The 144179-nt window shown below is 41.5% G+C and overlaps 7 pseudogenes; 4 read left to right on the forward strand and 3 right to left on the reverse strand.

Moving 5' to 3' along the window:
- Window positions 1–22818: 22818 nt before the first annotated feature.
- On the reverse strand, window positions 22819–22936 carry LOC134946458 (5S ribosomal RNA; annotated as a pseudogene).
- Window positions 22937–28922: 5986 nt separating this feature from the next.
- Window positions 28923–29040, reverse strand: LOC134947172 (5S ribosomal RNA; annotated as a pseudogene).
- A 155-nt stretch (window positions 29041–29195) lies between these two features.
- Window positions 29196–29313, reverse strand: LOC134946857 (5S ribosomal RNA; annotated as a pseudogene).
- Window positions 29314–33029: 3716 nt separating this feature from the next.
- LOC134947137 (5S ribosomal RNA) lies at window positions 33030–33147 on the forward strand (annotated as a pseudogene).
- Window positions 33148–33302: 155 nt separating this feature from the next.
- LOC134946418 (5S ribosomal RNA) lies at window positions 33303–33420 on the forward strand (annotated as a pseudogene).
- Window positions 33421–45188: 11768 nt separating this feature from the next.
- On the forward strand, window positions 45189–45306 carry LOC134946429 (5S ribosomal RNA; annotated as a pseudogene).
- Window positions 45307–45460: 154 nt separating this feature from the next.
- On the forward strand, window positions 45461–45578 carry LOC134947283 (5S ribosomal RNA; annotated as a pseudogene).
- The last annotated feature ends 98601 nt before the right edge of the window (window positions 45579–144179 follow it).

A 144179-nucleotide genomic window follows, 5' to 3' on the forward strand; every position in this document is an offset into this window, starting at 1 on the left:
GCTATTGCTGTGACACCAGAACCAGTGCTGGAATAGTGGGCGAGGGGCCATCAGCACCTTGTTTCCGCCGCTGCCGGGTGTCTGGCTGCTGGACGCAGCGCACCTCCTCTCCGGGACCAACCACAGTAGCAGCTTCTCCCCGCCATGTGGGCCCCCTGGCCATGACAAGGAGGCAGAGCCCTGCTCAGCAGGAGCAGCTGTACTAGCTGGGGCTGCTCTGCTTTCCTAAGGTGAGCACCGGTGGGCTGTACGTATACACATACAGTACCTTGGGACCCCGAGCCACACCTGTATACACACACCTGGGGCCCCCACCTGTGTACACACACAGGGGGGCCACCTTTGTGCACACACACCTAGTGTCCCCAGGGCCACACCAGTCCAGTGTCTCTACCATTACCTCCCCAAATGGCCAACTGCCCCCGCAATCCTCCCAGCCAGTAGAGTAGAGTCACTGTGCCCTTAGCACAGTGTCCCCCCTTTTCCAGTCTAGTGTTTGCCCCTCCCGTCTCCATTTCATTGCCCCTCTTTCCATCCAGATGACATATATCACCCATTTCCCTTATCTCCAGTCCAGTGGCCCCCTCTTGCTCACTAACCTCCATCTCAGTGTCTCACACCCTGCCAGCCCACTATCTCTCCCCACTTCCCTCCCCAACCAGCCCACTTCCCCATCTCACTGCTTCCACCACATAGAATTCCCTCCAGCCCAGTGTCATCCACATTTATCACCCCCTCCCCCCATCCAGTCCAGTGGCCCCACCTGATCTCTGACCCTCCATCTCAATGTCTCACACCATGCCAGCCCAGTGTCTCCCTCCCTCTTCAACCAGTCCACTGCTCCATCTCACTCCCCCAAACATAGAACTCCCTGTAGCAAAACACTGGTAAATAAAATATATTAATATGTTTTTTAAATGTTCCTTTATTAATTTATACATTTGTTTATTTATTCAAAGGCTTGCTTTGCTTACCACGCTTTGTGCAAGGTGGTTTACAACTGTGCCTACCACATCTTAGTCCACATGGATAGCAAATCAAGAAAATCAGCAGGATGTAATGTCTGAGTCTGAGATAGTAGGAGGTGCAGGATGCCTGCCAGTCTTGGATGTTTTTTTAAAGGCGCAAACAATTGCAATGCAACAGCCATGCCTTGTAAACTTCCTCTCCTCCGGTGATCTCGGACTCCCACTGAATGTTTGAAAAACATATAAAATCCCCCAAACACATGCGTTGACCATTGTTATGTTGACTCTTTGAACCTGTCAATGTTTTGTCAACCTTCCATCTGTTGACCTTTTGTACCTGTCAACCTTTCGCACATGTTGACCAAGGTGGTCATTCCGAGTTGATCGCTCGCTAGCAGTATTAAGCAGCCATGCAAATGCTATGCCGCTGCCCACTGGGAGTGTATTTTAGCTTAGCATAAGTGCGAATGAAAGGATTGCAGAGCGGCAGCAAAATAATTTTGTGCAGTTTCAGAGTAGCTTCAGACCTACTCAGCGCTTGCGATCACTTCAGACTATTCAGTTCCTGCTTTGACGTCACAAACACTCCCTGCGTTCGCCTAGCCATGCCTGCGTTTTTCCTGGCATACCTGCGTTTTTTGAACACCCCTTGAAAACGGTCATTTGACACCCAGAAATGCCCTCTTCCTGTCAATCACTCTGCGGCCAGCAGTGCGACTGACAAGCTTCGCTAGACCTTGTGTAAAACTACATCGTTCGTTGTAATAGTACGACATGTGTGCGCATTGCGCCGCATACGTATGTGCAGAAGTGCCGTTTTTTTTGCCTGATCGCTATGCAGTGAACAAAAGCAGCTAGCGTTCAACTCGGAATGACCCCCCAAATGCAAATCGACCATATGGTGTCGACCTATAACTGTTTACCAGGACAGCCTAAAGCTATCATCCAGATACTCTTATGAAAGGGCTAAAAAAGTCACACTATGAGCCTGTAATAACTAAATACAAGAAAAACAACATAATGCAAGTATTAGTCTGTATATCCAATCTCTGGAGTTTCCATATCTTGCGCAGGCCAGTGAGGGTAAGATTTTGCTCTCTTTCACTATAGCAAGATCACAGTCTTGCTTTACAGGCATTTTACTTACCTTACCTTACTTGACTGAACGTGGCCAGCCATATATATATATATATATATATATATATTGAAAGAAACGATGTACAGGTGCGCTGGTGTTATTTCAATTAGACATTCACAGTTCACAGGTAGTAAAGCGTTGCGTTAGTGTCATGCAGCATTTGTAGACACATCAATATGTGAATATGCCATGTTCATATATTGGATGTGTTGCGCTATATGGCATTCCTTTAACCGTATGTAGGATTATCTATATACGGCTAGTTTATGTACTGTGATCCATGCTTGTCAAGTCATGTTAGCTATTTAATTTGCATCTCTAGTAACTACCAGTATTAGTGCTGTATGTGATCTTTTTATGATTATCCTTACTAGTTGTGATGTTGTTTATGTATAGTATAGTGATGTTTATCTGACCTATTGCTGCTTATTGTTGTCACTTGTAACCATGGTGATGGTGTTGTCACTGCTGAGGTCCGGCGTCTCGCGTTTGAGCGCCGTGACGTCATCACGAATGCGCCGGGTGCTGGGCGTGAAGCCCCGCCGCGGCGTCCTCGTGTCACATACAGGGTGATACATATTTAAGGTAAGATGTTTGTATGTTCTTTTTGTTTACCTGATGAAAATGCCACATAATAAAGGGCATTGAAACGTTGTAACTTCTGTTTCATGCATCCTCAAGTCATTGGAGTGCCGCACCTGCTGTGTTCGCTGACTATCTCTATGTGAAGGCACCCAGTGTGTTATATTACTTAAGTGGCTGTGCCGGACCCGCACCGTTCTTCTACATTGATTTCCATGACTGTGGATTTCTGGTCAGGGCACCCCTGAATTATTCTCTCAGGTATCATCTCTTGTTTATTTATGGATTGGGTATTTTGTTTTTTAGTTTCTCACTGATTGGTGTTTTTATGCAATACGTGCACTAGGACAGAGACTTTATTAGCACTACTTGCACTTTAAATTAACATGGCTGAATCTGCTGCTATACCTGTTCAGACCGGGGCGGCTTTTACTGCTTACCCCATTGGTGATATCTATACATATTCCGAGGCTGAAGCAGATGCTATATTATGTGCTGGTGCCTTAATACAACAGGATGAGGCTTTACTGTTGGATGATATTTACCGTGAACTTTTACGCTTGAACAGACGTGAAATTGATTATCACTTCCATGCACTTTCTTTGAGCAACTATCACAGAGCCAAAAAGATACCTAGGGGCCCTACTATTGGGAAATATGACCCTGCTTTTTGCAGAAAATGGGTCTCCATTACCAATAAGTGCTCCTTTGACCTAATGCTTCTCATTATTGAATTCTCCACTAAAGAGGTCACGTCACTGAAAACTAAGATAGCTGCTTTTGAAGGAATACACAAACCTAGCCTTGTTGAGGACACCGGCACTGACTGGTATACCAAATTAAATGCACAACTGCAGTTATATAAGAGAGATCTTATTAAATTTAAAAGATCTAAACAAGCTAAGGTAGATGCAGACTATGAACACAATACAGTCTATCAATGGACCTATCCAGCACGAGGCTCTGAGCCTAGGAAGCCATTCTTTCGGCATAATAGACGTCAAGGAGATAGTCATCAGGACTCTTCTACCGAATTCAATTCATCAACTAGTGAGAACGAGAGAAGTGGTCCTAGGGGTGCCCACCGTGGTCAAGCTGACCCTTTAGGAGTTACCACGCGGGCGCAATATTCCAGCGGCACCGCAAATATACAAGGAGGGGTGGCCAAAGGAAAAGGCAAGGGACGTGGCAGAAAACAGACCAAGAAAACTTGATTGTCAATCTGTCTTCATATGAGCTATCCACGGCAGAATCTAAGGTGTTATCCAGGGCTTATCATTTGTGCCTACTTCTTGGTTCAATAGACTTGATTGGAATATTGAACAACATAGACTCCATCGACAACTGAAACTTAGGGAGTTCTATGGGAAACGCAACGCATTGCCTGTTACTTCTATTGATGAGCCGCCTGCAGTCCAAATTCCACCTCAACTTTCTAAAATAATCCCGAGATCTACCTTTGAGCCACAATCCTTTAATCCATCCATTAAAACCTTCATGCAACTGCTAAATGATGATGTGCAGTCTGCATTAACTAAACAACATCCACAACGCCATAACCTCACAGCTATTGAGCAGCAAGCTTTGGATACTCTGGCCAACAACAAATAATTGATATTCCGGCCGGCTGATAAGGGGGGTGCCCTGGTCATACAGGACTTAGCTAAATATAAGCTCCAAGTGGCCCTACATTTAGATGACACTTCAACATACCGTTTGCTTCCTCAGGATCCGACTGGCCTCTTTAAGACTGAATTGGCAGCAATTCTACAAGAAGCTCTGACCAATAAAGTTATCCCTGAGCAACTGTGTAAAGCATTGCTTCCTATGTTTCCATTGGTACCATTATTTTACACTACTCCCAAAATACAAAAGTCTGTGGTGGACCCCCTGGGTAGACCGATTATTGCTGCCCGGGGTGGTCTATCACAACCGGCTTCAGTGTACGTTGATAGTGTTTTACAACCATTTATTAGAGACCATCCTAGATATTTGCTGGACACTACATCTTTACTTGTTAAATTACTGGCTCTCCCTAGATTGGATAGTGATGTTACCATGTTTACCATCGATGTAACCAGCCTGTACACTGTCATACCCCACGACTTGGGGTTGGCAGCTGTGGGGCGATTCTTGGATGGTCACTTGTCTTATAGCGGGCCTGCAATATCTTTTGTGCTAAGCTTACTCAAATTTATTCTTACTCGTAATTTTTTTCTGTATGACGGGTCTTTTTACCTGCAACTGATTGGTTGTGCTATGGGGGCGGCGGTGGCCCCCTCATATGCCAACATTTTTATGTTTGAGGTTGAGCAGGCTGTATTCTTCTCTGATGCTTCCATTGCTGACAGGATTGTTTTCTTCTGTCGCTACATTGACGACTTGCTCGTCTTTTGGAAAGGCGATAGTAACGATTTAATTAGCCATATCAATTCTCATAATTTAAGTGATTGTCCGGTCAAATTCACCTTTTGTTCTAGTCCCTCTGAGATTCATTATTTGGATGTTGCTATATCCATCCATGAAGGTGTTATTTCCACCAATCTGTATTCTAAACCAACCGACCGCAATAATCTGTTTGCTTTTTCTAGCTGTCACCCTAGATCATTAATTGCAGGATTGCCTTACTCCCAGTTTATCCGTGTTCGACGGATTACATCCGATATTAGTCAAGCTGAAATCCAGATTAATAATTTATTACATAAATTCCTCGAACGAGGTTATGATCTTGATTTGCTACAAAAGACTAAAACTAGGGTTCTTAATATGGATAGGATGGAATTATTGCAACCTAGTAACAAACAAGAACGTAAAACTCTTCCTTGGGTTACTCAATTTACCACGGCTAGTGGTACTATTAACAAAATTTCCAAAAAATTATGGCCCTTAATTAAATCTGACCCTGATTGCCATTTGACTGATACCCAATTGATGCCCTGTCACAAACGAGGTCGCAATATACGTGACATCCTTGTCAAAGCTGACATCTCTGTGCCAGCCCCTGATATTTACAGAGGCAAGTTGGGCTGCATACGTTGCACCTGTGTTACTTGTAAATTTTTGATCCCAGGTGACACGTTTTACCATCCTCAAACAGGAAAGATTATGCACATCCGGCATAGACTTACCTGTAAATCTAAATTCACTGTTCATCAGATAATCTGTCCGTGCGGCTTATCCTATATAGGTAAAACGGAGTGCCCCTTTAAAGATAGGATGGCCGCCCATCGGTCGGCCATTAAGGCTGCCTTAACTGTCGGTAAAAGCGATCAGCCAGTGGCGAGGCACTTTTTGGCCGCTTCACATAATCTTACCACTTTGAAATATAGAATGATAGATCATGTCCCACTGTCCCCACGAGGCGGTAATAGGGGCCTCAGACTATTACAATGTGAGGCACGCTGGATATTCAGATTAGGCACAGTGGCCCCTAATGGCCTCAATGAACATTCAGGTATTAACTTGCTGGCCAATTGCGAATAATTAACTGCATTATATTAGTGTCATGCAGCATTTGTAGACACATCAATATGTGAATATGCCATGTTCATATATTGGATGTGTTGCTATATGGCATTCCTTTAACCGTATGTAGGATTATCTATATACGGCTAGTTTCTGTACTGTGATCCATGCTTGTCAAGTCATGTTAGCTATTTAATTTGCATCTCTAGTAACTACTAGTATTAGTGCTGTATGTGATCTTTTTATGATTATCCTTACTAGTTGTGATGTTGTTTATGTATAGTATAGTGATGTTTATCTGACCTATTGCTACTTATTGTTGTCACTTGTAACCATGGTGATGGTGTTGTCACTGCTGAGGTCCGGCGTCTCGCGTTTGAGCGCCGCGACGTCATCACGAATGCGCCGGGTGCTGGGCGTGAAGCCCCGCAGCGGCGTCCTCGTGCTGTGTTCGCTGACTATCTCTATGTGAAGGCACCCAGTGTGTTATATTACTTAAGTGGCTGTGCCGGACCCACACCGTTCTTCTATATATATATATATATATATATATATATATAAATATATATATATATTGAAAGAAACGATGTACAGGTGCGCTGGTGTTCTTTCAATTAGACATTCACAGTTCACAGGTAGTAAAGCCTTGCACTGTTAGCACTGGTGTAATGGACACCGCAGCAATTCCCCAGAGGCACAGAATCCCTTTGAGCAAAAAGATACCTGGAAAAAGAATTTAGGAGAATGCGCCCATAGTGCAGATCATTTTTATTTTATGAATGCATAATTAAAAACAAGCAAGTCACAGGTAAGTATGTTCCCGTACCAAATAAGACCCATACTTTGGGCCAGTTTAAGAGCATAAAACCATCCACCAGGCAAACCTCCACCGCTGTGTGCAGACGCCAAGGACCATGCACCGCGCCGGCAATCCGGACCTGTCTGGCCACTCGCAACGGACACAGGGAGAAGAAGGCCGAGTGAGAAGAAACACACACGTCTGACAAGCTCCGCCCCAACGCGTTTTGTGGATACTTCGTCAGGAGGCTGGCTTGTCAGCCGTCATCTAACTGTTTAAATACCCCATCGTAATTTGACACAGATGGTATTAATCATCTAAGATAATTTGTGTCTACAGAAAACTTAAAATAACAGTTTTACATACATTTATCACAAATGGGTTCAGGCAATATTAATAACATCTACACAATAAAAATATATAAAAACAAAATGTGTAATCACATGTAAAAAAACAGTAACAATAATGCTCATTGCATCATTAATGAATAAAAAGATTTCATTGACTGCTAGATGGAAAATCACTTAAAACATTCATTGCGGTTTCCCATGGTAACCTGGGTGCACATGTGTTTCAATTTATATTTATAAGTTAGTCACTATTCTTATCAAGAGGAGAAAGTCGCAATCTATAAGGTCCTATATTTAAATTTGGAAAGGCATATATTTTATTCTCCATTTTGGAAAAAAGTTATTATATATATAAATGGCCAGGGACATTTTTCTTTTTAAACCATTGAATTAGTGTCTGTAGTCAAGATAGAATCCAAAACCAAGCAACTACACTACCTGTGTTCAGTGACACATACAACAAAGTTTATAAAGATATAAAGATATAGCCTAAAGGCAGAAGAAGAATGCACATTCATCAAGTACCGCATAGATTTAAATAAACAGATGGTCACTCTCCCATTTTAAATCAACATTTCAAAACGGTTCTAGGAATGTTTCTTCAAGTAAACCCAAGTGGCCCACCCCCTTTTTTTATTGGCATAATTACCCACATTAGTTAGGAGCATTAGTTATTAGAGATGAGCGCCGGAAATTTTTCGGGTTTTGTGTTTTGGTTTTGGGTTCGGTTCCGCGGCCGTGTTTTGGGTTCGACCGCGTTTTGGCAAAACCTCACCGAATTTTTTTTGTCGGATTCGGGTGTGTTTTGGATTCGGGTGTTTTTTTAAAAAAAACCTAAAAAACAGCTTAAATCATAGAATTTGGGGGTCATTTTGATCCCAAAGTATTATTAACCTCAAAAACCATAATTTCCACTCATTTTCAGTCTATTCTGAATACCTCACACCTCACAATATTATTTTTAGTCCTAAAATTTGCACCGAGGTCGCTGTGTGAGTAAGATAAGCGACCCTAGTGGCCGACACAAACACCGGGCCCATCTAGGAGTGGCACTGCAGTGTCACGCAGGATGTCCCTTCCAAAAAACCCTCCCCAAACAGCACATGACGCAAAGAAAAAAAGAGGCGCAATGAGGTAGCTGTGTGAGTAAGATAAGCGACCCTAGTGGCCGACACAAACACCGGGCCCATCTAGGAGTGGCACTGCAGTGTCACGCAGGATGTCCCTTCCAAAAAACCCTTCCCAAACAGCACATGACGCAAAGAAAAAAAGAGGCGCAATGAGGTAGCTGACTGTGTGAGTAAGATAAGCGACCCTAGTGGCCGACACAAACACCGGGCCCATCTAGGAGTGGCACTGCAGTGTCACGCAGGATGTCCCTTCCAAAAAACCCTCCCCAAACAGCACATGACGCAAAGAAAAAAAGAGGCGCAATGAGGTAGCTGACTGTGTGAGTAAGATAAGCGACCCTAGTGGCCGACACAAACACCGGGCCCATCTAGGAGTGGCACTGCAGTGTCACGCAGGATGGCCCTTCCAAAAAACCCTCCCCAAACAGCACATGACGCAAAGAAAAAGAAAAGAAAAAAGAGGTGCAAGATGGAATTGTCCTTGGGCCCTCCCACCCACCCTTATGTTGTATAAACAAAACAGGACTTGCACACTTTAACCAACCCATCATTTCAGTGACAGGGTCTGCCACACGACTGTGACTGATATGACGGGTTGGTTTGGACCCCCCCCAAAAAAGAAGCAATTAATCTCTCCTTGCACAAACTGGCTCTACAGAGGCAAGATGTCCACCTCATCATCATCCTCCGATATATCACTGTGCACATCCCCCTCCTCACAGATTATCAATTCGTCCCCACTGGAATCCACCATCTCAGCTCCCTGTGTACTTTGTGGAGGCAATTGCTGCTGGTCAATGTCTCTGCGGAGGAATTGATTATAATTCATTTTAATGAACATCATCTTCTCCACATTTTCTGGATGTAACCTCGTACGCCGATTGCTGACAAGGTGAGCGGCGGCACTAAACACTCTTTCGGAGTACACACTTGTGGGAGGGCAACTTAGGTAGAATAAAGCCAGTTTGTGCAAGGGCCTCCAAATTGCCTCTTTTTCCTGCCAGTATAAGTACGGACTGTGTGACGTGCCTACTTGGATGCGGTCACTCATATAATCCTCCACCATTCTTTCAATGTTGAGAGAATCATATGCAGTGACAGTAGACGACATGTCCGTAATCGTTGTCAGGTCCTTCAGTCCGGACCAGATGTCAGCATCAGCAGTCGCTCCAGACTGCCCTGCATCACCGCCAGCGGGTGTGCTCGGAATTCTGAGCCTTTTCCTCGCACCCCCAGTTGCGGGAGAATGTGAAGGAGGAGATGTTGACAGGTCGCGTTCCGCTTGACTTGACAATTTTCTCACCAGCAGGTCTTTCAACCCCAGCAGACTTGTGTCTGCCGGAAAGAGAGATCCAAGGTAGGCTTTAAATCTAGGATCGAGCACGGTGGCCAAAATGTAGTGCTCTGATTTCAACAGATTGACCACCCGTGAATCCTTGTTAAGCGAATTAAGGGCTCCATCCACAAGTCCCACATGCCTAGCGGAATCGCTCCGTGTTAGCTCCTCCTTCAATGTCTCCAGCTTCTTCTGCAAAAGCCTGATGAGGGGAATGACCTGACTCAGGCTGGCAGTGTCTGAACTGACTTCACGTGTGGCAAGTTCAAAGGGCAGCAGAACCTTGCACAACGTTGAAATCATTCTCCACTGCGCTTGAGACAGGTGCATTCCACCTCCTATATCGTGCTCAATTGTATAGGCTTGAATGGCCTTTTGCTGCTCCTCCAACCTCTGAAGCATATAGAGGGTTGAATTCCACCTCGTTACCACTTCTTGCTTCAGATGATGGCAGGGCAGGTTCAGTAGTTTTTGGTGGTGCTCCAGTCTTCTGTACGTGGTGCCTGTACGCCGAAAGTGTCCCGCAATTCTTCTGGCCACCGACAGCATCTCTTGCACGCCCCTGTCGTTTTTTAAAAAATTCTGCACCACCAAATTCAAGGTATGTGCAAAACATGGGACGTGCTGGAATTTGCCCATATTTAATGCACACACAATATTGCTGGCGTTGTCCGATGCCACAAATCCACAGGAGAGTCCAATTGGGGTAAGCCATTCCGCGATGATCTTCCTCAGTTGCCGTAAGAGGTTTTCAGCTGTGTGCGTATTCTGGAAACCGGTGATACAAAGCGTAGCCTGCCTAGGAAAGAGTTGGCGTTTGCGAGATGCTGCTACTGGTGCCGCCGCTGCTGTTCTTGCGGCGGGAGTCCATACATCTACCCAGTGGGCTGTCACAGTCATATAGTCCTGACCCTGCCCTGCTCCACTTGTCCACATGTCCGTGGTTAAGTGGACATTGGGTACAACTGCATTTTTTAGGACACTGGTGAGTCTTTTTCTGACGTCCGTGTACATTCTCGGTATCGCCTGCCTAGAGAAGTGGAACCTAGATGGTATTTGGTAATGGGGGCACACTGCCTCAATAAATTGTCTAGTTCCCTGTGAACTAACGGCGGATACCGGACGCACGTCTAACACCAACATAGTTGTCAAGGCCTCAGTTATCCGCTTTGCAGCAGGATGACTGCTGTGATATTTCATCTTCCTCGCAAAGGACTGTTGAACAGTCAATTGCTTACTGGAAGTAGTACAAGTGGGCTTACGACTTCCCCTCTGGGATGACCATCGACTCCCAGCAGCAACAACAGCAGCGCCAGCAGCAGTAGGCGTTACACGCAAGGATGCATTGGAGGAATCCCAGGCAGGAGAGGAATCATCAGAATTGCCAGTGACATGGCCTGCAGGACTATTGGCATTCCTGGGGAAGGAGGAAATTGACACTGAGGGAGTTGGTGGGGTGGTTTGCGTGAGCTTGGTTACAAGAGGAAGGGATTTACTGGTCAGTGGACTGCTTCCGCTGTCGGCCTAAGTTTTTGAACTTGTTACTGACTTATTATGAATGCGCTGCAGGTGACGTATAAGGGAGGATGTTCCGAGGTGGTTAACGTCCTTACCCCTACTTATTACAGCTTGACAAAGGGAAAACACGGCTTGACAAATGTTGTCCGCATTTCTGGTGAAATACTTCCACACCGAAGAGCTGATTTTTTTGGTATTTTCACCAGGCATGTCAACGGCCATATTCCTCCCACGGACAACAGGTGTCTCCCCGGGTGCCTGACTTAAACAAACCACCTCACCATCAGAATCCTCCTGGTCAATTTCCTCCCCAGCGCCAGCAACACCCATATCCTCCTCATCCTGGTGTACTTCAACACTGACATCTTCAATCTGACTATCAGGAACTGGACTGCGGGTGCTCCTTCCAGCACTTGCAGGGGGCGTGCAAATGGTGGAAGGCGCATGCTCTTCACGTCCAGTGTTGGGAAGGTCAGGCATCGCAACCGACACAATTGGACTCTCCTTGTGGATTTGGGATTTCGAAGAACGCACAGTTCTTTGCTGTGCTTTTTCCAGCTTGAGTCTTTTCATTTTTCTAGCGAGAGGCTGAGTGCTTCCATCCTCATGTGAAGCTGAACCACTAGCCATGAACATAGGCCAGGGCCTCAGCCGTTCCTTGCCACTCCGTGTGGTAAATGGCATATTGGCAAGTTTACGCTTCTCCTCCGACAATTTTATTTTAGGTTTTGGAGTCCTTTTTTTACTGATATTTGGTGTTTTGGATTTGACATGCTCTGTACTATGACATTGGGCATCGGCCTTGGCAGACGACGTTGCTGGCATTTCATCGTCTCGGCCATGACTAGTGGCAGCAGCTTCAGCACGAGGTGGAAGTGGATCTTGATCTTTCCCTAATTTTGGAACCTCAACATTTTTGTTCTCCATATTTTAATAGGCACAACTAAAAGGCACCTCAGGTAAACAATGGAGATGGATGGATACTAGTATACAATTATGGATGGACTGCCGAGTGCCGACACAGAGGTAGCTACAGCCGTGGACTACCGTACTGTACTGTGTCTGCTGCTAATATAGACTGGATGATAATGAGATGTAGTATGTATAAAGAAGAAAAAAAAAACCACGGGTAGGTGGTATACAATTATGGATGGACTGCCGAGTGCCGACACAGAGGTAGCTACAGCCGTGGACTACCGTACTGTACTGTGTCTGCTGCTAATATAGACTGGATGATAATGAGATGTAGTATGTATAAAGAAGAAAGAAAAAAAAACCACGGGTAGGTGGTATACAATTATGGATGGACTGCCGAGTGCCGACACAGAGGTAGCTACAGCCGTGGACTACCGTACTGTACTGTGTCTGCTGCTAATATAGACTGGATGATAATGAGATGTAGTATGTATAAATAAGAAAGAAAAAACCACGGGTAGGTGGTATACAATTATGGATGGACTGCCGAGTGCCGACACAGAGGTAGCTACAGCCGTGGACTACCGTACTGTACTGTGTCTGCTGCTAATATAGACTGGATGATAATGAGATGTAGTATGTATAAAGAAGAAAGTAAAAAAAAACCACGGGTAGGTGGTATACAATTATGGACGGACTGCCGAGTGCCGACACAGAGGTAGCTACAGCCGTGGACTACCGTACTGTACTGTGTCTGCTGCTAATATAGACTGGTTGATAATGAGATGTAGTATGTATAAAGAAGAAAGAAAAAAAAACCACGGGTAGGTGGTATACAATTATGGATGGACTGCCGAGTGCCGACACAGAGGTAGCTACAGACGTGGACTACCGTACTGTACTGTGTCTGCTGCTAATATAGACTGGATGATAATGAGATGTAGTATGTATAAAGAAGAAAAAAAAAACACGGGTAGGTGGTATACAATTATGGATGGACTGCCGAGTGCCGACACAGAGGTAGCTACAGCCGTGGACTACCGTACTGTACTGTGTCTGCTGCTAATATAGACTGGATGATAATGAGATGTAGTATGTATAAAGAAGAAAGAAAAAAAAAACCACGGGTAGGTGGTATACAATTATGGATGGACTGCCGAGTGCCGACACAGAGGTAGCTACAGCCGTGAACTACCGTACTGTGTCTGCTGCGACTGGATGATAAATAATGATATAAAAAATATATATATATCACTACTGCAGCCGGACAGGTATATATTATATAATGACGGACCTGCTGGACACTGTCTGTCAGCAGAATTAGTTTTTTATAGAATAAAAAAACACCACACAAGTCACACGACGAGTGTTTAACTTTTTCAGGCAATCACAATATAGTATACTATACTGGTGGTCAGTGTGGTCAGGTCACTGGTCAGTCACACTGGCAGTGGCACTCCTGCAGCAAAAGTGTGCACTGTTTAATTTTAATAATATGTACTCCTGGCTCCTGCTATAACCTATAACTGCTCCCCAGTCTCCCCCACAATTAAGCTGTGTGAGCACAGTCAGATATTATACATAGATGATGCAGCACACTGGGCTGAGCACAGATATGGTATGTGACTGAGTCACTGTGTATCGTTTTTTTCAGGCAGAGAACGGATTATATTAAATAAAACTGCACTGGTGGTCACTGGTCAGTGGTCAGTCACTAGTAAACTCTGCACTCTCTAGTACTCCTAAGCTCCAGTAAATCAAGTGTCTCTGTCTCAATCTCACTCTCTCTCTTCTAATCTAAATGGAGAGGACGCCAGCCACGTCCTCTCCCTATCAATCTCAATGCACGTGTGAAAATGGCGGCGACGCGCGGCTCCTTATATAGAATCCGAGTCTCGCGATAGAATCCGAGCCTCGCGAGAATCCGACAGCGTCATGATGACGTTCGGGCGCGCTCGGGTTAACCGAGCAAGGCGGGAAGATCCGAGTCGCTCGGATCCGTGTAAAAAAAGCTGAAGTTCGGGCGGGTTCGGATTCCGAGGAACCGAACCCGCTCATCTCTATTAGTTATAAGTTTAGTCAGAGCCAAAGACTGAGCAATATTGTCATACACAGACCATTATGTGCTTACATGAAACTAGAGGACCCGAGAATCACTACCGTTCCCTAATGAACGGGGTGATCTCGTAATTCTCATTCAAGCCACATGGGGCCAATGTATTCAAAGTCAAAATCCAGGTGGTTTCCCTTCTGAGAAGACGTTCTTCTCTGTTTCCACCTTCTTTGCCTGCCATTACGTGTTCAATACCCGCAAATTTTAAAAGAGAGGGATGAGCATTGTGTTTCTCAGCAAAATGTCGTGGGACACTGTGATTCAAAACACAGTTTCTGATGTTTCTACCGTGCTCTAATATTCTGATCTTTAGTACCCGCTTGGTCTTACCAACATACCCAAGTCCACAAGGGCACATTAGTATATAAATGCAAAAGGTGGTATTGCAATTAATGAATGATTGAATGGAAATGGGACGTGTAGTAATCTTCCCTGCTATGTTTTTAGCACATTTATCAGCCCAATTACAAACTTTACAGCTCCCACATTGAAAAAAACCTTTCATTGGTGCCAGAAATTGATGATCACTTCTGTCTGTCTGCCTTTTTTGTAACTTACTCTTTGATAGATACATATACGTTTTTTAAGAAAGTTGAACATGTTTTTAATGATGCATTCATAAAATAAAAATGATCTGCACTATGGGCGCATTCTCCTAAATTCTTTTTCCATATATATATATATATATATATATATATATATTAGTGATGTGCACCGGACATTTTTCGGGTTTTGTGTTTTGGTTTTGGATTCGGTTCCGCGGCTGTGTTTTGGATTCAGACGTGTTTTGGCAAAACCTCCCTGAAATTTTTTTTGTCGGATTCGGGTGTGTTTTGGATTCGGGTGTTTTTTTACAAAAAAATCTCAAAAACAGCTTAAATCATAGAATTTAGGGGTCATTTTGATCCCATAGTATTATTAACCTCAATAACCATAATTTCCACTAATTTCCAGTCTATTCTGAACACCTCACAATATTATTTTAGTCCTAAAATATGCACCAAGGTCGCTGAATGACTAAGCTAAGCGACCCAAGTGGCCGACACAAACACCTGGCCCATCTAGGAATGGCACTGCAGTGTCAGACAGGATGGCACTTCAAAAAATAGTCCCCAAACAGCACATGATGCAAAGAAAAAAAGAGGTGCACCAATGTCGCTGTGTGACTAAGCTAAGTGACCCAAGTGGCCGACACAAACACCTGGCCTATCTAGGAGTGTCACTGCAGTGTCAGACAGGATGGCAGATTTAAAAAATAGTCCCCAAACAGCACATGATGCAAAGATAAATTAAAGAAAAAAAGAGGTGCAAGATGGAATTGTCCTTGGGCCCTCCCACCCACCCTTATGTTGTATAAACAGGATATGCACACTTTAACAAACCCATCATTTCAGCGACAGGGTCTGCCACACGACTGTGACTGAAATTACTGGTTAGTTTGGGCCCCCACCAAAAAAGAAGCAATCAATCTCTCCTTGCACAAACTGGCTCTACAGAGGCAAGATGTCCACCTCCTCCTCATCGTCCGATTCCTCACCCCTTTCACTGTGTACATACCCCTCCTCATAGATTATTAATTCGTCCCCACTGGAATCCACCATCTCAGGTCCCTGTGTACTTTCTGGAGGCAATTGCTGGTGAATGTCTCCACGGAGGAATTGATTATAATTAATTTTGATGAACATCATCTTCTCCACATTTTCTGGAATTAACCTCGTACGCCGATTGCTGACAAGGTGAGCGGCTGCACTAAACACTCTTTCGGAGTACACACTGGAGGGGGGGCAACTTAGGTAAAATAAAGCAAGTTTGTGCAAGGGCCTCCAAATTGCCTCTTTTTCCTGCCAGTATACGTACGGACTGTCTGACGTGCCTACTTGGATGCGGTCACTCATATAATCCTCCACCATTCTTTCAATGGTGACAGAATCATATGCAGTGACAGTAGACGACATGTCAGTAATCGTTGGCAGGTCCTTCAGTCCGGACCAGATGTCAGCACTTGCTCCAGACTGCCCTGCATCGCCGCCAGCGGGTGGGCTCGGAATTCTTAGCCTTTTCCTCGCAGCCCCAGTTGCGGGAGAATGTGAAGGAGGAGCTGTTGATGGGTCACATTCCGCTTGACTTGACAATTTTCTCACCAGCAGGTCTTTGAACCTCTGCAGACTTGAGTCTGCCGGATAGAGAGATCCGACGTAGGTTTTAAATAGAGATGAGCGGGTTCGGTACCTCGGAATCCGAACCCCCCCGAACTTCACCCATTTTACACGGGTCCGAGGCAGACTCGGATTCTCCCACCTTGCTCGGTTAACCTGCGTGTGCCCGAACGTCATCATCCCGCTGTCAGATTTTCGCGAGATTCGTATTCTATATAAGGAGCCACGCGTCCCTGCCATTTTCACTCGTGCATTGGAGATGATAGGGAGAGGACGTGTGCAGCATTCTCTCAGTTGTCTTCAGTGTGCTGCAAATATCTGTGTTCAGTGTGCTGCAAATAACTGTGCTCAGTGTGCTTGCAAATATCTGTGCTCAGTGTGCTTTATTGTGGGGACTGGGGACTACAAGTATTATATAGTAGGAGGACAGTGCAGAGTTTTGCTGACCAGTGACCACCAGTATTATACATTCTCTGCCTGAAAAACGCTCCATATCTGTGCTCAGTGTGCTGCAAATATCTGTGCTCAGTGTGCTTTATTGTGGGGACTGGGGACTACAAGTATTATATAGTAGGAGGACAGTGCAGAGTTTTGCTGACCAGTGACCACCAGTATTATACATTCTCTGCCTGAAAAACGCTCCATATCTGTGCTGCATTGTAGTATATATAGTAGGAGGACAGTGCAGAATTTTGCTGACCAGTGACCACCAGTATTATATCAGTACGATACAGTAGTCCACTGCTCTACCTACCTCTGTGTCGTCAAGTATACTATCCATCCATACCTGTGGTGCATTTTAGTTGTTGTGCGCAGTAGTAGGAGGACAGTGCATAATTTTGCTGACCACCAGTATATAATATATAGCAGTACAGTACAGTAGTCCACTGCTCTACCTTCCTCTGTGTCATCAAGTATACTATCCATCCATACCTGTGGTGCATTTTAGTTGTGCGCAGTAGTAGGAGGACAGTGCATAATTTTGCTAACCACCAGTATATAATATATAGCAGTACGGTACAGTAGTCCACTGCTCTACCTACCTATGTGTCGTCAAGTATACTATCCATCCATACCTGTGGTGCATTTTAGTTGTTGTGCGCAGTAGTAGGAGGACAGTGCATAATTTTGCTGACCACCAGTATATAATATATAGCAGTACGGTACAGTAGTCCACTGCTCTACCTACCTCTGTGTCGTCAAGTATACTATCCATCCATACCTGTGGTGCATTTTAGTTGCTGTGCGCAGTAGTTGGAGCACAGTGCATAATTTTGCTGACCACCAGTATATAATATATAGCAGTACGGTACAATAGTCCACTGCTCTAACTACCTCCGTGTCGTCAAGTATACTATCCATCCATACCTGTGGTGCATTTTAGTTGTTGTGCGCAGTAGTATGAGGACAGTGCATAATTTTGCTGACCACCAGTATAAAATATATAGCAGTACGGTACAGTAGTCCACTGCTCTACTTACCTCTGTGTCATCAAGTATACTATCCATCCATACCTGTGGTGCATTTTAGTTGTTGTGCGCAGTAGTAGGAGGACAGTGCATAATTTTGCTGACCACCAGTATATAATATATATCAGTACGGTACAGTAGTCCACTGCTCTACCTACCTCTGTGTCATCAAGTATACTATCCATCCATACCTGTGGTGCATTTTAGTTGTTGTGCGCAGTAGTAGGAGGACAGTGCATAATTTTGCTGACCACCATTATATAATATATAGCAGTACGGTACAGTAGTCCACTGCTCTACCTACCTCTGTGTCATCAAGCATACTATCCATCCATACCTGTGGTGCATTTTAGTTGTTGTGCGCAGCAGTAGGAGGACAGTGCATCATTTTGCTTACCACCAGTATATAATATATAGCAGTACGGTACAGTAGGCCATTGCTATTGATATATTACTGGCATATAATTCCACCATTAAAAAGTGGAGAACAAAAATGTGGAGGGTAAAAAAGGGAAAGATCAAGATCTACTTCTACCTTGTGCTGAAGCTGCTGCCACTAGTCATGGCCGAAACAATGAAATGCCATCAACGTTGTCTGCCAAGGCCGATGCCCAATGTCATAGTAGAGAGCATGTAAAATCCAAAAAACAAAAGTTCAGTAAAATGACCCAAAAATCTAAATTAAAAGCGTCTGAGGAGAAGCGTAAACTTGCCAATATGCCATTTACGACACGGAGTGGCAAGGAACGGCTGAGGCCCTCTCCTATGTTCCTCATGACTAGTGGGTCAGCTTCACATGAGGATGGAAGCACTCATCCTCCCACTAGAAAAATGAAAAGACTTAAGCTGGCAAAAGCACAGCAAAGAACTGTGCGTTCTTCTAAATCACTAATCCCCAAGGATAGTCCAATTGTGTCGGTTGCGATGCCTGACCTTCCCAACACTGGACGGGAAGAGGTGGCGCCTTCCACCATTTGCACGCCCCCTGCAAGTGCTGGAAGGAGCACCCGCAGTCCAGTTCCAGATAGTCAAATTGAAGATGTCACTGTTGAAGTACACCAGGATGAGGATATGGGTGTTGCTAGCGCTGAGGAGGAAATTGACAAGGAGGATTCTGATGGTGAGGTGGTTTGTTTAAGTCAGGCACCCGGGGAGACACCTGTTGTCCGTGGGACGGGTATGGCTATTGACATGCCTTGTCAAATTACAAAAAAAATCACCTCGTCGGTGTGGAATTATTTTAACAGAAATGCGGACAACATTTGTCAAGCCGTGTGTTGCCTTTGTCAAGCTGTAATAAGTAGGGGTAAGGACGTTAACCACCTAGGAACATCCTCCCTTATACGTCACCTGGAGCGCATTCATCAGAAGTCATTGACAAGTTCAAAAACTTTGGGTGACAGCGGGAGCAGTCTACTGACAACTAAATCCCTTCCTCTTGTAACCAAGCTCCTGCAAACCACACCACCAACTCCCTCAGTGTCAATTTCCTCCTTAGACAGGAACGCCAATAGTCTTGCAAGCCATGTCACTGTAAAGTCTGATGAGTCCTATCCTGCCAGGGATTCCTCCGATGCATCCTTGAGTGTAACGCCTACTGCTGCTGGCGCTGCTGTTGTTGCTGCTGGGAGTCGATTGTCATCCCAGAGGGAAGTCGGAAGACCACTTGTACTACTTCCAGTAAGCAATTGACTGTCCAACAGTCCTTTGCGAGGAAGATGAAATATCACAGCAGTCATCCTGCTGCAAAGCGGATAACTCAGGCCTTGGCAGCCTGGGCGGTGTTAAACGTGTTTCCGGTATCCACCGTTAATTCACAGGAAACTAGAGATTTGCTTGAGGTACTGTGTCCCCGGTACCAAATACCATCTAGGTTCCATTTCTCTAGGCAGGCGATACTGAGAATGTACACAGACCTCAGAAAAGAGTCACCAGTGTCCTAAAGAATGCAGTTGTACCCAATGTCCACTTAACCACGGACATGTGGACAAGTGGAGCAGGGCAGACTAAGGACTATATGACTGTGACAGCCCACTGGGTAGATGTATTGCCTCCCGCAGCAAGAACAGCAGCGGTGGCACCAGTAGCAGCATCTCGCAAATGCCAACTCATTCCTAGGCAGGCTACGCTTTGTATCACCGCTTTCCAGAAGAGGCACACAGCTGACAACCTCTTACGGAAACTGAGGAATATCATCGCAGAATGGCTTACCCCAATTGGACTCTCCTGGGGATTTGTGACATCGGACAATGCCACCAATATTGTGCGTGCATTACATCTGGGAAAATTCCAGCACGTCCCATGTTTTGCACATACATTGAATTTGGTGGTGCAGAATTATTTAAAAGACGACAGGGGTGTGCAAGAGATGCTGTCGGTGGCCCGAAGAATTGCGGGCCACTTTCGGCATTCAGCCACTGCGTGCCGAAGACTGGAGCACCAGCAAACACTCCTGAACCTGCCCCGCCAGCATCTGAAGCATGAAGTGGTAACGAGGTGGAATTCAACCCTCTATATGCTTCAGAGGATGGAGGAGCAGCAAAAGGCCATTCAAGCCTATACAGCTACCTACGATATAGGCAAAGGAGGGGGAATGCACCTGACTCAAGCGCAGTGGAGAATGATTTCAACGTTGTGCAAGCTTCTGCAACCCTTTGAACTTGCCACACGTGAAGTCAGTTCAGACACTGCCAGCCTGAGTCAGGTTATTCCCCTCATCAGGCTTTTGCAGAACAAGCTGGAGAGATTGAAGGAGGAGCTAAAACAGAGCGATTCCGCTAGGCATGTGGGACTTGTGGATGTAGCCCTTAATTCGCTTAACCAGGATTCACGGTTGGTCAATCTGTTGAAATCAGAGCACTACATTTTCGCCACCGTGCTCGATCCTAGATTTAAAACCTACGTTGGATCTCTCTTTCCGGCAGACACAAGTCTGCAGAGGTTCAAAGACCTGCTGGTGAGAAAATTGTCAAGTCAAGCGGAACGTGACCCGTCAACAGCTCCTCCTTCACATTCTCCTGCAACTGGGGCTGCGAGGAAAAGGCTAAGAATTCCGAGCCCACCCACTGGCAGTGATGCTGGGCAGTCTGGAGCGAGTGCTGACATCTGGTTTGGACTGAAGGACCTGCCAACGATTACTGACATGTCGTCTACTGTCACTGCATATGATTCTGTCATCATTGAAAGAATGGTGGAGGATTATATGAGTGACCGCATCCAAGTAGGCACGTCAGACAGTCTGTACATATACTGGCAGGAAAAAGAGGCAATTTGGAGGCCCTTGCACAAACTGGCTTTATTTTACCTAAGTTGCCCCCCCTCCAGTGTGTACTCCGAAAGAGTGTTTAGTGCAGCCGCTCACCTTGTCAGCAATCGGCGTACGAGGTTACTTCCAGAAAATGTGGAGAAGATGATGTTCATCAAAATTAATTATAATCAATTCCTCCGTGGAGACATTCACCAGCAATTGCCTCCAGAAAGTACACAGGGACCTGAGATGGTGGATTCCTGTGGGGACGAATTAATAATCTATGAGGAGGGGGATGTACACAGTAAAAGGGGTGAGAAATTGGACGATGAGGAGGAGGTGGACATCTTGCCTCTGTAGAGCCAGTTTGTGCAAGGAGAGATTGCTTCTTTTTTGGTGGGGGCCCAAACCAACCAGTCATTTCAGTCACAGTCGTGTGGCAGACCCTGTCGCTGAAATGATGGGTTTGTTAAAGTGTGCATGTCCTGTTTATACAACATAAGGGTGGGTTGTAGGGCCCAAGGACAATTCCATCTTGCACCTCTTTTTTTCTTTAATTTATCTTTGCATCATGTGCTGTTTGAGGACTATTTTTTAAATCTGCCATCCTGTCTGACACTGCAGTGCCACTCCTAGATGGGCCAGTTGTTTGTGTCGGCCACTTGGGTCGCTTAGCTTAACCATCCAGTGACCTTGGTGCACCTCTTTTTTTCTTTGCATCATGTGTAGTTTGGAGACTATTTTTTGAAGTCCCATCCTGTCTGACACTGCAGTGCCACTCCTAGATGGGCAAGGAAATATTTTGTGTGGAACCGCACTAGTCTGAACAATTTTGCTGGAGTTATATATTGACAATAAACATAAGATACAAATATACAAACAGTTATCGAATGATTCCTGAACTGTGAATGATTGGCGGTGCTCCCAGGAATTTTGTAGGTTAGACTACAATTGAAAAAAAAAGAGAAAGACAAAAAACCCTTGTTTGGGAGCACTCATTAGTTATCATAAACATGTGTGTGATTAGAGATGTGAAAATAAAGTAAAACTTAACCTTTATTGTTTATTGAATAAAAAATGGTGATAATTTAAAAGTCGTGTCTAATGACTGTTGTTCTTTATGTGTAATTCTTGTTTAACCTTTTTAACAAATAAGGTACAAGAAGTTTAAAAAGGTGAAAATATCAGGAGGTTGATCGAGGATACCGGCTGATAGCTTAAATTTGAGTGTATCCTAAAATTCACTGTGTATGCCTGTCAATGTAATGTGATGGAGGATTCAAAATGTTATTCAAATTGAGCTCAAGGTAAATGCAGAGAGAATTGTGGAAGTGGTGAAGGTCTCCTTAGATAAAAAGGGTCCCACTGTACCTGGTATTCTCAGGAGGTTTCCCTTCCTAGTACTGACCATGCCAATCCTGCTTAGCCTCCAAGATCGGACAAGATCGGGCGTATTCAGGGTGGTATGACCATGGGCCATTTGAAGGAGAAGAGGAAAGGGAGGTGCCACTTCTATTATCTGTACTTTACATAAATCGGGACCATGAATAGCCTGAGACAGTAATTCCAGAAGAGAGAGTGTATGGAAAATTTGAGAGGTATGAGGCAAGAGGGAATATTTCTTGGAAAAAGGGCCCACTGCACCTGGTATTCTCAGGAGGTTTCCCTTCTTAGTACTGACCAGGCCATACCTGCTTAGCTTCCGAGATCGGACAAGATCGGGCGTATTCAGGACAGTATGGCCGTGGGCCATTGATGGAAAAGAAAAGGAAAGAAGAGGCCACTTCTACTCTCTGTACTTTAAATAAATCAGGACTGCAAATGGTCCGAAATGGTATTTTCAGATGAGAAGAGTGTATGGGAAATAAAAATAAAAGAAAATATAAATTGAAAACATGTAAAGTGTAAAAAATAATAAGACAAATATGAACGAAGATATGTATATGCGTACCAATGACAATTCTAATATTAATTAGTAGTCATAGGTTAAAAGTAGTTTGGAATTTGCTAAGTGGCACTGTGACGTAGTATATTCACAGAAATAAAGTGAGATACAGTTGACACTTTGCAAGCAAGTTCAAGGATTATAACTGTGCACAAGAAATCCCAAATTCATACACCAACAATGGCAAAGCAAAAATAGACTGCAAAGCAAAAATAAATGGAAATACTCTCACAGAAATCCAGTAGTAGCATATCAGACAAATATGGATAAATGGTGTATCAAAAAGTACTTAATTGATAACAAGAAAAAGAATATATAAAAAATAAAAAAATGTGGGTTTAGAGCTCAAGGCTGGCTCATACCTACTGCATAAACATTATCAAAGAAATCTTGAGGAGCTGTCATTGGTAATTAAATATGCCATAGAATCATTAGCTATTGTTAACATAAGCATAATCATATGGTATCATTATTGAATAACATGAATTCGACTGATAACTTTTAGGCATAAATATCATTAGTAAATAGCATGAATAAATTGATATCCATTAGGCATAAGCAGGGAAATAGGATGGTATAAATTGCTACACTCCTGTGTGAAAAATGCTGTGAACAAGACTCCTGAATGCACTGTAATGCTGAGGAGTGAGCAGTTCTGGGGGAGGAAAAGAAGGACAGTCAAACCCTGGTAATCCAGTGTGTGTTACCGCAGCCACGGTATGAACGAGCAGTTACCGTACTGAAGTCCCCCGGAGTTCACCCACTGGCAGTGATGATCGCGGCCGCCCGCTTCCGGACTGGGCGTTGCCGCGATGACGTCACCGTGTGACGTCTCTCGACGTTCGTTTCCACTGGTGGGCTTGGTCACAAGAGCCTCTCTCTGCTGCTCTCCTGTGGCCAGTATAAGAGTACTACATTAGCCTATCATGACGGAAATCAAATGATGGGCAGATGCCTGGACGTATCAGATCATAGCTTTGGATGACTGGTGCAGACATATTGGAAGAGGGAAGGGGGTAGAACTGGATGCAGAAATAAATGGTTATAATGGTGATACGGAGGAAAGAGATGGGACATGTGAATGAGTCCGAGTGAAATGATGGGAAAGGAGGAAAAAGAAGCTGAAATACACTAGAGGGATGGGATTGAAGTGTGACAACAGGGGATGGCTGTGTTGGAATGCTGTGAAGGGAGAAGAAAAAGGGGGAGAAAAAAGGGGGGGAGGGGGAAAGCAGTGTTGGGATATGAGGGATGAGTGGGAAAGTGGATGCGAAGGGAATATGAAAATTAGGATGAATAGGAAATGGATGTTAACATGGTTGGGTGAATGATGCAAGTATAATTGGGAGCGATGGTCTTTATGTGGTAAAGCGTATGGTGTGGTGCATTATGGAAAAAATTATGATGATATGGGGAGTCCTAGGTGATGGTGGATGGATGAATGCTGTGATTGGGAATAGATATTATTTAGTCGATGAGAGGGGGGGGGCGGGGGAGAGAAGGGTATGCTGGTGACAAACTGGTGGAGGTGTTAGAGGGGTGAATGGGCAGGGAGTGTATTAGCAGAGGGTGAATGGAATGTGTTGCACTGCAATCATGTGAAAAAAATGACAATGAGACAAAGTGAAGGAAGTGACAAAAGGATAGAAGAGAAAATCGGGGGGGGTGAAGGGGGGAGGGGAAAAAAAGGGGGGGAAGAAAGAAAGGGGGGGTGAAAGAGGGTGTGTGTGTTGTGGGTTGGGGAATAGAGGGGGGGAGGGGGATGAAGGAGAAGGGTGGGTTTGGGTTGGGTGAGTTAGGAAAGGGGAAACCTGATGATAAGAATACCTGGTGTGGTGCATGATGGAAAAAATTATGATGATATGGGGAGTCCTAGGTGATGGTGGATGGATGAATGCTATGTTTGGGAATAGATATTATTTAGTCGATGAGAGGGGGGGCGGGGAGAGAAGGGGATGCGGGTGACAGACTGGTGCAGGTGTTAGAGGGGTGAATGGGCAGGGAATGTATTAGCAGAGGGTGAATGGAATGAGGGCTGCACTGCAATCATGTGAAAAAAATGACTATGAGGTATAGTGAAGGAAGTGACAAAAGGAAAGAGGAGAAAATCGGGGGTTGGGGGGAGGGGGAAAAAGAGGGGGGGGGAGAAAGGGGGTGTGAAAGGGGGGGGGTTGTGGGTTGGGGAATGGAGGGGGAGGAGGATGGAGGAGAAGGGGGGGTTTGGGTTGAGTGGGTTAGGAAAGGGGAAACCTGATTATGGGAATACCTGGTTAAGGAATGTGTAGGTAATACTAGAGGAAAATAAATGATGGGAAATGAGGAATATTAATTGACTTAGTAAAGTTGGTGAAAGACAAAAATGAAAAATACAATGTGAAGGGAAGTATGTGTATTTGTTGTCAGATGATTATGTTTGTAGAAAAATGCTATAATTGATGTATTCATTCATGCCCTTGGGCATGAGAGTGTCCAATTTAAAAATCCATTCGGATTCCTTCTTTTGGAGTGCCGTACTGTAATCTCCTCCTCTCAGACCCATCTTGATGTGTTCCAGGCCAGAGAAACTCAGATCCTCTGTTCGGCTGTTATGGAATTGTAAGAAATGTCTGGCAACTGTGGTAAGCTTCTTGAATTTAGTGGAGTCGGATTTGGCATTCCTCACTGTGCTAATGTGCTCAAGTGCCCTTACTTTGAGCATGCGAGATGTCATGCCCACTTACCTCAGATTACAAGGGCATGTGATACAATAGATCACATTCTCCGTCCTGCAGTTGAAGAAGTCATTCACTGTAATCTTTTGACCGAATCTGTCTGTAGCTATGATGTTAGTATCATCTCGGTATATCCTGAGGTCGAGGAACGGGATACTGGATTTACTGCTGGTGTATGTGAATTTCATGTTTATCTGGTAGTCATTAAGGGAAATAATGTACTGGTCCAATATTTCTTGGGTGTCGTCCCAGATCATGAAGATATCATCTATATATTGTATCCAGATTATGATATGATCGGTGTACTCCTCTTGGTTATCATTGAAAACCATTTCCCGTTCCCACCAGCCTAGAAATAAGTTTGCGTAAGTGGGGGCACATGCCGCCCCCATAGCTGTGCCTCTGGTCTGGATATGGAAATGATTATTGAATAAAAAGTAATTGTGATTCAGCACAAACTGGAGTAATTCCAAGAGGAATTCTTGAAAGTCACCAATGCCTTCCATGGAGAGAAAGTACTTCACTGCTTTTATGCCCAGATCATGTTTTATGGATGTGTATAGGGATTCCACATCCAAACCCACCATTATGTGGAAGTCCTCCAGGCGTATGCCCTGAGTTTTTTTCAGAACATCAGTCGTGTCTTTAACATAAGATGGAAGGCTCAGGACATGTTGTCGCAAGTGGACATCAAGAAAGCAGCTTGCTTTTTCCAGAAGACCCCCGTTACCCGATATGATGGGTCGTCCTGGTGGGTTGTCCACATTTTTGTGGACCTTTGGTAATAAATATAACGTTGGGGTTCTTGGATGGGGGGTGTTCAAATAGTCCCATTCTGATTTTGTAATGGTGCCTTGCTGCAGGTATCTGTCAATGATCCGGGAATATAGGGTTAAAAAATTCTGTGTTCGATCAAATAGAGTGGTCTTATAGCAGGAGGTATCCTTTAATTGTTTGTTGGCTTCCTTGCGATATAGAGTCGTAGGCCAAATAACATTGTTCCCTCCTTTATCCGACATTTTTATTTGAACATCATCCCATTTCTGTATCTATTTGAGTGCTTCCTTCTGTTGTCTAGAAAGATTACCGATGATTCTATTTGATTTCTGGCATCGATAAAGTTTGTCGAAATCTCGTGATACCAAATTGAGAAATACCTTGATTTCCGGGCATATATTGTCTTGCGGGTAGAAAGTCAATCTGTTTTTGCAGATGGGCCGATTAGATGTGGAGGGTTGTTCCTCTGATAACTCTTCTAAAATGGCTAGGGCATCCTGCTCCTGCTGTGATAGGTTACTCGTATCAGGGTTGGGTAGCAAAATATCTGTATCTTTTTTGGTGAAGTGTTTCATAAGTAGAAGTTTACGTCCAAACAGGCAAACATTTATTTACCACTTGAAACGATCAAAGTGGTTGGTTGGTGAGAACGAAAGACCTTTTTCAAGGACACTGATTTGATCCTGTGTAAGAATGTGTGAGGACAAATTAATGATTCTTAATTTGGTGAGGGCAACGTTGGTTACTTCCGTTTCCGTGAGGGATACTGTCTCTGTTGGGGTGATCGCCATCTTTGTCTTGCCCCGCCTTGTTTTGTTCGGGTTGTGCCCCTGCTTCCCTCTAAAAAAGAGGCCAATGAGGCGGTTGAATGAAGACTAGAGTCCCTCCTACGGTTAAAAGGTTCTCTGGGGTCTAATTTAGAGTCCTGATGGTCCTCAGTATCTGAAGGTTCAACTTCAGAGGAAAATGGTGTGTATTCACATCTTATCACGTCTCTTCTACGGGTTTGTTGTGTCCATTTGAAAATATGCCCCGACGTGAAATCTCGCTTATCTCTTGCGAACTTGGTTTTCTTCCGTTCAATGATATTGTCTTCATATGACTCCAGATCCTTCTTCATCTTACCAAAAAGATCCTGAAAGGCAGAATTGCCTTCCCATTGTTCCAATTTTTGGCCTAATTTTTCAACTTCTTTAGTGCATTCTTCTATAACTAGGTGATTGTTTTATTAGAATACTCATCAGATCCTGAGAGCATTTTAGGAGACATAACTCCCAGTCCTTGCGCAGATTTTCTGTAGAGAGTTCAAATGAAGGAAATAGTTTGGGTCGTAAACCTCTTGGAGATATTTTTTGTCTGCAATAGTGTTCCAAGCTGGTTAGGTCCCAGTCAACTCTGATGCGTCTTTGAAGAGTTCTCTTCAAATGAAAGAGGTCATCTTCCCAATTAGCTTCAGGGATGGGATCAGGTATCTTGATGGGAAAAATAGTATCTAGGTCTTCTAAAGATCTTTTATTCATCAATTCTGTTTTTAGATTGAAAGTACTCATATTATACTGGTTGTTGGAGCTGAGAGAGATATATAGGTATTTTTTATATGACAAAAAAACGAAAAGGAAAGTACAAATGAATAAATAATGGAACAAGTGTTCTATATATGGCCTAAAATTTAGCCAAAATTGACTGTGCTGGATCCGAGAGCTTAGGAAAAAGACCTCAGTACCAAGGACTGGGCAAGGAAATATTTTGTGTGGAACTGCACTAGTCAGAACAATTTTGCTGGAGTTATATATTGACAATAAACATAAGATACCAATATACAAACAGTTATCGAATGATTCCTGAACTGTGAATGATTGGCGGTGCTCCCAGGAATTTTGTAGGTTAGACTACAATTGAAAAAAAAAGAGAAAGACAAAAAACCCTTGTTTGGGAGCACTCATTAGTTATCATAAATATGTGTGTGATTAGAGATGTGAAAATAAAGTAAAACTTAACCTTTATTGTTTCTTGAATAAAAAATGGTGATAATTTAAAAGTCGTGTCTAATGACTGTTGTTCTTTATGTGTAATTCTTGTTTAACCTTTTTAACAAATAAGGTACAAGAAGTTTAAAAAGGTGAAAATATCAGGAGGTTGATCGAGGATACCGGCTGATAGCTTAAATTTGAGGGTATCAAAAAATTCACTGTGTATGCCTGTCAATGTAATGCAATGGAGGATTCAAAATGTTATTCAAATTGAGCTCTAGGTACATGCAGAGAGAATTGTGGAAGTGGTGAAGGTCTCCTTAGAGAAAAGGGGGCCCACTGTACCTGGTATTCTCAGGAGGTTTCCCTTCCTAGTAAAGACCAGGCCAATCCTGCTTAGCTTCCGAGATCGGACACGATCGGGCGTATTCAGGGTGGTATGACCGTGGGCCATTTGAAGGAGAAGAGGAAAGGGAGGGGCCACTTCTATTATCTGTACTTTACATAAATCGGGACCATGAATAGCCTGAGACAGTAATTCCAGAAGAGAGAGTGTATGGAAAATTTGAGAGGTATGAGGCAAGAGGAAATATTTCTTGGAAAAAAGGCCCACTGCACCTTGTATTCTCAGGAGGTTTCCCTTCCTAGTACTGACCAGGCCATACCTGCTTAGCTTCCGAGATCGGACAAGATCGGGCGTATTCAGGATAGTATGGCCGTGGGCCATTGATGGAAAAGAAAAGGAAAGGAAAGAAGAGGCCACTTCTACTTTCCGTACTTTACATAAATCAGGACTGCAAATGGTCCGAAATGGTATTTCCAGATGAGAAGAGTGTATGGAAAATAAAAATAAAAGAAAATATAAATTGAAAAAATGTCAAGTGTAAAAAATAATAAGACAAATATGAATGAAGATATGTATATGCGTACCAATGACAATTCTAATATTAATTATTAGTCATAGGTTAAAAGTAGTTTGGAATTTGCTAAGTGGCACTGTGACGTAATATATTCACAGAAATAAAGTGGGATACAGTTGACACTTTGCAAGCAAGTTCAAGGATTATAACTGTGCACAAGAAATCCCAAATTCATACACCAACAATGGCAAAGCAAAAATAGACTGCAAAGCAAAAATAAATGGAAATACTCTCACAGAAATCCAGTAGTAGCATATCAGACAAATATGGATAAATGGTGTATCAAGAAGTACTTAATTGATAACAAGAAAAAGAATATATAAAAAATAAAAAAATGTGGGTTTAGAGCTCAAGGCTGGCTCATACCTACTGCATAAACCTTATCAAAGAAATCTCGAGGAGCTGTCATTGGTAATTAAATATGCCATAAAATCATTAGCTATTGTTAACATAAGCATAATCATATGGTAAGTATCATTATTGAATAGCATGAATTCGACTGATAACCTTTAGGTATAAATATCATTAGTAAATAGCATGAATCAATTGATATCCATTAAGCATAAGCGGGGAAATAGGATGGTATAAATTGCTACACTCCTGTGTGAAAAATGCTGTGAACAGGACTCCTGAATGCACTGTAATGCTGAGGAGTGAGCAGTTCTGGGGGAGGAAAAGTAGGACAGTCAAACCCTGGTAATCCAGTGTGTGTTACCGCAGCCGCGGTATGAACAAGCAGTTACCGTCCTGAAGTCCCCCGGAGTTCACCCGCTGGCAGTGATGATCGCGGCCGCCCGCTCCCGGACTTGGTGTTGCCGCGATGACGTCACCGTGTGACGTCTCTCGACGTACATTTCACCTGAGGGGCTTGGTCACGAGAGCCTCTCTCTGCTGCTCTCCTGTGGCCAGTATAAGAGTACTACATTAGCCTATCATGATGGAAATCAAATGATGGGCAGATGCCTGGACGTATCAGATCGTAGCTTTGGATGACTGGTGCAGACATATTGGAAGAGGGAAGGGGTAGAACTGGATGCAGAAATAAATGGTTATACTGGTGATACGGAGGAAAGAGATGGGATATGTGAATGAGTCCGAGTGAAATGATGGGAAAGGAGGATTAAGAAGCTGAAATACACTAGAGGGATGGGATTGAAGTGTGACAACAGGGGATGGCTGGGTTGGAATGCTGTGAGGGGAGAAGAAAAAGGGGGAGAAAAAAAGTGGGGGAGGGGGAAAGCAGTGTTGGGATATGAGGGATGAGTGGGAGAGTGGATGCGAAGGGATATGAAAATTAGGATGAATAGGAAATGGATGTTAATGTGGTTGGGTGAATGATGCAACAATAATTGGGAGCGATGGACTTTATGTGGTAAAGCGTATGGTGTGGTGCATGATGGAAAAAATGATGATGATTTGGGGAGTCCTAGGTGATGGAGGATGGATGAATGCTGTGATTGGGAATAGATATTATTTAGTCGATGAGAGGGGGGGCGGGGAGAGAAGGGGAGGAGGGTGACAGACTGGTGCAGGTGTTAGAGGGGTGAATGGGCAGGGAATGTATTAGCAGAGGGTGAATGGAATGAGTGCTACAATGCAATCATGTGAAAAAAATGACATTGAGGTAAAGTGAAGGAAGTGACAAAAGGAAAGAAGATAAAATCGGTGGGGGGGGAGGGGGGGGGGGAGAAAGAAAGGGGGTGTGAAAGAGGGTGTGTGTGTTGTGGGTTGGGGAATGGAGGGGGGGAGGAGTATGGAGGAGAAGGGGGGGTTTTAGTTGGGTGGGTTAGGAAAGGGGAAACCTGATAATGAGAATACCTGGTTAAGGAATGTGTGGGTAATACTAGAGGAAAAGAAATGATGGGAAATGAGGAATATTAATTGACTTAGTAAAGTTGGTGAAAGACAAAAATAAAAAATACAATGAGAAGGGAAGTATGTGTATTGGTTGTCAGATGATTATGTTTGTAGAAAAATGCTGTAATTGATGTATTCATTCATGCCCTTGGGCATGAGAGTATCCAATTTGAAAATCCATTCGGATTCCTTCTTTTGGAGTGCCGTTCTGTAATCTCCTCCTCTCAGACCCATCTTGATGTGTTCCAGGCCAGAGAAACTCAGATCCTCTGTTCGGCTGTTATGGAATTGTAAGAAATGTCTGGCAACTGTGGTAAGCTTCTTGAATTTAGTGGCGTCGGATTTGGCATTCCTCACTATGCTGATGTGCTCAAGTGCCCTTACTTTGAAAAAGGTCTTTCGTTCTCACCAACCAACCACTTTGATCGTTTCAAGTGGGAAAATAAATCTTCGCCTGTTTGGACATAAACTTCCGCACCAGTCATCCAAAGCTACGATCTGATACGTCCAGGCATCTGCCCATCATTTGATTTCCGTCATGCTAGGCTAATGTAGTACTCTTATACTGGCCACAGGAGAGCAGCAGAGAGAGGCTCTCGTGACCAAGCCCACCAGTTGAAACGTACGTCGAGAGACGTCACACGGTGACATCAACGCGGCAACACCCAGTCCGGGAGCGGGCGGCCGCGATCATCACTACCAGCGGGTGAACTCCGGGGGACTTCAGGACGGTAACTGCTCATTCATACTGCGGCTGCGGTAACACACACTGGATTACCGGAGTTTGACTGTCCTTCTTTTCCTCCCCTAGAACTGCTCAGCATTACAGTGCATTCAGGAGTGCTGTTCAGAGCATATTTCACACAGGAGTGTAGCAATTTATACCATCCTATTTCCCCGCTTATGCCTAATGGATATCAATTGATTCATGCTATTTACTAATGATATTTATGCCTAAAGGTTATCAGTTGAATTCATCTTAATCAATAATGATACTTACCATATGATTATGCTTATGTTAACAAAAGCTAATGATTCTATGGCATATTTAATTACCAATGACAGCTTCTCAAGATTTCTTTGATAAGGTTTATGCAGTAGGTATGAGCCAGCCTTGAGCTCTAAACCCACATTTTTTTATTTTTTATATTTTCTTTTTCTTGTTATCAATTAAGTACTTCTTGATACACCATTTATCCATATTTGTCTGATATGCTACTACTGGATTTCTGTGAGAGTATTTCCATTTATTTTTGCTTTGCAGTCTATTTTTGCTTTGCCATTGTTGGTGTATGAATTTGGGATTTCTTGTGCACAGTTATAATCCTTGAACTTGCTTGCAAAGTGTCAACTGTATCCCACTTTATTTCTGTGAATATATTACGTCACAGAGCCACTTAGCAAATTCCAAACTACTTTTAACCTATGACTACTAATCAATATTAGAATTGTCATTGGTACGCATATACATATCTTCGTTCATATTTGTCTTATTATTTTTTACACTTGACATTTTTTCAATTTATATTTTCTTTTATTTTTATTTCCCATACACTCTTCTCATCTGGAAATACCATTTAGGACCATTTGCAGTCCTGATTTATGTAAAGTACGGAAAGTAGAAGTGGCCTCTTCTTTCCTTTCCTTTTCTTTTCCATCAACGGCCCACGGTCATACTATCCTGAATACACCCGATCTTGTCCGATCTCGGTAGCTAAGCAGGTAGGGCCTGGTCAGTACTAAGAAGGGAAACCTCCTGAGAATACAAGGTGCAGTGGGCCCTTTTTCCAAGAAATATTCCCTCTTGTCTCATACCTCTCAAATTTTCCATACACTCTCTCTTCTGGAATTACTGTCTCAGGCTATTCATGGTCCCGATTTATGTAAAGTACAGATAATAGAAGTGGCCCCTCCCTTTCCTCTACTCCTTCAAACGGCCCATGGTCATACCACCCTGAATACACCCGATCTTGTCCGATCTCGGAAGCTAAGCAGGATTGGCCTGGTCAGTACTAGGAAGGGAAACCTCCTGAGAATACCAGGTACAGTGGGCCCCTTTTTCTCTAAGGAGATCTTCACCACTTCCACAATTCTCTCTGCATTTACCTTGAGCTCAATTTAAATAACATTTTGAATCCTCCATCACATTACATTGACAGGCATACACAGTGAATTTTAGGATACCCTCAAATTTAAGCTATCAGCCGGTATCCTCGATCAACCTCCTGATATTTTCACCTTTTTAAACTTCTTGTACCTTATTTGTTAAAAAGGTTAAACAAGAATTACACATAAAGAACAACAGTCATTAGACACGACTTTTAAATTATCACCATTTTTTATTCAAGAAACAATAAAGATAAGTTTTACTTTATTTTCACATCTCTAATCACACACATATTTATGATAACTAATGAGTGCTCCCAAACAAGGGTTTTTTGTCTTTCTCTTTCTTTTTTCAATTGTAGTCTAACCTACAAAATTCCTGGGAGCACCGCCAATCATTCACAGTTCAGGAATCATTCGATAACTGTTTGTATATTTGTATCTTATGTTTATTGTCAATATATAATTCCAGTAAAATTGTTCAGACTAGTGCAGTTCCACACAAAATATTTCCTTGCCCAGTCCTTGGTACTGAGGTCTTTTTCCTCAGCTCTCGGATCCAGCACAGTCAATTTTGGCTAAATTTTAGGCCATATATAGAACACTTGTTCCATTATTTATTCATTTGTACTTTTCTTTTCATTTATTTTCATATAAAAAATACCTATATATTTCTCTCAGCTCCAACAACCAGTATAATATAAGTACTTTCAATCTAAAAACAGAATTGATGAATAAAAGGTCTTTAGAAGACCTAGATACTATTTTCCCATCAAGATACCTGATCCCATCCCTGAAGCTAATTGGGAAGATGACCTCTTTCATTTGAAGAGAACTCTTCAAAGACGCATCAGAGTTGACTGGGACCTAACCAGCTTGGAACACTATTGCAGACAAAAAATATCTCCAAGAGGTTTACGACCCAAACTATTTCCTTCATTTGAACTCTCTACAGAAAATCTGCGCAAGGACTGGGAGTTATGTCTCCTAAAATGCTCTCAGGATCTGATGGGTATTCTAATAAAACACAATCACCTAGTTATGGAAGAATGCACTAAAGAAGTTGACAAATTAGGCCAAACATTGGAACAATGGGAAGGCAATTCTGCCTTTCAGGATCTTTTTGGTAAGATGAAGAAGGATCTGGAGTCATATGAAGACAATGTCATTGAACGGAAGAAAACCAAGTTCGCAAGAGATAAGCGAGATTTCACGTCGGGGCATATTTTCAAATGGACACAACAAAACCGTAGAAGAGATGTGATAAAACGTGAATACACACCATCATCCTCCGAAGTTGAACCTTCAGATAGTAAGGACCATCAGGACTCTAACTTAGACCCCAGAGAACCTTTTAACCATAGGAGGGAATCTAGTCTTCATTCTACCGCCTCATCGGCCTCTTTTTTAGAGGGAAGCAGGGGCAAAACCCGTGGGCACCCTGCAAAACAAAAACAAGGTGGGGCGGAAGGAGACGGTATCCCTCACGGAAATGGAAGTAACCAACATTGCCCTCACCAAATTAAGAATCATTAATTTGTCCTCCCACATTCTTACACAGGATCAAATCAGTGTCCTTGAAAAAGGTCTTTCGTTCTCACCAACCAACCACTTTGATCGTTTCAAGTGGGAAATAAATCTTTGCCTGTTTGGACGTAAACTTCTACTTATGAAACACTGATCGGCCCATCTGCAAAAACAGAGCAACTTTCTACCCGCAAGACAATATATGCTCGGAAATCAAGGTATTTCTCAATTTGGTATTACGAGATTTCGACAAACTTTATTGATGCCAGAAATCAAATAGAATCATCGGTAATCTTTCTAGACAACAGAAGGAAGCACTCAAAGAGATACAGAAATGGGATGATGTTCAAATAAAAATGTCGGATAAAAGGAGGGAACATTGTTATTTGGCCTACGACTCTATATCTCAAGGAAGCCAACAAACAATTAAAGGATACCTCCTGCTATAAAACCACTCTACTTGATCCCACACAGATTTTTTTAACCCTATATTCCAGGATCATTGACAGATACCTGCAGCAAGGCACCATTACAAAATTAGAATGGGACTATTTGAACACCAATCCAAGAACCCCAACGTTATATTTATTACCAAAAGTCCACAAAAATGTGGACAACCCACTAGGATGACCCATCATATCGGGTAACGGGGGTCTTCTGGAAAAAGCCAGCTGCTTTCTTGATGTCCACTTGCGACAACATGTCCTGAGCCTTCCATCTTATGTTAAAGACACGACTGATGTTCTGAAAAAAACTCGGGGCATACGCCTGGAGGACTTCCACATAATGGTGGGTTTGGATGTGGAATCCCTATACACATCCATAAAACATGATCTGGGCATAAAAGCAGTGAAGTACTTTCTCTCCATGGAAGGCATTGGTGACTTTCAAGAATTCCTCTTGGAATTACTCCAGTTTGTGCTTAATCACAATTACCTTTTATTCAATAATCATTTCCATATCCAGACCAGAGGCACAGCTATGGGGGCGGTATGTGCCCCCACTTACGCGAACTTATTTCTAGGCTGGTGGGAACGGGAAATGGTTTTCAATGATAACCAAGAGGAGTACACCGATCATATCATAATCTGGATACGATATATAGATGATATCTTCATGAACTGGGACGACACCCAAGACAAATTGGACTAGTACCCTTAATGACAACCAGATAAACATGAAATTCATATACACCAGCAGTTAATCCAGTATCCCGTTCCTCGACCTCAGGATATACCGAGATAATACCAACATCATAGCTACAGAAATTTTCAGAAAATAAACTTCAACCAACAGCCTGCTTCACTCATCCAGCAGTCATTTTCCACCAACAATCAGGAACATCCCCAAGGGTGAATTCCTTAGATTAAAAAGGAACTGTACAGATGACTCCATCTTTCAGACCAAAAGTTTTGATTTGGCAGCAAGACTTCAGGAGAGAGGATAAAGCAATAGGCTGATCAAGAGAGCCAAATCTAAAGTGCAAAGGGTAGAAAGGGATTCTCTGATCTTGCCAGCAGAAAAAAACCAAAGAAGATAAAAACACTCTACGGTTCATTGGGGATTTCTGCAAAAATTGGAAGGATGCAAGAAAGATTTTGCAAACTCTTTGGCATATCTTGAAAATGGATGAGGACCTCTCGGACCAAATTGGCCAGAACATTAACATGAGCTGGAGAAGGGCACCAAATTTAAAAGATAAACTTGTGACTTCCGGTTCCGGCATGAAGGAGTAAGCAGCAGCTCCCATGCGCTCCTCCGTGCCTCCAGCCTCCCTGCTCGCTTTACCCGCTCACAGCACCAACCTATAACCCCCGCTGACTGCAGCAAGCTCCGGACACTCTCCCGCATTACCCCCCGACGCTATGGAGAAATTTCTGGGCCCGCTGGCGCCGCCGGCGCTCCCTCCCAGGCAGGAGAAGCGCCGTGTTGAGCAGAATGTTTCATCCTGCACAGACTCTAGCCCTGAGAAGCCAGCAGCAAAGAAGGCAAATCTTGCCGCTATGGGGGATTCTAAGGTGCGTCCTGATACTGGTACAGTGACTTCTTCCTCTCCCACCTACGCAGACCTTGTAGCTGCAATCCATGACACGATGGCGCCACTGCTGCAGAAAGCAGTCAGCGACATCACAGCACAGATTCAGCAGCTTACACATCGAGTTACTGACACTGAGACACGTTTAGGAACCACAATGCTGAGACACGTTTAGGAACCACAATGGATGATGTTTCTGGTTTACAGAAGGCTGTTACGTATCTGGAAAGGGATAACAAGCGCCTTCTAGAGAAAATTGATAATATTGAAAACCGTACACGGAGGTGTAACCTCCGTATAGTTGGCTTGCCAGAATCACCAATGGGACCGGGGCTGGAAAATTTTGTGCGCATTACTCTACCAAAACTTCTTCATATTGAGGCTGAGTGTGCCGATTTAGTTATAGAAAGAGTTCACAGAATGGGAGACCTGTCGCGTGCTCATAATAATAAACCGCGTGCAGTCATCTTTAAGACTTTGAACTTTCTACACAAATCTGCTATATGGAGAGCCTATCGTAAAACAGATTGTCTTAAATTGGAGGGAGCTACGCTTCGCATTTTTCAGGATTATTCCGTGGAACTTTCCCGCCTCCGCAAATCTTTCTCCCCTATCTGTGCCCTATTGATACAGAAGAAATGCAAATTTGCATTGTTGTATCCCGCCCGTTTGAGAGTGTTTCAAGGATCCTCTTTCCTGGATTTCACCAATCCACAGGATGCCGAAGCATACTTTAAGGAGGTCTCTGCCTCTTGTACGGATGACATTGCTGATACTGTCGAAGACTGACCCTCCTGCTGTACTATGGATCTTCTCATTTCATGGTTATGTCATTCTGATTAGACCTGTGATGCTTTATTTTATTTTGTATTCAATCTTGCTGGCAACGGATGAACAGCCCTGCCGTTGGATTAAATAATTAACGTTAGTTGTTAAATAATATCTGTGTTCACCTGAAGTCTAATTTTTCTTATGGGTTATTCTGATGCTTGCATCAGTCCATATTGATATGCTGTTTAAATTGATATTGCTTTTTCTTTCTTGTATATTGTCTGGGTTCCCCTATGTCTTTGTTTTCTTTCCTTGTGTTTTTTCCTCCCCTCCTCCTTCCCTGTCCCTTGTTCGTAGAGTTGTTAGCAGCTTTTATATTGCCCCGCTACCAGCTTTTGTAACTTATTTGTATACAGAAAAGTATTTCTTCTATTAAGATAGGCACTTTGAATGTGGGAGGAATTAACACTCCGGCAAAAAGACGTAAAATATTGATGTATCTTAACAAACAATCTATTGATATAGCTTGCTTACAGGAGACGCACCTGGTTTTACATGAGACGAAAAAACTGCTGATGTTGAATTGGGTAGTCCTGTGTGCAGCTTCTCTTAATTCAAAGTCGTGTGGTGTAGCCATTCTGGCGAAAAAATCTTTATCGGTTGAAGTGTTATCTACTACGGTAGACCCTGATGGCAGGTATGTCCTCATAGAATGTCAATTAGGAGATAAGAAATATTTTATCTGTAATGTTTATGCACCTAATGCATATAAGAAATCCTTTTTTATTTCCCTCCTAACTATGCTATACAAATGTGATCTGTCCTCCCTAATTATGTGTGGAGACCTGAATTTGGTTTCTTCTTTATATTTAGATAAGTCCCATTTTGTTAAAACTTCTAGACCCTTACCCAAGATAGGTGTCCCATGGATAACTAAACAACTTATTCTTATTGATACATGGAGAGCATTACATCCAATCGAGAAGGAATTTACTTGTGTATCGATGGCCCATAATACCTGGTCTCGGATTGACTATATATTAATTGCTTCTGTGCTTTTTCTGTATATACGTCAAGCAATTATAGAGCCGGTTTCTATATCAGACCATGGTTTGGTCTGGATAGATTTGGTTTACATGAAAGAACAATCTGGCCGACCTTTGTGGAAATTTCCATCACATTTGGGGAATTCAGAAGGCTTTAAAAATAAGATTTTGTCAGTTTGGGAAACATATAAAAGGACTAATGCAGTACATGAATCAGAAAACCCTTCTCTTTTCTGGCTCACTGCGGAATCTGTTTTAAGAGGCGAGGTAATTTCTTATGAGTCTCACATTAAAAGACAACGTAATACCCTATATTTGGAGAGTCAACAAAACTTATCTCTGGCCTATCAAGCCTATAAAATTAACCCTACAACACGAACTAAAAACTCCTATTTAATAGCTAAAACTAGTTTTAATGATCTTTTACATTCCTCTGGTGAGAAGTATTATTTCAATGTTAGTTATAAGTTTCACCGCTTTGGAAACAAATCGGGGAAACTTCTTACCACTCTGTTAAAGGGATCTAGGAAACCAATGACTATCTACCCCCTAAGGTTAGCAGATGGCTCTTACACATCTTCAAATGCCCATATTTCTAAGGTTATGAGGGATTTTTATGCTAAACTATATTCTCCCCCTATTTCTTCTGTAGATGATACTTCTCCAAATCTGTCAACCTCCCATGAGCCCTATTCACAACAGTTCTGGGATAGCTTATCATTACCTCAGGTTCCTTCGGCCTATGTCTCCTCTATAACCTCTCCTATTTCGATTACTGAAATCTCCAATACTATTAAACGACTTAAACCATGTAAAGCCTCTGGCCCAGACGGGTATTCCAATGAATTTTATAAACTACTGGCCACACAAATATGCCCTACTCTACAAGCCTTTTATAATCGTATTATGACTGATGGGACTCTCCGTTTAGATTTTACTGATGCTGTGATCAAGGTCTTACCAAAAGAGGGTAGGGATCTTTCCCTACCGGGCTCATATAGACCGATATCACTGCTTAATGTTGATTTCAAAATTTTTACATCTATTTTAGCGCAAAGACTTAAAAATATTCTTCCTGTCCTGATCCACAAAGATCAAACTGGCTTTATTGCCGGTAGACACTCAGTGGTGAATCTTCGGAGAGTTCTATCAGTCATACAAAATGAAAATATTCATTTATCCCCAGACCCACCTCATAGTTTGATTCTTACCTTAGACGCAGAAAAGGCCTTCGACCTTTTATTGTGGCCCCACCTGTACCATACGTTGGAAAACTTCGGTTTCCCAGAGTCTTTTATTTCTATTATAAAAACCCTGTATTCCTCCCCTTCGTCTTATGTATCTTGCAATGGAGTAATGTCCTCTCCTTTCCTATTACAACGGGGAACGAGACAAGGGTGCCCCCTTTCCCCTCTCCTTTTTGACTTATCGATCGAACTGCTAGCTGTAGCCATTCGTGAATCTAATCTTATTCAGGGGATAACAATAGGGTCGGAAACATTAAAAATAGCTTTATTCGCTGATGACATGCTTTTATTTTTAACTAACCCAGAACAATCATTACCAGCTTTAATACATTTAATTTCTTCCTTTGGGAAAATTGCAGGTTATAAGATTAATATTACGAAATCGGAAATTTTATTGTTAGGTAAAACCTCACCGACTACCTTTTTACGCCCTGATATTCCTCCTTTTAAAATATCCAAATCTCACTTTAAGTATCTAGGTGTTAATATCTGCTCTGACCTAGTTAACTTGTATAAGATTATTTTTTCTCAGGCTATAGGTAATATAGCTTTGAAATTAGAAGCATGGAAGGACCTTCCACTATCTCTACTTGGTAGAATAGAAGTTATTAAAAGTGTTCTGTTCCCCAAATTATTTTATTACATACAGATGCTTCCGATTTCTCTCACACATTTTGATATTCTCAAACTTGAAGCTTTGTTTTCAAAATTTATATGGTGTGGTAAACGTCCAAGGATTGCTAAATTGAAGCTGAAATCTGCTAAAAAAGATGGAGGTTTCGGTTTCCCGGACTTAAAGGCCTACTCCCTGGCAGTACATTTCCGTTACATACTTGACTGGTTCCATAATACCTCACTTTATACTGACTTAGAGTTAGAACAAGCTATTTTTTCCCCATACTCACCTGCTGCCTTAGTTCATTTACGCCCCTCTCAAATACCTCCAAAGATTAAGGACCACATTTTATTTAAGGACACCTTTTTAGCTTGGACCACTATTAACAAAAAGTGTCATAGAAATCCTTATTTTTCTCAGTTTGTTCCCTTTTGGGGCAACCCAGCTTTTTTGCCCTCATTACAAAACACTGCTTTTTTACTGTGGAAATATAAGGGTCTCGACTCATTTAACAATGTTTTTGATCCTGGTGGCTCTATCTATTCATTTTCAGAATTGTGCCACAAATTTGACCTCCCTAAACATCACATGTTCATGTACTTCCAGGTGCGTCACTTTGTATATTCTATCAGCTCCCCTTCTCATTCAACCATGCCTAGTGGCTTAAAAACACTTCCTAATATTATTGATACTCTGCTTAAGTATGTTTGTTTACGCCCCTATAAAGTGCAGTCCTTATATGCTGTTATACTGACCTGCTCCCCCACTGTTCAATGGGATCATTTGTTATTAAAATGGAAAAGTGATATTCTAGCCTTGACGGATGTCACTGAACTTATTGACCCTTGCTTACGATCCCTTAAATATCTGGGTTCAGCGTATCTACAAGAGGTGCATTTGAGAACGATTCACAGGGCGTATATTACCCCGCTACAACGTTAACATATGATACATAGTGAAACAGGGAACTGTATTAAATGCAGATTTTCTTCGGCTTCCTTTCTACATTGTATGTGGGAGTGCAGGAAAGTTAAAGTCTACTTTTAGCGTTCATTAACCAGTTGTTTTCCATAAATGTCCAACCAGATCCACTAGCATGCTTGTGTTTACATTTTAAGAATTGGAACCTAAAACAGATGATTTGTCCCTTGCTTAGTATTATACTCACATTTGGTAGAAAATGTATATTGATTTGATGGGTTCAACATTCTGTTCCTTCTATTACTGAGGTTAAATAAAAGCTTTTGCAACTAATGTATTATGATTGGAGAACGCTGTTGACATTATATTCCTCATTTGGACTCTGCAAATTCTGTTTAAAATTGAATAATTTCATTGAATCTCTAGAACCTTCTACAAAAGCTCATGTTTTAAAAATGATAGACTGTAAAGTGGTGACATATAACCTGTATGTACAGGATTATTGATTTAATTTAGTATCTTTAATGCCTATTTTGTATTTTTTAACTTACGGTGATATTTTGAGCTATCTCAAAGGCTAACCTCCATTATGCCATTATTTTAGAGCCGCTAACACCCCACTCTCTCCCTTCCCTTACCTCCAACTATGTGTGCTCCCCTTGTCAATCTCTTATCTTTCTCTTCTCTTTCCTTATCTATCTTTATTCAATAATTAATACAGAGTCAGATTGTTCAAGGTTCATCAATAATTTTAATGGCCTTGTGACTGTTTTGTTATACAATTTATTGTGATACAAGCTTGTGAATTATTCTGACATGTACTGTTACGGTTTCAGTTGTCTTTCATAAAAGCCTAACAAATATTTTAAAAAAATAAAAATAAATAAACTTGTAAAAAGTTACTTCTCATATCCTCCAAAGTCAAGACCACTTAAAGGCAGCTACCCGTGTGGCAGCTGTAAATTGTGCCCTCACATCACTAATCTGATGCATATCACGGACAGATTCGGTCAAAAGATTACAGTGAATGACTTCTTCAACTGCAGGATGGAGAATGTGATCTAGTGTATCACATGCCCTTGTAATCTGAGGTATGTGGGCATGACATCTCGCATGCTCAAAGTAAGGGCACTTGAGCACATCAGCACAGTGAGGAATGCCAAATCTGACTCCACTAAATTCAAGAAGCTTACCACAGTTGCCAGACATTTCTTACAATTCCATAACAGCCGAACAGAGGATCTGAGTTTCTCTGGCCTGGAACACATCAAGATGGGTCTGAGAGGAGGAGATTACAGTACGGCACTCCAAAAGAAGGAATCCGAATGGATTTTCAAATTGGACACTCTCATGCCCAAGGGCATGAATGAATACATCAATTACAGCATTTTTCTACAAACATAATCATCTGACAACCAATACACATACTTCCCTTCTCATTGTATTTTTAATTTTTGTCTTTCACCAACTTTACTAAGTCAATTAATATTCCTCATTTCCCATCATTTATTTTCCTCTAGTATTACCCACACATTCCTTAGCCAGGTATTACAATCATCAGGTTTCCCCTTTCCTAACCCACCCAACCCAAACCCCCCTTCTCCTCCATCCTCCTCCCCCCCTCTATTCCCCAACCCACAACACACACACCCCTCTTCAACCCCCCCTTTCTTTCTTCACCCCCTTTTTTTCACCCCCCCCCCCGATTTTCTCCTCTTTCCTTTTGTCACGTCCTTCACTTTACCTCATTGTCATTTTTTTCACATGATTGCAGTGCAGCACTCATTCATTCACCCACTGCTAATACATTCCCTGCCCATTCACCCCTCTAACACCTGCACCAGTCTGTCACCCGCATCCCCTTCTCTCCCCCGCCCCCCCCTCTCATCGACTAAATAATATCTATTCCCAATCACAGCATTCATCCATCCACCATTACCTAGGACTCCCCATATCATCATCATTTTTTCCATCATGCGCCACACCATACGCTTTACCACATAAAGACCATCGCTCTCAATTATACTTGCATCATTCACCCAACCATGTTAACATCCATTTCCTATTCATCCTAATTTTCATATTCCCTTCGCATCCACTTTCCCACTCATCCCTCATATCCCAACACTGCTTCCCCCCCTTTTTTTCTACCCCTTTTTCTTCTCCCTTCACAGCATTCCAACACAGCCATCCCCTGTTGTCACACTTCAATCCCATCCCTCTAGTGTATTTCAGCTTCTTTTTCCTCCTTTCCCATCATTTCACTCGGACTCATTCACATATCCCATCTCTTTCCTCCGTATCACCAGTATAACCATTTATTTCTGCATTCAGTTCTACCCCCTTCCCTCTTCCAATATGTCCGCACCAGTCATCCAAAGCTACGATCTGATACGTCAAGGAATCTGCCCATCATTTGATTTCCGTCATGATATGCTAATGTAGTACTCTTATACTGGCCACAGGAGAGCAGCAGAGAGAGGCTCTCGTGATCAAGCACACCAGGTGAAACGTACGTCGAGAGACGTCACACGGTGACGTCATCGCTGCAACGCCCAGTCCGGAAGCGGGCGGCCGCGATCATCACTGCCAGCGGGTGAACTCCGGGGGACTTCAGGACGGTAACTGCTCGTTCATACCGCGGCTGCGGTAACACACACTGGATTACCAGGGTTTGACTGTCCTTCTTTTCCTCCCCCAAAACTGATCACTCCTCAGCATTACAGTGCATTCAGGAGTCCTGTTCACAGCATTTTTCACACAGGAGTGTAGCAATTTATACCATCCTGTTTCCCCGCTTATGCCTAATGGATATCAATTGATTCATGCTATTTACTAATGATATTTATGCCTAAAGGTTATCAGTCGAATTCATGTTATTCAATAATGATACTTACCATATGATTATGCTTATGTTAACAAAAGCTAATGATTCTATGGCATATTTAATTACCAATGACAGCTCCTCAAGATTTCTTTGATAAGGTTTATGCAGTAGGTATGAGCCAGCCTTGAGCTCTAAACCCACATTTTTTTATTTTTTATATTTTCTTTTTCTTGTTATCAATTAAGTACTTCTTGATACACCATTTATCCATATTTGTCTGATATGCTACTACTGGATTTCTGTGAGAGTATTTCCATTTATTTTTGCTTTGCAGTCTATTTTTGCTTTGCCATTGTTGGTGTATGAATTTGTTGTGCACAGTTATAATCCTTGAACTTGCTTTCAAAGTGTCAACTGTATCCCACTTTATTTCTGTGAATATATTACGTCACAGTGCCACTTAGCAAATTCCAAACTACTTTTAACCTATGACTACTAATTAATATTAGAATTGTCATTGGTACGCATATACATATCTTCATTCATATTTGTCTTATTATTTTTTACACTTTACATTTTTTCAATTTATATTTTCTTTTATTTTTATTTCCCATACACTCTTCTCATCTGGAAATACCATTTCGGACCATTTGCAGTCCTGATTTATGTAAAGTACGGAAAGTAGAAGTGGCCTCTTCTTTCCTTTCCTTTTCTTTTCCATCAACGGCCCACGGCCATACTATCCTGAATACGCCCGATCTTGTCCGATCTCGGAAGCTAAGCAGGTATGGCCTGGTCAGTACTAGGAAGGGAAACCTCCTGAGAATACCAGGTGCAGTGGGCCCTTTTTCCAAGAAATATTCCCTCTTGCCTCATACCTCTCAAATTTTCCATACACTCTCTCTTTTGGAATTACTGTCTCAGGCTTTTAATGGTCCCGATTTATGTAAAGTGCAGATAATAGAAGTGGCCCTCCCTTTCCTCTTCTCCTTCAAACAGCCCACGGTCATACCACCCTGAATACGCCCGATCTTGTCCGATCTTGGAAGATAAGCAGGATTGGCCTGGTCAGTACTAGGAAGGGAAACCTCCTGAGAATACCAGGTACAGTGGGACCCTTTTTCTCTAAGGAGACCTTCACCACTTCCACAATTCTCTCTGCATTTACCTTGAGCACAATTTGAATAACATTTTGAATCCTCCATCACATTACATTGACAGGCATAAACAGTGAATTATAGGATACCCTCAAATTTAAGCTATCAGCCGGTATCCTCGATCAACCTCCTGATATTTTCACCTTTTTAAACTTCTTGTACCTTATTTGTTAAAAAGGTTAAACAAGAATTACACATAAAGAACAACAGTCATTAGACACGACTTTTAAATTATCACCATTTTTTATTCAAGAAACAATAAAGGTTAAGTTTTACTTTATTTTCACATTTCTAATCACACACATATTTATGATAACTAATGAGTGCTCCCAAACAAGGGTTTTTTGTCTTTCTCTTTCTTTTTTCAATTCCACTCCTAGATGGGCCAGGTGTTTGTGTCGGCCACTTGGGTCGCTTAGCTTAGTCATTCAGCGACCTCGGTGCAAATTTTAGGACTACAAATAATATTGTGAGGTGTGAGGTGTTCAGAATAGACTGAAAATGAGTGGAAATTATGGTTATTGAGGTTAATAATACTATGGGATCAAAATGACCCCTAAATTCTATGATTTAAGCTGTTTTTGAGGGGTTTTTTTGTAAAAAAAAACACCCGAATCTAAAACACCCACATCCGACAAAAAGTTTTCAGGGAGGTTTTGCCAAAACGCGTCCGAATCCAAAACGCGGCTGCGGAACCGAATCCAAAACCAAAACACAAAACCCGAAAAATGTCTGGTGCGCATCACTAGTTTTAAATCTAGGATTGAGCACGGTGGCCAAAATGTAGTGCTCTGATTTCAACAGATTGACCACCCGTGAATCCTGGTTAAGCGAATTAAGGGCTCCATGCACATGTCCCACATGTCTAGCGGAATCGCTCTGTTTTAGCTCCTCCTTCAATCTCTCCAGCTTCTAAGCAAAAGCCTGATGAGGGGAATGACCTGACTCAGGCTGGCAGTGTCTGGACTGACTTCACGTGTGGCAAGTTCAAAGGGTTGCAGAACCTTGCACAACATTGAAATCATTCTCCACTGTGCTTGAGTCAGGTGCATTCCCCCTCCTTTGCCTATATCGTAGGTAGCTGTATAGGCTTGAATGGCCTTTTGCTGCTCCTCCATCCTCTGAAGCATATAGAGGGTTGAATTCCACCTCGTTACCACCTCTTGCTTCAGATGCTGGCGGGGCAGGTTCAGGAGTGTTTGCTGGTGCTCCAGTCTTCGGCACGCGGTGGCTGAATACCGAAAGTGGACAACAATTCTTCGGGCCACCGACAGCATCTCTTGCATGCCCCTGTCGTTTTTTAAATAATTCTGCACCACCAAATTCAATGTATGTGCAAAACATGGGACGTGCTGGAATTTTCCTAGATGTAATGCACGCACAATATTGGTGGCATTGTCCGATGTCACAAATCCCCAGGAGAGTCCAATTGGGGTAAGCCATTCTGCGATGATGTTCCTCAGTTTCCGTAAGAGGTTGTCAGCTGTGTGCCTCTTCTGAAAAGCGGTGATACAAAGCGTAGCCTGCCTAGGAATGAGTTGGCGTTTGTGAGATGCTGCTACTGGTGCCACCGCTGCTGTTCTTGCTGGGCGAGGCAATACATCTACCCAGTGGGCTGTCACAGTCATATAGTCCTCAGTCTGCCCTGCTCCACTTGTCCACATGTCCGTGGTTAAGTGGACATTGGGTACAACTGCATATTTTAGGACACTGGTGACTCTTTTCTGAGGTCTGTGTACATTCTCAGTATCGCCTGCCTAGAGAAATGGAACCTAGATGGTATTTGGTACCGGGGACACAGTACCTCAAGCAAATCTCTAGTTTCCTGTGAATTAACGGTGGATACCAGAAACACGTTTAACACCACCCAGGCTGCCAAGGCCTGAGTTATCAGCTTTGCAGCAGAATGACTGCTGTGATATTTCATCTTTTACTCGCAAAGGACTGTTGGACAGTCAATTGCTTACTGGAAGTAGTACAAGTGGTCTTCCGACTTTCCCTCTGGGATGACGATCTACTCCCAGCAGCAACAACAGCAGCGCCAGCAGCAGTAGCCATTACACTCAAGGATGCATCAGAGGAATCCCAGGCAGGAGAGGACTCATCAGACTTTACAGTGACATGGCCTGCAGGACTATTGGCATTCCTGTCTAAGGAGGACATTGACACTGAGGGAGTTGGTGGTGTGGTTTGCAGGAGCTTGGTTACAAGAGGAAGGGATTTAGTTGTCAGTGGACTGCTTCCGCTGTCACCCAAAGTTTTTGAACTTGTCGATGACTTCTGATGAATGCGCTCCAGGTGACGTATAAGGGAGGATGTTCCTAGGTGGTTAACGTCCTTACCCCTACTTATTACAGCTTGACAAAGGCAACACACAGCTTGACAAATGTTGTCCGCATTACTGTTAAAATAATTCCACACTGACGAGGTGATTTTTTTTGTAATTTGACCAGGCATGTCAATGGCCATATTCGTCCCATGGACAACAGGTGTCTCCCCGGGTGCCTGACTTAAACAAACCACCTCACCATCAGAATCCTCTTTGTCAATTTCCTCCTCAGCGCTAGCAACACCCATATCCTCATCCTGATGTACTTCAACAGTGACATCTTCAATTTGACTATCAGGAACTGGACTGCGGGTGCTCCTTCCAGCACTTGCAGGGGGCGTGCAAATGGTGGAAGGTGCCACTTCTTCCTATCCAGTGTTGGGAAGGTCAGGCATCGCAACCGACACAATTGGACTCTCCTTGGGGATTAGTGATTAAGAAGAACGCACAGTTCTTTGATGTGCTTTTGCCAGCTTAAGTCTTTTCATTTTTCTAGTGGGAGGATGAGTGCTTCCATCCTCATGTGAAGCTGACCCACTAGTCATGAGGAACATAGGAGAGGGCCTCAGCCATTCCTTGCTACTCCATTTCGTAAATGGCATATTGGCAAGTTTACGCTTCTCCTCAGACGCTTTTAATTTAGCTTTTTGGGTCATTTTACTGAACTTTTGTTTTTTTGAGTTTACATGCTCTCTACTATGACATTGGGCATCGGCCTTGGCAGACAACGTTGATGGCATTTCATTGTCTCGGCCACGACTAGTGGCAGCAGCTTCAGCACAAGGTAGAAGTAGATCTTGATCTTTCCCTTTTTTACCCTCCACATTTTTGTTCTCCACTTTTTAATGGTGGAATTATATGCCAGTAATATATCAATAGCAATGGCCTACTGTACCATACTGCTATATATTATATACTGGTGGTAAGCAAAATGATGCACTGTCCTCCTAATGCTGCGCACAACAACTAAAATGCACCACAGGTATGGATGGATAGTATACTGGACGACACAGAGGTAGGTAGAGCAGTGGACTACTGTACCGTACTGCTATATATTATATACTGGTGGTCAGCAAAATTATGCACTGTCCTCCTACTACTGCGCACAGCAACTAAAATGCACCACAGGTATGGATGGATAGTATACTGGATGACACAGAGGTAGGTAGAGCAGTGGACTACTGTACCGTACTGCTATATATTATGTACTGGTGGTCAGCAAAATTATGCACTGTCCTCCTACTACTGCGCACAACAACTAAAATGCACCACAGGTATGGATGGATAGTATACTTGATGACACAGAGGTATGTAGAGCAGTGGACTACTGTACTGTACTGCTATATATTATATACTGGTGGTCAGCAAAATTATGCACTGTCCTCCTACTACTGCGCACAACAACTAAAATGCACCACAGGTATGGATGGATAGTATACTGGACGACACAGAGGTAGGTAGAGCAGTGGACTACTGTACCGTACTGCTATATGTTATATACTGGTGGTCAGCAAAATTATGCACTGTCCTCCTACTACTGCGCACAACAACTAAAATGCACCACAGGTATGGATGGATAGTATACTTGATGAAACAGAGGAAGGTAGAGCAGTGGACTACTGTACCGTACAGATATAATACTGGTGGTCATTGGTCAGCAAAATTCTGCACTGTCCTCCTACTATATACTACAATGCAGCACAGATATGGAGCGTTTTTCAGGCAGAGAATGTAGATATTTTCAGCACACTGAGCACAGATATTTGCATGCACACTGAGCATCAGATATTTGCAGCACACTGAGCACAGATATTTGCAGCACACTGAACACAACTGAGAGAACGCTGCACACGTCCTCTCCCTATCATCTCCAATGCACAAGTGAAAATGGCGGCGACGTGCAGCTCCTTATATAGAATACGAATCTCGCGAGAATCCGACAGCGGGATGATGCGTTCGGGCGCGCTCGGGTTAACCGAGCAAGGCGGGAGGATCCGAGTCTGCCTCAGACCCGTGTAAAATGGGTGAAGTTCGGGGGGGTTCGGAATCCGAGTAACCGAACCCGCTCATCTCTAATATATATATATGGGCACTCTACACACCGTCGGAAGAGGCTATGCCCCTTTAACGCTTGTAAGCCCTTAAGGTGTGCAATATTCATATTATATGGAGTATTACCGCCAATCCTAATTTGTGAGTGGTGAAATATTGCACGGACAAAGGACATGCAATGGTTAAAAAGCCGCAGCCCTTTGTGACAGTGTGAACAGTGCATGCTGGGCCCGATGAATCACCTAGTAGGTGCTGTTGTTTGAGGAGTGGTGGGTGCAGAGGAAATGCAGATGCATAAGTGTGTCGGGGATGATGTGGGTTTGGGAGGGGTGGTTGTGGGGTGTTGTGGGTGGGGGAGGGCCGAGTGCAGGGGTGCCATGGATAAGGTAAGGTGTCTGTAGGTGTTTTGGTTGTGGGAGGTGCGGATAGGGGGGGTACGTGGATGAGGGAGGGGGTCGGGATGTGCTCCGGGTGGGAAAGGGTCGAGGGAGTGGGGGCTGTGAATGGGAGAGGGGGTCTGGAGGGGCTGCAAATGGGGTAGATGTGGGCATGATGTGTGTGGGGGAGGGGCAGATGTGAGGCTGTGACGGATGGGGGAGGTGTTCCTGAGGTGCTGCGTGTGGGTATGGGGCGTGTACTGGTGGAGGAGGGGGCGAGGATGCCACGGATGGGGGAGGGGCAGGTAAAGGGGTGCCGCAGATGATGGAGGAGGGTGTCTGGAGTGTCTGCGGGTGGTGGAGGGGCAGGCATGATGTATGTGGGGGAGGGGAAGATGAGGGGGTGGGATAGATGAGGGAGGGGTTCCGGAGATGCTGCGAGTGGGGAAGGGGCCAGTGTGTGGATGTTGTGGGTGAGGTAGGGGTTTAGGGGGTGGTGGAGGAGCAGGTATGAGGTTCCTGCAGGTGGTGGAGGGGCGGTTGCAGTGGTGCTGCTGGTGGGGGAGGGGCACTGTATATACATCCTACCATTCAAGCATGATACACTGTCCACATACCCCATGCACAAACTATACCCATTACAGCACACACACAATCACCTGGATCAGCAGCAGCAGCGCTGTAGTGAACTGGATGCACGCTTCCTCACACTTGCTGCTGCCACTGCTCCTGCTGTCCAGGTAACGACAGTGGCGGCTCATAGTTGGGGTCATGGCTAGTCTGCAGCAGCAGGTGACAGGAGGGAGCACGCCGGTCAGTGACACACACTGAGCATGCCCCCAGTAGCTGACAGAGAGTCGGTAGTGGGGATTCAGGGATCTTTGATGGGAGGCGGCCTCATCCTCCACCTCATGGCATCCTGTGGCCGGGCTCAGCCACCCTTCTAACCCCAGCACAGGAGCCGGGATCCACGAGGAAGAGGACGCGTCTGGCGGTAAGATGCTGGATAGGTATTTGGCCAGATCTGTGACTCTATGACTGTGACTCTGCCCAGCGCTGTGACTCCGCCCAGTGTTATGCACACAGTCACAGATCTGGGCTAATATATAGGAGATTGTTGCAGCCATATATATTTCCTTGATGCATTTGTGGTTTATAAATCTCTGTATACTTTGCCATTCCTGATCTTAATTAACACTATTATTGAGTAGTCATTGATATTGGATATCTCTACAGAGATCTACTTGTTACCACAACTTAATGTTCTATGTCTAAATAATGAGCCTACACACAAACAGATACTTTTGATAGTCAATGTTTATTTTGTTTAGAATTGCTGAGGTTTGTACAAATTTTTAAATTCAATAAACACTATTGAATTGAAAAATTATAGTTTTACTAAAATAATCTAAAAGGGGTGTTTTCACACCCTTTCTACATTAATTTAGTAACACATGAATGTACTAAAGTCAATTAGAGGAGAATTTTGCATATTCTACTCCAAGCCCTTAAAATTGCTTTTTTTTTAGTAATCAAATTGCGTTTCCCGTAGTTGTAATAGGAAATGCGATCTCCCTGACTTTACTCAAATTAAAATGTAAAAAGATACTGGAGAGTGCCGCGTGATGATAATGCTATCCCCAGATAGTGTTAATAGAGTTTCCCTCTGGTTTCTTGACACCTGCACAGTCTTTTCTGCTAGCAGTGAAGGTTGAGCTTGTATCCAGCCCCTGTGATCAGCCATGTGTGTCTGATAGACAAACAGGCTGAGCACTTTGTTGAAACAAATAATAAAAAGTTAGAAAAAAGAAATAAAAATATTATTTACACCCAGAAACCCATGATCAGTGATCCGATGAGGGCAGCCAGTCATCTGATCGCTGTGATCTTGCTTTCACCCCCAGTGCACTAAAGTGATGCTGTGAACCCGGCATCTCATTTTATAGGACTGAGAATCACAACTGAGCTTAGGATCTGATGACCAGTTCTGGCTGAAGGTTTAGTTACAGGAGTAGTGGTTGCAGGATGGGGGTAGCTAATGGTGGAGGCACGTGCACGGTCACATGCTCAGATACATTTTCTTGAAAATACCCTGAGAAGTGTGGTAAGTGAATTCGCTGGGACAGAACGTTCTCACAATCTGTGACCCTGCATGCGATAATTGATACATTGTGGATTTTGGAAATATTATCACATCCCATCCAATATGCACCTTAATGTCACCCAGCTTTTACAAGGCTTGCATGTATGAGGGTGAAGGAAGATGAACAAAGGTCCACACAGACCTAAGCCTCCAGTACTTTGTCTACATAGTATAGGCGGCACCTTGGTATGAGGGACATTCCTAGGTTGCTTACACAAAGGCAGAATATCTGGCAGGACACACTGCCTGTGTGTTTGTTTGCACACAGCATTTTAGTAAATTATCCCAAAAGCCATCAACTATGAGCTATGAATAGTGAAATCAGTATTCGCTGATGATTATTAAGACTACAATATTTTATTTAGAGATGACAAACTCACAAGATATTAAGAAGTAGATGCATTGTCATTTTCATGCAAATTTTCAGAAAAACTGTATTTCCATGTCAAAACCTATTGGCTTGCAAAGTTTGGAGATTGAATTTGTAAAGCAAGTGAGACTTGCAATTCCTGGACTTGTAAATAATAAATAAATATGTTTTATGGATTCTGCATATAGTTTTAATTGCGATTTGAATAAAACACTAACACGTACAGCACAGTACAGTATGTTGAGAGCAGCCACATATGTATATAACTGTCTTAGTATTGACAAGAAAAAAAAATCACTTTCATCTATTCTTCAAGCTTAATAATTCTTTTATATATAAAGAAACAGTTGTTTCTGCATGTTTTAAATAATGGACCCATTCAGCATTAATGCAACACAGGAGATAGTACAATCCTGTTGTGCCTCAATGTTCCCATACAAAAGTACAGGGCTGTACAGTCTACAAGCTCTGAAAACTGAAATATTTCAGAGTTTGTTTGTGGACCCTGACACTGTATGGCATTAGTTCCCAGACCAGATTCTATTGGAAGGAGATCTGGGTTTTGAGGAGGGATACATTAGGATTATTCCACACCATACATATCTCTATGCATATGTGTGAACTCAGTCCGCACATGTGTAGTAACACTTCTGGGCAGGGGCTTATCTAAAGAGAAGGAGGCTCCTGTGCAGGCTCCGTCCTGGCCTACTCCTCTCTAGCCGGCAGCATTGTAGGGATCTGGTAGCTAACGAGAAGGAGGCCCCTGTGCAGGCTCCGTCCTGGCCCACTCCTCTCTAGCCGGCAGCATTGTAGGGCTCTGGTATCTAGAGAGAAGGAGGCCCGTGTGCAGGCTCCGTCCTGGCCCACTCCTCTCTAGCTGGCAGTGTTGTAGAGCTCTGGGTGCTAGGCTCCCTATGGGACCCTAGCACTGTCCCAGAGTCTAGAACACATGCACAGAGCTCCTGGAAAATGGTGTGGTGGCCATTTTCCCAGGCACTTTCCTACTGCGCATGTGTGAAACACCGGGCGCTGTGCCATTTTCCCAGTGATTTCTGCAGTGTTGCAGCTGCGCTGCGGGACTGTAGAGGGTGAGTATTAAAGATAATGGGTGCAGCTGTGTGGTGTGGGCCCATGTGCACGGCACACACTGCACCCATTATAAATACACCAGTGCTTCTGGGCCTAAGTAAAAACTTTCACTTTACTAATAAGCAGCGAAAACAGCAGTCTTAGGTCTTACAGGGACAGATGTTTTTCAAACAGCTGACGCTGCTTTAAAGAATCTTGAATTGTGCTGCTAGTTTTGAATAAACCATTGTAATTTACAGCAAGTCAATCCTTTCATTCTACTGGCCATTGGCGCTGAATAATGAATAGGCCCCTTTATATCTTAGAACTGAGTTGTGCTGTAAGGGAAGGAAAAATGGAATTATGTATCAGCTTTGTACAGTATATCCTGAATCCGTAGTGGACAGCAATTTGAAACTGGTTTTATAGGATTTACTATTTTAATAATTCTTAAATCCTGTTTTTAAATGAAAACAAGGCAATCTATGAACAATAACTTTATAGATTGCTTATGACTGTGCAAAAGAGTTATACTGTAGCTTAAAATAAAAATAATGACAATTGTGGTGATGATCAAGTACAATAATATGCTGATATGTCTTACTAAAATCTCATTCTTGGAACTAGTGCCCACAAAGAGATGAAATAGTCCTCTCAAATTTCCCCCCACTTTATTCTAGTCTTTTGTTCTGTTAGCTCTCATTTTGTCTCTGTTACCTAGTACTAATTTACAAATAGTAAAATGGTGGTGGTACTAGTGTAAAAATGAAATGCAAACCTAGCACATTCATGTATTTTAAAATAGAAATAATACCTTGGATAGAAGGGGTTATAGAATTATGAGCCCTTGTCGTGAATTCCATCACTCTGACCAGTTCTTTGAAAAAACTTTTATAAACTATTTGTTTTCAGTTTTATGCATGTTATTTGCTTATTATAAAATTTGTAGAAACGTGCAATTTTCCGAATCATTTTGCTAAAAATCTGTAAGGCTTATCACGTAAATCACAGTAATTCTTCTAAAAAATTTTTTTTACAAATTTTCTAACTTTATGTGCTTTGTGTGGTACAGTAACTTATCACCATAGACAAATCCTGAGTGTCTTCAACTTACTGAAAAATAGGAACTTATTCAGCACTGATCACAAAACTGCTAAACACCAGCTGCTATGATCAAGTAGTTGCCATCCAGAAAGAAAGAAATAACGCACTTTGCATGCATTGTGATCGAATAACCATTCCCAATTACTGGAACATCAAAGAATTTTTCCATCTGTGCCAGGCAAAGTCATCCGCAATTCTGCTAATGCAACAGGCTGGAAGAGGTCATTGCTGACGTTAGAGACTCACCTGAAAAATGGGTGTGGTTCATCAAATCGACAGTGTCTAGGTCGACAACGTTTATGTCGACCACTATAGGTCGACAGTCACTAGGTCGACATGGATGGAAGGTCGACAGGGTTTCTAGGTTGACATGTGCTAGGTCGACAGGTCTAAAGGTCGACATGCCATCCTGTCTGCCACTGCAGTGCCAACCCTAGATGGGCCAGGTGTTTGTGCCGCACACTTGTGTTGCTTAGCTTAGTCATCCAGCAACCTCGGTGCAACTTTTTGGCCTAAAAACAACTGCTGACCAGTGACCACCAGTATACGTTAACTTGTCTGCCTGAAAAACACTCCATATCTGTGCTGCATTATAGTATATAGTAGGAGTACAGTGCATAATTTTGCTGACCACCAGTATATAATATATAGGAGTACGGTACAGAAGGCCACTGCTGTACCTACCTCTGTGTCGTCAAGTATACTATCCATCCATACCTGTGGTGCATTTCAGTTTTGCACAGTTTGCTGACCACCAGTATATAATATATAGCATTACGGTACAGTAGGCCACTGCTGTACCTACCTCTGTGTCGTCAAGTATACTATCCATCCATACCTGTGGTGCATTTCAGTTTTGCACAGTTTGCTGACCACCAGTATATAATATAAAGCATTACGGTACAGTAGGCCACTGCTGTACCTACCTCTGTGTCGTCAAGTATACTATCCATCCATACATGTGGTGCATTTCAGTTTTGCACAGTTTGCTGACCACCAGTATATAATATATAGCATTACGGTACAGTAGGCCACTGCTATACCTACCTCTGTGTCGTCAAGTATACTATCCATCCATACCTGTGGTGCATTTCAGTTTTGCACAGTTTGCTGACCACCAGTATATTATATATAGCATTACGGTACAGTAGGCCACTGCTGTACCTACCTCTGTGTCGTCAAGTATACTATCCATCCATACCTGTGGTGCATTTCAGTTTAGCACAGTTTGCTGACCACCAGTATATATAATATATAGCATTATGGTACAGTAGGCCACTGCTGTACCTACCTCTGTGTCGTCAAGTATACTATCCATCCATACATGTGGTGCATTTCAGTTTGCACAGTTTGCTGACCACCAGTATATAATATATAGCAGTAGGCCACTGCTGTACCTACCTCTGTGTCGTCAAGTATACTACCTGTGGTGCATTTCAGTTTTGCACAGTTTGCTGACCACCAGTATATATAATATATAGCATTATGGTACAGTAGGCCACTGCTGTACCTACCTCTGTGTCGTCAAGTATACTATCCATCCAAACCTGTGGTGCATTTCAGTTTTGCACAGTTTCCTGACAACCAGTATATAATATATAGCATTACGGTACAGTAGGCCACTTCTGTACCTACCTATGTGTCATCAAGTATACTATCCATCCATACCTGTGGTGCATTTCAAATGTACGCAGTTTATATAGTAGTAGGCCATTGCTATTGATACTGGCATATAATTCCACACATTAGAAAATGGAGAACAAAAATGTGGAGGTTAAAATAGGGAAAGATCAAGATCCACTTCTACCTCGTGCTGAAGCTGCTGCCACTAGTCATGGCCGAGACTATGAAATGCCATCAACGTCGTCTGCCAAGGCCGATGCCCAATGTCATAGTAGAGAGCATGTAAAATCCACAAAAACAAAAGTTCAGTAAAATGACCCAAAAATCTAAATTTAAAGCATCTGATGAGATGCGTAAACTTGCCAATATGCCATTTACGACACGGAGTGGCAAGGAACGGCTGAGGCCCTGGCCTATGTTCATGGCTAGTGGTTCAGATTCACATGAGGTTGGAAGCACTCATCCTCTCGCTAGAAAAATGAAAAGACTTAAGCTGGCAAAAGCACAGCAAAGAACTGTGCGTTCTTCTAAATCACAAATCCCCAAGGAGATTCCAATTGTGTCGGTTGCGATGCCTGAACTTCCCAACACTGGACGGGAAAAGCTTGCACCTTCCACCATTTGCACGCCCCCTGCAAGTGCTGGAAGGAGCACCCGCAGTCCAGTTCCTGATAGTCAAATTGAAGATGTCACTGTTGAAGTACACCAGGATGAGGATATGGGTGTTGCTGGCGCTGGGGAGGATATTGACAAGGAGGATTCTGATGGTGAGGTGGTTTGTTTAAGTCAGGCACCCAGGGAGACACCTGTTGTCCATGGGAGGAATATGACCATTGACATGCCTGGTCAAAATACAAAAAAAAAAAGCTCTTCGGTGTGGAATTATTTCAACACAAATGCGGACAACAGGTGTCAAGCCGTGTGTTGCCTTTGTCAAGCTGTAATAAGTAGGGGTAAGGACGTTAACCACCTCGGAACATCCTCCCTTATACGTCACCTGCAGCACATTCATCATAAGTCAGTGACAAGTTCAAATACTTTGGATGACAGCGGAAGCAGTCCACTGAAAACTAAATCCCTTCCTCTTGTAACCAAGCTCCTGCAAACCACACCACCAACTCCCTCAGTGTCAATTTCCACCTTACACAGGAAAGCCAATAGTCCTGCAGGCCATGTCACTGGCAAGTCTGACGAGTACTCTCCTGCCTGGGATTCCTCCGATGCATCCTTGAGTGTAACGCCTACTGCTGCTGGTGCTGGCGCTGTTGTTGCTGCTGGGAGTCGATCGTCATCCCAGAGGGGAAGTCGGAAGACCACTTGTACTATTTCCAGTAAGCAATTGACTGTCCAACAGTCCTTTGCGAGGAAGATGAAATATCACAGCAGTCATCCTGCTGCAAAGCGGATAACTCAGGTCTTGTCAGCCTGGGTGGTGAGAAACGTGGTTCCGGTATCCATCGTTAATTCAGAGGCAACTAGAGACTTGATTGAGGTATTGTGTCCCCGGTATCAAATACCATCTAGGCGATACCGAAAATGTACACAGACGTCAGAAAAAGAGTCACCAGTGTCCTAAAAAATGCAGTTGTACCCAATGTCCACTTAACCACGGACATGTGGACAAGTGGAGCAGAGCAGACTCAGGACTATATGACTGTGACAGCCCACTGGGTAGATGTATTGCCTCCCGCAGCAAGAACAGCAGCGGCGGCACTAGTAGCAGCATCTCGCAAATGCCAACTCGTTCCTAGGCAGGCTACGCTTTGTATCACTGCTTTCCATAAGAGGCACACAGCTGACAACCTCTTACGGAAACTGAGGAACATCATCGCAGAATGGCTTACCCCAGTTGGACTCTCCTGGGGATTTGTGACATCGGACAACGCCACCAATATTGTGCGTGCATTACATCTGGGCAAATTCCAGCACATCCCATGTTTTGCACATACATTGAATTTGGTGGTGCAGAATTATTTAAAAAACGACAGGGGCGTGCAAGAGATGCTGTCGGTGGCCCGAAGAATTGCGAGCCACTTTCGGTATTCAGCCACCGCGTGCCGAAGATTGGAGCACCACCAAACATTCCTGAACCTGCCCTGCCATCATCTGAAGCAAGAGGTGGTAACGAGGTGGAATTCAACCCTCTATATGCTTCAGAGGATGGAGGAGCAGCAAAAGGCCATTCAAGCCTATACATCTGCTCACGATATAGTCAAAGGAGGGGGAATACACCTGACTCAATCGCAGTGGAGAATGATTTCAACGTTGTGCAAGGTTCTGCAACCCTTTGAACTTGCCACACGTGAAGTCAGTTCAGACACTGCCAGCCTGAGTCAGGTCATTCCCCTCATCAGGCTTTTGCAGAAGAAGCTGGAGACATTGAAGGAGGAGCTAAAACAGAGTGATTCCGCTAGGCATGTGGGACTTGTGGATGGAGCCCTTAATTCGCTTAACCAGGATTCACGGGTGGTCAATCTGTTGAAATCAGAGCACTGCATTTTGGCTACCGTGCTCAATCCTAGATTTAAAACCTACGTTGTATCTCTCTTTCTGGCAGACACAAATCTGCAGAGGTTCAAAGACCTGCTGGTGAGAAAATTGTCAAGTCAAGCGGAACGTGACCCGTCAACAGCTCCTCCTTCACATTCTCCCGCAACTGGGGGTGCGAGGAAAAGGCTAAGAATTCCGAGCCCACCCGCTGGCGGTGATGCAGGGCAGTCTGGAGCGAGTGCTGACATCTGGTCCGGACTGAAGGACCTGGCAACAATTACTGACATGTCGTCTACTGTCACTGCATATGATTCTGTCACCATTGAAAGAATGGTGGAGGATTATATGAGTGACCGCATCCAAGTAGGCACGTCAGACAGTCCGTACGTATACTGGTAGGAAAAAGAGGCAATTTGGAGGCCCTTGCACAAACTGGCTTTATTCTACCTAAGTTGCCCTCCCTCCAGTGTGTACTCCGAAAGAGTGTTTAGTGCAGCCGCTCACCTTGTCAGCAATCGGCGTACGAGGTTACTTTCAGAAAATGTGGAGAAGATGATGTTCATCAAAATGAATTATAATCAATTTCTCCGTGGAGACATTCACCAGCAATTGCCTCCAGAAAGTACACAGGGATCTGAGATGGTGGATTCCAGTGGGGACGAATTAATAATCTGTGAGGAGGGGGATGTACACAGTAATAGGGGTGAGGAATCGGAGGATGAGGAGGTGGACATCTTGCCTCTGTAGAGCCAGTTTGTGCAAGGAGAGATTGATTGCTTCTTTTTTGGTTGGGGCCCAAACCAACCAGTCATTTCAGTCACAGTCGTGTGGCAGACCCTGTCGCTGAAATGATGGGTTGGTTAAAGTGTGCATGTCCTGTTTATACAACATAAGGGTGGGTGGGAGGGCCCAAGGACAATTCCATCTTGCACCTCTTTTTTCTTTCATTTTTCTTTGCATCATATGCTGTTTGGGGACAATTTTTTTGAAGTGCCATCCTGCCTGACACTGCAGTGCCACTCCTAGATGGGCCAGGTGTTTGTGTCGGCCACTTGGGTCGGTTAGCTTAGTCACACAGCTACCTCATTGCGCCTCTTTATTTCTTTGCATCATGTGCTGTTTGGGGACTATTTTTTTGAAGTGCCATCCTGTCTGACACTGCAGTGCCACTCCTAGATGGGCCAGGTGTTTGTGTCGGCCACTTGTGTCGCTTTGCTTAGTCACACAGCTACCTCATTGCGCCTCTTTTTTTCTTTGCATCATGTGCTGTTTGGGGACTATTTTTTTGAAGTGCCATCCTGTCTGACACTGCAGTGGCACTCCTAGATGGGCCAGGTGTTTGTGTCGGCCACTTGGGTCGCTTAGCTTAGTCACACAGTGACCTTGGTACACCTCTTTTTTTCTTTGCATCATGTGCTGTTTGGGGACTATTTTTTGAAGTGCCATCCTGTCTGACACTGAAGTGCCACTCCTAGATGGGCCAGGTGTTTGTGTCGGCCACTTGTGTCGCTTAGCTTAGCCATCCAGTGACCTCGGTGCAAATTTTAGGACTAAAAATAATATTGTTAGGTGAGAGGTGTTCAGAATAGACTGAAAATGAGTGTAAATTATGGTTATTGAGGTTAATAATACTATGGTATCAAAATGACCCCCAAATTCTATGATTTAAGCTGTTTTTGAGAGTTTTTTTGTAAAAAAACACCCGAATCCAAAACACACCCGAATCCGACAAAAAATTTTCAGGGAGGTTTTGCCAAAACGTGTCCGAATCCAAAACACGGCCGCTGAACCGAATCCAAAACCAAAACACAAAACCTGAAAAATTTCCGGTGCACATCACTAATATATATATATATATATATATATATATATAGCTGCTTATGGACAGCACTTTATCTTTACAGTCCACAATATGCCCAGGTGCCGCGTAAAGTGATAGATTAAAACAAATCTGAAGATCACAACACTTCTCATACTTGTCAACAAGCTACTACACACTAGGGGCGGGATGTTCTGGTGTCAGAGGTCACCAAAGGTGAAGGGGGCAGGTTGATCTCTGACTTATTTTGAAAGGGCCAATCACTTACAAGGCAAGTTCAAGTTCAGCCAGTATCCCGCACCTCCGGCGATCTCAGATTTCTTTACAACCCGCAGTAATTGCTTCACACTAGATTTTATGTGAACTCAGTAAAGTCTTCTGCTCTGTTTGGAGGCAGAACCACCAGCCCACCTTGCCCATCCATGGGAACTCTATACAGACTGCACTGCCTCCTCTCTGTGAGCTGGGGCTTCCACATTATTAGATGGGGTAGGTGTTGCTAGACTGTGACTGAGTCCGTAAGCCCATCTCTCCCAGTCCCACTTCAAGGGCACTCGGCAGCGGTAGGAATGAGACCATGAGGAAGGAGCTGGTGGTTCACTGAGAGGAGACAGACCCACATGGGTACATATAGGAAACATGAGTGACACCTGAGGCAAGTGCAGTGGGGGTGGCATTAATTATTTGTATAAGCAGCACTGATGCCTTGGGCATATGTATAAGTGACACTGATACTGTAGGCATGTGTATAAGCGGAACTGATACTGTAGGCATGTGTATAAGTGACACACACACATATATATATATATGGAAAATAAAAAGTGAGAATAGGCGCCTCCTAGTGTAGTATTAAATGTATGATATGACCATCACCCTTAGTCTCACCCTGTAAAGTGGAACTATACCGTATATGGTGGAATTCCAACCACCTTTAAAATAGCATAGGGTCACAATCTGAGCGACGTCATCAGTGATGTTCTGTTAGTGTTCCTCCTTGTTGTTACTCACATGGTCAAAATAAAAGTAGAAAAAAGGACCGATAGTGTAATACTTTTTACACAACAATATACATTTATTTGGAACTAGTCCGACAGTAAAAACATTGCCCGTACCATATAATAAATTAAAAACAGCTTATCTTTATTTTAAGTCGTCCATACGTGTAAACACTCAACGCGTTTCGTCCTCCGCAATCAGCCTGGACTTCCTCAGGAGTGTGATGATAGTGAATGTGTGGACACATATTTATACCCCTCTTAATTAATTCAATTACACATGGAATTGGTGTTTTTCCTAGTTTACCGGAAGTGACGTCATTTCCGTCCGGAAAATTTGTCTAATAATATTATTTCAAAGTGCATATTGAGCCCAACACATGACTCTCCAGTTCATGTGTTTTACCAAGTTATGTGCTGCCTATTTGGAGCGTTTATTATGCCCCCGTCCGCCGCGACTGCCGGAAGTCACGGACAAACCGGAGCAGTAATGTCCGCCCTGTCTCAAACTGGCTTCGCGGAGCCCAGTGCGCATGCGCCTGCCAGGTCAGTCACAGTGCTGCCCGTCGCCGCCGCGTCTAGGCTCTTTCCGTCAGTGAGATCTGTCTATTGTACGGCGCCATCTTACCGAAGACTGTATACTATTGTGATACCTGATACTAGTAACAGATAAATAATAATGTAAAACAGGGATTATAGATATGTGTCCCGTGCTACTGGTTAGTCATGGGGAAAGATTAAAGAGCATTGTGAATAGAAAATCTTTACCTTTTCATGTGAACGGAATACCACAATTTATATAAGTGCAATATTCAAAGTGCTTGTGCAAGATGCATATACTGCTCCGGTTTGTCCGTGACTTCCGGCAGTCGCGGCGGACGGGGGCATAATAAACGCTCCAAATAGGCAGCACATAACTTGGTAAAACACATGAACTGGAGAGTCATGTGTTGGGCTCAATATGCACTTTGAAATAATATTATTAGACAAATTTTCCGGACGGAAATGACGTCACTTCCGGTAAACTAGGAAAAACACCAATTCCATGTGTAATTGAATTAATTAAGAGGGGTATAAATATGTGTCCACACATTCACTATCATCACACTCCTGAGGAAGTCCAGGCTGATTGCGGAGGACGAAACGCGTTGAGTGTTTACACGTATGGACGACTTAAAATACAGATAAGCTGTTTTTAATTTATTATATGGTACGGGCAATGTTTTTACTGTCGGACTAGTTCCAAATAAATGTATATTGTTGTGTAAAAAGTATTACACTATCGGTCCTTTTTTCTACTTTTATTTTGACCATGTGAGTAACAACAAGGAGGAACACTAACAGAACATCACTGATGACGTCGCTCAGATTGTGACCCTATGCTATTTTAAAGGTGGTTGGAATTCCACCATATACGGTATAGTTCCACTTTACAGGGTGAGACTAAGGGTGATGGTCATATCATACATTTAATACTACACTAGGAGGCGCCTATTCTCACTTTTTATTTTCCAGACTTACAACTGGTTGGCTTGAACAGCTAACCACTGGAGAAAAGGGCTGCCACCCCACGAAATAGAATATTGGGGGAGTGTACTCTAGACACTGGAAATTTATCACTGCGGAAAGGATAGGTCGTTATAAGAAGGACTCAGCGCCATTTACCACCACTACTAGCAAAAAAAAATATATATATATATATATATATATATATAAAAGTTGTAGCAGGCTGCACTCTGGGACTTCAATCAGTAAAGAAACAAGGGGTTTATTTTTTCAATGTTTAGGGGAGAATATCCCCTTCATCAGCACATCAACCAATACAGACATATACAGAATAAAATAAGAGATATGAGAATGGCTTAGATGAAAAAAAAATACTTCTGACTTATAGTATTCTTCTTCCTCTTGTTATTATTATTATTATTATTATTATTGTTATTATTATTAACTTTTACAGTAAAAGTTTACACAAAGTATCCTCAGCATTGTACAAGTGGTTAAATATGCATTTTGCAACATACAGAGAACAGTAGCATAAGTGCATAATATAAGTACAAACATTACTATAGTATAACACCACAGGTTGGGTACGATAAATAATAGGGATAAGGGTAGGGAAATGTGCTCTAATTTGAATGAGTATGCAGTAGTGAGTCTCTTTGAGGGGTTCAGTTCAATGCTCAACATTACTTTACCTAATGTATGATGCTATTGCTAATAGTGTTAGCATCACTGAAGTAGTTTAGGAGACAAAGGATAATTGCTAGGTAACATGGCTAGTGTTAGAGAAAGAAAAGATGGATTAGAGCTACAGTATGCACCTGAGAGCTTACATACTAAGGGGAAGGAGTGAACATTGTATTGTGCCCTGGGAAGGATACTGTATAGGAAGAAGGGTGTTGAGTGGTGAGTGATCAGAACTGCGGATAAGCTTTAATAAAATGTAACATTTTTAGGTTATGTTTAAAGCTGAGGAGAAAGCTAGAGAATCTGACAAAGCAAGTGAATAAATTCAAGAAGGGTGTAACATCCAATGGAGATCAGATGGGGGTCAGAAGCGAAGTGTAAAAAATAGGAAAGAGTGTGTCAGTTAGAGATGCATTGGGTGGGTTGATGGGGTTTAGGTCTGTATTTGTGAGGGAATAAAACTTTAACTTGATTTTTGGGGGGACAGATGCCAGTGAAACAAGGGGAGGTAGATACTGTATAGTGGGGGAGCAAAATGAAATGAGTAGCAGAATTCTGAATTAAGTTGAATAGTCTCTGTGGGAAATCATGAAGTCATTGGTAAGAGTTTGTGCCATTTGTGGTGAGGAAAGGCTGAATCCTATTATAGAGGTGAAATTTGCAAAACTGAGAAATGGGTTTAATGTTTGTATTGAAGGAGTGAGTGAAGTTTATTATGACACAAAGACATTGGATTTGGAAGACAGAAGAAATGGTGAAGTTGTCAATAGAGAGAGGTGAATGGTCTAGAAGGCGGAAAGCAATGAGTTAGTCTTGGAAATATTAATTTCAGGATGTGCTGGGTACATCATGTAGGAGATTGAAGACAAGCCTTTAGAGATGCAAGAGTGGGTTATAGGAGCCAGGTCAAGAGGTAAGAAGTTGATTTGAGTGTGATAAGCATATGGATGGTATTTGAGGTTTAAGCACCTGATGAGATTTCCAAAGCATACGGCATAGAGGAAGAATAGAAAGGGGATAATAACAGATATTTTGGGATTTCTAACAGGTAGAGTAATGGAGTGAAAGTGGATCAGAGGTAGAAACCAAAAGGGATCAGTTAGTAAAGTTGGAGGAGACCCATTAAAAAAGTTTAAAAAGATGAATGTAGGGTGTGAAGTACAAGAGGATGGTGGATGGTGTTAAAAGTGGCAGACATATCAGGGATGATGAGGAGTGACAAGTGAGTGGCAGGCTCAATGGACTGAAAGGTTGGGCAAGCAGATTGAAGAGGGTCAAGAATGGACTGAAAGGTAAGGATTGTGATAAGATGAAATTAGAATATCTACTTTAAGAGTGTGGAATCTTAGGGGAACAGATAGGGTGGTAGTTGCACAGGATTCCGGGGCCAATTGAGGTTGTCTTACAGATGTACAAGACAAAGTCATTAAAGAAGAAGCAAGGGACAGTCAAAAAAGAACAAGTAGAAAAAATGGATGGGATGGGATCAGATATCAGTAGTGGGAAGCAAAGGATAATTAATTTAATTTAGTCAAGTGAGCAGGGGAGAGATAAGGATTAGAGGATGCAGACTTTTTCACCAATGGTGTGACAGAATGCAGAAAAGGTTGGAGGGCATGAGTGGGTGGAAGATTTGTATAGTTAATGTGAAAGAAGACGTGAAAGAGAAGAAAAAAAGTTATTGTAGCAGCACTTTCAAATTAATAAAATATCTAGTCATTTATTTAGATTATATTTTTTTTATATTTTATTCAAATTAAGTAAATGTATATTTTGTTTCAGGTTTATTATTGTGATCAGAATTTGAACCATAAGGACTTGAAAATTTTAGACGGAAGAGAAGAAAAACAAATTTTCATTTAATTGTTTGGGAAAACTCTTCTTGGTATTTGTGTAATGAACACCACAAAGAACTACAATGTGATCATTAATTACAAATATACCTACAATAAAGATGTCTGTTCTTACACTATATAGTTACAGAACATATTTTGTGAATAATGATAAATGGCAAAAAAAAATATTTTATCGCTTTAGAAGCTTCAGTTTTAAGAATTAGGATATTGATACATTAAGACAACACTGAGAAACACCTACTGTTTTATATAGTCACAAAACTATAGCAGTTGTGTATCTGACAACACCAGTGAGTATATATTTCCAAAGAAAATGGAGATCACAGTTTATCCCAAACATTAAAATGTTTGAGAATACTGTACTAGACAGAGATGTCCCAGATGATTTTCACTTCAGGGACAGTAGATGTAGGGCAAATTTATTTTCATGGGATAAAATGAACAATTGGTTTGTCATATAAAAACAATAATTATATGTCATTGGACATGACAAAGTTGTGTGATTAATATGTGGCATATTAAATAAGAATATAAAATGAAAGTAGAAGAAGGGATTTGAGTCTGGCTAAATCAAAGCCATGGACAAAAATAAAAAAGTTAATTTCTAGAGACAATAAAGATCATTTAGAAATCACAAAATATGTGGCCATGTAATTTAATTTTGCACAGAGCTTTGCCTAATTCTTCACTTCACTGCTAGCAGGGAGCAGCGCTCTACAGGGTAAATTTACTAAGATGGGAGTTCTATTTAAAATGGGATGCTGTCCATAGCAACCAAACAGATTCCAGGTATTATCTTCTAAAAGGTGCGACATAAATGAGAAGTAGAATCTGATTGGTTGCTAGGGACAGCATCCCATCTTAAATAGAACTCCCATCTTAGTAAATTTACCCCTACATGTTTAGTTTTTTTAAACTGTTCCGGTATAATCTGTTTGTCTGGCTATGCCTACTTTTATGGTACTGCAGCAAAAGTACATGGCAGAAACAATAAACAAATCTCTCTGGCTCAGCCTGACATTATTTTAAGACCATTGCTTTAGCAGTTTTAATATTTTTACTAGATGCTGCCTAGCTTAGGCTCATGTATATCTTATATTAATCTTTAAAGTATTCATTAGGCATTATTATCAAAGAGATGAATATTTTAATTATTTCAGTAGAATGTGTCTTAACCAAGTACAGCGCCCACACAAGGTGCAGAAAGCTTCATATTAACCACTTAACTGGAATGGTTAGATCACATGCGACCGCGTTGCCCCACTGTGTCCCCGAGCTTTTGTGACAAGGAGTTCCATTCTGCAGATGAGCATAAATAAACATTTTAATATTTTTTCAAATACTTTTTAAACTATTTTAAATAAAAAGATTGACAAAAATATTTTATGAATTGTTTTAAAGCAAAAAATCATCAGATAAGTGGCTAAAAGTATAGGCCACATCCAAAGATGGAAAAATAAAACTGGTTATTTTGTGGCTATACGCGTGTTCTATGACCATATAAGTAATGCCCTGTACTCCCTTTTAAAACAAAAAATTAATTCTGTTCAGGACCTACAACATTGTGCATCCTGGCATCCTAGCAGACGCTAGTAGTTTGCATGCAAATAAAGAAATAAATATCAAATGTAAGAATAGAATTAATCAGTGCAATCAACTCTCTGTAAAATTCTTTGTAGTCTCTGTGCTAAATATGTTCCCACATGAAACATTAATGCAACTTTTACTAATTAAATAGTTTTTTTACTACTTAAAAGGATAATATACTGTACATACAGCATTTGTTAATTTATCTTATTAAGAGAATACATGGTCTGATCACATTTGTTCTACTTTTTATTAGTGGTGAATACATGAAGAATATACAGTATGAAACTATACTTAAGCAGTTATTTAGTATTTTATGAATTATTGGTATACTACTGATATATTGGAAGACCTCCCACTAACTTGGACGGTTGGAAAAAATCCCAGATTTGACAGGAGACACCAAATCAATGGATTTTGCATGTGTGAATACAATAATGTGGTATGGCAATGTACATAATAATAAATTTACTTAATTGAAGTAGAGAGGGGCAATATCATATTGGAACAAAAAAGGCACATGTTAAGGATAGCGCAGAAAGAACATATATAATAAAGTATAATATCAAAAGAAATATAAGCACCTAGTAGTGCTGGACATGCCCCTTGCCTGCATAAGTTGCGGCCTGCTCTATGAGTGGAAGCCTTGTGTTTTCATTTTACTATTGTGTTTTCAGGTAAATATTAACAGCTTCATCATATTTCCTAATCTTGATACCCCTTCCCCTTCTTTCCTCTTCCCCTTCTTTCCTCTTCCTCTTCCCCTTCCCCTTCTTTCCTCTCCCTCTCACCCTTCCACTTCTTTCCTCTTTCCCATCCCCTTCTTTCCTCTTCCCCTTCCCCTTCTTTCCTCTTCCCCTTCTGCTTCTTTCCTCTTCGACTTCCCCTTCTTTCTTCTTCCTCTTCCCTTCTTTCCTCTTCCTCTTTCCCTTACCCTCCTTTCCTCTTATCCTGGCAGTTAGGAGCTTTATCCTCAAAGTGGCTTGTCTGCTCATGGTGTGACTCCCTAGGTAAATGGTTGTCCCCAGGGAACAACCTTACATTGACAGCTCTTTTTAGTCTTGGACTACTGCAGATAATAGTGACTGAATAAGTCATAATACATAAAAAGCACTATTCTAGGAGATTATGTTCTATTTTAGATGTATCCCAACTGGCTGCACTGACCTGCCTACATTTAGATCTGAGAGCTCTGTAAAGATCCTTTCTTTTTTATGCTATTTGCATCAATATTTGTAGTACTCACCTGAGGCCCCTTTCACTTTCCTTCTACTGTAAATAATGATCAGATATTCTCTATACCTTTACCTCACTCCATATTCCACATCTTTAGTCTTGCTATTCCTCCTTTCATTCTCATTCTGGTGCTTACATATATATAAAAAATGGTTTTGTCACTTTTACTTACTGTCTGTGCCATTTTCACTTCAGCCTGAGCTTTTGCACATCTGATTTCTCTCTTAACCTCCATCTTCTTAATCAGATATACTACTTTATCTTCATTCTTCTGAGCCTGCTTATATTTCCCAAAAGCAATCTTTTTTTGCTTTTAAAATGCTTCCTACTTCACTTACCGGATTGGTTTTATTTCCCTGTATTTCTTTCTAACCTGCCTGACAAACACTTCTGTCACTTTCAGAATTGTATTCTTTCATTTCCCCACTGTACCTTCACTCTACTCAAATTCCTCTATTTTAACAAAAGGATCACTTACTGTATATATTTTATTATAACTAACTACAAAACCCTCCTAAAATGTAGTTAGTTGCATGTGTCAACTCTTCCTTTATATATTACTGATTAGTGGACTATTTCTGGTTTATTCTTAGCACCTTGCAAATAGGGCCTAAGGCTCTGAATTACAATGTTGTGAAATTTCCCCTTCCCTTTTAAATATAATTACATATCGCTATATAGTGTGGTAATGATAATGGGCATGGGCTAAGCTTACACTCTCACATTATTTCTGGTACCGAACTGCCATGACTAATACGCTTGCTTAGACATTGGGCATACAGTATGGGATGTAATGAAAGGATCCAAAGAAAACCTCTCCAAAACTAATTACATTAGTGTAGCCCATAGGCTAAAATGGGCTAACACCATTTAAAGATGTCATTAGCTATGGTAGCCATGGTCTGAAAAGCTAAAATTTTTGTAGCTTGTTAAATTGCCCATTATATTGCAGACCCCATATACAGCTTTTAAAATGATAGCATAGGGGTAACAGCAGATATCTGCTGATAACTATGGTATAATATAAGGCCACACTACTTTAAGGAATTAGCACTGCAAATGTAGTTTAATAAATAGAACTAAACATACATTACAACTAGTATGTACTGTATATTAGAGTCACATCAAATTGTTACACAATTAGCCCAAACTATTTTAAGAAACCTCTCCTAAGGGGATGAAAAGGTGGTTGACATAATGACATCATTAATGATGCATGGCTTACATTGCGTGAACGATAACGCCCAAACAGACAATCGGATCAAAATTTGGATTGCATTACCAGTGTATAGAAGTTCATAAACTTCAAAAATGGTCCTGTCACTTTTCACCGTATCTCTCACTCATTCACTGACTAATTGACTCACCACTAATTCTCTTACTTCCCAATATGCTAGTAAACTGAAATTTATCATAGGTATTCTTCTGGTGGGAAATAGGAAAACTACATCATTAGAATTTTAATAAACCTCCCCTAAGGGGATGAAAAGGGGTTGACATAATGACATTATCACTGATGCGTGGTTGTGTTGCGTGAACGATAATGCCCAAATGGACAATTGGATTCAAATTTGGATTGCACCTCCAGGTGCTCCTCATGTATTGCCAAGAACCATGGATTAATATTTACATATATTAAGACATCTCAAATTTACATATGTATAGATTTACCACATTTTTAACATTTATATTTACAACCATGAAAATCAGAAACTCCCATGCAAAAAACGGGTAGAATAGCTAATTTATATATATATATATATATATATATATTAGATAGAAACATACACCCTGAAAGCCACTCGAACAAATCCACAGTTGTACTGATAAAATGTCTTTAGAATAACACTTATGTCATTATTTATATTATCACTAAGGGTGCTATGATTTCATAATACTGTGCCATTCCGGCTACACCATGGTTTGTATCTTTCCAAGTGTTAATTTTATCGTCTCAGTTCTGAAATTTCCATTATCTATGTATTATCTTTTATCCGTTCACAATTGCATAACACGTCGGTGGAATACATGCTTTCCTAAATTGCATCATATCACAAGAATAAAGAATTGCTACTACATTTACCTTATATTGCAAAATGTTATATTGAACTAGATTAGCAAAGCTGAAAACTAATGTCTTCCAGTTTCCATGTACTGAGTCTAAATGCTATCTGTTCTGAATAGATGTGCTTTATAGAGTGTAGCTAACTGCATGACTGCTGATGTTGAATAAATAAGGTATGTTACAGTAGCTTTATTATTAACACAGCATCAGAGGATCCTTGTCGGGGCCTGGTGGCTTATTATATGTTTGCAAACTGTATGTAACTAAGACCTCTGGATTTCTATTATATTTTGTTCTGTTAGTATGAGGGGCATGGATGGAACCAGTGTTTGGAGGGTATGCTGATCTCTGTAGTGCCATTTGAAGATCCCGCGGGTATCTTCAGGTAAGTTAGCTCTCAATTCGGATACATTTGCACAGATGACATTATCATGTGGCATTATGTTATATTACCCGGAAGGGTTTTTGTTGTTATTATTATTATTATTATTATTATTATTAGTACCTGGGGTGGATCTGGAGTGCGGTTCCCCCTGGATTGGTGATGCTAGTCTGCTTTGGAGTAGCACACTGCAAGATCTTATTTAGCACCCCCTTAACACATTTATTAATCCTTCTGGTCTTTTAATTACACTTTCACTAGTATATTAATTTTTGTATATAGATTTTGTTTTCCTTTTATCAACACAAACCAACACATTACCTTCTCGCATTGTGCTGCCCTGGGGTAGCTGGCCTTTGCCGGTTTGTGGGGTTCTGCATCCCAGGCCCAGACCTAGAGTTAGGGACCACCAGCATCAGAGGAGCCTTGTCGGAGCCTGGAGGCTTATACGTTTGCAAACTGTATGTAACTAAGACCTCTGGATTTCTATTGTATATATATATATATAGTCTTTCATGTCTTGGTACAGGTACAACTTGGTGTGCTGGGGGACACCAGGGGTTAATCCCCAATGTATTTCTAGCTCAGATTACCCCCTCCCCTTCATGCACCTGAATTGTATTTCCTAATTGATTTGAGCAACTTACACTTTGTACTGTTATTATTAACACAGAAATATACAAAATCATATAAAAATCCAGAGCTATGCAATGAATTTCAAGTAGCGACAAGTACACTAAATTCAGTGCTCAGAATACTAGATTGGTATACTGTATGTTACAAGTAGAGATGTGCGGCTGGAACTTTTTCATGTTTTGTGTTTTGGTTTTGGTTCTAATTCCACTTTCGTGTTTTGGTTTTGACTTGGTTTTGTCAAAACCACCCTTTCGTGTTTTGGTTTTGGTTTTGGAATTGGATGATTTTTAAAAAAAAACATAAGAATGGCTAAAATCACAGAATTTGGGGGTAATTTTGATCCTACCTCAATAACATTCATTTCCACTCATTTCCAGTCTATTCTGAACACCTCACACCTCACAATATTGGCCCATCTAGTAGTGTCACGCAGTGGCTGAATGTCGAGATTGGGCTGCAATTGTTCGGTCCACTGACAGCATCTCCAGCAAGCCCCTGTAATTTTTTAAAAAAATCTGCAATTAGTGGATTTATACGGCAGTAACCTAGGACTAATACAGCAGTACCCATGGATATGGCAGTGTCAGACAGGATGGCACTTTTCAAAAATTAGGCCCCAAAGAGCACCTCATGCAAAGATATCGAAGAATTAAATGGCAAAATAACTGGAATTATATGTCCAAATCACTGTAATTATACTGCAAAATCAATGGAATTATAATACAAAATCACTGGAATTATACGTCCAAATGACTGTAATTATGCTGCAAAATCACTGGAATTATAATGCAAAATCACTGGAATTAAATATCCAAATCACTGGAATTATATGTCCAAATCACTGGAATTAAATGGCAGTACCACTGGACATATACGGAAGTGTCAGACAGGATGGCACTTTAAAAAAATAGTCCCCAAACAGCACATGATGATAAGAAGAAAAAAGGTGCAAGATGGAATTGTCCTTGGGCCCTCCCACCCACCCTCATGTTGTATAAACACGACATGTACACTTTAACAAACCAATCATTTCAGCGACAGGGTCTGCCACACGGCTGTGGCTGAAATGACTGGTTTGTTTGGGCCCCCACCAAAAAAAGAAGCAATCAATCTCTCCTTGCACAAACTGGCTCTACAGAGGTAAGATGTCGACCTCAACCTCGAATTCCTCACCCCTTTCACTGTGTACATCCTCCTCCTCACAGAGTATTAATTTTTCCCCACTGGAATCCACCATCACAGGTCCCGGTGTACTTTCTGGAGGCAATTGCTGGTAAAGGTCTTCCTGGAGGAATTTATCATTCATTTTGATGAACATCATCTTCTCCACATTTTGTGGAAGTAACCTCCTACGCCGATTGCTGACCAGGTTACCAGCTGCACCAAACACTCTTTCGGAGTACACACAGGAGGGGGGGCAACTTAGGTAAAATAAAGCCAGTTTGTGCAAGGGCATCCAAATTGCCTCTTTTTCCTGCCAGTATACATACGGACTGTCTAACATGCCTACTTGGATGCTGTCACTTATATAATCCTCCATCATTCTTTCAATGGTGACAGAATCATATGCAGTGACAGTAGACATGTCAGTAATCATTGGCAGGTCCTTTAGTCTGGACCAGATGTCAGCTTTCACTTCTGACTGCCCTGCATCACTGCCAGCGGGTGGGCTAGGAAATCTTATCCTTTTCCTTGCAGCCCCAGTGGCAGGAGAAATTGAAGGAGGAGCTGTTGTCGGGTCACGTTCCGCTTGAGTTGACAATTTACTCACCAGCAGTTCTTTGCAACTTGTGTCTGCTGGAAAGACAGATACAACGTAGGCTTTAAACCGAGGATCGAGCACGGTGGCCAAAATGTAGTGCTCTGATTTCAACAGATTGACCACCCTTGAATCCTGGCAAAGTGAATGAAGGGCTCCATCCACAAACTTTGTGGAATCGCTCCATCTTAGCTACTCCTTCAATTTCTCCAGCTGCTTCTGCAATAGCCTGATGAGGGGAATGACCTGACTCAAGCTGGCAGTGTTTGAACTGACTTCACGTGTGGCAAGTTTGAAGGGTTGGAGAATCTTGCACAAGATGGATATCATTCTCCACTGCACTTGAGTCAGGTGCATTCCCCCTCCTTTTCCTATATAGTAGGTGGATGTATAGGCTTTATTGGCCTTCTGCTGCTCCTCCATCCTCTGAAGCATATAAAGTGTTGAATTCCACCTCGTTACCACCTCTTGCTTCAGTTGATGGCAGGGCAGGTTCAGGAGTGTTTGCTGGAGCTCCAGTCTTCGGCACGCAGTGGCAGAATGTCAAAAGTAGTCCGTACTTTTTTTGGCCACCGACAGCAACTCCTGTACACACCTGTCATTTTTCAAAAAATTCTGCACCCTCAAATTAATTGTATGTACAAAATATGGGACATGCTGGAATTTGCCCAGATGTAATGCATGCACAATATTGGGGGCATTTTCCGATATCACAAATCTCCAGGAGAATCTAATTGGGATAACGCATTCTGCGATGATGTCCCCCAGTTTCTGTAATAGGTTGTCAGCTGTGTGCCTCTTACAGAAAGCTGTGATATATAGCGTAGCCTGCCTAGGAACGAGTTTGCGTTTGCGAGATGCTGCTACTGTTGCCGCTGCTGTTGTTGCTGCAGGAGGCCATACATCTACCCAGTGGGCTGTCACAGTCATATAATCCTTATTCTGCCCTGTTCCACTTGTCCACATGTCCGTGGTTAAGATGACACTGGATACAACTACATTTTGTAGGACACTGGTGACTCTTTTTCTGACATCTTTGTACATTCTCTGTATCGCCTGCCTAGTGAAGTGGAACCTATATGGTCTTTGGTACTGGAGACACAACACCTCCATCATATGTCTAAATCCCACTGCACTAATGGCGGATACTGGATGCACGTCTTACACCAACAAAAATGTCAAGGCCTCAGTTATCCGCTTTGCCACAGAATTTTTCATCTTCCTCACAAAGGACTGTTGCACAGTCAATTGCTTAGTTGAAGTAGTACAAGTTGTCTTCCTACTTGTCGAATAGGATGATGATCAACTCCGAGCAGCAACAACAGCAGCGGCGGCAGCAACAGCAGCAGTAGGAGTACCACTCAAAGATCCTCCCGAGGAATCCCAGTTAGGAGAAGACTCCTCAGCCTTGACAGTGACATGGCCTGCAGGACTTCTGACGTTCATGGCTGAGGAGGAAGTTCGCGTTGAGTGAGTTAGTGGTGTGGCTTGCAGGAGCTTGGGTACAGGAGGGAGAAGGGATTTAGGTGTCAGTGGACTGCTTATGCTCTTACCCAAAGTTTCACAAATTGACACTCACTTATGATGAATGCGCTGCAGGTGACGTATAAGGGAGGATGTTCCTAGGTGGTTAACATCCTTACCCCTACTTATTAGAGATTGACAGAGGCAACAGATGGCTTGACACCTGTTGTCCGGATTTGTGGAGAAATAATTACACACCGAAGAGGTGGCATTTTTGGTAGTTTGCCCAGGCATCACAATGGGCTTCTTCAGCCCACGGACAACAGGTGTCTCCCCCAGTGCCTCATTTAAACAAACCACATCACCATAAGAATCCTCATTGTCAACTTCCTCCTTAGCGCCAGCAACACCATATCCTCATCCTGGTGAACAGTGACATCTTCAATTTCAATATCAGGAACTGGACTGTGGGTACTCCTTCCAACACTTGCAGGGGGCGTGCAAATGGTGGAAGGAGCGTCCTCTTCCTGTCCAGTGTTGGGAAGGTCAGGCATCGCAACCACTGACACACTTGGACTCTCCTTGGGGATTTGTGATTCCATCTCAGAATGCACAATTCTTTTCTGTGCTTTTTCCAGCTTAACTCTTTTCATTTTTTTAGTGGGAGGATGAGGGCTTCCATCATCATGTGAAGCTGAACCACTAGTCATGAACATAGGCCAGGGCTTCAGCTGTTCCTTGCCACTCTGTGTCGTAAATGGCATATTGGCAAGTTTACATTTCTCCTCAGACAATTTTTTTGGTCTTTTTACTGAACTTTGGATTTTTGGATTTTACATGCCCTCTACTATCACATTGGGAATTGGCCTTGGTAGGTGACGTTGATGGCATTTCATTTGTCTATGTCATGGCTAGTGGCAGCAGCTTCAGAACTAGGAGGAATGGTTCTTGATCTTTCCCTATTTTATCCTCCAAATTTTTGTTCTCCATTATTTTTCTGGAGTTTTATAACACAATATGTGGCACAGGAATGACTGATGGCTGATGCACAGGACACTACCACTGGTCTGATGCAGGACAACACAGCAACACTGTAAGGGACTTGTTGTTATTATTATTATTATTATTATTATTATTATTATTATTATTATAATAATACTGTAGCAGTGGACATATAGCAGCAGCGTATACCACTGTGACTGCCTTGTCACTGGAATGACTGATTGCAGATGCACAGGACACTACCACTGATCTGATGCAGGACAACACAGCAACACTCTAATGGACTTGTTGTTATTACTATTATTATTATAATACTGTAGCAGTGGACATATAGCAGCAGCATATACCACTGTGACTGCCTGGTCACTGGAATGACTGATTGCTAATGCACAGGACACTACCACTGGTCTGATGCAGGACAACACAGTAACACTGTAAGGGACTTGTTGTTATTATTATAATTATTATTATAATACTGTAGCAGTGGACATATGGCAGCAGCGTATACCACTGTGACTGCCTGGTCACTGGAATGACTGATGGCTGATGCACAGGACACTACCACTGGACTGATGCAGCAAAATACACCACCACTGAACTGATGCAGCACAACACAGCAGCAATGGACATTTGACAGCAACAGGACACAATCACTGTGACTGGAAAAATACAGCACAAGACACGGACACTGAGAGAGCAAAGACACGTCCTCTCTCTACACTCTCCAATGCCGGAGTGAAAATGGCAGGGACATGTTGCTCCTTATATGGAGTCCAAACCCTGCGAGAATCTGACAGCGGGATGATGACATTTTGCCTCATTCTGGTTTCCGAGTCAGGCGGGAAAACCCAAGCCTGACTAGGATCCGGACTCGAATGGTAAAAGTCCGGTAGGGTTCGGTTCTATGAGAACCGAACCCACTCATCTCTAGTTACAAAGAAGTAATTTTCACTCTAGCATTCAAAGAAACAGCAAAAAGACAAATGCTATGAGTATAACTGTACTCAAAACTCCAATATATCTGAATTAAATCTGTTTTATATTGTCCTTTGTGTCCTGAGGGGAAAAAAACCCACTTCACTTCTGAAACAGTACAGAGCAGCTTGCATTAAAATTTAGTTTTAAATCATATAGAAAAAAATGACTTAATTTATTTAAGACCTCATTTGAGCCGATAAGGGTGAAAATTCGATGGCAAAAGTAGGCAGTTCTTATCAGTGGTTTTTTAAATAAAGTGGTGGTAAATTTTTCACCATTACATGAAATTGATGATTCTCTCCTCTGTGGTGTTGTACTATGAGCATTACTTTTTATTTTATTATTGTAAAAATAAATGTTAAGTCTTAAAATATTAAGTAAGAGTGCCCCCCCCCCCAAAAAAAGAGCACCTATCCTTTCTTTTTCCCCTTGCTATTTGATACAATCTTCTTTGTAAGACTTGCTAGTATACGTAAAAATTTGGTGAATGTTTTGTTCAATTTAACTAAATATTTGAAGTTAACACGTGCTCTACTTTTGTAGTAAGCATTTTTACAATGCATGGGAAAAACAGAACTTCTTTGAATGCTGTGTGACAGCAAATTTTCTGTGCAGTGAAACCATTTTGGTATAGTCAGAGTTGCCCCACTACCTTTTATTGGTTTATTTTTTACAAGTACATTCTCGTTATTTAATAGCCACACCTTATAGATAGATAGATAGATAGATAGATAGATAGATAGATAGATAGATAGATAGATATTGCTTTCACTGCGTGAATTGTCACTTGTACTTTGGACCATCTGGTATATATATTGACCTATTCTTGTTCCATGGTATATGTGTTTAAAAGAGGATGCATCCCTTTCAGGACAGGATAGCAAATCATCACCTGTCTATTTGAGCAGCTCTACAAAGAGGGGTGTCTGATAAACCAGTCACCAGAAATTTCCACAATGCTCGACATTCATTAGCATCATTAAAATGCATGATAATTGATTGGGTAGCCCTTCTCAAAAGGGGCGGTGATCCCTGACCTCTTGGATTGATTGAAAGCATACATTATGGCATTTTGTGGGGCTTAGAATGATGTGAGCCGTAACAAGGGGTGCACTACCATTTTGACTCTATAAGAACTATCTTGGATATTTTTTTATTTTTTTATTTTAGTCTTTATTATTTTTGACTTTTCATCTATACATTATTTTTTTTAATTCTTTCTATATATATTCTATAGTGATTTAATATGTAATTTATCTAATGTGCTAATTAATTTATTTATTTATAACCAGTTATTTATATAGCACACACATATTCCGCAGCGCTTTACAGAGAGAATATTTTGCCCATTCACATCAGTCCCTGCCCCAGTGGAGCTTACAATCTATATTCCCTATCACATGTACACGCACACACATTCACGCTAGGGTTAACTTTTGTTGGGAGCCAATTAACCTACCAGTATATTTCTGGATTGTGGGAGGAAACCGGAGTACCCGGAGGAAACCCACGCAAGTACGGGGAGAATATACAAACTCCGCACAGTTAGGGCCATGGTGGGAATCGAACCCATGACCTCAGTGCTGCGAGGCGGTAATGCTAACCATTACACCATCCGTACTGCCCCAATAATAATCCTAATCCTAACAGTTACCCGATACTTTCAGGATGTTAGCTGTTGGTGTTCAATCATCAGTCTCCAAAGTAGTGTCAGGATTCTGGTGTCGGTCACATAACCGCTGACATCCCATCCATTGGGATGCTAAACGCACCCCCCCCAGTACGTGTGAGGAAATGCTATTCTGGTCAAATGGAGCCGACTTTGGTAGTGGGGACACAGGACCACAACTAACTGTCTAAAACTGGATGCATTGATTGTAGCAATTGGATATTTGCTGTACTTACATTATGATGTACTTTACAGATCAAGCCATCATGACTTCATGCTTTGCAATTATATGGCAGCTTTAATACTTGCTTCCTCTTGCAAAAGATTGTGTCACAGTCAAATGTTTGTAACTACTAGTCTTCTTGGTCTCTTTCTGGGATGAAGTTTCACCCCCAGGAGCAGCACCCCAAGTGAGCATGGATAATTCTGGGGAATCGTGGATAGGAGATAAGTTAGTCAGCCATTGCAAATGGATTGCAGGACTATCTCTGTTCATTAATGAAGAGATTGAAGATGAAGGTGTTAGCACCAGAGATGTTATGTGCTTCGATTTAGCTTAGAGCTGGGAAATAGCTGATGCTGCTCTGCTAGGCATTATTTTATTTGGATTTTTCAGATTCTTCTAAATAATTTACATGAACTTGCTCCAAATGACATAACAGGGAGGAGGTTCCTAGATGGCTAATGTCCATTCCTCTGCTAACTGAGACTTTACAAATGGGTGAAAATAATTAACATAAAAGGTGGCTTTTTTGGTCTAATGCCCAGGCATGACAATGACCTTTTTATCACAGGCAAGAACTGCTGCAGCCTCAATTTATTTGCCACCATTTTTAATTGTACTGCTTAATCCCACATGTTCAGATGGTGCAGAAATTATGGAAGAAGGATTCTCTATGAGTACTATGTCAGAAACTCAAACATAGCTAGCATGAACACTCATAGACTCTCCTCAGGAAATGGTGAACATAGAGTTTAGCCATAATGTACTTCTTTTTTGGGAAAACTGATTTGTCTGTTTTAAAGGTGACACCTCTACTAGACTCAAAGTGAAAGTGAAGAAGATGCCTGACTGTGTTTGGCTTCTGCAATAGCCATTCTAGAATATGAAACAGCAGTAGAACTAGCACTAGCAGGTCCATAACTGCAAGCAAAGGACATGGCTTAAGCCATTCCTTGCCACTGTGTATGGTGTATGGCATGCTGCCAATTTTATGTTTTTTGGCAGCAAATTTTCCATTTAGAGATAATGTTTTCTTTTTTATTATCATTATTATTATTATACATTGTATTTATAAGGTGCCACAAGTGTTTTGCAAAGGACAGTACAGGGAGACAAAACTTAGCATTACAGTAAATAAATAACACAAATAGAGTACAGGTAGCAAAGAGCACCACAATTCTCAAGACATAATACAGCTAAGATGAAAGTAGTGATGGAGTGATCATCATACTACTAGGGGCTGATGGCCACAGATGGAGATGAGCATTTACCAGCAGAAAAAAAGGTGGGTAAAGATGGTTGCTGAGTAGGGGAGAGCTCTGAGTGAAATGTGTTGAGAAGAAGCCTTAGATAACAAGAGGAAAGAGGTCCCTGTTCTGAAGAGCTAACAATCTAGTGGGAAGGGTTGACAGACAGATAACATGAGGTGCAAACAAGTGGGAAGTAGCCTGATTTCAGTATGTAAGCAAAGCTGAGATGTTCAAGGCATGAGGCAGGGGGATGGAGGAGTGGCCTCAAGACTAGGTTAAGCATTGGTGAGTATGCTTTGATGAATAGATCAGTTTTAGTGCCCATTTGAAGCTTTGCAAGGTCGGGAAGAGTCTAATGGAGCGGGGGAGTTCATTCCACTGAAGGGGTGCAGTACAGGCATAGTCTTGAAGTCAAGCACGGGAAGCAGTGACCAGGGCAGTGCAGAGACAATGGTCATTGGCTGACCGTAGGGGGTGAGATGGAGCATGAAGGGAGAGGAGATTGGAGATGTAGGGAGCAGTGGAATTAGAGATGGCCTTTTATGTGAGGGTGAGGAGTTTGAAGAGGATTCTGTAGGGGAATGGGAGCCAGTGTAGATTTGGCCGAAGGGGAGTGGCAGATGTGGAGTAGCGGGAGAGGAAGATAAGCCTAGCTGTGGAGTTAAGAACAGATTGGAGGGAGCAAGATGAGAGCAAGGAAGGCCAGTGAGGAGAACATTGCAGTAGTCGAGTCGTGAGATGACCAGTGAGTGGATGATAGGTTTAGTTGCACTCTGGGAGAGAAATGGCCTGATGTGAGCAATGTTGCATATCTTTAACTGACAGGATTGTGCCAGAGCTTGGATCTGGGGTGCAAAGGAGAGGAAGGAGTCGAGAGTGACGTCCAAGCAGCGGAGTTGGGGAATGGGGAAGATGGTGGTGTTGTCAACAGTGATAGAAATATTGGTAGGGGGTGTTGCTCTGGATGGGGGAAAGATGATAAGTTCAGTTTTGTTTATGTTGAGCTTCAGAGAGTGCTCAGACATCCAGGAGGAGATTGCGGAGAGGCAGCTGGAAACCTGAGAGAGGACAGAAGGGGACAGATCAGGAGAGGAGAGGTAGAGTTGTGTGTCATCAGCATAGATGTGGTAGTGAAGGCCAAAGGAGTTAATGAGCACACCCAGGGAAGAGGTGTACAGGGAGAACAGAAATGGGCCAAGGACAGAACCCTGAGGGACACCAACAGGAAGGATGGAAGAAGAATGCCGGTAGAGAGCGATAGGTTAAAGAGGTGAGCAAGGTGGGAGCAGGCAGTAGGGGAGAGGGAGTGGAGAAGACAGGAGTGAAGGTGGTCCAGGGGACAGGTGGATGGAGGGAGGATAAGATGAGGGAGTGGACTTCCTTTTCTGAAATGGGACAGAAGGAGGACAGAGTGGCATAGATGTAGGGGAGGGATGATGGGGCAGCAGAGGTGTGTCGGTTAAAAATGTTATGTTGGATTTTGGAGATGAAGAAGGAGGCAAAGCCAGTGGCAGTGAGGGAGAATGGGAGAGGAAGAGGAGTGGTGAATGAGAATGTTGAAAGTTTTAAAGAGACGGCATGGACAGGAGGACTGAGAAGAGATGAGTACTTGGAAAAAGGATTACTTGGCGAGGGAAAGAGCAGAGCTGTAGGAGGAGAGAATAAACTTGAAATGGAGGAAGACCGGCAGAGAGTGAGATTTCCTCCAGGAGCGTTCAGCAGACCGTGACTATTTTTGTAAGAAACGTGTTAGATTGGTGTGCCAGGGTTGGGGTTTGGAGCGGCGGAGAGGGACAGAGGAGAGGGGGGCCACAGAGTTGAGAGCAGTGGTTAGGGAAGAGTTATAGAAGGAGGCTGCCTGGTTGGGACAGGTCATAGTGGAAAGAGGAGAGAGGAAAGTCTCGAGGGAGGACATGAAAGTGGGGTCAAGAAACCTGAGATTGCATCTGGTGATGGTAGGTCTGGGCGTGGAGAGGAGAAAGGAGGATGAAAGGGTGAAAGAAAGCAGATGGTGGTCATAGAGAGGGAAGGAAGAGTTTGAGAAATTAGAGAGATCACATCAGTGGGTGAAGATAAGGTCGAGGGAGTGGCCGAGATTGTGAGTAGGGGTGGAGGTCCATTGAGAAAGTCCAAAGGAGGTGGAAAGGGCAAGAAGATTAGTAAAAGCAGCATTAGTGATAGGGATATTAAAGTCACAGAGGATGACAGAGGGGAGGTCATAGGAGAGAAAGTGGGAAAGCCAGGCAGCAAAGTTGTCAAGGAAAGGTGAACAGTGGCCAGGGGGGCAGTGTATTACTGCCACAAGGAGGTGAATGGGGTAGAAGCGGCGGATTGTGTGGACCTCAAAGGTGGAGAAGGTGAGGGAGGGCTCATGTGGGATGATATGAAAGGTGCAGTTTGGGGAGAGAAGGATGCCCACATCTCCACCCTGGCGGTCATCAGGTCTGACCGTGTGGGTGAAGGAGAGGCCTCCGTGCAGCAGGGGAGGTGGTGTCAGAGGAGGAGAGCCTGGTTTCAGTGATGGCGAGAAGTTTAAAAGAGTGGGAGATGAAGAGGTTGTGAATAGTTGGCAGCTTGCTGCAGATTGATCTAGCATTCCAGAGTGCACAGGAGAAAGGAAGAGAGGGGACAGGGGAGATGGGGATTAGGTTGGCTGGGTTCTGAGTACATGTGGGTGATCAGAAAATTTTGTATGTTTTGGTGAAGCTCTCCAGAGGTCAGATGGTACAGTGGGTATTCGGGGACGCCTGTGACACTGTTTAATAATACGCTTATGTCTACTTTTTACATGGAGGACCATATGACCGGGTGAGAGTCCATCCATAATTTGCTATTTGCACTGTGTCCTTTTTTTTGGATTTTATTAAATTTATTACACTATTGGAAGCTTTTATTTTATTCCATATGCAATGGAGGAGTAATGAAAGAATATTAAAGGAAGGAGGGGATTCATAACAGGCTATAGCCACTCCAGTAAAAGTGTTATTGTCTATTTAGTCAGTAGACCACCAAATCTGGTAGGAGGCTATATTACTAACCCTGTGTGTGAAAAGTATTGAAGGGGTGATACACTATGAGCTTTCCTCTTCTTTATCTCTTGAGCATATAGAAGCCGTGAGAATTTGTCCGCTTTGGAGAAACACCTAAGGAGGCAGAGTTTAGAAACTGTCATTCATCCGATCTAAAAGCACCGAAGGATAAAGTGGTGATATTGTTTGTTTGTGTATTGTTTAGTGGTTTGGGTAGAAGCCACTTCACCTGCTTGTCCATTGGGCTGCTGTTGAGCACACTTCATCTGGTTACACAAAAATTTGTTCCCTATTGTTGAGTAATTAAAGATAAAGTTGCCATTACCTAGCACAATTCAGATAAGCATGTAAAGAATGTAAAGTGGCAGTAGAGAGAGATTGTTGCAGGAGTGATAAGGTTGTCGTTATCTAGCACAATTCAAATAAGCATGTAAAGAATGTAAAGTGGCAGGAGTGAGAGATTGTTGCAGGAGTGATAAAGTTCTTTAACATTGTTAAATATAGTTTAGATTTCAGGTGTGTTTTCTCAAATTTTCTGCCCCCTGGACTACCTTTAGTAGTTAAAGAATTATCATCTTGCAGCAGCCACAACACTAGTACTGGGTTGCTGCTCCAGCTCTTCTATCAACTGATCCATATCAACTCACAGTGCTACTAGGGCCTGCTTCATATTTGTAAGTAAAGCAAAAAAGCAAGCAAATAGGCAAAACTATGTTGCACAGTTAGGGCAGATGTAACATGTGCAGAGATATTTAGATTTGGGTAGGGTGTGTTTAAACTGAAATCTCAATATCAGTGTAAAATAAGCTTGCCAGTATTTGTGGATTACATGCAAAAGCAGCCAGTGTTTACAAAAGAAAAAAAAAATAACCCACCCAAATCTATAACTGTCATCACATGTTATATCTGTTCAACCTGCAGTGCATCATGGTTTTGACCATTTGCTTGCTTTTTTTTCTTGACTTACAAATATGAATCAGTCCCTTAGTTTAGAATGGTGACACCTACTGAACATAATTTTTTTAACAGTGCCTGAACCTGACCTGAACATACACTTTTTTTTTACACTGAAGTAAGTAACGGACGGGTGGCACCTACTGAACAATATTTTTTTAAGTACAGTGCCTGAACAACATGATGCACATTTTTGTGTGAACACTGCATAAGTAATGGAAGGGTGGCACCTACTGAACATTATTTAAGTACAGTGCTGAACAACAGCAACACACTTTTTTGTGAACACTGCAGTAATTAAGAGAATGGTGGCATCTACTGAATGTTATTTTTTTTAAAGTATAGTGCCGGAACAATAACACACACTTTTTTAACACTGCAGTAAATAAATCACCTATTATTCTCCCTTTATTGTATATTCCTTTCTTGATTTTCTTATTGAATAAACTAACTTACAGCTTTCTTATTAAATAAACTAACCTACAGCTTACTCTGGTTTTAATTTAGGCTTTGTCCATGATGATACTTGAAGTTTTGTGTAAACCAAGTATAATTGTTTTATGTCATGGAAACAGTTTATTGTTCCGATGACTCATATGCATATTTCCCTTATTGTCTTTGCTTATGGTGTTGGGATTAATAAAAAGTTGCATAATAAAAATTATAGTGAAACAATATTTTAAATGTGAACTTTTTTCTTCAAAATATAGGAGAAAATAGGAGAAAATTAAAAAACAAACAAAAAATAATCTAAGTTGAAAATAATATTTTATGGATATACTGTATATGCCCTCATTGCTTATAATACATATATATTAATTTACTTATGAATTTGCTTTATACCAGGTTTTAGCATATTTCATACTTTTGTGAACGGAATTTGACTGAATTTGAATCAGGAGTGAAATATGGAGTAGCAACTAGGACACAAAGGCTAACAGTTGTCAAAAGTGCCATATATGGCTATTATATTAGCAACATATTTAGATTAGGCCTAGGCCAGGATAAGCACGCAGTATAGATCTTTGTATTGCATGATATCCACTGAAATGGACATGGTATTTTATACCAACTGGAAGCAAATATTTAAGCAAACATCTACCATTTATACCCTAAATGTTACTTTTTTAATGTATTTATTTTACCTGCACTGCTACTGTATCTTTGGTAAACATATTTTGCAGAAATCCATGAAGTGCTTTGAGCTAATTAACTTTTCTCTGCCATTTTATTTTGGGCTTATTGTTATTATAATAATTAAAAAATGCATTACAATAGGTGGCACACCTTTTAATGTTTATAGAGTCCCTAGTAGAGGACACAGTGCACTAGTGATTTCAAAACACATTTTCTATAGGAGATAATAACTTAAACACGGCTGTCCTCTGTAGTGACCGCTATGCATGAAAAGGTTAATTGTATAGTTCTATTCCACCATTTCTGGACACTTTTGGGATGCTCAGCTCTTTAAAAAAGTATACCTCTAATATAATGTCTCATTATTATTTTGTATTTATTTTTAATATGGGAAACTGAATATTTCTATATCTAACATTATTCTAGAAATGAGAAAACAGCAATGTGCAGCTTTATGTAGCTTCAGAGGGTTCACTAAACCAGTGTAACATTGGAGAAATGCATTGGGATGATCTGGGATTTGATACTTTTATTTACCAAACCACTAATGGATTGCCTACAACCACTGACAAAACCAGTGTCTGAACAGAAATTCAGTGTGCCACATCCAGCACAACACTGCTTCAGCTTAATTCCCAAGTGGCTGTTACCACACAGGTAATGGCAAAAACCAATACATAGATTTCTAGCTGCAGAGTTGCATCTGGTAGACCTGTGTTTCCTGGATTTGTAACTAAACTATTACCAGCAATTGTATGTTATGTTTTCTCAATCTATCTATGCCTTTATATATTCTTAGTCTGTGAGACTAGATGAATGGAAACACCAAGGACTATGGGCTCAATCCAGTGGGGTACCAATGCCAATGGGCCTAATTCAGACCTGATTGCAGCAGCAAAATTGTTCTCTAATGGGCAAAACCATGTACACTGCAGGGGGGGGGGGGGGGGGGCAAATATAACATATGCAGAGAGAGTTAGATTTTGGTGGGGTATGTTCAAACTTAAATCTAAATTGCAGTGTAAAAATAAAGCAGCCAGTATTTACCCTGCACAGAAAAAATATAACCCACCCAAATCTAACTCTCTGCACATGTTATATCTGCCCCACCTGCAGTGCAAATGTTTTTTTCCCATTAGAGAACTATTTTGCTGCTGTGATCAGGTCTGAATTAGGCCCAATTTTTGCACAGTTGAGCAATAATGCTATACATGTGAAAAAGTCCTGAAATCCACTATGCCGTATGCAGAGACAACTGTTCTGTAAGTAGACTCAGGCATTAGAATTGATGGCATAAAGCCTGGGTGATGGCTGGGAAATGGCCTGAACTTAATGCAGCAAAGGTTGTTTCATGCTAATAGGGTATCACAGGCATACCAGTGAATGCAGTGCAGTGAATGCAGCAATGTTATCAAATGAATATCCACAGCTACAAAGGCCATGTGTGTTTTTATCATGTTACTAATTTTAAATCATATGTAAAAAAAACAGTACATGTTTTACACACACAAACAGACATCCAATGGCAGAAGGAGTTCACCCATGGGACTATTGATGTACAATCATTATATAATTCCATCATACTGCATAGAAGAAAACAAAAACCTTTTAAAGAGAATATTTTTAGTTATATAAATATACAGTATTGATGACATCTCAATTATTTGGAAGGGAGATCAAGACACTTAACACATTTTTAGATTATATTAATGAGAACAATTCTAATCTTATGTTCACTTTCAAGTTTGATAAAATGCAAATGGAGTACTTGGACTTAGTACTTTCAAACAATGGTGAAGAAATTCTGTCCAGTAATTGTGTTAAACAGTTGAATCAAACAGCTTATTGTATATTAAAAGTGGACATGATGAGAACATGAAGAAAAACATTGTTTATTCTCAATTGTGTAAAATAAAAAGAAATTGTAGCACCAATAAAGTACATATGCAAAGAGAAACTAAACATACATGCTAAAGAACTAATTGAACAGGCTTTGCATAAAGTAAGAGATTAGCTAATTCCATTTTTTTTGCAATCACGAAAAATGTGTAAGAAAATCCTTGGCTAAACATTAGGATATTTTAAAAATGGATCTTGCACTCTGTAAAGCATTACCAGATAAATGCAAATCATTTCTAAAAAAAAGAATACAAATGTATGCTCTGGATTTTTAATTTGAAATCATTATTCCCAAGTGAATATATGAAATATCTCAGTTTTCAGGATATATTTAATTTCCTTAATATTTAGATTTATAAACAGTATCAACTTTTTATATATCTTTCATATTAGAGATACTCTATTATCTATTTTATGCATATTTATTTTATTTATATGTTATTTGTAATATGTTTTAGGGAGTTTCTTATACACCATACTTAACATGGGGGTTTCTGACATATTTACCCACAATCATATGGCTCAAAATATATGAATGAACACCATAAAACAACTCTGGGCATCTCATATGGATTACATTCAAATATGTGGAAAACATTTTGAATAAAGCCTGAAGAAATGGTATTTATATAGAAAATTGCTCTTACTAAGAGAAAAAGAATGATGGTGCCAAAAGGTTGAACAATGTGACATATCTGGACTAATAAGAAGCAATACATTAGGACTACAACTTCAAGTAATCATTGCAATATTGGTTTGATATATAGTAGATTAAGACTAGCATTCCATAGAGTGAATTGGCACCTCACTTTAGGTCCATGGTCACAGTGAATGGGGCATGTAATTAACGTGCTCTGAATTGTGGCAACGACCCTTAGTAAGAGAAAAAGAAAGATGGCATAAAAAAATGGAAGTCACATGACCGGACAATGTGACCTCCTGTTTAGATTAATAAAAAGCATTGCACTTTTTTTTTTTGTAAATAGATTTTATTGGTTTTCTAATAGAAATAGAGAAAATCAATTACAGTACCGAATAGGAATGAACAAGTACAATTAGGCCAGTGGCTTGCATAGACAATGAAAATCTCAACAAAACAATCGTACCACATTAGCTGGAAGGTTAGGAGGAGATATGTAAAAATAAATTCCACAAACTTATTGGCAGACATAACATAGAATAATACGAGAGTCTAACAATAATCTTCATGTTACGGTACAGTATGAATGGAAAACCCCAAAAAGAGGGGGGGAAAGACGAACAAAACAACAAACTACAAATAACATCCAAGGGAAGGTAGCAGAAGGGGGGAAGGGGGGTGAGAAATCGTCATCGGAAATCAGGGGTTCATAACCATGTCATATATAATATTTAAAATAATTATATAGCTGAGACACATTTAAGAATCGTCAGAGAGATTCCTGAGCAAATTCCAGGTAGTATTTTCGAATAATTTAAGAATATGATTTTGTGTCTGTATTTCCAAAGTGTTAATAAAAAATTCCCATTTACGGTAAAATTTCTCAACGCCCACATCAATTTCAGGAATAGTAGCCCTTCGCTCGTAATACAGTATTTGCAACAATTTTTGTTTGACCTCTGATAGTGAGGGAGAAGAGGAATGAATCCAGTGAATGAAAATAATCTTTTTGGCAATCGTGATAACTAAAGACAATAATTGGAGTTTAAATTTCTTATCGGGACCTAAGTCCCAAGCTTTGAAATTCCCACAGAGACACGCCAAAGGGTCAGGGTGTACATGAGTAGAAAACATAGCATTGATAAACTGAATCACTTTATTCCAAAACCGTTTAATTTTGCCACATTCCCAAACACAATGAATAAATGTTGCATGTGACATTTTGCATTTAACGCATGCACCAGATTCAAGGGGTGTCATATACCTTCGTTGTGCAGGAGCTATATATGCTCTGTGTAACATCCTAATGTGAACTTCTTGCAAATAGGAAGATTGTAGGAATCTAAGCGTGTTATCATATGAAGATATCAGGTCTGGTAAAAGTTTGATACTAGGCACATCTTAAGACCATTTCTTCAGGGTGGGTTCCCAGTGAGCCGAGGCTGACAAGGAAGCCAATGAGGTATACAGTAAACTGATTTTATAAGGCACAGAGGAAATGAGCTTAAGCAAGGAAAGGAGCGTGTTCGTTCTATTGTCAGTAGATGACGGGATACATAGGGATTGAATATAGTGACGTGCTTGAAGAAACATATAGAAATGTTGAGCAGGAATGGAATATCGGGACTGAAGATCAGCAAATGAATATAGACGGCCACCAGGGTCAAATACCTTCGCTATTGAGGCTAAACCTTTTTCCTTCCATTGAAGAAAACCCACATTAGATAGTGAAGGGGGAAAAGCCGGATTTCCCCATAATGCCACATACGGGGAATAGCTAGAATTACCATGAAATTTTTTATTAATATTAACCCAAGTCTGATAAGTATCTATGAATAAAGGATTGTCTTTAATAAATGGAGGAATATCAGCTAATCTGGAGTGTAACAGTGCATTGGGGTAGTAAGGGGCAAATAGAGCAGAGTCCAGTTGATTATCTGTGTAAGAGTTAGTCTCGAGCAACCAGTCACTGACATATCGAAAAAATATTGCGTCCGAATATAAGGCTAGATCAGGAAAACCTAGACCTCCCTCCTTACGGGTAATCTTAATTTAGCGAACGCAAATCTTGGACGTTTCCCTTGCCATAGGAACCGGGAAAAGAGGGTATTTAAATTTTTGATATCTTTAGCGAGGAGTCTAAACGGGAGCACTTGCATAACATAGAAGATTTTGGGAAACAGTACACTCTTTATAGCTGCTATTCTGCCTAAGAGGGAAATAGGCAGGGATAGCCAATTGTCTAGGTATGATTTTAGCTTGGCGATGATGGGGGTAAAGTTAAGGGCATAAATGTCCGATAGTGAAGTCGATATATGAATACCTAAGTATTTAATAGAAGACTGGGCAATGTGGAAAGCTTGAAGAATAGGCAATGATTGAAAATAAGAGGGCGAGCCACTAATGGGGAGGATCGCTGATTTGTCCAAATTGACTTTGTAACCAGAGAGAGAACCAAAAGAGGAGATGAGGTTTAGGACAGCTGGAAGAGAGGATGCCGGGTTGGAAAGAAAAAGCACCATATCGTCCGCATATAGGGAAACTTTGAGTAATTTGGAACGAATGGTAATACCTTCAATCGCAGCAGAAAGCCGTATAGCAATCGCCAGAGGTTCCATGGCGATGGCAAAAAGAAGGGGGGATAAAGGGCAGCCTTGGCGTGTCCCACGTGAATTGGCGAAGGCAGACGATATGGAACCGTTACAGGAAATTTGTGAGAAGGGGGAATGGTATAGTGTTTGTAATATAGAAATAAAAGCGGGGGGGAAACCAAACCGGTGTAAAGCAGTGAAAAGGTATTTCCAACTAACTAAATCAAACGCTTTTTCTGCGTCAAAAGAAGCTATCAGACTAGGAGGGGTAGAAGGGCTCGAGTGGTGGATAGCTGCCAAAATTTTTCGAACATTAACTACTGAATGCCTACCTAATATGAAACCGGTCTGATCCGGATGAATAATTTGGGGTAAATATAGTTTCAATCTGTCAGCCAGAATTTTTGTAAATAGTTTATAATCAAAGTTTTAATAAAGAAATAGGTCTATAGGATTCAGGTAGAGATAAATCTTTGCCCTGTTTGGGGAGTAACTTAATAATCGCTGAATTAAAGTAGAGTGGAACCGATTTGGAAGAAATAATACCATTGTAAAAGGCAACCAAGCTTTCCCCAAACCTAGGCAATAGAATTTTGTAAAATTCCGCTGATAGACCATCTGGGCCTGGGGCTTTCAATGGTTTTGATTGCTGAATAACCCTAGTGATTTCTTCTATGGAGATAGGGGCCTCCAGTAGATGGGAGAATTCATCTGGAAACTGGGGAAGGGGTGGAAACGTCCAAGAACTGGGGGGAACCTCATCAGTGGAAGGGGTATCAATACCCTGAGGGTCAGAGTATATAGATTCATAGAAATTTTTCATAATATCAGTGATCTGGTCGCTTGAGTTTGCCACAGAACCGTCTTCTCGACGTAACAGGTGGACCAACATAGGCGGTTGTGAACCTTTTAGTAGATTGGAAAGGAGACGGCCCGTCTTGTTTCCAAATCTATGAAATTTATAATTAGTGGAAAAAAGGGAGCGATCACTTTTGATTTTAAAATAATCATCAAAATTAATTTTTGCAGTGCAGTACACCGACTTATTGGAAGGGGTAGGGGCCGACTTAAAGGACTGATAAGATTCAGTCAATTTAGACTGTAAATCAAGATACATGGCGGCTAAGCGTCTATTCTCAGCCGCCAGGTAAGAGATTATGACACCGCGGAGTACCGCCTTGCCCGTCTGCCAAAACAAGAGTGGGTCCGAAGCTTCACAATCAGCATTAGCATGTTTAAAGTCCATCCAAGCGGACTCTAGTTTTTGCCGAAAAGAAATGGACTGAGACAAATAGTTAGGGAATTTCCATAATCTATAAGGGCCCTTGTCTACTGTAGTTTGAAGCGACAACCATACTAACGCATGGTCAGATAACCCTATGGGTTCAATAACAACATCTTGCACTCTGGGGAATAAGGAGGAAGATAATAAAATAAAATCTATGCGGGAGAGTGTCTGGTGAGCTGCAGAGAGGCAGGTGAATTCTTTTTCTATTGGGTTCATAGCTCGCCAAACATCAATCAAGCTAAGTTGTTTGGAAAGCGCTGGTATACCCAATTTAGGGAGCGAGATGGGAGTCTTTGAGGTGGAGGACCTGTCAAGAATCGGGGAGGAAATAAGATCAAAATCTCCCAATAGAATCAGGGATTTTGAGCTATGTTGTAATAATTTGGCCAGTAAGGTGCTAAAGAAGGATCTTTTATAAACATTTGGGGCATAGATCGTGCAGAGGGTATATGGGGAATTGTTGATTACAATATCAGTAATCAGGTACCGCCCTTCCGGGTCAATAATTGAATTAGAAATAGAGAGGGATAAGGATTTTTTGGCTAATATAGCTATGCCTCGGGATTTAGAGTTATAAGGTGCAGCAGCTAACAATTTCCAACCCAGTGTTTGTAGTTTCAGGGATTCAGTGTGAGTCAAATGTGTTTCTTGGATACATATGATATCTACCTTCAGTTTGGAAATATAGGTAAGAATCTTGCGTCTTTTAGCCGGGGAGTTAATTCCTCCGACATTCCACGTGCCTAAGCGTACAGACATTTAACTGATAGGTGAGTAATGTAGGAACCGGTTACGAACATCCCCACTTGACCTGTCAGGTAAACAAAAAATGGGAGAGGGGGTGGGAGAGGAGACAAAAGGGAAGAGACAAACACAAACATGGGATGACATGAAATGAGAGCAAACATAAATCTGCAAAGTCAAAACCAGTGCCATTGAAATCATGGCAAATGTTTGATGAATCTAATAGCAAAACACAATGGGCGAGATAAGCCTCTGAAAACTAAATCAATGTGAAAAAATAGTAACTAGGCCTCGAACTCAGGCAGTAAACATATTATCAGTAGTATACCTGTAATACCAGAAATTAAGACATATTTGCATAACAATTCGTAGTGACATTTTAACGAAGGGATGCATTTTTCAGTGAAAAAAAAAAAAATCAACGTATTAGAACAAAGCAGTATCCACAGGAACTGAGAGGAGGTCAGCTAGTAACCGGAGGAGTATCTGCAATATCACCTTGGGGTGTAGAACGACTCTCTTCCGCCAAGAAAGCCTCTGCATCAGCGGGAGTGTTGAAATCTTTGTAAGATGAACCATCAAACAGTCTGAGCTTGGCTGGGTAGATCAGGGCAAATTTACGCTGGTCTGCCACTAAGCGGGAGCACACTGGGGAAAAAGCCTTACGGGCTCGAGACAATTCCACTGAGAAATCTTGAAAAAGGTATAACTTCGATGACTCCCATGGAATAAATTTCTTGTTGCGGGACGCTGACCAGAGCAACTGTTTATGTAAGTAATTAAGACATCGAAACAGGACAACTCGAGGACGGGTAGACGTAGCTGCGGTATGTTGACCCACTCTGTGAACTCGTTCAATGATGAGATCACGGCATTCAGATTCGATTCCTAAGAGGGTTGGGAGAGTGTTACGAACAAAATGAGCTAGAGCCGGGCCCTTGACTGCTTCCGGGAGCCCCACTAGTCGGATGTTATTTCTCCTAGACCGATTTTCAAGGTCGTCTACCTTGTTCCAAAGATGATAGGTGTCCTTTTCCAATTTGGGAACCACTTGTGTGAGATGCGAGACGTCTTGAAACAGGGTACCGACCCTATGTTCCGTTTAAGCAACCCGGTGGGTGAGGTGTTGCAGTTGAGAAGTTATATCCGAAACTGCTTGTGAGAGTAGCGGCCCCATGGTCGCCTTAATAGCATCTACCACGTCATTATATGTAACATAAGAGTCCTGGGGGGCTACCGATTTTTTGGCGGCAGGAGATAATGCAACGATAGCAGAATCCGAAGACATGTTGGGGTCTGCCCTTCTCTTTTCCTGGCGTGGTTGAAGATTTTGTGCAGAGGCAGGAGGCGTAAGATACTTTTCCATATAAGCAGCAACCAGGACAATATAATATTCAGAAAAAACCCCGATAGGTAGTAACAGTGATAAGTGGAAATGTCTCTACTGAAGTAAGTAAGATGAGGCCGGTGAGAGAGGCTATCAGCTCATTGCGTAGATAAAATCACATTGCAGAGTACATGAGTAGATATTCCTGTGAGAGGGCCTTCAGAAGCATATGTAGATATACGAACAATGCAGAAGGACACAGTAACAGCCTGACCAGCAGCGCTGCCGAGGTCCTCATCCAATACAGAAAGCTTCTGAGGCAAATTGTGGCTAATGCAAAAAATATGGTAATGCAAATCACAGGAACCAGGGGGGTTAATGTGAAAGGTGACAAGCTTCACATGTAGCTACAGACCGGGAGTATTGTGGAATAGCAGAGGGTGCACCCAGATATTACACTGAGGGAGTGCTTATGACCTCCAGCAACATGTAGAAATAAGCCCCAGTAATGTAGGTAGCAAGACAAGAGGTGAGGGAGAGGATCCAGCAGGAATGAATAAAGCTAACAGTCCAGCAAAATGTTCCCAGACTAGGCTGCAATGCAATGTGCTGGGGAGAAAATGGCCGCCACAGCTATACACAGCCTGAGTACAGCAGAGCCTGTTTTGTCTCTCACCTCATGTGTTGTGCCAGCAAGGTGGTATTAAGGCTCCTATCTATGTAGGTCGTCAGGCCAGGAGAGAGGGCAGGCAGTATGTATGTGAAGCTCTAATCAGAGCTGGTGTCCGCGGCTCCGTTCTCCCGCGATTCTCGCCGTGGAGCTCAGCCGGCGGGCCGGAGCTGGTACTCAAGTCCCCGGCTTTTCTGGCAGGTAAGGCCGCAGTCTGGAGAGACCCTTAATAGCGTCTCCCGGCGTCGCAGCTCACCCCGCACTGAATCGCCGGCGGCAGCAGGTAACAAGGACGCCTGGTAGAGGGTGATTTCAGAGTGGAAAGTGGGTAAAGGTGATTATAAGTAGGGTAGCTGTTCAGGAGCTCACTGGAAGTGCAGCTATTCCCTTTCCCGGTCAGGCCACACCCCCAAAAGCATTGCACTTAAATGTATTGGAACCACTGCTATTAATTTCACCACACACACACACACACACACACACACACACACACACACACACATATACAGTATTTGAAAGTTGTGGAATTCAGGTTTTAAAAGCAAAAGCTTAAAGCAGTCAAATTGTTCAACATTTCACTGTTCAATACACTGTCCTCAGAATCATAAAAAAAATATTATTAATGTTATTTATATGGTGACACAAGGGTTCCACAGCACCTAACAAAGTACATAAACAAATGAGTAAAACAAGAAAACAATGACTTGCAGTACAAGACAATATAGGCCAAGTACATGATATATGAACATTGCTGCATCAGGGAACAGGACTCTGAAATAATCATCAGGGTGGAAGAAACCAAAGGGATAATAGTCGTGCACAGCGCCAATAGTAAATTGCAGCCTTAGTGAACCTGTAAGTGACTCCTCACACGTCACAAGATCAGTCAAACAAGAAACAATAAGGTACACCAAATGGCGCTAATTACAAAATGTTCACATAAAAAATAGATTTCTTACATAAAAGAAAAAATGGACGGAGTTCATCTGTTCCAATTTAATCCCAGGAATAGTAGGAGTGCCAAACCACCAGTCGATATTTAGGCTTGTGTTTCCAACATATTTTCCTCACATTTATTAAGATCTGAGGTGAAATTAATTTCTTTGATGTCAAGATTATAAAAAAGGCGCTAGTCTTGCTACTTCCGTATACTCTAAGTATACTTATCATAACCCTCTACTTCATATGCAGAGTTCTTATCCCAAAAGCCTCTAGTAAAATGATCATTGAGGAGGACTAATAGTGACTTTCAGATGGAAAGCACTCAGGTTGATGCCATGACAGAAAAAATTGTAGTTAGGAGCTATCTGCTCTGACCTGCTTCTTCCTACTAGATCTGGGAGGGTAACTGCGTGGATGTGTGGCCCTATGTCCTAAACCCACATGAGTGGTTTACATGCCTTTTTATCTCTGTTGTTTGTGAGTGTTTTATCATTAAATCAACTTTTTTGCCAAACTGCCTGGCTATACTTGCACTATGTCCTTTTGTCTCTGGGATATTTAAAAGGTTTCCACCCACCGTGGTTGTGAGGAAAATATGTTGGAAACACAAGCCTAAATATCGACTGGTGGTTTGGCACTCCTACTATTCCTGGGATTAAATTGGAACAGATGAACTCCGTCCATTTTTTCTTTTATGTAAGAAATCTATTTTTTATGTGAACATTTTGTAATTAGCGCCATTTGGTGTACCTTATTGTTTCTTGTTTGGAAGAAACCATAGGTTATGTGCCATTATGGTGAGTATGGAGTAGAAAATAGTCTAGAGGGAAAACATGTATAAGAAACTTTTCTTATATCCCTTAGTGTACCACCATGTGTACATACAGTAGTGTCGCTGGCAATGGGACTCAGCACCTGACCACCAGTGAAAATTAACAACATCATCATGTTTGTGCATGGCACATGGCCATGATATCAATGAGCCCATTACTATAGAAACATAAGTAAGCAGATGCCAATTGTGCATCTTTGTATGCAAGTGGTGGAGTACATATGAAGCCAGTGGGTGTCTCTTACATATTGCAGCAGCTGCAGTATATATTTACAGTACTGATGTGTACAAATACTCAGTTGTGAGTGCAGCTGTATCCACCTATGATTCCAGACTTTAATGAGAGCCAAGGTTTTTTAGATTCAATAATTAATTCTTGCAGATTCTGCATTATATCTATTTACCTACAGTAATTACTGCACTGTCATTCCTAATTTGCTTTTTTGGACAAAAATATCTTTAAAATCAGGGGAAAATACCTTATTTAGTTTCTATAAGTATTTGGAGCAGATAGCTCCTAACTACAATTTTTTCTGTCATGGCATCAACCTGAGTGCTTTCCATCTGAAAGTCACTATTAGTCCTCCTCAATGATCATTTTACTTGAGGCTTTTGGGATAAGAACTCTGCATATGAAGTAGAGGGTTATGATAAGTATACTTAGAGTATACTGAAGTAGCAAGACTAGCGCCTTTTTTATAATCTTGACATCAAAGAAATTAATTTCTCCTCAGATCTTAATAAATGTGAGTTTAACAAGGCAAGTCTTATTATTGTGCTCTTCCATAAGCTGAATGAAAGATTCCCAGTGTCATTCATTATAATCAGCAAATTGTCATTGAACATTTTATAAACTAAGACTTCTGATGAAATGACAGGTTTATTAAAGAATAATTAATTTTCAATTTCTAAAATTAAAATGTTTGCGTATGATGGGCCCACAGTGGACCCCATCACACAGCCCATTTTTAGCAATAATATTTGCCATCATACATTTGTTTTGTAGAGAATAATTTCTTAAAATTATACTAATAACTCAAGACAGGCAATGTCATGAAAATTATGATTTAATGTACAAGAAACTTTCTGATTGTCGCTGAGCCAAGCTCATGGAGATTTACAGTGTATAGACTCATCATCCAGCACTAGTAAACCAAGCTGAGGCAGTAACAGAGGGGAAGCAGTCAAAATACCGCTAGCCAGCGGGATGCTGTCACAACGCAGATGCCATAATCCCAACTAGCGGTGAAATCTTACTGCCAGAATACCGGTGCCACAGGCTATTTTCCCTCGGTGGGTGTCAATGACACCCATAGAGGGAGAATATAACATGTGACAAGCACAGTGAGCAACCATACCCACAGCCTGGCAAGTGCCTGCAAGTGGATTTCTGGTAGTCACCCTGTTGCTGGCATAGCGGTGGCTGGAATGCTGCAGTTGGTATACTGATGCCGCTAGTATTTCATACTGAACCCTAACAGATTAGAGATGTGCCTCGGCCCAAATCTTGGGTGTTGGATATTGTTTTGGATCTGTATGTCCTTTGTGTTTTGGATCTGTATTGGTTTGGCTAAAACCACCATTGTGGGTATTGGATCTCTGTTTTTTTTTTTTGGATCTGCAATTTTAAAAAAATCATAAAAATCACAGCATTTGGTCATGTTTTTGTTCCTATGGTATTGTACCATCAATAACATCCTTTCCCAGTCATTTCCAATATATTTTGACAACCTCACAGTCCACAATATTGTTTTCATCTATTTTAAGCCAAAGGTTGCAGCTAGCTGGCTAGTCACTAACCATCTCAGCAGCGGCACACACATAGCAGTTTACAGAACATCAGTTTACAGCACATCTATGAAACATTGCCACACGGCAGTGCAAAAATTAAAAGTGATGCAAGATGGTATTGTCCTTGGGCCCTCCCTTCCATATTAAAAAGGACATGCACAATGTAACAAAGCAAGAATTTCAGTGACAGGGACTGGCACTTTTGTGGCTGAAGTGCTTGCTTTGTTTGGGCATCAACAAAACAATTTTTTAGAAGGACTACCGCCGATCACTAATTATGAGGATGTTGATGATAAGGGTGTTAATGACATTATAATCTTGTACAATAAATGTCATGTCTTTGCCACAAATGATGTAGCATGGAGAAATTGCCTAGATGGATAACGTCACAACCTCTACTAACTTTGGCCTCACAAATGGAGCAGATACCTTCACAAACATTGTCAGGATTTGAGGGGTAAATAATCCTATACCCAAAATGAAGCATTTTTGGTTTAATGCCCAGTCATCACAATGGATTTCTTTTTATCATGTGCAACATCTGCAGCCATTGGTGGTTGACTTACACAAACAAGATCATCATCAACATCCTCACTGTCAGATAGTACATACATATCCCCATCATCCTGTCCCACTTCCACACATGCATCCTTAATTTCTATTATATCCTCATCATCACCATCTTTACTTGTACTGATCCCAACATGTGTAGATGATTCTCACAGACAGCTGACACAGACATCCCTAAACGTTTCTCAAGAATGTCTCACATTTCTGAATGCACAGTTTGTCTAACTGACTCTGCAGCTAACTTTCCTTTTCATGTTTATTTCTTTACCACTGTAAAATTGAATGATTTTACATGCCCTTACTTACAGTAAGCCCTCTATGATCCTGGGCATCAGCCTTAGTAGATGACATTGATGGAATGGTACCATTATGACTGGTGGCAGCACCTGCACCACAAGTATGTGCTGCCTGCTCTCCTCTCAATTGCTCACCCTCCATATCTATCCACAAACACAAATGAAGTGGGGCACAGCACACACCATGATTTGTACAAAAAATTTAATAGTCAGAAATAGTAATGAAACATTGTGATTTAATTTAACCAACAGTGTCGCACAAAAGTGTATAAGTAGGAAATAATAATATATTGCAGTCTGACTGGCAGTGCCACAGTACTTATGAAAATAAAATAATAATTGTATTGTACACTGGAGTACAACACAAACATTTTTTTTTTATAATTACACTTTTGGTTTTTTAGCTTTTATTATTTTAATTTTAAACTGGGGCAGAGCCCTTGCATGGACAGACAGATCACCCCTAGGATGGACAGATCCCCCCTTGTTGTCAGATACACCACCAGACAACAGACAGAGCACCTTTGGATTAATACTGATACATAGGACACATATATAATACTGATACATAGCCCCTGTATGTACACACATGGTATAATGGGATTTTTTTAAACACTGTGGCAGAGCCCCTGGATGTATATGGACAGATCAACCCTTGTTGTGAGATAAACAACGACAGACTAGAGATGAGCGGGTTCGGTTCCTCGGAATCCGAACCCGCCCGAACTTCAGCTTTTTTCTCACGGGTTCGAGCGACTCGGATCCTCCCGCCTTGCTCGGTTAACCCGAGCGCGCCCGAACGTCATCATCCCGCTGTCGGATTCTCGCGAGACTCGGATTCTATATAAGGAGCCGCACGTCGCCGCCATTTTCACACGTGCATTGAGATTGATAGGGAGAGGACGTGGCTGGCGTCCTCTCCGTTTATAGAGAAGAGACTAGAGTAGAGAGAGACACAGTATTTAGTAATTTTGGGGAGCATTTTTAGGAGTACTACTACTTGCTGAAGTGTAGTGTGACTGTATATGTATATCTGACTTGTGGGGGAGACAGTGGGGAGCAGTTAGAGTCTGAGAGCAGGAGTACATATTTTAACGTACAGTGCACACTTTTGCTGCCAGGGTGCCACACTGCCATTGTGACCACACTGACCACCAGTATATTGTGATTGTCTGCTTAGGAGTACTACTTGCAAGTTGCTGATAGTGTGACCAGTGACCTGACCACCAGTTTAATTAATCACCACCAGTTTAATATATATATATAATTGTATATATATATAATTGTATACCACCTACCCGTGTTTTTTTTTTTTTTTCTTTCTTCTTGATACATACTATAGTAGCTTACTGTAGCAGTCTGCGGTGCTGAGCTGACAGTGTCCAGCAGGTCCGTCATCAGTCATTACATAATAAATATATATACCTGTCCGGCTGCAGTACTAGTGATATTATATATATATATATATTAATTTCATCTCATTATCATCCAGTCTATATTAGCAGCAGACACAGTACGGTAGTCCACGGCTGTAGCTACCTATGTGTCGGCAGTCGCTCGTCCATCCATAATTGTATACCACCTACCCGTGGTTTTTTATTTTTTTCTTTCTTCTTGATACATACTACTATAGTAGCTTACTGTAGCAGTCTGCGGTGCTGAGCTGACAGTGTCCAGCAGGTCCGTCATCAGTCATTACATAATTAATATATATATACCTGTCCGGCTGCAGTACTAGTGATATTATATATATATTAATTTCATCTCATTATCATCCAGTCTATATTAGCAGCAGACACAGTACGGTAGTCCACGGCTGTAGCTACCTCTGTGTCGGCAGTCGCTCGTCCATCCATAATTGTATACCACCTACCCGTGTTTTTTTTTTTTCTTTCTTCTTGATACATACTACTATAGTAGCTTACTGTAGCAGTCTGCGGTGCTGAGCTGACAGTGTCCAGCAGGTCCGTCATTACATAATAAATATATATACCTGTCCGGCTGCAGTACTAGTGATATTATATATATATATATTAATTTCATCTCATTATCATCCAGTCTATATTAGCAGCAGACACAGTACGGTAGTCCACGGCTGTAGCTACCTCTGTGTCGGCAGTCGCTCGTCCATCCATAAGTATACTAGTATCCATCCATCTCCATTGTTTACCTGAGGTGCCTTTTAGTTGTGCCTATTAAAATATGGAGAACAAAAATGTTGAGGTTCCAAAAATAGGGAAAGATCAAGATCCACTTCCACCTCGTGCTGAAGCTGCTGCCACTAGTCATGGCCGAGACGATGAAATGCCATCAACGTCGTCTGCCAAGGCCGATGCCCAATGTCTTAGTACAGAGCATGTAAAATCCAAAACACCAAATATCAGTAAAAAAAGGACTCCAAAATCTAAAATAAAATTGTCGGAGGAGAAGCGTAAACTTGCCAATATGCCATTTACCACACGGAGTGGCAAGGAACGGCTGAGGCCCTGGCCTATGTTCATGGCTAGTGGTTCAGCTTCACATGAGGATAGAAGCACTCAGCCTCTCGCTAGAAAAATGAAAAGACTCAAGCTGGCAAAAGCACCGCAAAGAACTGTGCGTTCTTCGAAATCCAAAATCCACAAGGAGAGTCCAATTGTGTCGGTTGCGATGCCTGACCTTCCCAACACTGGACGTGAAGAGCATGCGCCTTCCACCATTTGCACGCCCCCTGCAAGTGCTGGAAGGAGCACCCGCAGTCCAGTTCCTGATAGTCAGATTGAAGATGTCAGTGTTGAAGTACACCAGGATGAGGAGGATATGGGTGTTGCTGGCGCTGGGGAGGAAATTGACAAGGAGGATTCTGATGGTGAGGTGGTTTGTTTAAGTCAGGCACCCGGGGAGACATCTGTTGTCCGTGGGAGGAATATGGCCGTTGACATGCCTGGTGAAAATACCAAAAAAATCAGCTCTTCGGTGTGGAAGTATTTCAACAGAAATGCGGACAACATTTGTCAAGCCGTGTGTTGCCTTTGTCAAGCTTTAATAAGTAGGGGTAAGGACGTTAACCACCTCGGAACATCCTCCCTTATACGTCACCTGCAGCGCATTCATAATAAGTCAGTGACAAGTTCAAAAACTTTGGGCGACAGCGGAAGCAGTCCACTGACCAGTAAATCCCTTCCTCTTGTAACCAAGCTCACGCAAACCACCCCACCAACTCCCTCAGTGTCAATTTCCTCCTTCCCCAGGAATGCCAATAGTCCTGCAGGCCATGTCACTGGCAATTCTGACGAGTCCTCTCCTGCCTGGGATTCCTCCGATGCATCCTTGCGTGTAACGCCTACTGCTGCTGGCGCTGCTGTTGTTGCTGCTGGGAGTCGATGGTCATCCCAGAGGGGAAGTCGTAAGCCCACTTTTACTACTTCCACCAAGCAATTGACTGTCCAACAGTCCTTTGCGAGGAAGATGAAATATCACAGCAGTCATCCTGTTGCAAAGCGGATAACTGAGGCCTTGACAACTATGTTGGTGTTAGACGTGCGCCCGGTATCCGCCGTTAGTTCACAGGGAACTATACAATTTCTTGAGGTAGTGTGCCCCCATTACCAAATACCATCTAGGTTCCACTTCTCTAGGCAGGCGATACCGAGAATGTACACGGACGTCAGAAAAAGACTCACCAGTGTCCTAAAAAATGCAGTTGTACCCAATGTCCACTTAACCACGGACATGTGGACAAGTGGAGCAGGGCAGGGTCAGGACTATATGACTGTGACAGCCCACTGGGTAGATGTATGGACTCCCGCCGCAAGAACAGCAGCGGCGGCACCAGTAGCAGCATCTCGCAAACGCCAACTCTTTCCTAGGCAGGCTACGCTTTGTATCACCGGTTTCCAGAATACGCACACAGCTGAAAACCTCTTACGGCAACTGAGGAAGATCATCGCGGAATGGCTTACCCCAATTGGACTCTCCTGTGGATTTGTGGCATCGGACAACGCCAGCAATATTGTGTGTGCATTAAATATGGGCAAATTCCAGCACGTCCCATGTTTTGCACATACCTTGAATTTGGTGGTGCAGAATTTTTTTAAAAAACGACAGGGGCGTGCAAGAGATGCTGTCGGTGGCCAGAAGAAATGCGGGACACTTTCGGCGTACAGGCACCACGTACAGAAGACTGGAGCAACACCAAAAACGCCTGAACCTGCCCTGCCATCATCTGAAGCAAGAAGTGGTAACGAGGTGGAATTCAACCCTCTATATGCTTCAGAGGTTGGAGGAGCAGCAAAAGGCCATTCAAGCCTATACAATTCAGCACGATATAGGAGGTGGAATGCACCTGTCTCAAGCGCAGTGGAGAATGATTTCAACGTTGTGCAAGGTTCTGCTGCCCTTTGAACTTGCCACACGTGAAGTCAGTTCAGACACTGCCAGCCTGAGTCAGGTCATTCCCCTCATCAGGCTTTTGCAGAAGAAGCTGGAGACATTGAAGGAGGAGCTAACACGGAGCGATTCCGCTAGGCATGTGGGACTTGTGGATGGAGCCCTTAATTCGCTTAACAAGGATTCACGGGTGGTCAATCTGTTGAAATCAGAGCACTACATTTTGGCCACCGTGCTCGATCCTAGATTTAAAACCTACCTTGGATCTCTCTTTCCGGCAGACACAAGTCTGCTGGGGTTCAAAGACCTGCTGGTGAGAAAATTGTCAAGTCAAGCGGAACGCGACCTGTCAACATCTCCTCCTTCACATTCTCCCGCAACTGGGGGTGCGAGGAAAAGGCTCAGAATTCAGAGCCCACCCGCTGGCGGTGATGCAGGGCAGTCTGGAGCGACTGCTGATGCTGACATCTGGTCCGGACTGAAGGACCTGACAACGATTACGGACATGTCGTCTACTGTCACTGCATATGATTCTCTCCCCATTGAAAGAATGATGGAGGATTATATGAGTGACCGCATCCAAGTAGGCACGTCAGACAGTCCGTACTTATACTGGCAGGAAAAAGAGGCAATTTGGAGGCCCTTGCACAAACTGGCTTTATTCTACCTAAGTTGCCCTCCCACAAGTGTATACTCCGAAAGAGTGTTTAGTGCCGCCGCTCACCTTGTCAGCAATCGGCGTACAAGGTTACATCCAGAAAATGTGGAGAAGATGATGTTCATTAAAATGAATTATAATCAATTCCTCCGTGGAGACATTGACCAGCAGCAATTGCCTCCACAAAGTACACAGGGAGCTGAGATGGTGGATTCCAGTGGGGACGAATTGATAATCTGTGAGGAGGAGGATGTACACGGTGATATATCGGAGGATGATGATTAGGTGGACATCTTGCCTCTGTAGAGCCAGTTTGTGCAAGGAGAGATTAATTGCTTCTTTTTTGGTGGGGGTCCAAACCAACCCGTCATTTCAGTCACAGTCGTGTGGCAGACCCTGTCACTGAAATGATGGGTTGGTTAAAGTGTGCATGTCCTGTTTATACAACATAAGGGTGGGTGGGAGGGCCCAAGGACAATTCCATCTTGCACCTCTTTTTTCTTTAATTTTTCTTTGCGTCATGTGCTGTTTGGGGAGTATTTTTTGGAAGGGCCATCCTGCGTGACACTGCAGTGCCACTCCTAGATGGGCCAGGTGTTTGTGTCGGCCACTAGGGTCGCTTATCTTACTCACACAGCTACCTCATTGCGCCTCTTTTTTTCTTTGCGTCATGTGCTGTTTGGGGAGTGTTTTTTGGAAGGGCCATCCTGCGTGACACTGCAGTGCCACTCCTAGATGGGCCAGGTGTTTGTGTCGGCCACTAGGGTCGCTTAGCTTACTCACACAGCTACCTCATTGCGCCTCTTTTTTTCTTTGCGTCATGTGCTGTTTGGGGAGTGTTTTTTGGAAGGGCCATCCTGCGTGACACTGCAGTGCCACTCCTAGATGGGCCAGGTGTTTGTGTCGGCCACTAGGGTCGCTTAGCTTACTCACACAGCTACCTCATTGCGCCTCTTTTTTTCTTTGCGTCATGTGCTGTTTGGGGAGTGTTTTTTGGAAGGGCCATCCTGCGTGACACTGCAGTGCCACTCCTAGATGGGCCAGGTGTTTGTGTCGGCCACTAGGGTCGCTTAGCTTACTCACACAGCTACCTCATTGCGCCTCTTTTTTTCTTCTTTGCGTCATGTGCTGTTTGGGGAGTGTTTTTTGGAAGGGCCATCCTGCGTGACACTGCAGTGCCACTCCTAGATGGGCCAGGTGTTTGTGTCGGCCACTAGGGTCGCTTAGCTTACTCACACAGCTACCTCATTGCGCCTCTTTTTTTCTTTGCGTCATGTGCTGTTTGGGGAGTGTTTTTTGGAAGGGCCATCCTGCGTGACACTGCAGTGCCACTCCTAGATGGGCCAGGTGTTTGTGTCGGCCACTAGGGTCGCTTAGCTTACTCACACAGCTACCTCATTGCGCCTCTTTTTTTCTTTGCGTCATGTGCTGTTTGGGGAGTGTTTTTTGGAAGGGCCATCCTGCGTGACACTGCAGTGCCACTCCTAGATGGGCCAGGTGTTTGTGTCGGCCACTAGGGTCGCTTAGCTTACTCACACAGCTACCTCATTGCGCCTCTTTTTTTCTTCTTTGCGTCATGTGCTGTTTGGGGAGTGTTTTTTGAAAGGGCCATCCTGCGTGACACTGCAGTGCCACTCCTAGATGGGCCAGGTGTTTGTGTCGGCCACTAGGGTCGCTTAGCTTACTCACACAGCTACCTCATTGCGCCTCTTTTTTTCTTCTTTGCGTCATGTGCTGTTTGGGGAGTGTTTTTTGGAAGGGCCATCCTGCGTGACACTGCAGTGCCACTCCTAGATGGGCCAGGTGTTTGTGTCGGCCACTAGGGTCGCTTATCTTACTCACACAGCTACCTCATTGCGCCTCTTTTTTTCTTTGCGTCATGTGCTGTTTGGGGAGTGTTTTTTGGAAGGGCCATCCTGCGTGACACTGCAGTGCCACTCCTAGATGGGCCAGGTGTTTGTGTCGGCCACTAGGGTCGCTTAGCTTTCTCACACAGCTACCTCATTGCACCTCTTTTTTTCTTTGCGTCATGTGCTGTTTGGGGAGTGTTTTTTGGAAGGGCCATCCTGCGTGACACTGCAGTGCCACTCCAAGATGGGCCAGGTGTTTGTGTCGGCCACTAGGGTCGCTTAGCTTAGTCATCCAGCGACCTCTGTGCAAATTTTAGGACTAAAAATAATATTGTGAGGTGTGAGGTATTCAGAATAGACTGAAAATGAGTGGAAATTATGGTTTTTGAGGTTAATAATACTTTGGGATCAAAATGACCCCCAAATTCTATGATTTAAGCTGTTTTTTAGTGTTTTTTGAAAAAAACACCCGAATCCAAAACACACCCGAATCCGACAAAAAAAATTCGGTGAGGTTTTGCCAAAACACGGTCGAACCCAAAACACGGCCGCGGAACCGAACCCAAAACCAAAACACAAAACCCGAAAAATTTCAAGTGCACATCTCTATGACAGACATATCACCACTGGAATGATACACCAGTGCTACAGCAACCAGTAGCCCCATGCCACACAACCCCAGCACTGTGATGGATACGTCCATTCAGGTAACTCTCTACAGCCAGAGTGAAAATGGGTCTGAATCTCATGGGGTTTTAAAATCCAAAAACCCATGAGAATCTGACAGCAGGAAGATTATATTTTACATTGTTTTGGGATCCAAGTGTGATGGGAAGCTCCAAGCCGGTCTTGGATCAGGACTCAGAAAGCAAAGTTAGGGTGGGTCTGGTTTTCTGAGACTCAAAACTGCTCATCTCTATAACAGATAAATGTGCTTCTAAGATTTTAAGCAACATGGTTATATCTAAAAGCAAATTAGCATGCTTCTGATTCAAAGGTTGCTGGATAACTATCTATCTATCTATCTATCTATCTATCTTTCTCTCTATCTATCTATCTATCTATCTATCTCTAGTTAGATGGCAGTGGGTTAAAAAAAGAGATCACGTACTGCAATAATGAGACATCCTTGAGGTGAATTAAGGGCCTAATTCAAACCTGATTGCAGCAGCAAACTTGTTAGCTAATGGGCGAAACCATGTGCACTGCAGAAGGGACAGATATAACATGTGCAGAGAGATATAAATTTGGGTGGATTATATTTTTTCTGTAAACAAGACTGGTGCTCTGGTCTTTTCTTTCAAACTGAAATCTAAATTGGAGTATAACAATAAAACAGCCAGTATTTACTCTGCACAGAAACAGAATAACCCACCCAAATCTAACTCTCTCTGCACATGTTATATCTGCCCCCCCTTCAGTGCACATTATTTTGCCCATTAGCTAACAAATTTGCTGCTGTGATCAGGTCTGAAATAAGCCCTAAGGGGGTCATTCTGAGCTGATTGCATGCTGCTGTTTTGCACAGTGCAGCGATCAGGTCACTACTGTGCATGCGTATGCACCGCAATGCGCAAGCGCATCCTACAGGTACAAAGAAGATCGTTGCTGTGGGATGGATTTAATGAAGAATCCACAAAAACAAATAATCCACTAAAAAAAAAATCTTGAAATTTATCAAAAATAATAGATAGATGGAATTCTGATATTCTGAGTACCCCCACTCACGCTGTTAGGGAGTAAGCTATACACATAAAGGTATCTTTTCTGATTGAAAATGATGTCTGAAAACTCAAAATCAAATGTCTAGAAATAAACCTCGGTATCGTACCCCAACTCACACAGTGAAGGAAGTGTAGACTCCTATCAAGGTTTCTTTTTACTGTTGTCCAAATGTGGTTCCTGGTGTGTATCCACATCACATGATTGTCTCATAGAAATGGAAATAAAGAAATGTGTAGTGTTTTCTATAACGTATTTCTCGTATAGAATAGTGTAGTGTGTAGTGTTTTCTCTAACTTATTTCTCATATAGTATTTTCTCTAACTTATTTCTCGTAAATAATTAATTGTAATAAAACACATCCGTGCCTCACTTACACCAGGGTTAGGTCTAGTATGTGTATTATGATTGTTTTTTATACACTATTCACATATGAACCCTTCACCAGTTTTTAATTCAAATATACGTACCCATAACTCACACAGTGATTAATGGGGTGACTCCTATAACAGTATCTTTAAGTGACCAATCACGTCTTATAGGCGTACCCCAACTCACAGGTAGGTATGTGGAATAAATCCAATCATGGTATCTTTACTGGATCCCTGCTTTACAAATGTTCTCAGGCCAGATCTCAAAAAGAAACTCTTGATCTCCAAAAGATTAACAGTTTATTTGTTCCTCAAAAAATTATGCAAATCGGTCCAAGCATACATGAATGTGCATAAACACAATCATAAACATTCAACATTTATTGTACTTTCGAAAGGTACTAGGGAGTTGAGTTCTCAAACAATGGGAGGGGCCGTGATTGAGAGTCTCACTCAGTGCGTGTTGTGCAAGATGTATGCGCACCTGAAGCAGCCGATCCAGGGCGAATACATATGCACGAGATGTGAGCGAATGGTTGCCTGGAAGCCCAGGTAACTGATCTAGAGCAGACCGTTACGCGACTGAGGGATATTTACAATCTCGAGCGAAGTTAAGATAGAACGGTGGAGGAGTTGCAGCAGGGGTCACTGGTAGATGAGGAAAATCAGGTAGGCAGTTGGGTCACTGTTAGAAGGGAGAAAAAGAGGGGAAGGCACAACATCTCGGATCTATCAAACTTGAACAAATTTGCCCGATTGGACAAAGATTGGGTTGATGATAGCGACGAAATGACGGAGCCGGAGGAGACTGCTCCCTCTAGCAACCGGAGGAGTAGTCCCTCTGGCTCAGATGATATGATAGCTAGAGAGGCGCCCAGGCAGATGGTGATGGTAGGGGACTCTATCATTAGGATGGCAGATAGGGCAATCTGCTACCAGAACCGTGATCGCCGTACGGTCTGTTGTCTCCTGGGTGCTCGGGTATGGCACATCGCGGACCGGGTAGATAGATTATTGGGAGGGGCTGGGAAAGACCCAGTGGTCTTGGTGCACGTTGGCACCAATGACAAAGTTAGCGGTAGGTGGGATGTCCTTAAGAAAGATTTTAGGGACTTAGGCCAGAAACTAAAAAAAAAAGACATCTAAGGTAATTTTCTCCAAAATATTACCAGTGCCATGCGCTAGCCCAGGGAGACAGATGGAGATTAGGGAGGTAAATGTGTGGCTCAGAGACTGGTGTAGAAAAGAGGGATTTGTGTTCTTGGAACACTGGGCGTACTTCTCAGTCAGGCACCATCTTTTTTCTCATGATGGATTGCACCTGAATAAGGAAGGGGCTGCAGTGCTGGGGGGTAGGATGGTTAGTAGGTTGGAGGAGCTTTTAAACTAGGTAGTGAGATAAATAGGGGTGGAGAAGGGGGGAGGGAAAGTACAGCCAATAAGGGTATTTACATGGGTTCTAATAAGGGTATTAAGAAAGGTCTTGCCAAAGCATTAACAATTATATGTCATCATTACAGCATACAGAAAATTATGTACTGGACATAGGGGAAAATACTTACAGTATGTCACGGCTGTGAATTTAGATGGGAACATTGGGTTGATCAAAGAGAAAAATAAGGTGGGCAATACTAAGTACGGTGGGATTGGAGAGGGAGCGAGAAGGTCAGTCTGTAGCAGTAACTCTAGGGATGCACTAGTAAACCAGAATAGGATATCTTTAAAAAAAAACAAACGAATAAAGAAATTGCTAAACTAAAATGTATGCTTGCAAATGCAAGAAGTCTAGCAGGTAAAATGGGGGAATTCGAATTGTTAGCATCAAAGTCTGAGTATGACAATATAGTTATTACGGAAACATGGTGGGACGACTCTCACGACTGGGTTGCAAACTTGGAGGGGTATTCTCTTTTCAGGAGGGACAGGGCAAGCAAAAGAGGAGGCGGTGTATGTCTTTATGTTAAACCATCACTTAAACCATACTTAAAAGAGGTTATGTATGAGGAGACTGGCGATAATGTGGAGTCACTATGGGTTGAAATCTCAAGTGGGGGTATTGATGCAAAAAAACTAGTCATAGGCATGTGCTTTAAACAGCTGGATATTAGCATACATGCAGAACAACAACTCTTGCAGCAAATCAAAACGGCTGCGGGATTGGGGGACATCCTTGTGATTGGGGATTTTAATTATCCAGATATAAACTGGAGTAAGGATTCATGTGATAAAGCAAGGGGCAACAGGTTTTTAAATATGTTAAAGGATCACTAGTTTTTTTCTCGTGATGGATTGCACCTGAATGAGGAAGGGGCTGCGGTGCTGGGGGGTAGGATGGTTAGTAGGTTGGAGGAGCTTTTAAACTAGGAGCCTGGGGGGAAGGTTTAGCTAGAAACTATTGGTCATGCAGCGAGTATAGTAGGGATGGTGGTAGTGAGATAAAAGGGGGTGGAGAAGGAGGGGAGGAAAAGTGCAGCCGGTAAAGGTATTTACATGGGTTCTAATAAGGGTGTTAAGATAGGTATTGCTAAAGCATTAAATAATAACAGTTATGTGTCATCATTACAGCCTATAGAAAATGTTGTACGGGACTTAAGGGAAAATAATTATGCCAGGGCGGTGAATTTAGACGGGAACATTGGGTTGACCAAAGAGAAAAGTAAGGCGGGCAATACTAAGTACGGTGGAGTTGGAGAGGGATCGAAAAGGACAGTCTGTATCAGTAACTCTACGGATGCACTAGTTAACCAGGATAGGAAATCTTTAGGAAAACAAACAAATAAAGGAACCGATAAACTAAAATGTATGCTTGCAAACGCAAGAAGTCTAGCAGGTAAAATGGCGGAATTGGAATTGTTAGCATCAAAGGCTAAGTATGACATTATAGGTATTACGGAAACATGGTGGGATGACTCTCACGACGGGGTTGCTAACTTGGAGTGGTATTCTCTTTTCAGGAGGGACAGGGCTAACAAAAGAGGAGGAGGTGTATGTCTTTATGTTAAAACCATCACTTAAACCATACCTAAAGGAGGTTATCTATGAGGAGACTGGCGATAATGTGGAGTCACTATGGGTTGAAATCTCAAGTGGGGGAATTGATGCAAAAAAAACAGTCATAGGCACGTGCTACAAACAGCCTGATATTAGCATACATGAGGAAGAACAACTATTGCAGCAAATCAAAACGGCTGTGGGATTGGGGGACATCCTTGTGATTGGGGATTTTAATTACCCGGATATAAACTGGAGTAATGATTCATGTGCTAAAGCGAGGGGCAGCAGGTTCTTAAATATGTTTAGGGATCACTACTTGTCTCAATTGGTTGAGGACCCAACTAGGGGTAAAACTACCCTGGATCTAGTAATTACTAATAATATGGACATTATATCAAACACTAAAGTTGGGGAGACTTTGGGCAACAGTGATCACTATATGATCACATTCGACATCAGTTTCAGGAAACATAGCTACAGGGGTTCCACCAAAACTTTTAACTTTAGGAAGGCTAATTTCAGTATGCTTAGATGTGCACTTTACGACATAGAGTTGGAGGTTCTGTTTAATAACAAGAATACTTCGGAAATGTGGGATGTTTTAAAAGGGTTGCTGGATAGCAATATTCATAACTTTATTCCCATGGGCAGTAAACGCAGGAGTATAAAACTCAAACCGATGTGGCTTAACAAGAAGGTTAAGGCAGAAATGGATAAAAAAAGCGGGCTTCCAAAGCATTTAGATCTAATAGAAAGGAGGAGTCTTTCAAGTATTACAAGGAGTGTAATAAGAAATCAAAAAAACAATAAGAGCAGCTAAAATGGAAAATGAAAAGCAAATCGCTATAGAGAGTAAAACTAATCCTAAAAAGTTTTTCAAATACATAAACGGTAAAAGGTTAAAAAAGGAGAATATAGGTCCATTAAAAGATGAATTAGGAAAATTGATAAATGATGACAAAATAAAAGCGGAAATACTGAACAAATTCTTTTCATCAGTATTCACCAGTGAAGAACTGATGGTGGGAGTAGAGCATAACAATTGTGACAGTAATGATTCATGGTTAGATACTTGTTTAAGCGAAGAAGAAGTCCAGGAGAGACTAAGCAAATTTAAGAATAATAAATCACCTGGTCCTGATAGACTACACCCGAGGGTTCTTATGGAGCTTAGTTCACAACTAGCATGACCCCTATACTCGATTTTCAATAGTTCAATTAGATCAGGCATGGTACCGAAGGATTGGCGTATAGCTGAGGTAGTGCCATTATTTAAAAAGGGATCCAAAAATCTTCTGGGAAACTACAGACTGATTAGTTTAACATCTATAGTGGGGAAAATATTGGAAGGAATTCTAAGGGACGGCATACAGGAGTATCTACAGTCCGCTAGGATTATTAGCAAGAACCAGCATGGGTTTGTGAGGGACAGGTCACGTCAGACTAACTTAATTAGCTTCTACGAGGAAGTGAGCAATAATCTTGATCAAGGAAAAGCAGTGAATGTGGTCTTCCTAGATTTTGCAAAAGCCTTCGATACAGTTCCTCACAGGAGACTGATGATCAAATTAAAGGAGCTTGGCCTAGGAAAAACTATTTGCACATGGATAAGCAGCTGGTTGGATAGCAGGGTACAGCGAGTAGTGGTCAACAGGAAGTCCTCAACCTGGTCCCCAGTAGTCAGCGGAATACCACAAGGGTCCGTACTCAGACCACTACTGTTCAACATATTTATCAATGACCTAGAAATAGATCTGGAAAGCAGTGTCAATTGGATCTCACCCCTGATCCAAAATAATTTACACATGAAAATAAAGCAAGGTAGGATCAATTAATTCCTTTGGCGCATGGGAAAAGAAAGGGGGGAATTTAGCAAAATGTTATGTTACTTTCTTATAAATTCTTCAAATGTATCAAAAATAATGGATAGATGGAATTCTGATATTCTGCCTACCCCCACTCATGCTGTTAGGGATAAAGCTACAGTATACACATAAAGGTATCTTTTCTTTTCTGATTGAAAACGATGTGTACCAGGACCTTTACCAAACCCACAGATTCACAGTGTTACATTCCAGTGGATAGTTGCCACCATCAAAATTGGCTACAATCGATTCCAGGTGGTCAATTTAAATGGCTGAAAAGAAATTGCACCGATGATGCAATATTTCAGAGCCAAGCCAAAGGACTGGTGGAAAGATTCACAGCGAGTGGCTATACCAAACAAAATGTAGAAAGAGCTAAAACTAATACAGATCTTGTGTCACACCAGGAATTACTAATAAAAAAAACTATACAATCCAGACAAGAAAATAGATATGAATAGGCTTTTATTAAAGAATATGGCACACATCACAAACAGGTGGAAAATATCTTTAGGAGACATTGGAATCTGCTGAAAAGGGATCCATTGATTGGACCTTTAGTGACAGATAAACCAATTCACATATACCGGAAAGCAGACAACATTAAATCGAAGTTGGTATCAAGTTCTCTATCAGTGACCCCAACACATCCCAAAGTTTTATCCAAAGGATTTTATAGATGTTTGAATTACATAGGCTGTAGAAATACTAAAGGAAACAATAAGATTAATGAGGTTTGCATTAATAATCAGACTATTAAGAGCTCAGATTTTATTACATGCGATACCAAGAATGCGGTGTATGCCATTAGTTGCAGTTGTGGTCTTCTTATATTGCCCACTAAAGATTCATATGGGGGAACATATTAGGAATGTAAACAAAGGGTTAATTATACATACACTATCTGCACATTTTAAAGAACACAACTGTTCTCCATTAGAGATAACAGGTTTTTACGGTTTAAGGCATATCAAACCAAACCTTAGAAATAGAGAAACAGCCTCAATGCTAGCGAAGGCTGAAATGAAATTGATATATCAATGCAAAACTTTGTCACCAAATGGTTTTAATTTGGATTTCGAATTAAAGTGGTTTCTATGAATATTATTAATGAACTGTACACATCTCTGATATATTTTCATGATGATTTGATATGACATATAGGAATTACATTTTGTCTTTAGTTAATTTTTCGTAAGTAATTTCCCTAACAATATATGGCCGGCTATACGAGTATTCAGTGGGCTCTCTGAGATGTCTTTGAATAAGTCCTCTATCAATACAATTGAAATCGTCACAGCCCGGTTCTATACATCACAGTGAACAATGGAGGCGGCCGGTTCTTAGAACTACATTTCCCATGAATCATCTGTGTGAAATTCCGAGGAAGAACATATTCTATACAATGACGATTATTCACAAGGACGCATGCGCAAACTACATACCAGGAAGAGCAAAACTACATATCCCAATACACTTTGCAATGGACCACTGTGGGAGAATGCTTCCAGTTTCACTTTTTCATCGGGACGGAATGGATAACAATACTTTATATGAATATCTGAAAACTGTTTGATGAGACACCTAAAAGATTAAAAGACATATTGAGTTTGTTTCATGCCGTGATCAGTTGATATATGAATGGATATAGACTGTCCCATACTGAACATAGAACTACATCATCCAGAATCCTTTGTGGTAACGGAAACGAGTAAACAAATATATAGTGTAATTGGAATGGTTTTAAGGAGACATGTCATTAACACAAGGATTTATAATGATAGATGGATATCAAAATGGACTTAGAAATTAGAAAATTAATTTTACTTTGTGGTTTTAAGTTATGTGGAGGACTATTGGATGATGTCACTTCCCATGCATTGATTTCTTGTTAGTACACCATTGGCTACCGGTACCATAAATATCTGGCTTCCCACACAGCAGGTCATGTCTTGAAAAAGCTCCAAGGACCGAAACACGTCGACAGACTGCTGTGTGAGTAGCCATCTTTCTAACAGAGACAATTTATGGACGTTTTTGCATTTGATGTGGAATGTTTATAATTTTTAAACTTTTAATTTTTATGAATTTTTATGGATCTTTTTGAATGTTTATGATTGTGTTTATGCACATTCATGTATGCTTGGACCGATTTGCATAATTTTTTGAGGAACAAATAAACGGCTAATCTTTTGGAGATCGAGTTACTTTTTGAGATCTGGCCTGAGAACATTTGTAAATCCAGTAAATATACCATGATGGGATTTATTCCACATACCTACTTGTGAGTTGGGGTATGCCTATAAGACGTGAATAATCGCTTAAAGATACCGTTATAGGAGTCACCCTATTGATCACTGTGTGAGTTATGGGTACACATATTTGTATTAAAGACTGGTGAAGGGTTCATATGTGAATAGTGTATAAAAAACAATACTAATACACATACTAGACCTAACCCTGGTGTAAGTGAGACACGGATGTGTTTTATTACAATTAATTCTATACGAGAAATACGTTATAGAAAACACTACACATTGGTTGCCTTTCTTTATTTCCATTTCTATGAGACCATCATGTGATGTGGATACAGACTAGGAACCACATTTGGACAACAGTAAAAAGAAACCTTGATAGGAGTCTACACTTCCATCACTGTGTGAGTTGGGGTATGATACCCAGGTTTAATTTCCAGACATTTGATTTTGAGTATTCAGACATCGTTTTCAATCAGAAAAGAAAAGATACCTTTACGTGTATATCTTACTCCCTAACAGTGTGAGTGGGGTTACGCAGAATATCAGAATTCCATCTATCCATTATTTTTGATAAATTTGAAGAATTTATAGGAAAGTAACATAACATTTTGATAAAATCCCCCCTTTCTTTTCCCATGTGCCAAAGGAGTTAATTGATTCTACCTTGCTTTGTTTTCATGTGTAAATTATTTTGGATCGGGGTGAGATCCAATTGGGTCAATTTTTTCCATAGGCAGCATTCCCTTGCGCCAATTTGTGTGTTTTACAAGAAATATTCTTTTCTTCTTAATGAAGAATCCATTCGCACAGCCGATTGCAAGGAGATTGACAGGAAAAAGTCGTTTCTGGGTGGCAACTGACCGGGAGGGCCATGGACAATGCAGGAGTGTCCAGGCATTTGTAGGGTGGGTGTCTGACGTCAATTCCAGGACCTGACAGGCTTAAGTGATCGCAGCGACTGAGTAAGTTCAGAGCTACTCAGAAACTGCACAAAAAGTTTTTGCACAGCTCCCCTGCACAAGCGATTGCACACTTGCTATGCTAAAGTACAATCCCCCATAGGCGGTGACTATCTGATTGCGCGGCTGCAAAAAACTGCTACCATGCGATCAACTCGTAATGACCCCCTAAGTCCCTTGTGGATCTGCAGCAATATAAAGAGTAGCTGTATTATCGGAAACTCATATATCAAAGCTTATAATAGTTCTTTAGTAATTATGTTGTTATCCTTGACATTCTTTGATCTTTCTTGAGAAAACATTAGTAGGATCATATTCAGGGGTTAAAGTGAGCCGGAACAGGGTGGAAATGCATTCTGTCAGTTCCACCTCCTCTGGCTCACCTAACCCGATGTGTGACGTCTCTCTCATAGTGCAGGGAGCGGGACGTTGGGAGGACCACAGCGGTCGGACGCAGGAGGGGCTTGGTAAGTATGGTGCTTTTTGGGTTTTTTTTTAGGCATGTCTGCTGGGGGCAAGCAACAGGGGGCAAACTACAAGGGGTAAACTGCTGGGGGCAAACTACAGAGGTGCATTACTACTGGGGCATTACTACTTGGGGCACACTACTGGGGGCATAACTACAGGGGCTAAACTACTGGGGGCATTACTATTTGGGGTATAAACTACAGGGGGCATTACTACAGGGGGTCTAAACTACAAGGGGCATTACTATAGGGGGGATAAACTACAAGGGGGCAAACTACAGAGGGCATTACTACTGGGGGCATTACTACTTGGAGCAAGCTACATGGGGCTAACTACAGGGGTGCATTACTACTGGGCGCATAACTACAGGGGCATTACTACTGGGGGCAAACTATAGGGTCATTACTACAGTGGGGCTAAACTACAAGGGGGCATTTCTACTTGGGGCAAGCTACAGGGGGCTAACTACTTTGGGCAAGCTACATGGGGCTAACTACTGGGGCAAATTGCAAGGGGCAAACTACAGGGGCGCATTACTACTGGGGGCATAACTACAGGGACACATTACTACTAGTGGCATAACTACGGGGTGCTAAAATACAAAGGGGCAAACTACAGGGAGCATAATTACAGGGGCTAAACTACTAGGGGCATTCCTACTTGGGGCAAATTACATGGGGCTAAACTACTCGGGCATTACTACTGGGGGGCTAAACTACAGGGGGCATAACTGCAGGGGCTAAACTACTGGGGGCATTCCTACTTGTGGAAAACTACATGGGGCTAAACTACTGGGGCATTACTAATGGGGGGCTAAACTACTGGGGGCATAACTGCAGGGGCTAAACCACAGAGGGCATTACCGCTGGGGGCTAAACTACATGGGGAAAACTACATGAGGACTAAACTACAGGGGCTAAACTTCTGGGGCATTACCACTGGAAGGCTAAACTAAAGTAGGGGTAAACTACTGGGGTCATAACTGCAGAGGCATTACTACTGGGGGCTAAACTTTTGGGGCATAACTACTGGGGCTAAACTACAGGGGGCTAAATGACTGGGGGCATTACTGCAGGCAACATTACTACTGGGAGTAATACTACACAGGGCCATTACCATTAAGGGCATTACTAATGGGGGCACTACTAATGAGGGCATTGTAAAGGGGGCACTTCATAAGGGGCATCACTACTGAGGACATAAGGGGCACTACTACTGGTGGCATTGCATAAGGGGAACCACTACTATGGGCTCTATATAAGGGGCACTACCAGTACAGTGGACATTGCATGAAGAGCACTACTACTGTGGTTATTGTAAAAGGGGCGCTACTGCTGTGGGCATTGTGTATTACTGGGTGCTACTACTGTGGGCATTATGTGTATTAGGGGTACTACTACTGTGGCCATTATTACTATTGTGTGACCATGTCCCTTTCAGTTTGAGACCACGCCCCTTTTTTGATGCGCGCACCTAGGCGTGAGCAATACTTTTATTGCATGGGCGCCAGGGGGAGGGGGGGAGTTCCACCCCCTCTCTAGGACCACTTTAAGCACTGGTCACATTGCACCCTGCAGTACACTTTGGTGTCATTCAGTTGATGCTCAATCAAAATTTTATAATCTACAAGATCATGCAAGACAATTCCCCTACCCTTGTCTGCAAGGCAGGTAAGAAAACTGTAATTGTTAGGTAAAGATCTTAGTGCTGTTCTTTCCAAGGATGTATAATTATGAGGCAATCGATTTTACAATGTTGTATACTTTATCCTCTAATACCTGCATGAATGGTTTAATTGTAGCATTTTTAGAGAGAGGTTCAAAATGAGTATGTTTTTGGTGTGGAGTAACATTTACTTCAACTTCACAAATGGATGTCTTTTTATTAAAAATATTCCTTGAGCTTTTATTGATGCTCTAATTTTCAAATTGTCAAAGAGGACAGAGGAAACAAAGTAATTTACATACTGTAGTAAACAATATTCACTATTAGTGAGATCATGTGTGGACAAATTAAAGAGTATCTCTTTCTTAGTAATGGTGGTCTTTTTCCATGTCCCTGTTTTTTCCTCTACCCGCTCTCCCCACCCTCCCAAATAGACACAAAAACTGTAGATGGTACTTTACATGTGGGTGTTATTTCACTTTCTTGATGTTACTGGCTGCTGTATTAATGTAATATCGCTGCTATATTCATTTATATATATATATATATATATATATATATATTTATTTTCTTATAAATATGTATTTATTTATTTAGTGTAGTCAGACATTAATAAGAATATATAAAAACACATTGGTCAATAATTTTGCAGAACAAAGTGGTTTTTTAAAGTGAAAAAGAATTCTGTGCTTGAAGTGTAATATTAGGTAAATAAATTCAATCATTTTTATGAACATAATTAAAAAGACAAATCTGGTAAGAAAGTCCATAAAACTATGATCCTAATTAAAATTATGTTTGCCAGTGACACTGCAAAGTAACCTTTTTTATGCATTTCAACATTTTCTTTCTTCTCTTGCTTTTGATAGAATACCATTCAGGTCATTTTAATAATGACAAAATGAGCAAAGAAGTCTAAAATAACTGAATAAAAAAAAATGTGTGCTAGAAATTTTCATCACCACAAAACTGTATGTACAGTAGGTGTATATATTAACAATAAAATGTAAACATTTTTATATTGTTTTCTGCTATGAAAAACATTAGTCAAATATAGTCTTGTTCTTTGTTCCAAACTTTGCATATTTATCAAAGAGAACTTTATTATTATTATTATTATTATTATTATTATTATTACTACATTATTTGAAAGTGCTAAAATACTTGTATAATAAGTGAAGCCAAAATACAAGAATATCATGAGCAGTAAGAATACAGCAAGATAAGAATCATAGTAAGGCAAGTACATCTTCATAATCTTAAGCAGTGGGTCCCAAACTTTTTTGAATCATGGTGCCCTAGACTATCAGAGTTACTTTCACAGCATTCTTAGGCCAAAATTTTCTTATTGAGAAATTTAGAGTCAAATATTAAATAACATTAAATAAATTATGTTTATATGCCATGTATTTGTGTACATACTGTAAGAAAATGAATGACATCATATTTATTAATAACTATCAAAACAACAGTCTTCCTTATATATGACACTTCCTTACATTAGTATATTTTATTTCATAAATATATCTAATACATACATTTTTACTGTGTTACTGTAACTTAGCACAGGTGAACTCAGATAGAAGCCCACTCACAGCTCTCACTATCTTCCTTATGCCTTGACACCGCCTCTTTTCTTCTCAAGATAATGCTGTATGAAAGCAAAGAGGACTATTCCCTTCTGTCAGTGCCAGTGCCTCACCCATTGTCCCCTTCTTTGCCCCACACATCCACCTTCCTTTTAAGAAAACCATTCACCACACCCTTGATTTATATGGCATTGTGTCCCTATCCACACACTTGCAGCTACCCCACTAAAACCCTTCTGATCCCCTGAAGAGTCAGAGGGGGGGCAGATAAGAGATAAAGATGGGAGGGGAATGGACAGAAACAGACAGAGATGAGAAAGAGACAGACTCTTACATCATGTGAGTGCTCAGAGAAAGTGTACTCCATTGCTCTACCCGTAACCACAAATACACAATCCCGCAACCATGACTTTCTCCAAGTATGTCCATACACCTGTAGGGGAATGAGTGGAAATACAGGGGACTGGATGGGTTGGAAAGGGATTAGTAATTGTAGAAACAACTGGCAGCAATCATAATTATGCGTCATCATTTACATTAAATAAGCCATTTACTTTGTGCTGCATGGGTAGTCCTGTACTTATCCACCTACTCGAAACCCTACTATCACACAACGCACCAGCTTATATGTACACCTGCAAATTAAGTAACTCATTCCCTTCAGGGCTTTTATACATGCCTCACATTTACATCAACTTTCCTGTGTAGCCAGTATCCAACCTCCCAGCACTATTCTGTTGCACCTTCGACTAAACCTCTTTTGAAGGAGAAATCATCTCTTTCAACCACAGTCTCATTGACTACTGCACTTCGTCTGGCATATTCTCTGGACTTTAAAGTGCATATTTCATACTTCCTTCCAGATCTTTCTCCTGTTGGTGGGTACCCATCTATATCGTTACAAAGTTCTTGTTGTCATGTGTGCCCCTTCTAATGACACAGCTTGTTTATTCTATTTACTGTACTACTGCTCCAGGAGAAAGGTGTCCTCTACTATACAGCTATGATTCTTATGGCTACTTAATCTCTCTATGAAGGTGATTCCCTAACAACAACATTCTATGCAACCAACATTATTAGCTGATTGTGCTGCTGTCTAACCCTAGCACTCATCTACCTTGTTGATGGCTCTTCTCCTAGCAAGAGAAAAATGCAAAACTCTTACAGAGGATCATATTTGGATATACAGAACAAACAACCAACTATACAGTATTCATGAATGAGTACTGACAGTACTGGATATACTGCCTGTCAGTTGTTAATTTACTAGACCCACTGTTCATGTTTGTTGATTACCTGTGTCTTGATCTTGATTGCCTTTGATCATCCTGACGTGTACATATTTGACCCCCAATTTATTTATTGGGTACTCTCTATGCTGCTTGCTACTTACCCTGAACTCAGACTGTCCCCTGACTACTCTGATGCTGCCATTGCTGAACACACAAATACTATTCTAACATTGGACAACACACTTCTATGTTAAACAGTGTCAAATCTGAATGGAGTGAACCCAGATTCACAGTTAATATTACTGGATTCATAACAGTAATGGATCTTGTAGATTTTACAAGACAAAAATGCCAGGAGTAGCTGTCAATGTTACACCACATCAGGACAAACCCCTTAGTTCTAAAAGGCCAAAGCTAAAGTCTATTGGATGGAGAAAGGAGATTTTTGGGTTAGAAAGTTAAAGTCAAAAGGTTATAGAATGTAGAAGAGTGAAGGGCTAGACCAAATTCTCAAGTAAAGCAAAACTGTTGTAGTGCAAGCAGAGAAATGTAATCCCAAACATTGAGCATTAAAAGCATTATAAAATTTGCAACCAAGTGAAATAAGTTAATTAGTGATTGACTTGACTTTTAACAGTTTGAGTCAAAGTCATAGCATATGACTACCATCTGTATTCACTAAAAACAAGAGTAGGGAAATGTGGAATAAGCAAAATTGTGGGCAGTTTAAATTTGATGAATATAATTCTGTGACTTAGAATTTTATTGTTGAGTCTTAAATAACAGGCAAGCAAAGACAATGTCAGTGCTGGATGCATAATTCAGACCTGAAACCTTTCAGTACTATTAATAACAGTGGCCTCCTCTAAATAGGATGCAGTAATTTTACCGGCTGTGGGGATCCCAGCATCCAGGAGACTGATGCCGGAATCCCGACACCCAGTGATATAGACATCTGGAAACCCACCCTATATCCGGTATTCCCGCTCGGTTGTTGCATCCACACCACCAACCAAGTGGGAATAGAACTTGTGGTGAGCACAGTGAGCCATTGGGCCCGATGCCTGGCAAGTGCAGCAAGCCTGTTGGCGGACTTGCTGCCTCGCATCCGGGATTCCATTAGATGGTATAGTGACAGCCGGCATCCCGTCTGCTGGGATATCATGTGTATCCCCTCTAAACAGCTGATTTTAAAATAATGATAATCTATACATATAATAAAACTGTAAGGGTTGTGTCTGTACATAGCATTTGTTGGGAGAAATATACTTCTAGGGACTGTTTATAAACTATGGAGACAAAAAAAAATCAGACATTTTTTATGTCTGTTCATTCCAGTATCATCTAAAAACTACTGGATGAATTCAGATTTCACTATTGTATAGCTTAGTTACCTAGAAAGAAACTGAGGTATGCATGATCTCAATGAGACATCAGGTAGAGGAGCAATAAAGGAAAAACCAGACACTTGACACTCGGCGCACTGAAAGTTGGTGTTGCGATCATGCTTTTGAAAAACTTGACTATGTCCAATTTATGCAATATAACCTGACTTAAAGTGACTTTTCTGCAAAGGTACCTAATTTACAGTAGGCAGAGATTCTAACAGGATGAGGCGCAGTTAAGACTGTGTTTATACCACGTATACACCTTATCCCCAGCAAATTTAATTTTCAAATTCAAGCATCTGCAGCTTCCTGTAAGGGTCTGCTTTGCTATGACAATCAATGAGTCATTGGGGCAAATACTCAGGGCTTCAGGTGTAGATCTCAGGACCAGCTGCTTCTCCTATTGGCAGCCTTCAGTGGCTTGCTCAAGAGTTAGTGGGGGTAATTCAGATCACTCGGTAGCATTTTTTGCAGTGCTGTGATCAGGTCAGAACTGCACATGCATATGCATCGCAATAAGTAGGCGCTTCGTACAGGTACAGAGCGGTTCATTGCTCTTCAATGGGTTTGTGTGAAGAATCCATTTGCACAAGCGATCACAAGGTGATTGACAGAAGGAAGGTGTTTGTGGGTGACAACTGAACTTTTTCTGGGAGTGGCTGGAAAAACGCAGGCATTCCCAAGCGTTTGCAGGGCAGGTGTCTGATGTCAATTCCGGTCCTGGACAGGCTGAAGTGGTCGCAGTGGTTGAGTAAGTCCTGGGCTACTCAGAAACTCAGAAACTGCACATAATATATTTGTACTTCTGGACACTTGCACAGCTAAAAACACTCCCCGGTGGGCGGCGACTATGTGAACGCAGGACTGCAAAAAACAGCTAGCGCGCGATCAGATCTGAATTACCTCCTGTATTCCCAAGCATCTTTTTGTGTTAACCCATGAAGGAAAAACTGCAAGTATTGCTTACAAAGAAAGTTTGTGATCAAAGTGTACAAAGTTGCTAAATTTAAATCAGCATTTAACTTTAAATCAGCGTTGTTCATCAAACGGCAGAAGAAGAAAAAGCACAAGATTTTGCTTTATTTCTGTTTATTTTCCCCATATGCCAGAATAAAATAAATAAATAAATATTTGTATACATGTGCTACTAAAAGAAAGTTACATGTCACAAAACAAATTTGAAAAAATCTTTTTACTGCACGAAGTAATAAAAAAATATTCTCCATAAAACTGCCATTGAAAAGTTGGTTGTCATTATATATACTGACAACTACTAAAAGCTGTTTTTGCAAGAAAAACATTTTAGATATATTTTAATATGATAAAGTTTCAGAAAGGCTCAGGTATAGTTCATTCTATTTCTGATATGCTTACTGCCTCATTGAATTATCCATAAGATTTACAGCATGGTTATGCATCACTTGCAATAATAATAATGGTGTAGTGATCGATTGATTGTGTCTGCTGTTTCACTTGTCAGCACAGTATGCAAAATCATGTTTGTTTTTTCACAATATTACATTTTTTTCTGCAATCATGCCCATCAGGTGTGAAGATTTTTATGCTGCAGAGAGAGCACAATTTATTATGTTTGGTGATAAATCATTAACCCTTTTCCAAAAATAAAGCATTTCCTAGCAACTTCTCAAATGAGAGAAAGCATATTCTAATTTCATGAAAACAACGTTAAAATCTAAAACACGTTTATTTTACTTGAGTAATAAATGCATTTTCAGATTGTTCGATTTTCTCAGTGACTCCAAGAAAATGCACAGAAAAAGAGTTAATTTCAAATAATATAATTGGATGGATGTAAAATTCCCCCATAAGTCATATTATTATAAGTTCAGAGATGCTTTGAACATATTTGTCTCCATTTTTGAATAATATTTTCCTTTTATTCTTTTTGTACTGTATGTCCTCTGTATTTAAATTCTCTGCGATTATAGTCCAAAAATCCTGGCATTATGCAAGACAATTTTCGTTTTGCGAGTTTACACAGAGAATTCCAGAACATTCCTTGACTTACCAATGATTGTAGACACTAAAAAGTGAATTAATACATATTGTTTTAGAGTTATTACTGTATTGAAACCAAAAATTAGGGTCTGATGAGGTGTTACTGTTGTTAAGCAGTGTTCTAACACAAGTCCTACACAAGTCACCCTGAACTAGTGATTCTAACTGTTTTGGAACAAGTCTTAAGGATTTCCCTAAGAATCTATTTTGTATCTTATCCATCCCATCTCCTGGGCAAATAATTAAAAATTATTAGATACTGCTGTAAGTCATACTATTTATTCTGGTTTTAGTAATGATTCCTATATTATTATTATTATTATTATTATTATAATTATTATTACTATTATTGTTGTAGTAGTAGTAGTAGTAGTAGTAGTAGTATTAGTAGTAGTAGTAGTGCTTTCCTTTGCGCTTTACAATTGGGGACAAAATAATAGTAAAAGTAGTTATTTTTAGCTCTAGACCATTATTTCTGTGCCTGCTAAAAGGCTGAATAAATTATTATGATACATTTTATTAGCTCTATAAGAAGGTCTGATTAAAATGTAAACTTTAGTCCAGTGTTTCATAAATCCTTTGCAGGAAGGCCTTTATGGTATAACTCTTGATGTAATATGCTAGAGAAATTCATATTCATATCTGTGCTATTTTCTTATATGTAGTTTGAAAGGCTTTCCTGGTCATTAGATTAATAGTATAAATATTTTTCACCAGAACTTACAACAGTTTTCCTTTATCCCTTCTTTACCAGGCTTGTTCATACATTTTAGCATGGATTGCTTAGCCATTTTACTAAAATATAATATAGTGTCCCTCTACAGTATTGCTGCATACAGCAACATTCTGTAGCGGGACTGCAATATGTATACAGTGCAGCATGTCGCATGCATATGCATCACAAGTGGCTCCAATTAGAATGAACGGGAGGGAGCACAGCTTTTATTCACTTCAGTGTACAGCATACGCTACACTATGCTGCAACCTGTGGGCTGTTTTGGGAATGCATCGCAACCACAGTATAAAATGACACATCTGTACTGTACATTGGTTTTGGTCTTATTCTTGGGAATATATTGGGGCATACTTGCCAACACTCTTGGAAGGTCCAGGTGAGTCCTGAATTTATTGGGGGTTTCCTCTCCTACCAACAAAGTTCACCAGTATAATGGTGCTGCCCACTTCCCAACTGAAGTTGATCAAGATGTTAGTTGACACAATTCTCATAAAATCGCAACACCCTAGCACCATTCCCTACTGCAAGATATTGTGGTTTTTAACATCTGGGGTCAGGGATCTGATGCTGTGTATACCTACCCCCACTGTAAAATACAACTGTAAAAGGCAGGAGGCCAGACCCTGATGATTAGAATGTGGAACCATGACTCTTATGAGAGGGTCACCACCCTGTAACATTCTCCAGGAGGGGGTTTAAAGAAAAGATGGCAAGTATCCTGGGGGCCAATTAAGAGTTGGATTCAAGACAGCCGTAATTGCATTCATAGAAAACATGCATACATTCACCCATATTGTATGTACAGTATTTGCATCTGTACAAATGCACAATTCATATCTACAGTTATGTTTGATTTCAACACCATCTTCATTATCTGTGCGACAGCATTGTGTACAACTCACTCTTGCAGCTGGCTCTGGAATATGTACAGTATGAATAGAGGCAAGATGAATCCACAAAATTGAATTGTGCCCAATTCTGCATCAGTCCATTGTGAGCATATGGGGTAATGTTTTGCTCTTTCTCCCTTGCCAGTATTTTTCTTTTTTCTTTTAACATCTCAGACAAATTTATGCAAAACTCTGTATTTGGAGGTTGGTGTGTGTGTGTGTGTGTGTGTGTGTGTGTGTGTGTGTGTGTGTGTTTGTGTGTGTGTGTATGTGTATGTGTGTGTGTGTTTGTGTGTGTGTGTATATTCAATTCTGGAGCTACTTTGCCAGATATTAGAATGCTGGGCCATGATTGGAAAATAATAGCTAATATTCACCTCTTTGAAAGCTGAGAAATAAAGTAATACTTTAATTTGTCATCTCCCCCAAGCCTAAATCATATTAAACAAAATGTTCTTAATGTAACTAACATTGAATAAATAGTCATTTATTCTCAAACCAGCCCCAACAATTAGTGATGAGCGGGTTCGGTTTCTCGGAAACCGAACCCCCCCGAACTTTACCCATTTTACACGGGTCCAAGGCATACTCGGATTCTCCCATATGGCTCGGTTAACCCGAGCGCGCCCGAACGTCATCATCCCGCTGTCGGATTCTTGCGAGATTCAGATTCTATATAAGCAGCCGCGCGTCGCCGCCATTTTCACTCGTGCATTGGAAATGTTAGGGAGAGGATGTGGCTGGCGTCCTCTCCGTTTATTCATTGTTGATGCAAATATTTGTGCTTGCTTAGTTATATCTTAATTGTGGGGACTGGGGAGCAGCTGTATATTAATATAGGAGGAGTACAGTGCAGAGTTTTGCTGATCAGTGACCACCAGTTTTATCCGTTCTCTGCCTGAAAAAAATGCTCCTTCTTATCTGTGCTCAGTGTGCTGCATATATCTGTGCTCACACTGCTTAATTGTGGGGACTGGGGAGCAGCTGTATTGTATAGGAGGAGTACAGTGCAAAGTTTTGCAGACAGTGACCACCAGTATACGTTGTCTGCCTGAAAAACACACCATATCTGTGCTCAGTGTGCTGCATATATCTGTGCTTACATTGCTTAATTGTGGGGACTGGGGAGCAGCTGTATTATATAGCAGGAGTACAGTGCAGAGTTTTGCTGACAGTGACCACCAGTATACGTTGTCTGCCTGAAAAACACTCCATATCTGTGCTCAGTGTGCTGCTTTTATTGTGGGGACTGGGGACCACCAGTATAATATTATATAGGAGGAGTACAGTGCAGAGTTTTGCTGACCAGTGACCACCAGTATACGTTGTCTACCTGAAAAACACTCCATATCTGTGCTGCATTGTAGACAGTATATAGTAAGAGTACAGTGCATAATTTTGCTGACCACCAGTATATAATATATAGGAGTACGGTACAGTAGGCCACTGCTGTACCTACCTCTGTGTCGCCAAGTATATAATATGCCATTTACGACACGGAGTGGCAAGGAACGGCTGAGGCCCTGGCCTATGTTCATGGCTAGTGGTTCAGATTCACATGAGGATGGAAGCACTCATCCTCTCGCTAGAAAAATGAAAAGACTTAAGCTGACAAAAGCACAGCAAAGAACTGTGCGCTCTTCTAAATCACAAATCCTCAAGGAGAGTCCAGTTGTGTCGGTTGCGATGCCTGACCTTCCCAACACTGGACGGGAAGAGCTTGCGCCTTCCACCATTTGCACGCCCCCTGCAAGTGCTGGAAGGAGCACCCGCAGTCCAGTTCCTGATAGTCAAATTGAAGATGTCACTGTTGAAGTACACCAGGATGAGGATATGGGTGTTGCTGGCACTGGGGAGGAAATTGACAAGGAGGATTCTGATGGTGAGGTGGTTTGTTTAAGTCAGGCACCCGGGGAGACACCTGTTGTCCGTGGGACGAATATGGCCATTGACATGCCTGGTCAAAATACAAAAAAAATCAGCTCTTCGGTGTGGAATTATTTTAACACAAATGCGGACAACAGGTGTCAAGCCGTGTGTTGTCTTTGTCAAGCTGTAATAAATAGGGGTAAGGACGTTAACCACCTAGGAACATCCTCCCTTATACGTCACCTGGACCGCATTCATCAGAAGTCAATGACAAGTTAAAAAACTTTGGATGACAGCGGAAGCAGTCCACTGACCACTAAATCCCTTCCTCTTGTAACCAAGCTCCTGCAAACCACACCACCAACTCCCTCAGTGTCAATTTCCACCTTACACAGGAAAGCCAATAGTCCTGCAGGCCATGTCACTGGCAAGTATGACGAGTCCTCTCCTGCCTGGGATTCCTCCGATGCATCCTTGAGTGTAACGCCTACTGCTGCTGGCGCTGCTGTTGTTGCTGCTGGGAGTCGATCGTCATCCCAGAGGGGAAGTCGGAAGACCACTTATACTACTTCCAGTAAGCAATTGACTGTCCAACAGTCCTTTGCAAGGAAGATGAAATATCACAGCAGATATCCTGTTGCAAAGCGGATAACTCAGGCCTTGGCTGCCTGGGCAGTGAGAAACATGGTTCCGGTATCCACCGTTAATTCAGAGGCAACTAGAGACTTGATTGAGGAACTGTGTCCCCGGTACCAAAAACCATCTAGGTTCCATTTCTCTAGGCAGGCAATACCAAAAATGTACACAGACCTCAGAAAAAGAGTCATCAGTGTCCTAAAAAATGCAGTTGTACCCAATGTCCACTTAACCACGGACATGTGGACAAGTGGAGCAGGGCAGACTCAGGACTATATAACTGTGACAGCCCACTGGGTAGATGTATTGCCTCCCGCAGCAAAAACAGCAGCGGCGGCACCAGTAGCAGCATCTCGCAAATGCCAACTCGTTCCTAGGCAGGCTACGCTTTGTATCACCGCTTTCCATAAGAGGCACACAGCTGACAACCTCTTACGGAAACTGAGGAACATCATTGCAGAATGGCTTACCCCAATTGGACTCTCCTGGGAATTTGTGACATCGGACAACGCCACCAATATTGTGTGTGCATTACATCTAGGCAAATTCCAGCACGTCCCATGTTTTGCACATACATTGAATTTGGTGGTGCAAAATTGTTTAAAAAACGACAGGGGCGTGCAAGAGATGCTGTCGGTGGCCCGAAGAATTGCGGGCCACTTTCGGCATTCAGCCACCGCGTACCGAAGACTGGAGAACCAGCAAACATTCCTGAACCTGCCCTGCCATCATCTGAAGCAAGAGGTGGTAACGAGGTGGAATTCAACCATCTATATGCTTCAGAGGATGGAGGAGCAGCAAAAGGCCATTCAAGCCTATACATCTGCCCACGATATAGGCAAAGGAGGGGGAATGCACCTGACTCAAGTGCAGTGGAGAATGATTTCAACGTTGTGCAAGGTTCTGCAACCCTTTGAACTTGCCACACGTGAAGTCAGTTCAGACACTGCCAGCCTGAGTCAGGTCATTCCCCTCATCAGGCTTTTGCAGAAGAAGCTGGAGACATTGAAGGAGCTAAAACACAGCGATTCCGCTAGGCATGTGGGACTTGTGGATGGAGCCCTTAATTCACTTAATCAGGATTCATGGGTGGTCAATCTGTTGAAATCAGAGCACTACATTTTGGCTACCGTGCTCGATCCTAGATTTAAAACCTACGTTGTATCTCTCTTTCCGGCAGACACAAGTCTGCAGAGGTTCAAAGACCTGCTGGTGAGAAAATTGTCTAGTCAAGCGGAACGTGACCCGTCAATAGCTCCTCCTACAAATTCTCCCGCAACTGGGGGTGCGAGGAAAAGGCTAAGAATTCCGAACCCACCTGCTGGCATTGACGCAGGGCAGTCTGGAGCGATTGCTGACATCTGGTCCGGACTGAAGGACCTGCCAACGATTACTGACATGTTTTTTACTGTCACTGCATATGATTCTGTCACCATTGAAAGAATGGTGGAGGATTATATGAGTAACCGCATCCAAGTAGGCACATCAGACAGTCCGTACGTATACTGGCAGGGAAAAAAGGCAATTTGGAGGCTTTTGCAAAAACTGGCTTTATTTTACTTAAGTTGCCCCCCCTCCAGTGTGTACTCCGAAAGAGTGTTTAGTGCAGCCGGTCACCTTGTCAGCAATCTGCGTACAAAGTTACTTCCAGAGAATGTGGAGAAGATGATGTTCATCAAAATTAATTATAATCAATTCCTCCGTGGAGACATTCACCAGCAATTGCCTCCAGAAAGTACACAGGGACCTGAGACGGTGGATTCCAGTGGGGACAAATGAATAATACTCTGTGAGGAGGGGGATGTACACAGTGAAAGGGGTGATGAATCAGACGATAAGGAGGAGGTGGACATCTTGCCTCTGTAGAGCCAGTTTGTGCAAAGAGAGATTGATTGCTTCTTTTTTAATGGGGGCCCAAACCAACCAGTCATTTCAGCCACAGTCGTGTGGCAGACCATGTGACTGAAATGATGGGTTTGTTAAAGTGTGCATGTCCAGTTTATACAACATTAGGGTGGGTGGGAGGGACCAAGGACAATTCCATCTTGCACCTCTTTTTTTTATTTATCTCTGCATCATGTGATGTTTGGGGACTATTTTTTTAAGTGCCATCCTGTCTGAAACTGCAGTGCCACTCCTAGATGGGCCAGGTGTTTGTGCCACCCACTTGGGTTGCTTAGCTTAGTCATCCAGCGACCTCGGTGCAAATTTTAGGACTAAAAATAATATTGTGAGGTGTTCAGAATACAATGGAAATGAGTGGAAATTATGGTTATTGAGGTTAATAATACTATGGGATCAAAATGACCCCCAAATTCTATTATTTAAGCTGTTTTTGTGGGGCTTTTGAAAAAAAAACACTCAAATCCAACAAAAATTTTCAGGGAGCTTTTGCCAAAATGCGTCCGAATCCAAAACACGGCCGCGGAAACAAATCCAAAACCAAAACACAAAACCCGAAAAATTTCCGGTGCACATCTCTAGTTTAAATATGAAGATTGTGTTTATGTACATTATATTCTGAGTACATATCTTTTTAAATATACATTTTGTGATGTGGACATATGAAGAACATTATGATAAAAGTAACACACTTTTGTAATGCTTTTCTGAGTGACTTCATTGTGTGTGTATAGTATAATTAGCGATCAATTAAAACTACAAATCCATACACCAAGGTGTTGAGTTTACAATGTTAAACAACTCAAAATCAAACCATGGATGAATTAACACTAACAATATTCTTCTCTAACAGAATACATTAGTAATGGCATAAATAACTAACAATACCAACAAATGCACAAACATTACATAAACAATACTTAAGCAGCTCCAATAACAACATCTTGCACACAAAAGCCTATAAACACCAACATACATTTGCCATATAAAAAGTATCCAAATGGCCGATTAGATTCATGAAAATACATGACACACTCTTAATTAAAAGGCCAATAAAAGTTTACCCATATAGGACAGATCCACAAATATACCAAACCAGAACTGGAAAAATTGAGGTCCCAAAAGGGCCAGGTAATCTCAAAACTTCACAATATAATGAAAAAATACATAACTCAGTTTAAAAAAAACCCGCAAATAATTATATTCACACTTTCAATAATTATAAAAACAATTATCTACAATACATTTTTTCAAACTAAGGTCAAAGCACATATGCAAACGCACAATAAATATAAAAAAACATAACTCACCATTCTGCTTAGGACGATCCGAATCCCGGACATTAGTCGCACCAACCACTTCTGGCGGAATAAGGGACCACACAGGCTCCTCCCACTCCCGATATGATGCTCTAAAGGGCTGGCTGACTTTGCCTCCTTCGCCATCTTAGCCTTGACATGGCGCTTGATGTCGTAGAATCTCTTGCGACACGTGTCCTTGGTCCTCCTCACCACACCCTCACTGTTAACTGCCGCTGCTACATCCCCCACAGAACTTTTTTCCTGCGTGAAGGAACCTTGGCCGCATCATGGCCAAACAGCTGCCGATGATGGCGCATCAACTCACGCACCAATGCAACATTCTCAGCATAGCTGAACTTCACATTGCACCCCATATTTGTAGTGGTGCGTGGCTGCGGAGCGACAGCACCATCACTGTCACTCTCACTCGAGGCCGCAGCAGCAACCTCACCCTCCTCCACCTCACTAACCTCCTCCACCTCACTCACCTCCTCCTTCTCACTCACCTCCTCTTTCTTACTCACCTCCTCCACCTCACTCACCTCCTCCACCTCACTCACCTCCGCCACCTCACTCACCTCTAACTGCGACATATTACTGACAAACAACAAAGAACACTGAGAAATAATAATAATAAAACACAAAACACACTCCTCCACTACCACTACACACCACACACCAAACACACACACACACACACACACACACACACACACACACACACACACACACTCACAAACAAACAATGACAATAGACTGTAAAAAAAACAACAACACAATAAATGTAACAAACTTTAAAGATACTACACAACAAGTATGACAAGACTACTTACACACACAGTACAGCACTCAACAATCGCAAAAATCCACCAAAAACTTCAAACAACTCTCCTACACCACAGACCACTTCCTCTCACCTCTCCACTAGCTAAACCCACAAGGTGCGGTTGGTTTGGCACTTTTTATAGTAATGAGAACAGACACTCCTCCATCACAATCCCAACCAATCATGGATGAGTGACAAAAATGAAAGTCAGAAAAAAACGCAGCCGGGAACGGAAAAAACACTGCCAATATATAAAACCTACGGATTCATAAAAAACAACAACAAATATGGCCGCAAAATACAAGTCAGACGCATTCTAACTTGACATTGACATCGAAAAATACGAAAAATCAAAATACAACAGCATAGTAAATGAGGCGTAACAAATTCAAAAAGTTGCAAATTCATATATTCGATATCATTCGAGATTCATCTCCCACCAAATCACTACAAATATGAATTTTAGTAAATATACCCCATGGTGTAGGGACATTAATTTGTACTGTCTTCCCCCACCTCAGAAGTAATGTAAGCTTGTAATAATTTTGCAATGTCTAAAACGAACACTTACTGTATATTCTTTATATGCAATGGATGCAAGGCAAATTAAATGTGGTATTCGAATGATAGGTCAACAGTTAAAATGTTGACACGCATATGGTCAACATGGTCACAAGGTCACAGGTTCAAATGTTTGACATGACAATGGTCAACACAGCATATGGTCAACATAAGTTTTTTGGACTAGGATTTTGAATAGTAACATGTGCCGAGTGCAGTGGTAGTGGAGTGAGGCACCTTGCTCAAAGCATGGTGAGTGAAGCAAGCCATGTGAAGGGACACAGAGCACTAATTGTGGATTCACGTGATGGAAGGGAAATTTTGACACCCAAAAAAAACATCAAAAATGCATGTTGTCCTTTCTATGTGTCGACCATTTCCGTGTTAACCTGTAGACCCCTGTTGACCTTCTGACAATGTTGACATTATGCATGTTGGCAATTTGATGTCGACCTGGAAATTGTCTACCTTCTGATTGTTGACCCTATGAACCACAACCTGAAAATTTTATTTTAATTCACTGTCTTTCAATTTTGAATTTTTGATATCTCATGCTGATTTTCAAGCCTCCATAATCCGTCACCAATATAAACCCTAGAGGCTAAAATATAAAAACTGTGCATGATGATGATGATGATGATGATAATGATGATGAGCAATTTTCTTTATACCATTCCCAGGTCTTTTGACAATTTTATACTCTGACGATCTTATACTCTAACACTTTCACGCTTGCCTCCCTTATTATAATGACCTAGAAAAAGGCAATTATAAAGAAAAGTATACAATACATGCATTACATTAGAGTGGCCAACAGTTTCATTCTAACACTAATAGAAAACTGTTTATGGTTCCTTAGATTGGTTAAACCAAATCTGTAACATAGTTTAATTATTACCAGCAGTGGAATTTCATGATATGGGCTACTGCATTGTGAGTCTGATGAATGTGTGTGTGTGTGTGTGTGTGTGTGTGTGTGTGTGTGTGTGTGTGTGTGTGTGTGTGTGTGGGGGGGGGTTAATACCAAGCCTACCAAGCCACTTTAAGTTAGTTGAATTTTGATTGGAACACCTTTGCAAAATGTATGCACTCACCTTACAGAAAATTAGTTAAAGGAAATGTTTTATTTTTTTTATTAGAACTTCTCAAATAGAAGCGTGACAATAGGTTATCAATAAAACTTGACATTTATGATGCTTTTGTACTGATATCTTTCTCTTTAAGTGCTATTTCCAGCATCTACCAATTTTTGAAAATGTAAGTGTAAAAATGTAGCATCTCAGTAGATGGGAGTCCTTCATTTAATGCCACCTATGACTACTACCAATTTCAAATGCTAATGATGGTGTCTAAAACTAGACAGACTTGTATCTGTGAACACCACCATGCATTTTAAAACAAGAGTCTTCTCTCAAATAGCACAGCAAATAATCCCTAACGAACTCTTGTTTTACCAAACATCTTATCCTCAGGTTTAATGAAATTGAATCTGTAGTTGAATCTATAGTTTAACTTGAACATTGCTCTTGATACTTTTGTTCTAAAGTAATTGAATGAGAAATGGTACAATAAAAAAAATATTACAACACACCAATGTACAGTATGGATTAAAGTGGATTGCAATGGATAGTCTCTTACGTAGAATACTCTTTTTAATTTTTTTGAAAGCTTACATAGTTTGAAGTAAAAGAGCTAATATTTATTTAAATTAACTCCAGTCTGATACATGAAAACAGTTTAGCATTTCTCCCACTACTTTTTGATTGGTTGAAGCAAATGAAGAACTTGAAGAAGATGAAGAGATAACATTTATCCATTTTCAATTTTGCACTTTACTTAAGTGATGAATTAATGATTCAGAATGGTCTAGAGCAGGGGTCAGGGATCTTTTTTACCTTTTACCCCAAAATATATTTAGATACGCAGACGTTACCCCCTTGATTTGAAAGGAAGGAATTCACATATTATCGTGCATATATATTGGTTATCACTGTTTATATATATATATATATATATATTTATATATATATATATTTATTAGTTATGTGCACCAGACATTTTTTGGGCTTTGTGTTTTGGTTTTGGATTCAGTTCGCGGCCGTGTTTTGGATTTGGACGTGTTTTGGCAAAACCTCCCTTAAAAATTTTTGTCGGATTCGTGTGAGTTTTGGATTCGGGTGTTTTTTTTTCAAAAACCCCTCAAAAAAGCTTAAATCATAGAATTTGGGGGTAATTTTGGACCCATAGTATTATTAACCTCAATAATCATCATTTCCACTCATTTCCAGTCTATTCTGATCTCCTCACAATATTATTTTTAGTCCTAAAATTTGCACCAAGGTCGCTGGATGACTAAGCTAATCGACCCAAGTGTGCGGCACAAACACCTGGCCCATCTAGGAGTGGCACTGCAGTGTCAAACAGGATGGCACTTAAAAAAATAGTCCCCAAACAGCACATGATGCAAAGATAAATAAAAAAGAGGTGCAAGATGGAATTGTCCTTGGGCTCTCCCTCCCACCCTTATGTTGTATAAACAGGACATGCACACTTTAACAAACCCATCATTTCAGTCACATGGTCTGCCACAACACTGTGGCTGAAATGACTGGTTGGTTTGGGCCCCCACCAAAAAAGAAGCAATCTCTCCTTGCAAAAACTGGCTCTACAGAGGCAAGATGTCCACCTCCTCCTCATCGTCTGATTCCTCACCCCTTTCACTGTGTACATCCCCCTTCTCACAGAGTATTAATTCGTCCCCACTGGAATCCATCATCACAGGTCCCTGTGTACTTTCTGGAGGCAATTGCTGGTAAATGTCTCCATGGAGGAATTGATTATAATTCATTTTGATGAACATCATCTTCTCCACATTTTGTGTAAGTAACCTTGTATGCCGATCGCTGACAAGGTAACCGACTGCAGTAAACATTCTTTCAGAGTACACACTAGAGGGGGGCAACTTAGGTAAAATAAAGCCAGTTTTTGCAAAAGCCTCCAAATTGCCTCTTTTTCCTGCCAGTATACGTACAGACTGTCTGACATGGCTACTTGGATGCTGTCACTCATATAATCCTCCATCATTCTTTCAATGGTGACAGAATCATATGCAGTGACAGTAGACAACATGTCAGTTATCGTTGGCAGGTCCTTCAGTCCGGACCAGATGTCAGCACTCGCTCCAGACTGCCCTGCATCACCGCCAGCAGATGGTTTTGGAAATATGATCCTTCTCCTCGCAGCTCCAGTGGCGGTAGAAAATTAAGGAGGAGCTATTGGCGGGTCACGTTCCGCTTGACTTGACAAGTGTCTCACCAGCAGGTCTTTGAACACCTGCAGACTTGTGCCTGTCGGAAATAGAGATACAATGTAGTCTTTAAACCTAGGATCGAGCACGGTGGCCAAAATGTAGTGCTCTGATTTCAACAGATTGACCACCCATGAATCCTGTTTAAGCGAATGAAGGGCTCCATCCACAAGTCCCACATGCCTAGTGGAATCACTCCATTTTAGCTCCTCCTTCAATCTCTCCAGCTGCTTCTGCAAAAGCTTGATGAAGGGAATGACCTGACTCAGGCTGGCAGTGTCTGAACTGACTTCACATGTGGCAAGTTCAAAGGGTTTCAGAACCTTGCACAACATTGAAATCATTCTCCACTGCGCTTGAGTCAGGTGCATTCCCCCTCCTTTGCCTATATTGTAGGCAGATGTATAGTCTTGAATGGCCTTTTGCTGCTCCTCCATCCTCTGAAGCATATAGAGGGTTGAATTCCACCTCGTTACCACCTCTTGCGTCAGCTGATGGCGTGGCATGTTCAGGAGTGTTTGCTGGTGCTCCAGTCTTCAGGACGCATTGGCTGAATGCCAAAAGTGGCCCGCAATTCTTCGGGCCACCGAAACCATCTCTTGCACGCCCCTGTCATTTTGAAAAAAAATTCTGCAACACCAAATTCATTGTATGTGCAAAACATGGGACGTGCTGGAATTTGCCAACATGTAATGACGCACAATATTGGTGGCATTGTCCGATATCACAAATCCCCAGGAGAGTCCAATTGGTGTAAGCCAATCTGCGATGATGTTCCTCAGTTTCCATAAGAGGTTGTTAGCTGTGTGCCTCTTATGGAAAGCGGTGATACAAAGCGTAGCCTGCCTAGGAACGAGTTGGCATTTTCGAGATGCTGCTACTTGTGCATCTGCTGTTTTTGCTGTGGGAGGCAATACATTTATTATTATTATTATCCTTTATTTATATGGCGCCACATGGGTTCCGCAGTGCCCAATTACAGAGTACATAAAAAAATAATCAAACATGAAAACAGCAACTTACAATTGACAACTGGTTTTGAATACACCTTAGGCGCTACCACCTTATAAACAAATGCCACACAACAGTCCTGATCAAATGTCCCAATTAAACTTTCTCTCACTGGCAATATTACTTCTTCTGGATATTTGTTCTTCCCAGTTTCTTCACACTTCAATTTCTCCTAATGTGAGGATGTATATGTGAACGAAAAGGAGATATCGTATATAGTGTAGTAATTCAAAAATTAACAATTTTATTTAAATAAAGCACATTAAAACATATTTTTATCCAATTAAAAGTGACAGCTTCACTTTAAAGTAAAAATTGGAACCGTACCGAGCCAAGCTCCCAGCAAGGAGCAGTGAAAAGAGCATAAATGGAAGGTTCCGGAATTCCTCCCTCCTCCCTCCATGCAATCTGCTGGCCACTGGACCCAGTAAGATACTCCTGTGATTGTGGATGCAGGTAGATAGATCACCATATGCCCCCAACGCGTTTCGAGTTATCCTTAACTCTTCCTCAGGGCAGAATGATCTCTACCTGCATGCATTCCCTTTTTATACTAAAATTAACCTGGAAGTGAAATCTGCACTTCCTGTTACTTCATACAGAGTTATTCCAAGAATTTAATTCAATATATATATATATATATATATCCTTTATCCTTCTGAAATACATTAATTAAGAAACCAATTCTATTCTTCTAAATCATTGTAAAACAAAACATCTGTTATATCAAATCACAGTTTACTTCCTGTGATATATCACCTCTATGGTATTATTCTATTTTTTATACATATAAAAGCATATAAAAACAATATCTTTCCCCTTTGGGGTGATATATCAACAAATCATATTGTTTACGCAGTTACAATGAGATCTTATTTACCTTCTGTTGAGTTTCTTAGGTTGGAGCACTATGCATTCCCCCTGTGCCGTACCCGGAAGTGCCATGCGTTCCACCACCAGAGACGCAAGCGGACTTCCAGAGATGGCGACGCCTTGCTGTTTTCTCCTATTGGCTGCGCTCCACCTGTATGCGTTCCAGGAGCGCATGACAACTTCCTGGTGTGTGTATTAACTTCCTGGTATGACGGCCGTTAATCTAAAGTTCATATTTTGCATTCCAATTGCAGAAGACACTTCCGGATAAAATTATGCCTATATACACTCCATGCTTGAATAGTAAATATGTCTATTAGTTGGCTAAAAATGTAAGTGGGGACATGTTACCAAAAAATAATAAAATATTAAATAAAACATAAGTGCAAATTTAGTACTTAATTTGTATCCAGAATTAAAATTGTATCCTAAGGTAGGATTTTAATTTAAGGTGCCTTGACTAACTGATATCATATCTGGTCAAATGTATTAGCATTTACTCGAGGAAAAAAAGAGAAAAAACTTTTCAATTCTTCCTATATGGATTTTAAAGGAACCATTTTACTTTGAATTCCTTATTGAGTCCTTCGGGAGCAATACCTCTTAAATTGTAAATCCATTTCATTTCAGCTTTCGCTAATAAACTCTCTGAATCCCTGTCTTTCCAATTAATCTTCACATGTTGAATTCCTACAAACTGTTTAATTGCACTCACTTTACAATTATGTTTGAGTTTGAAGTGATTATATAAATTATGGGTTTCCAACCCCTTCGTGATATTCCTCACGTGTTCTCCCATATGTGTTTTTAATGCTCGGGACGTGCGTCCGATATAGAACAACCCGCATTCACACTCGATTAAATAAATAACATTATTGGTGTGACATGTTATAAAATTCCTAATATTATATTCTTTATTATTTACTTTAAAACTAGGAATTTTAGAGTTATTCCCTTGAACCATCTTGCACATTGTGCAGCTACCACATCGATAAAAACCTTCTGATCTTATCGGATTACTCTGTTGGATTGGTAATGAGCTTTTTACTAAATCTGATCTTAAATTATGGGATTTCCTGTAGATAAATTTAGGGACATCCAGAACTATGTCCTTTAATAATGGGTCCTTTTTAAGGACACACCAGTGGGTTTTAATAATGGATTCAATTCTTTTATGATCTGCTCCAAAAGTAGTGATAAATGCTACGTTAAAATCATCTTTTTCTTTAAGTGGTGCTTTTCTTTTTTGTAGTAAATCTTTTCTTCTGATTTTTATACCTCTTCATACGCTTTCTTTAGTTCTTGTTCGGTATAACCTTATGAGCGGAAATTATTCAACATTGCTTCACTTTGCTTAATGCATTCTTCTGGGTCATTACAGTTCCTTTTTATCTGTATCAGCTGACTTTTGGGGATTCCCTTAATCCAATTTGGATGATGTTGACTCTCTTTACTAATATACTGTTGGGAATCTGTTGGTTTAATGTATCCTTTGGTATTTAACCTGTTAACTGCTTAATAGATGGTTAAATCGAGGAAATTGACTTTTTCCTGGCTCCTATCAAAAGTCAAATTAATACCGACACTAGTCATATTTAATTCATTGCAGAAAGACAACAAGTCTTCCTCAGACCCTTCCCATAAAAGTATGATGTCGTTGATGAATCTTTGCCAGAGGACCAAGTTCGATGCCTCAGCCACACTTCCCCACACATGGGTGTTTTCCCAATGTGCCATGAAGCTGTCACTTTTAATTGGATAAAAATATGTTTTAATGTGCTTTATTTAAATAAAATTGTTAATTTTTGAATTACTACACTATATACGATATCCCCTTTTCGTTCACATATACATCCTCACATAAGGAGAAATTGAAGTGTGAAGAGACTGGGAAGAACAAATGTCCAGAAGAAGTAATATTGCCAGTGTGAGAAAGTTCAATTGGGACATTTGATCAGGACTGTTGTGTGGCATTTGTTTATTAGGTGGTAGCGCCTAAGGTGTATTCAAAACCAGTTGTCTTCTATTATCCTTTTTGTGATTGGGAATCACTAGAATACATCTGGGTAGCTCTTCTTCCACCAAGCGCTATTTTCTGCCCCGTTTATACACCTTCTGTATTTTGACTCTTTTTCCCATTTGGTACAGAAATAAGCTGCTTTTCTATAATATGTTTGCACATCTTGAAAATAGGGGAAAAACTTTCAAAGATGCCTTTTACACACAAAATTCAGTTGATCAAGTTGAGATTTCAGATGAGAGTTTAGATACGGCCATGGATAAATTAAGCACATGGCTATTAAAAAAAAACAAATTGTGGTGGGAGGTAGCCACATTAGAAAAATACCTCGCAGATCAGATAATACCGAAAGGATTAAGAATTTAAAAAACACTGTCATTCAGTGATGGAAGTGAATACTTCCAAAAGGAATGGGAGGTTATTATCAATACCTGTTCTTTCTCCCTCATTCATCTGATATTGAAAGAATGAAAAGAAACACTGAAGGAAATTAATGAAAGAATTAAAAATTTACAAATTTTGGTGAAACCGTTTCAGGAACTACCAGAATTTGTAATAGCTGAAAAAGAAATTTAATTAAAAATAAAAAAGAACACTAGAGATTTAATTAACAAAAAACAAAAGAAACTTCAAAGGGATCATGATTACTACAAGCAAAAGACCCCAAAGGGAACTAGGAAACAAGGAGGGAGAGTGAGTTTTTCATCTGACACAGGTGATATAACAGAAAGTGAAAGCAATGACTCCTCACCAGATATGACAATCATAAAATCAAAGAAACATCGGCTTAAATCACACCTCCGTAATAGGAGAGAAGAAAGAACTCCCATGAAAAGAAAAACCATTTACTCCCCTGTTACTAGATATAGGAGAGATTATGAACAAGGGGAAAGAGGAAGATATGAGCAACAATAACTCTGAAGAAATGTCTCCCAGAAAGATGATACAGAATGGACCTTCCCTAGGAGGTTTAACAGACGGAGAGAGTCCTGGAGAAATGATCAATACAGAGGGAATGATTATCGACCCTATAGAAAAGACAATTTCATCCCACAAGAAGATTGGGCATCACGAAGATATGACTCATTAAGGGACAGTGATTATCAGAATCAGGAACCTTTTTTGGGGAATGGACGGAAACCGTTTATAAGAAAATGGTAAACCACCATCATGAAGTAATAAAACATAATTGTAGAGGTACAAGGGGGTTAAGAAACAGTTGAAAAAATCCTATTCCATCAAAAAAGGGAAACATCTTCAACATATTTCACCAAAAAAATGTAAAATCTTTAATATCGGGGATAAAGAACTCACAATTCCAGAGCAGAAAGTGTTAGAAAAAGGATTAAAATTCGCCCCCACCTCTAATACAGAGCCTTTTACATTATTTGTCGATACTGAAAAATTTATAAGAAAGATCACTCTAAAAAAATGTTTTAAGATAAAAGAAAATCAAGTTCCAGAACAGGAGTTTACATCAGGGAGAGAAGAAGAGAAAACAGTATTTCGCAAAAAATCATCATTCTACCCAACACAAGTGAAGGGGAATTATATCAATGTATTTAACAAATTGGTGGAGGAAGACTTCAAGAACCTTAAAACAAAACAAATGAAAAGCAACCTCACTAAGAAGGAAAAACAGGCATTAAAGAGCTTGTCTAAAAATGAAAAACCGTGTGACAAGGGGGGAGGGGTGGTGGTGATGAGCAAAGATTATAATATAAGAGAAATTCAACATCAGTTGGAGGATGGAAAAACTTATAAAAAGTTAAAATCCGACCCTACAAATCGTATTAAAACAGACTTCCAGAAATTTCTAAAGAAACATCTTGAAAATGGAGCCATCACCAAACAGGAATTTGATTTTCTCCTAATTGAACATCCAAAGACCCCCAGCATTTACATTTACTAAAGGTGCATAAAGATCCATCAGCCCCTCCTGGTAGACCCATCATAGCAGGAGTTGGAAGCCTTACCAGCAATCTATCAGAAATGATAGATTGTTTTTTACAACCTCTAATGATTGGGAATAAATCATATATTAAGGATACTATGGACATCATTAACAAATTAGAAAATATTACTGTCAGTGACTCTACATTTTTAATAACTGCAGATGTGACATCACTCTATACAGTTATAGAGCACGAGAAAGGTATAGAGGCAATTGACTGGTTTCTGAATCAATCCAACATACCCATTAAAACAAGATAATTTATCACAGAAGGAATTCAATTTATTCTCAAAAATAATTATTTTTTCTTTGAAGGAAATTACTATTTACAGTTGGTAGGGACTGCCATGGGGACCAAGTTCGCATCCAGCTATGCTAACCGCTTCATGGCACATTGGGAAAACACCCATGTGTGGGGAAGTGTGGCTGAGGCATCGAACTTGGTCCTCTGGCAAAGATTCATCGACGACATCATACTTTTATGGGAAGGGTCTGAGGAAGACTTGTTGTCTTTCTGCAATGAATTAAATATGACTAGTGTCGGTATTAATTTGACTTTTGATAGGAGCCAGGAAAAAGTCAATTTCCTAGATTTAACCATCTATAAAGCCGGTAACAGGTTAAATACCAAAGGATACATTAAACCAACAGATTCCCGACAGTATATTAGTAAAGAGAGTCAACATCATCCAAATTGGATTAAGGGAATCCCCAAAAGTCAGCTGATATGGATAAAAAGGAACTGTAATGACCCAGAAGAATGCATTAAGCAAAGTGAAGCAATGTTGAATAATTTCCGCTCACAAGGTTATACCGAACAAGAACTAAAGAAAGCGTATGAAGAGGTATCAAAAATCAGAAGATAAGATTTACTACAAAAAAGAAAAGCACCACTTAAAGAAAATGATGATTTTAACGTAGCATTTATCACTACTTTTGGAGCAGATCATAAAAGAATTGACTCCATTATTAAAACCCACTGGTGTGTCCTTAAAAAGGAACCAATATTAAAGGACATAATTCTGGATGTCGCTAAATTTATCTACAGGAAGCCCCATAATTTAAGATCCGATTTAGTAAAAAGCTCATTACCAATCCAACAGAGTAATCCGATAAGATCAGAAGGTTTTTATCGATGTGGTAGCTGCACGATGTGCAAGATGGTTCAAGGAAATAACTCTAAAATTCCTAGTTTTAAAGTAAATAATAAAGAATATAAGATTAGGGATTTTATAACATGTCACACCAATAATGTTATTTATTTAATCGAGTGTGAATGCGGGTTGTTCTATATAGGACGCACGTCCCGAGCATTAAAAACACGTATGGGAGAACACGTGAGGAATATCACGAAGGGGTTGGAAACCCATAATTTATACAATCACTTCAAACTCAAACATAATTGTAAAGTGAGTGCAATTAAACAGTTTGTAGGAATTCAACATGTGAAGATTAATTGGAAAGAAAGGGATTCAGAGAGTTTATTAGCGAAAGCTAAAATGAAATGGATTTAAAATTTAAGAACTATTGCTCCCGAAGGACTCAATAAGGAATTCAAAGTAAAATGTTTTTTTTAAAATCCTTATAGGAAGAATTGAAAAGTTTTTTCTCTTTTTTTCCTCGAGTAAATGCTAATACATTTTACCAGATATGATATCAGTTAGTCAAGGCACCTTAAATTAAAATCCTACCTTAGGATACAATTTTAATTCTGGATACAAATTTAGTTCTAAATTTGCACTTATGTTTTATTTAATATTTTATTATTTTTTGGTAACATGTCCCCACTTACATTTTTAGCCAACTAATAGACATATTTACTATTCAAGCATGGAGTATATATAGACATAGTTTTTTCCGGAAGTGTCTTCTGCAATTGGAAGGCAAAATA

This window comes from Pseudophryne corroboree, chromosome 7 (assembly GCF_028390025.1).
Source record: "Pseudophryne corroboree isolate aPseCor3 chromosome 7, aPseCor3.hap2, whole genome shotgun sequence".
NCBI lineage: Eukaryota > Metazoa > Chordata > Amphibia > Anura > Myobatrachidae > Pseudophryne > Pseudophryne corroboree.